Source organism: Aptenodytes patagonicus, chromosome 9 (assembly GCF_965638725.1).
Source record: "Aptenodytes patagonicus chromosome 9, bAptPat1.pri.cur, whole genome shotgun sequence".
NCBI lineage: Eukaryota > Metazoa > Chordata > Aves > Sphenisciformes > Spheniscidae > Aptenodytes > Aptenodytes patagonicus.
Genome location: NC_134957.1, coordinates 17,466,773 through 17,602,051, shown reverse-complemented (window position 1 = coordinate 17,602,051; position 135,279 = coordinate 17,466,773). Strand labels below are relative to the sequence as shown.

The 135,279-nt window shown below is 48.7% G+C and overlaps 12 protein-coding genes and 1 non-coding gene across 26 annotated transcripts in view; 8 read left to right on the top strand and 5 right to left on the bottom strand.

The window, feature by feature from the left end:
• The window catches only part of TMEM255A (transmembrane protein 255A), a 29,513-nt gene extending 8,354 nt beyond the window's left edge, over positions 1 to 21,159 (top strand). For 2 of the 4 annotated variants that reach the window (XM_076347297.1, XM_076347300.1), the window contains exons 3-9: positions 1,514 to 1,576; positions 7,181 to 7,270; positions 9,171 to 9,233; positions 10,276 to 10,364; positions 13,088 to 13,250; positions 14,582 to 14,725; positions 18,401 to 21,159. In XM_076347297.1, coding sequence (XP_076203412.1) covers positions 1,514 to 1,576; positions 7,181 to 7,270; positions 9,171 to 9,233; positions 10,276 to 10,364; positions 13,088 to 13,250; positions 14,582 to 14,725; positions 18,401 to 18,559 — 771 coding nt within the window. In that variant the 3' untranslated portion in view covers positions 18,560 to 21,159. The remainder of the gene's footprint in view (positions 1 to 1,513; positions 1,577 to 7,180; positions 7,271 to 9,170; positions 9,234 to 10,275; positions 10,365 to 13,087; positions 13,251 to 14,581; positions 14,726 to 18,400) is intronic. The other 2 variants (XM_076347298.1, XM_076347299.1) reach the window with 2 other exon arrangements.
• A 1,042-nt stretch (positions 21,160 to 22,201) lies between these two features.
• ZBTB33 (zinc finger and BTB domain containing 33) lies at positions 22,202 to 33,206 on the bottom strand. 3 transcript variants are annotated; one of them, XM_076347294.1, is made up of 2 exons: positions 33,147 to 33,206; positions 22,202 to 27,219 (listed from the first exon to the last, which is right to left on the bottom strand). In XM_076347294.1, the coding sequence occupies exons 1-2, from the start codon at positions 33,172 to 33,174 to the stop codon at positions 25,178 to 25,180; spliced, it is 2,070 nt and encodes a 689-aa protein (XP_076203409.1). In that variant the 5' UTR covers positions 33,175 to 33,206; the 3' UTR covers positions 22,202 to 25,177. The 3 variants fall into 3 exon arrangements, with proteins under 3 accessions (XP_076203409.1, XP_076203411.1, XP_076203410.1); XM_076347296.1 differs by lacking the exon at positions 33,147 to 33,206 and adding an exon at positions 28,441 to 28,493; XM_076347295.1 differs by lacking the exon at positions 33,147 to 33,206 and adding an exon at positions 28,135 to 28,273.
• Positions 33,207 to 33,405: 199 nt separating this feature from the next.
• NKAP (NFKB activating protein) lies at positions 33,406 to 38,020 on the top strand. The gene is made up of 9 exons (XM_076347293.1): positions 33,406 to 33,647; positions 34,164 to 34,244; positions 34,650 to 34,723; positions 34,946 to 35,065; positions 35,535 to 35,580; positions 35,997 to 36,112; positions 36,262 to 36,337; positions 36,827 to 36,976; positions 37,628 to 38,020. Exons 1-9 carry the CDS (start codon positions 33,406 to 33,408, stop codon positions 37,800 to 37,802), a joined length of 1,080 nt encoding a protein of 359 aa, XP_076203408.1. The 3' UTR covers positions 37,803 to 38,020.
• A 6,399-nt stretch (positions 38,021 to 44,419) lies between these two features.
• Positions 44,420 to 45,315, bottom strand: NDUFA1 (NADH:ubiquinone oxidoreductase subunit A1). Its single transcript, XM_076347664.1, has 3 exons — positions 45,155 to 45,315; positions 44,836 to 44,925; positions 44,420 to 44,522 (listed from the first exon to the last, which is right to left on the bottom strand). The coding sequence occupies exons 1-3, from the start codon at positions 45,254 to 45,256 to the stop codon at positions 44,502 to 44,504; spliced, it is 213 nt and encodes a 70-aa protein (XP_076203779.1). The 5' UTR covers positions 45,257 to 45,315; the 3' UTR covers positions 44,420 to 44,501.
• Positions 45,316 to 45,689: 374 nt separating this feature from the next.
• On the top strand, positions 45,690 to 53,729 carry UPF3B (UPF3B regulator of nonsense mediated mRNA decay). Of its 2 annotated transcripts, XM_076347291.1 has the most exons (10): positions 45,690 to 45,884; positions 46,062 to 46,168; positions 46,283 to 46,389; positions 47,908 to 48,006; positions 48,378 to 48,488; positions 49,204 to 49,247; positions 49,933 to 50,121; positions 50,617 to 50,768; positions 51,460 to 51,772; positions 52,642 to 53,729. In XM_076347291.1, the coding sequence occupies exons 1-10, from the start codon at positions 45,705 to 45,707 to the stop codon at positions 52,786 to 52,788; spliced, it is 1,449 nt and encodes a 482-aa protein (XP_076203406.1). In that variant the 5' UTR covers positions 45,690 to 45,704; the 3' UTR covers positions 52,789 to 53,729. The 2 variants fall into 2 exon arrangements, with proteins under 2 accessions (XP_076203406.1, XP_076203407.1); XM_076347292.1 differs by lacking the exon at positions 51,460 to 51,772.
• A 110-nt stretch (positions 53,730 to 53,839) lies between these two features.
• Positions 53,840 to 56,449, top strand: RPL39 (ribosomal protein L39). Its single transcript, XM_076347288.1, has 3 exons — positions 53,840 to 53,903; positions 54,276 to 54,379; positions 56,098 to 56,449. The coding sequence occupies exons 1-3, from the start codon at positions 53,901 to 53,903 to the stop codon at positions 56,144 to 56,146; spliced, it is 156 nt and encodes a 51-aa protein (XP_076203403.1). The 5' UTR covers positions 53,840 to 53,900; the 3' UTR covers positions 56,147 to 56,449.
• Positions 55,499 to 55,630, top strand: LOC143164776 (small nucleolar RNA SNORA69). The gene has a single exon (XR_012996139.1). It is a non-coding gene; the product is annotated as a small nucleolar RNA SNORA69 (small nucleolar RNA).
• A 5,064-nt stretch (positions 56,450 to 61,513) lies between the features above and the next one.
• Positions 61,514 to 63,336, bottom strand: SOWAHD (sosondowah ankyrin repeat domain family member D). The gene has a single exon (XM_076347663.1). The coding sequence runs from the start codon at positions 63,334 to 63,336 to the stop codon at positions 62,320 to 62,322; it is 1,017 nt and encodes a 338-aa protein (XP_076203778.1). The 3' UTR covers positions 61,514 to 62,319.
• Positions 63,337 to 66,191: 2,855 nt separating this feature from the next.
• SEPTIN6 (septin 6) lies at positions 66,192 to 98,782 on the top strand. 8 transcript variants are annotated; one of them, XM_076347286.1, is made up of 11 exons: positions 66,845 to 66,928; positions 73,029 to 73,143; positions 80,806 to 81,001; positions 82,162 to 82,348; positions 82,586 to 82,747; positions 88,584 to 88,680; positions 88,947 to 89,115; positions 89,614 to 89,746; positions 90,419 to 90,609; positions 92,582 to 92,625; positions 95,170 to 95,271. In XM_076347286.1, the coding sequence occupies exons 1-10, from the start codon at positions 66,860 to 66,862 to the stop codon at positions 92,583 to 92,585; spliced, it is 1,323 nt and encodes a 440-aa protein (XP_076203401.1). In that variant the 5' UTR covers positions 66,845 to 66,859; the 3' UTR covers positions 92,586 to 92,625; positions 95,170 to 95,271. The 8 variants fall into 8 exon arrangements, with proteins under 8 accessions (XP_076203402.1, XP_076203396.1, XP_076203401.1 ...); XM_076347287.1 differs by lacking the exons at positions 66,845 to 66,928; positions 92,582 to 92,625; positions 95,170 to 95,271 and adding exons at positions 66,192 to 66,251; positions 96,329 to 96,725; XM_076347281.1 differs by lacking the exons at positions 66,845 to 66,928; positions 92,582 to 92,625; positions 95,170 to 95,271 and adding exons at positions 66,192 to 66,251; positions 95,875 to 96,289.
• Positions 98,783 to 99,726: 944 nt separating this feature from the next.
• On the top strand, positions 99,727 to 109,036 carry NKRF (NFKB repressing factor). The gene is made up of 3 exons (XM_076347279.1): positions 99,727 to 100,034; positions 103,794 to 103,915; positions 106,081 to 109,036. Exons 1-3 carry the CDS (start codon positions 99,841 to 99,843, stop codon positions 108,066 to 108,068), a joined length of 2,304 nt encoding a protein of 767 aa, XP_076203394.1. The 5' UTR covers positions 99,727 to 99,840; the 3' UTR covers positions 108,069 to 109,036.
• Positions 109,037 to 111,553: 2,517 nt separating this feature from the next.
• On the bottom strand, positions 111,554 to 120,751 carry UBE2A (ubiquitin conjugating enzyme E2 A). The gene is made up of 6 exons (XM_076347278.1): positions 120,499 to 120,751; positions 120,128 to 120,208; positions 119,966 to 119,991; positions 114,542 to 114,631; positions 113,439 to 113,527; positions 111,554 to 113,012 (listed from the first exon to the last, which is right to left on the bottom strand). The coding sequence occupies exons 1-6, from the start codon at positions 120,540 to 120,542 to the stop codon at positions 112,884 to 112,886; spliced, it is 459 nt and encodes a 152-aa protein (XP_076203393.1). The 5' UTR covers positions 120,543 to 120,751; the 3' UTR covers positions 111,554 to 112,883.
• Positions 120,752 to 122,274: 1,523 nt separating this feature from the next.
• STEEP1 (STING1 ER exit protein 1) lies at positions 122,275 to 126,026 on the top strand. Its single transcript, XM_076347277.1, has 7 exons — positions 122,275 to 122,605; positions 122,743 to 122,860; positions 123,038 to 123,079; positions 123,188 to 123,326; positions 123,849 to 123,938; positions 124,087 to 124,179; positions 124,914 to 126,026. Exons 1-7 carry the CDS (start codon positions 122,482 to 122,484, stop codon positions 124,974 to 124,976), a joined length of 669 nt encoding a protein of 222 aa, XP_076203392.1. The 5' UTR covers positions 122,275 to 122,481; the 3' UTR covers positions 124,977 to 126,026.
• Positions 126,027 to 132,909: 6,883 nt separating this feature from the next.
• SLC25A5 (solute carrier family 25 member 5) lies at positions 132,910 to 134,899 on the bottom strand. Its single transcript, XM_076347276.1, has 4 exons — positions 134,774 to 134,899; positions 134,178 to 134,664; positions 133,913 to 134,053; positions 132,910 to 133,306 (listed from the first exon to the last, which is right to left on the bottom strand). Exons 1-4 carry the CDS (start codon positions 134,882 to 134,884, stop codon positions 133,149 to 133,151), a joined length of 897 nt encoding a protein of 298 aa, XP_076203391.1. The 5' UTR covers positions 134,885 to 134,899; the 3' UTR covers positions 132,910 to 133,148.
• Positions 134,900 to 135,279: the final 380 nt, after the last annotated feature.

Below are 135,279 nucleotides of genomic sequence, written 5' to 3'. Positions count from 1 at the left end.
TGGTTGCTTGCCCAAGCTGAGCGAAATAATAAGCCCAGAAGCACTGGCAGATCAGTTTGGGGCAGTTCAGCAGTGCCCCTGGCTCTCTGCCCTGCCTGCCTGCTGCCTCAGTGTTAAGCAGCACCTGGCTTCGCTGCTGTGCTCCCCACCGTGGTAGTTTGTCCCTGATGTGGGGACAACGGTCTCCAAGAGCTCGGAGTGCAAGGCAGGCAGCCAGGAAGCAGCAGCCTCATCGGCTGCTCTGCTTTAATCCCTGGCTCCGTTTGAGCCAGCAGCCCTTGCTGCCCGCAGCTCTGCACCAAATGTTACTGGGCTTAAGCAGAGCGGGGGAAGATGTAAGCCCAACTTTTCATCACGTTTGTGTCTGCTAATCTCTGCATGTGCCTCTGCTTGTTAGTATCAGATTTATTAAACCCGTGTTTTCTATTCCTGGATCCTAAAATACCGATTCCAGGTTAGTTGACTCATTCTTGAATCACTGCAGCTTGTCTCGTGCCTTATTCTGCTCCCTGAGGAGTTGGCCAGTTATTTGGCATTCTCACCCAGATCTTCACTGCCTCCCTAGTCTATTGACTGGATTTGTACCTGCTTAATATGACCAGTCCAACTGTAGGACTTTTCCGGCATTTCTCATTTTGCTGACGCATAGAAGTGGAGTTGGCTACGCTCTACACCGATCAAAGACCTTTTTCGGTGTGACACAGAAGTACTTCTGCATCTCCCCTTGTAGTCCGCGCTTCCTGGTTGAAGTCCCTGTTTCTGGCCTGGCTGAGGTGTGCTCTGTCCTAGAAGCTTCTATTTAGTGTAGCTAAATAGCTTAAGGCTATGGAGAAAGGAGGTGGGAAATGGCACTCCTGGCTGAGTTCACTGAGCTGAAATAAGAACAGTGTTGTCCGTTATGGCAGGTGGAAAAGATGCTTTTGCTGGAGTAGCTTATTCTGTTGGCTGGGCTGGCATGAGCTCTTCTGGTAGAAGACCCTAGTTGATGCATCCTCACCCCTGGAAATGAGGGAGGAGTAGAAGAAGGCAGAGAATTGTTAAATCTTCCCGAGTATAGTTCTGCCTTATTTCATACTTTGCATCAAGAAGCTCTCTGAGTTGAAAACTTAGGTGATTGCTCACACCCTTGGTGAGGTTACAAAAGCCTGGTCCTGCAGACGGTAGTGACGTGGTCCTGCTAGGTTTGCGTCTGGAGGCTCCTGAGTGTTCGTAGGGTTGTTCCGAGACAGCAGTGCATATCCGCATCCACCAGCCATTTCTCAGCATCACTGGGGAGGGGATGGAATTCAGAACTCATCCTTTTGGTTTCTACACCTGCTTTTAGTGTCATATAAGGGGTATACTTGATAGTTCCGGCTAGTGAGAGACTTCACTGATTCCTTGCTGAAGGAAGAGTGCTCACACATCCGCAGTATGTTCTTTTGCTGCTTCTGGATTTAATTGTGTTCTGTCTGTATGTAAAATATGTTGCATATTGTCCTGATCTAAATGCTAACAATATGTTGTTTTTCAGCTTGGTTTTGGGTCGTTTCTTGGAATAATTGGATCAAACTTGATAGAAAACAAAAGGCAAATGGTAAGTTCATTACAAAACCTTTTTTTAAAAAATGGCAGTAACCCAAATTTTGTATGTAAAGGGTATTATTGGTTTTCCTAGCTCTTCCAGGGTAGTGTTGCATACCTCTTGAGAACTAGAGATGGTTTCTGGCAGCCCAGGAGAACAAGGCTGTTAACCTTGATATTTTTAAATTAAAAAAAAAAAATGCTTAAGGAAGTACAAAGTGACTATGCACAGTCTCATTGAACTCCGTGGGATTTTTTTTAAAGGGCTTGAAATTGAGCGTTTGGAGTTTTCAGGATAGTCACTGCTTCACAGACTCATTCCCAGCGCTTTGTCTGTTGAGCTGTCACAGTATGTGATACATAATATGGTAAATAACATAAACATAATACATTTATTTTAAATCTTTTAAAATAAATTCGTAGAGGCTTGGGGCTCTGCAAAAATCGCTTTTGGCCACTTTCTATTCTAAGCAAAGGATAGAGAAGAAGATCAAGCAGGTGGTATAACAGCCAGCCCAGAGACTGGAGGTGAAAGCCCTTAGAGGGCCCAGCAGAAAGTCCTTCCTGAGGACAGGAGTGCTCCGAGCTCTCTGCTCTAGATATGTCTAGAGAATAAGTTACTCGAGGTGTCAACATGACGAAAAGCATGAAGACTGGTGTAATTGAAAAGCAACCAACTTCTCCAGTGTTGCTGATTAACATGCATGTTGCTGGTCCTTGTTTCCAAACACCTCTTCAAGTAGGAAGGAAAACCAAGAAACTTTGCATGCTGTAAAGCAGCAGTTGGGGACCTGAGAAGCACAGAAGACGCTGGCTAGACCAGACGCGTGGACCACAGCGCTCTCTGGTTCCCTCCTCACGCTGCAAGGAGGCTTTTGTGTGCTGGGGCTGGGCAGCCACTGTCTAGGCAGGTCTCTGGTGTCCCATCCCGTGGGAGCAACGTTCAGAAGAGAGCAGGTGGGCAGTGAACATGCAGATAGCACAAACTAGATGAGACCAGTGCTGCTGATATGATACGATCACAACTGAGCTTGTGCAGCGGGGACAGAGCTGGCCCAGATTACCCCCTTTGGCAAGCACGGGAGACTTGGGTGGACTTGGCTGGGTCTCTGATGGCCCCTAAACATGTCTTGCAGACGCTGTTTCACAAACCCCTCATCTTCCTGCCTGTGCTTGAAGGTAGGGGCGGTAGTGCTTGGAGGTGTCAGTAACAGGGCTTAGGGTAGGGGAAAGTCTTTTGGGAGAATTTAGCAAAAGGTATGGGTAGAGAGAGATCAAAAGAAGTTGGTATCTGATGTGGTCCTGGCAGGCTGTCAAGCTCTATCTTTCCTAGCCTGTTTTCTCTGCTTGCCACATGTGGCTGGCTAGAGGTAGCATTCAGGGAGGTACAGTCCAGCTCCTGGAGCGTCCTGTGGGCATGCCTGCCTCCTGCCTCTGCTTGGCTGTCCCAGGAGAGCAGCTGCAGTCCTCCTCCCTGATGGTTGCCCCATGCTCTGGCAGCAAGATCCCTCCAGCCTTCCTTATATGAGGTTGCACAGGGCCAAGGGGGGATCGTGCTGTCCCTGCAGCCTGTCCTGCTGACCCAGCGTTGCTGCCTGCTTTTGCAGGGATGGAGCTGCCTCTGCTCTCAGGGATCAGATTAGCAGGGTGTGCTGCTGACCAAGGCTAAGGCACGTTTGCCAAGCTGCAGAGAGAGTTGGGAGAAATTCCTGCTTGTCCTAATCCAGAGGCTGGGCTGGGCTGCCTTGCCCTTTGCTTTGCAAATAGCGTGCTCCCTGCAGAGCCAGGAGGGAGAGGGTGAGGCAGACCCTGTAGGAGAGGAAAACTGCCTTTCCCACAATCAGGGAGGGTGCAGGGGAGGTGGGTTTCCCAGTGGATATTTTTTGTTGTTTTCACCCTGGCTCTGCAAGAGCAACATGTCCTGTTCTTTCTGTCCTAGCAGGGTTTCCAAGCCTCTTGCTCATCGTGTATTAGCAGCGTATCAGGGTCTGGTTGAGCAATGACCGTGTTATGCTAGTCCTGCATTCTTCACAGGAGTGCCCATGAGTGATAGCGTGGCCCTGACTTGACTTGTTTGTTTATTCTGAAGAGCCCTGGGTAGCCCATGTTTATGGTTTTCATCTCTCTATCGTTTTGTGTCCTAAAAAGCACACATGACCCAGCTTTGCAGGGATTGCATCGCTGCTGCCTCAGTTGGCAGCTAGCGTGTCTCTGCTCTGACTGCAGAGAAGTCATGCAGTAGCTGTCACTTACTGTCCCCATGCTTTAGTCACATCTCCTCCTTGCCCAGGAGCACGTTACAGTGGCAGCTTTGTCCATTATGTGTTTCCATAATACCGCTGGCAGTGCAGGATATTTTTTTTTTTTTTTTAATCTTCTGTGAACTTCCTCAGTGTCCTAGTTTGCTAAAAGGCAGTCTTGGTGTTGCTTGTTACGCAGTTGCTCCTCAGTGATGGCAGGAAGAGCTAAAAGCGACTTCTGCTGCCGTGTTCTTGTGCATGTTTCTGGCCATAAGCTGGCTGGGGAGCTTGAGGAGTCGAGCCAGTGTGGCTGACGGGGAGAGCTAACCTGAAGCAGCACTCCTCCCTTCTCTGCAGCCTCCCGACAGGAATAGACCTCTCTCGTTTTTCCCACCCGAGTGTCTTGGTTTTCAATCCGTGCATCTGCACTTCCCACTTGTCGAAGTAAGGGAGGGCTTTTGTCCCCCCAGGGAGAGCCAGCTGCCCGGCGGCGCTGCCCGCCTGCCTGCCAGCGCTGCAGGCAGCTCTGACTTACACCCCAGCTGCCCGCTCAGCAGTTTTCAAGTGAGGAGTCAGCGTTTTACGTGGCTTTGTGACAGTCATCTGTGCCATGGAAAAGTAATAACCAACAGCTTCACAGCCCATGTGTCGCTGGACAGTGGCCTAAAGGGAACCTCAGTCCAGAGCACTCCTGCTTCATGGTTCCTGCACTATCTGAACCCAGTCTGTCTTGTCTTGTCCGATTGCTACTCGGTGTGGCTGACTTCGGCAGGAGTTAGATGAGCGAAGACCAATCACTAATATCACACGGCTCTTGAGAGGGACTTCTGCTTGCTACACTAACAATATTGTCAACCCCAAATCAAAAATCTTGTTGGCAACTCATGAGATTAGTTGAAAACCGTGGGATTGTAAAAATGAATTTGTATGTTTTTATTTGCTGTTTGATTTTCTTTATCATAAATTCTCAGTGTTTGGTTTTCAGGCTTTTCTTTCTCCAGCTGAGAGAGAGGAAACTGTGTGTAAATAAAGTGAGCAAACCCATTTCTAACACCATATCCTTATATCCTAGTAGGGCTGTTATGAAAGTATCATCGTTAACCTTGTATTATTTTAAATAACCATGTTAGCAGCTCCTTATCTGCAAGCAGGGGCGACCGACAAATACCCTAATTGTATATATTCAGTGTTTGGCTCGCTTCCCATCTCCAAGGATCATGCTATTTAGGGAGAATATCCTCTTTCATGTATGTATGAAACAAAGGACAGTACAGAGAAAAACTAAACTTGCTACAAAATAACCTAAGCCATAAAACCCATTTGTTCCACCGAGACTAAGCAGCTGTGCTTTCTCCCCTTGTGTGGTTTCACTGGTTGTGGTAGTGAAACAGTGTGACTGCTGTAATGGACAGTGCAAGTTGTGATCCAGATGTGGAGATGGTGTGGGTCTGAGTGGGGAGGAAATGCTGGTGTTTACAGCTGACAGAAAGAGGGTCCCAGTGTAGGGCCTGATCCTGGAAAACTTGTCACCTGCTGCCATCTGCAAGTACTTTGTGGCACAGCATCTAATATTCCAGTAACAGCTTGTTACTAGTGACTGTGACTTGTTTGTATGGTCATTGGGTTAATTTCACAGTCTGCTCTATCTACTGCTGCAGTTTTTATTTGCAGTGGGACAGTGTACGTCTTGAATACTTGCCTCATCTAGAAAACCATTTTATTTTCTCTCATTTTGAAGCTAACCAAAGTAAGCAATTGTACAGGGACCATTTCCACTGTCCCAAGTGAGCCCTCCTGCACCTCCACTCATTGCTCAAGCTGACCTGGTCTGCACGTGGATGTTGCTGGAAGGAGGTCTGTTTTCACTGAGGGAGGTTTAGGTAAAAACAGTGTGATTAACCTAAAAGTCCTGAGATACTTTAAAAATACATATAGAATCCTTCTGTCTTGTGTTTGTCAAGGGATTTGGCTTGTCTTTCTGAGAACTGGATCCTCGTGCAGTGGCAGGAACCAAGGTGTTAAAGCTCCAGGTGCTAAGTTTGCTTGAAAACAAACATCCCCATGCCAGGAGACCCGAGATATCTGTCAGTACTGGCCAAGCTAACTGCTATTTTTGTATTTGTGCTATTAGTGATTTTTACTATTACTCAAAGCTCCCGATGACCAGAGTTGCCTCTGTACTTGTGGAGAAGCAGTTTTTAACAGCTGCCAGTGACCAACACTTGGAAGGTGTGATTGCTGGAGTGGAAAACCACCAGGGAAAAACCCACTAAAGCTTTCAGTTCTTTAAATGGAAATACTGCTGTTCCCCAAGCTACGTCTTTGTGAACCTGTCTGTTTGAATGCTGTGCTTGCCCTCCCTCCACGGCCCTGTCGATATCCCCGATGTGCTTTGGCAAGGGGGATTGGGATCGGTATTGGGAGCTCTGTGTGTGATGAGCTGGTCTGGAGCCTGCTGGCAGTGGCTGAGCTGCTGCTTGGGAGCGAGGAAGGGTTGTGTCGGCACTCGTGCATGGTTCTCCCAGCTGAGCACTGGCACTTTGGCAGAGGTGGTGTTTAAAGTGGCGTAGTGAGAGTAGAGACTTTGTTTCTCGTACCTGGGTTGGGGTTTGAGTATTGCTGGTTTACCTTCTGTATGCTTTCACCCTAATTTTAAGAATGGGCAGGATGGGGCCAGTGGAAGAGGACCAGACCTGTCTGACTTCCCTCCTTGAGCTGAAGGTGGAGATCTCTCTCCTTGCAGCTCCCCCAAGCCAGGGGGAGGCCTAGTGGGCTGTGCTTGCCGCAACCCGGCACCAAGGAGCCCAGCCAGGCTGCTGTGAGGGTGTACAACACCGATGGCATGGGCTGGTCACCTGTCTTCTGGTCTCATGGCTTTGTGCTTATGCCTGCGTTGTTTCCTGAAGGCGCAGTCCCACCAGAGAGGTTCGCATAAAGCAGTCTCCTTTGTCCTTACAGCCTGGGAATTGTTCACAGGAGCAGCTTCCCACAGCGCTCCAGGATGGGGAGAGAAGAAATCCCCTCCTTTCTCTCCAGGGACGAGTTAAGGACAGCAGCAGCCAGAAGAGGAGGTGTATCCTCAGCCTAAATGTAGTGCTTTGGAGCCATGGGAAAACTTGCATTACAATATCAAGTCCCCAGAGAACCAGTCTGGCACAATGCTATTACTCCTGCCGCCTTGCAGGAGCAGATTGCTCTCCTTTGAGATGTGTGTCCCGTTGCCTTCAATGAGACCAGTCTGTGCAGCCTGGGCAAACATTTGGGTCATTGATTGCTTGAGGGCTTATTGACTGTGGTTTATGTATCCTTGTGGAGAGGGCACAAAACGGTTGGTTGTGGAGAGGCAGATGATACTTGGCTTTGTTTTCCTTTCTCAGCTGGTTGCATCGATCGTCTTCATCAGCTTTGGCGTCATTGCTGCGTTCTGCTGTGCCATAGTAGACGGTGTCTTTGCTGCCAGACACATAGTAAGTGATTCCAGGAAAACACAGGTCCTGCAATGTTTTTACTCTAGGAAAACAAGTGATGGTGTCCGTAATCCCGCATCAGGCCACATCAAACCCTGTTAAATATATGTCATGTGCTGAATGCTGTTTTAAATCATAAACTTTAGAAAAATTTATCAGTTTTGCAAAAATATTTTGAAATAAGCAGCAAGCATTAAGATCTTAAAACTTTGCTTTTTTTTTTTTGTGTATGCTTTATGTGTTTACTGCGTCTCAAAACTATAAGGTGTAATGTGAATTACAGCTATTGCTGAGGGACAATATATGAGCAGTAACATCTATCATATTTTAAATATTAGCAGAGGTAGTTCTTAATGCTGATTGAACCGCTGGATGTTGTAGTAGAACGAAGCAATTTGATACAAAGCTCATTAAAGCATTACAGTATAAACAGGAAGCACTTGCAGTAGGTCCTCAGTTTCCATTTGATGATTTAAAAAAATATGAGCTGCTGCTGTCATGACCAATCTCTAGTACAGTGGGACATGCAAAAGCTTCAGTTATTAGTATAGAAATGAAAAAACACAATTCCATTTCAACTTTTTAATTGAAATTTATAACTGCAAACAGATATTTGTCCTGCAACTCCGCAGTCTGATGGGGTTTTTTGAAATTTTTTGCGAAATGGGGTTGAAAAGACAGATTTGGGGTTGTTTTTGTGATCAGAATGGAAAGGAATTTCAGAAGGTCAGAATTACCCATGAAATGGAAACTCCCTGTGTCAGCTGGCTCATTATTCTCCTTGTAAAGCTGGCTCCCCTTTCCTGCCACTGAGCGTTCCAATGGTAGAAAGACGGCTGGACAGCAGGATTTGCTGACAGAGCAAAGGGCAGCTCCGCTCAGCTGCGTGATAGGTCTCTGTCCGTCTGTCTGGATGCAACCAGCAAGTCTTGGCCATCTCTGACCCCCCTTGCGAGGGCATGTGAAGCGTTAGCTTTGATAAAAAGGTGAAGCTCCTTCGACTCCTGATCCTGGCTGTGTGGGTCTGAGCCCCACAGACTTGCTCTGTGATTTTTAGGCGCTGACCTCACAGGCTGGGTGATGGCATCAGCTGGCACCTCCTCCCGGCCGGCCATGGGGATGTCTGCGTGTCTGAGGCAGCCAGAGCTGAGCAGTTGGGATGACGATGGCTCTGGTTTCTGCCTCTTGATGAACAGATGTGCTTTTGGCCTCGCTTCACCCCCTAACCATCCAAGAATGTCGTCTTGCTGGAGACGTGCTCCTGCCACGCTAGCACACAGCGTTCCCCCTGTCTCCTGCCGCTGCTCTGCCACCCCAAGCTTTGGATCAGAGAGCAAGTCCAGCTGCTCCTGGGAAGGGCTCGCTGATGCGGGTACACATCCAGCATTGCTTTCCCTGAGGTTGCTTTCCCTGGGGACCAGGCTGCCCCAAAGTGAGACGTTAATGCAGGTTGTTTGCAGGCTGAGCCATTAGTAATCCTCCAGAGCTTTCCCACAAGTCACTCAAGAGCCCAGAAAGATAAATTTTCCAGCAATTTAATATGAAATTGTAATGATTCAGCATGGAGAACCCTCGGAAACACGTCAGGCAGCCCTGGGATGTGTCTGGGGGGATGAGGAATGAATCATTCAGTTCGGGGTGGCCGCCCTCACCCGAACGAGCCTGTCTTCAGAGCCTGCTCCTCCTGTGCTAGCTGCAACAAATACATGCCTCCAAGGATGGGGGTTAAACATCACCTGGTGCTCAGGGGGGCTCAGGTGGGGGGCTGCCGTGAGCGGGGATGTTGCAGAACAGCCTGATGTGAGAGCAGGGTCTCTCTAAAGCCTGGCCCCTTTCCCCAGACCAGCTAGCTGATTTTGATTTCAGTGCAGTGCTAAGCCTGGTGCTTTTTCGTTGGCAGGATCTGAGGCCGCTGTACGCGGGGCGATGTCAGTACTACTCCAAGAGTACGACCCCACCAGAGGTGAGAGCAGGTTCAGCTGTGCTGTCTCTGTGAAGGGGCCGGCTGCATGGTGTAGGTGGAGAACCTGCTGCCGGGCTGCTGCTCCGGTGTCCCAGAGGTCTGCGAAGCAAGGAGGGGGTGGGAGGCTGGGCCTGGGGCGGGAGGACTCAGGGCGTGAATTCCTCCATGCTTGGTACTGCCACGTTAGTGAAGGAGCAAGTGGAGAGGAGGGGATGGGGGAGAGGAAAATACACCAGTTTCTTTAGATCTTCAGCTGTGCATTCATTATGGGAGCAGGGTGGTGGGTTAAGAGTTCAGACAGCAGTAATTTCTGTGGATACGAGCAGCTGTGGATACCAGCCTCTGCTGTCTATTGTCTTCTCCAAAGAGAAGCCTGTAGGGGGTGGGTGTTCCTGCCACATACTGATAGTGTGTGTGGACATCTTTGGCTGCCTTTGCTGTGCACTGAGAGTCTCTCTGAGACTTCCTCACAAGTTACCAAGTAGTTTTGAATAACCACTATATTCCAAATTAAAATGCCTGCTTGAGGTGCAAAGTAAGTACTACCCAGTGGCATTGGTGGGGTCCTTTCTCTTTTTAGCCCAAAGACGGTCCATGTGAGCTTGGGTGTTACTACCCACAGGCAGACAATTAACCGCTTTAGTCAGTTATTCGCCAGTATGGGAATCTTGCTTTCAGTTTGTATCATCCTATTGACAACTCTTCGCTCTAAGTTGCTGCGTGGTGAGGAGTGCTAGTTCAGCAAGGTCTTGGCTGCTTGTAAGAGTTGCACAACCCCCTCCCAGTGCAGGCATGTGCTTATCTATGACTTACCCATGGTGGAAGGAAATGCTGGTCTGTTCTAGTCCAGTGTGTCTTTACTCTGGTATAACTGTGTACTTTGTAGGAGCTGTGCTGCAAGATAAGGAAAGGAAAATCTGCCTGGGGCTAATCTGGAGATCAGTGCAAAATCTGCATGTAGAGCAGGCCACGTAGCAGCAGAAAACGTGTTTGGTGATTATGTCCTTACGTGCTTTATGTATTTTTTTCTGGATTCACACAGGCAATCTGTCACCCACAGCGCCGTGCACCCTGCACACCGAAAATAAAAACCAATACCTGCTTCTGCTGTGACCTGTACAACTGTGGAAAGTGAGTAAGCTAAAAATACCATTCCTGGCCATGGGAAGGGCGAGCAGTGGTCATGCTGGTTTGCAGGTGTCTGAAGGGCCAGGATAGGGCAGGAGCAAAGTATCAGTTAATGACAGCTGTTGTGGGAAGGGATCTTAAGCTGTGGTTGCTAGCCACGGGTACTCCCAGGCAAAAGATAACTGAGTAAAGGGGTGTATGAAATACACTAAAGCCATCCCAGCTACGGGTGAGCATGCTCCAGGCCAGCCCGGCTGGAAACATGAAGAGGGCGGGAGTTTCCATTACTTCCATGCTTGGTGCCTTCCTCAGTTTTTCCCCTATTGAGTGTCCCTTGTCCCAACACCTTCCTTCTCTGCTGGCACTGCTTGTTCACTGGGTTTTATTTTGTTTTAGAAGGTTGAAAATGTAAAAACTAGGACACTGTTCTCCCTCACCTTCTCACTGTTTCATTCCCCACCCTGCTAACAGGGAGGAGAGTTCACAGGCTGGTGCCACCTGCGTGTTCATAAATCAGTGTCCTCTCTGCCCAGTGAATATCTTTAATGGTCACAAGAGGTTGGAAGGTGTACCAGCACTGTGCAAAGATGAGTCAGAAGGGTGGTTACCGATCGAGCACCACTGCATAGCAATCACACCATCATTAGATCTGGCTACTGTACCTAAGCCAACTTAATTTACAGCATGTGCTGCTTATATCATTTGGAGCGTCTAATGTGTGTCAGCAAGCAATTAATAAATCGATTTTTTTTAGCACTGGCTCTTGCCTAGGGCTGTTTCAGGCTTAGCATTTCTCACAGTACTTAGTTGGGCTGACCCCCACTTATATCATTGACTGTGGTGGAGGAAGATCAAAAGCTGCTGTTGGGAGAGGGTGGTTCCACATGCTGGGAAGGGTAATCCCTGGTCTGTGTAGGACTTTGTTTCTCTGGAAGCCACTGCAGAGGGGTGAAGCTCACACTTTCCTTTGACAGTTTACAGAACACAATCCCTTTTTGCTATCTGAAGAGAGTGATACACAGAGAAGTGATTGGAATAGAAAAACTTGTCACTTTTCTGTATTTTTTTTTCTCCCCCCCCCCCCCCCCCGTCAGGCTGGTTCAGGGTCCTGCCTCTGACCCATTTTCCCTTCTCTGATACAAGATATCAGTTGTTACCATCTCAGTCTTGCTTAGTGCCACCCAAGTGTTCTGCACTGAGGAGGTGCTGGTTCTTTTGGGATCTCAGTAAGAAAGGCACGGGCACTCAAGGCTGGTTAGCTCACGTATTATGTAAAGGATGGAAATTATAGGAAAAGTGACAGCAATCTTGCATCCCCCCTGACCGTGGGAATGCCAGCTGGATGAGCCCCTTCCCATTGATATGTACATGCTGTACTTATCTGTATAATGCTGAATGTTCTCGGTGGTGCACCAAGGCTTGCTGAGAGCTTTACTGCTCTCACACATCTCCATAGGAATGAGCTCTTGCAAACAGTACCTACAGGTTGTATTGTTAAAAGCAGTCACGGTATGTGCTCAGGTTATACAGAGGTCATGCAAGCTAACGTACAGGTTTTTACAACCTGTGGTTACGCTCTGCCTTGATTCTGCTTGAAATCCCTGTCTCCTCATTGCAATGTCTTCTGCAGTGGCCCGCTACAAGAAGATATGGAAAAAAGGAAAAGAAGAAACGTAAATTGAGTAATGAGGGAAGGAGGATGGCTCTTGTGAAAGGAGGCAGGTTCCTGCAGGACTTGCAGAGTCTACTGGGGAGCTGAGCCTGGATCTCCGGCTTCTTGGCCTTAAATATGAGCCTGTTGTTCCCCATTTCCTCAAAGCCCGTGTGCAGTTTGATCCTAACCCCATATGTGAGCTGGGAAATCAGTCATTCATAAGCCCTTAGTATTGTTTGTCCCTGATAAATATGTTTTCTTAAGGGGAATTTGCTGTAGCCCACTACATCTGGTAAGCTATGCCGAAGGCCAGCCTGTTCCCCCAAGCGGCAGTCAGAGAGAGGTCATTACTGACCTGCGAGAGGTCAGTCCTGCCTGCGAGACTCCAGCCCACATGTTGCAGGAGCCACACTTCCCTTTCCAAAATAATGACCTATGTGGATTCGACTGAGTTTTCTCTGTCTCTTTTCTGCATGTGGAAAAGCTTAAAAATGTGAGCAGAAAGACCTCTCTCTGCCAGGTCCCAGGGGTCCTGCCAGCCCATGCCATTGTAGAGCTGCAAAGGGCAGGCAGCTGGAGCAGAGCAGCTGAGTTGGACCTGCTTTGTGGCCAAGCCCTGCGGTGCCAGGAGGTCAGCTGTGCTGTCCTGTGCCCGTCCCACCCAGCTACTCTTGTGGCTGAGAGGAGCAGCTGCCGCTCCTCGGGGCACAGACCGATTTACCTGGGTAATTCCAAGACTAGTTTGTCCTTGGGAAGCCTCCAGGATGTCTGTGGAGATTTCAGATGATAGAAATAAGAGGCAGATTCAGACTCAAGGTCATTTGGGTATTTGCAGGCCTTGCAGGACTTCCTTGTTTCACAACAGATCAAACCGTCTTCTGCCGTTGTCATGCAGGGAGATCTCAGATGCCACAAGCATGGGATCTAGCAGGCTTTATCCCCACTCCCTCGGTAGTTAGGTCCAGGCTATCATTAAATTGCAGAATGCATTTTGCTGTCCAGCAGAAGTGCTTAGGTTTTATGATGTGTGGTGCATTTTTTTATCATTATTATTGGTTTTTTCCTAATCTAGCAGAGTAGAGATTTCTGGAGGCTACTATGAATACATTGATGTCAGCAGCTGCCAGGACATCATCCACCTTTACCACTTGCTTTGGTCGGCAACGATTCTGAACATAGTGGGGCTATTCCTAGGGATCATTACAGCAGCAATACTTGGAGGCTTTAAAGACATGGTAAGATGGCACCAATTTCTCTGTGCATTAAACAAAACAAATCAGGCAAATTGCCTTTTAAAAATAACATGAAAACAGCTATTGGTATTTCAGTGCAAATGATCTATGCATCACCGCAATCAGGCTGGAAAGAAGGGTGTGAAATAACTGTAAGGAGAAAGTGGAAATGATTCACCTTTCTGATCTGGTGTCACCACCTGAACACAATTAGAAAAGATGAACAGAATTGTGAGATTGTATTTTCAAAAGGAACCTTCTCAGAGGTGTTGGCAATACCAGGATGAATAAAAATCAGCTCACTCTTAAGAATTGATCTTCCTTTTCATAGCATTGACCTTCTACAAGGAAATGTGTGGTGGTTGCTCATGAATTGTTGATTTTATAGCAGTAGTAGGGTTCTGAGCTTTACAGACTGTTTAAGCAGCCCTGTTAGGCTGAAACTCTCCCATCTAGTTTCTTCATGATGCAGAATCTGAGAGGGGTGAACTGGGGACCAAAACCCGGTGAAAGATTGCAAGCTTCAGATAATGAAAAAAATGCTGTTCTGACAACGTGAGCTTTGAAATACCCTCACTTAACCAGGCTGCCTGTTACCTTCCATACAGTTTTGTTCTGCAGAAGACAAATCAATGGGGAGAATGAACATTCAACAGATAAGTTTGGGTTTTTCTTTCAGTCTCTTGCAACTCATTCAGAATAATATAAAATGAGACACCCAGAAAAGAGCATTTGTTGTCCTGGCAGTACATTTTTTTTACAAACTAATCTTGGGCCCTGCACTAAGGGTGCCTTATTTCAGAACTCTGAACTTTTCTACACTCTTTTCAGGCTCACCAAGATCTTCCCAAACAAAACAGGAGACACATTCCCAGCTGGGCATCATGGCCTTTTGAGATTTGATCCACACCAGACAGCCTGTAAACCTCTGCAAAAAAAAGATGTATAGAAGTGTCTGTGAACAGCAGTACAAAAGGAGTTGAAATATGCTGATCTCAAAATGCACTGAATAACAAAGTAATCAAAATTAATGGATTCGTTCTCCTACTCGTGAAGATGCAATCTGAACGGTTGTTTCGTTTGAGTACTGGCTGCACTGGGCTATTGCCAGCTTGTTCTGTGAAATCTGAGAGGAAACAATAGGTGGCTGAGGAATGAAATGACCTCGGGACTCACCTGCTGCCTAAGAGGGAACCGGATTGCCGGTTGCTAATCCGGCAGAGTTGAGCTCTAAAGACACACAGTGCTCCTTTAAATCGTTTCTGCTTTCATTCAGTTGTCAGCTTTCTGTGACTTGGTTAGCAGCCTGAGATTCTCTCTTTTTGTTTTAACAGACTCCTTCCCTCCCTACTCTGAACTGTACGGTTGAAAACACACACCCTTCGGTGTCCTACTACTCAAGGCCGCAAGTGACATCTTACAACACCTACTACCACAGCACTCCTCACCTGCCTCCCTACTCCGCATACGACTTTCAGGTAGGGAACGTTACAGGATGTTTTCGTGTTTAGCGGCAAGGTTAAATCCAGCCGGTCCGCAGGACTCCGGAGGCCTGTCTTCCTGTCATTCACACAGTTTAATTTTCCTGTTCCTGCAGAGAATACCAAATCTTTCCTACTAGGCATTGGTCCTTGGTGGTGCTCTCTCTTACTAAGGCAGTGTTTTCCTGAAAGCTGTCCTTGAAGAGAAGGCAACAGAACCTGCTGCCTGCCTCCCCCGTCGTTCACTGGTAGAGGCCACATTAAAAATAAGCATTGCCTCTGGCACCTGCAGTGCTCTGAGGATAGAGGCAAAGCGAGGTGTTCAGGTGCTAGTTTTTATTAGGCCAACTGCTATGTCAGAGAGAAACAGATGAGCTTTTGGAAACAAGCTATTTGAGCTCCTGAAGACATATACTGACTGAAAAGCTATTCTGTTGTGGTTTTTTTCCACGCGCTTCAGCTGGTCTAAGAACGGTCCCTGCAAACATCACCTCTGCTGTAATGCATCCCTTCCTCTTCTGAGTTATGGAGCTGTGCTGTTGGAAACGGTGATTTCATGTGAACCTTGCTGTCAACATCAGCTTTCACTTGTTGAAGCAGATGAGGACATTTCCTCCTCAGCTCTTCTGTCAGGTGGATGTTACCACAGTGGTGATGTTAACTTAACACATCATACGTTTTCTTTGCAACCATCAGGGCTGGAGACTTTTTTTATTAACAAGAGCTTAAGGTCTTGGACATCAGCTAAGAGGTGTGCTCTGTGATAGCCACCATCTCCCTCATCAGAGCCATGCGTTAGAGGTAACATGAATCTAAACCTTTCTGGTTTTCCTGCTAGTGCCACTAGACAACACTGTTGTCAGGGCTTCCTAGAAACATTTGAACACTTATATCAGAATTTCTAGGACTTATTTATACAAATTTGTGACTCATTTTTGAGATTAATGCAATGTGGGACAGTCACTAGTGTTGTATCACTTTTTACAGTTGCAAAAATGTCAACCTCAGCGCATACCAAACCAAGCTCTGCTGCGAAGTCCTCATCTCAGCTGGTACTAAGCGCTGTTTAGCTCGGGGTTTGTCTGTACTGTAGCCACAGTACCAGCAGAGAGCTCAGCATGGGTGGATTTGCCCTGCTTTTCAACTAGAAGTACTGCTGGGGCTCTGCTGATGCTTACAGCTCAGCCGGATGGATGAAAGTCTCTCTGTATCTCACTGCTGTGAGCACAGGTGTTGGCTTAGGAGCTGGCACAAAAGCTGGGCATAAATTGAGGTAATCTAAATTTAAAATAGCCAAGTCCCTCCTTCAAATGCAATTCCAAGTCTGAGCCTTGCTTACCTTCCAGGGAACTTGAGGGCCTGCGTGGAAAGCATTAGCTGAGGCCTCTGGCTGTGGAGACTCTCTCTTGCCTTGAGCCCTACTGTGACCCAAGCAGTGTCTGTACCACCCTGACACCTTCTCCCCTGCCATCCTACAGCACATGGAGCAAGCCCAGCCTTGCCTCTCAAATCCCTTTCGAAGGCAGCACTCCCTCTGGTGCAAGAACGGGCCAAGTCAGTGCTTCCCACTCATCCCACACATCTTTCACAGGAAAAAAAACCAACACTCCAGAATTTCTAAGAAAGCCTGTGCCCCTGCAAGAGCCTGGCTTGCACGCAGAACTCTAAAACGGCAGACCCAGCTCTCTGGTTTTTGGAGGAGCACAAGCCGATGGGTGTTGCAGCAGCCACTGCTAATGACGCTCCACCCAGCTGGTTGTGGTGAGGAAGGCAGCAGACCTTTGCAGTGGGCCATGATGGGAACTGGCAGGAGGAAAGGGCACTGGTGGATGTAGTGCCTGTATCTTACTCCTCACTCTGTGTGCTTGGCTGGGGGCAATAGGGTGAGAACGTCTAGTCCTGCGGCGTTTTGACTTCTGCAGACCCTGAGCCATGTTTGGCTCTGACGAGAGAACGCAGGCGAGCGATGGCCTTCTCTGCTTTTCACCCCCTGTCGAAAGAGGAATTAGTGCCATCTTCCCAGCCGCCGGCTTCATTAACAAAGCCAGGCTGCTGCCTGCAGTCGGTGCAAGCCAGGCCTGCTTGCAGCCACGACGGCTCTCCTCCAGGACTCGTGGCTGTGGCTGAGGCAGCTGGGCGCAGGCGCTTTGTAATGGTGAAAACCCAGGGCTGCGTTTGCTAATGAGTACCGGCGCCGTGTCCCCGTGGCGGTGCCCTTCCAAATGTCTTTGCAGTCCGGGGGCTCCCACGCATTGGGCTTTAGGTGAACTGGGGCATGATGGAAGAGCTGCTGTGTTGTTTGAAACGGGAACGGTTTGTATTGCTTTCTGTGAGGGCCTCGAGCAGGCTGGGCTTTCGTGGTCTTACATATCCGCTTAATAAACCGTCACAGGTTGGTGTTAGGGAAGTGACACAAAAAAGATGCTGTTTGAAAACAACCTGCTATTACTGCAGAGTCTGTCATCCCTCCACCCACAAAGGTAAAATCACATGGTCGCCTCGGACCTTGTACATGGTCACCACTGCGTATAGCTCGGCCTCACTGCCCCTGGCGTGGATCCCTCGGCATGCACTCCCACGCCCCTTGCAGCACAGTGCAAATCCTCCTCATGCTTCTCTCTCTGCCGGGGCCTTAAGCCGGGCACATTTGGGATTTGCAGTCCATGCCCGCAGCCAAAGGGTGGTGAAGGGGTGCGTGGTGCCTGAGCGCCAAAGCAGAAAGGCGCGCTGCTCCAGCGTGCCGGCGGTGCAGCCAAGCACCGTCCAACACTGCTCGCTCTGCAGATGGCTTGTTCAGGTGGGCCAGATGGCCAACGGCAGCACAGGGCGCAGCATGACTGTCGGGGATAAAACCACGGTGTATTAGTGGCCAACAGCAGCACAGGGCGCAGCATGACTGTCAGGGATAAAACCACAGTGTATTAGTGGCCAACGGCATCACAGGGCGCAGCATGACTGTCGGGGATAAAACCATGGTATATTAGTGGCCAGAGGAGTGAATGCAAGTGACTGTATTTCATTGCTTATTTGTCTGGCCTGTTTCTGGACAGAACACAGCCTGTGCGCAGGTCTCTGACAGCGCCAGCACTGTATGACTTCAGGCTTTAGACCTAAGGTATTTTTGATAACAAAGGTATTTTGGAGAGCAGAAATGAATCTTCAGGCACGCACAGATTTTGTTTCTCCACCTTTTCAAGCTTTTTACTTACTGAAGGAATAAATTATTCTGTTATCATTAATTTCTGGGGTTTTTTTATTTGTGATGAAGAGAAAAAGTAATGTAAAAAGAAATTATCTGCAGCCTGTTCATTGTTGCTACTGGCTGATGTGTGAAACCCAAGATTTGAGAGAGACTCGTCAGTTTTCAGTTGTCCAGCCTCTGTGAAATGCAGCAGGTACGGAGAAGTGATGAGAGAGAACTTTTTTTTTAAAAAAAAATGCTGTCTTCAGTTTTATGTTTAAGGAGTCTCATTATGCAAAACTGTTACTTACAGACTGTGCTTACCTTGAATGCAACAAGTTATTTGAATACTTATTTCTATGTACATATGTTTTGCAGAAGTGAGCCTTGAAATGTTAATTTTGTACTGCTTGGTAATGAAGTATTGCTTTGCCAGGGTCCTTTACATTAAGAAGTGTTTACATTACAGCCTTCTTGCTGTCTCCCTGCAGCATTCCAGCATGTTTCCAGCCTCCACTCCTTCTGGCCTCTCTGATGACCCCCAGTCAGTGTCGCCATCTCCCAGCTATATGTGGTCCTCTAATGCGCCGCCTCGTTACTCGCCACCGTATTTTCCACCTTTTGAAAAGCCACCACCTTATACACCATAAAGAATGTGGGAAAGAAGAAAAAAAAATATTTGCCATTGAAATAATTGTGAACATTTTGTATTTATATTTTACTGTGGGAGGGAGCAGGAGGGTAGATACAGAAGATAATTGCAAATACAAATATTAGATTGGATTGTTCTTTCTTGCGAGACTTATTTCAGAGGTTTAACAATAGAGAATGAGGAAGGGGACATACTGCTGATGTTTTGCAGTGTCGGTGAGTAGTGGGTGGCCTAAATTCCAGCCTCCTTGTTTTACCGCGAGGTTCACATAGTCCTTGGTTTTTAATAAAGCAATACAAACAGATGATAGATTCGGGTCTGCCTTACTCCATCTTGTGCCAAGCTGAAGTAAGGGTAGCCAAGATCAATAGTTGCCAGCGAGTATCAATCTGTTTAAGGTGAGGATGCATGCAGACAGCTCGACTTGATGCTTGTTTTGTTTGGCCTTGGGGCTCCAGTTGCTGGGATTTTTTGGGGCCACAGAACCTAGCTCACATCACTTGCTGGTTACAGCCCATGCACTGGAAAAATCTTGGGGGGAACCGCTAGAGTTAGTGACAGTGTCTCTAACACTAATGAAAAGAGGTAACGTCATAGGGTATTTTCATGTATGTCTAGCAAAACAATTGGAATATTGCTTTTTTGAGGGGAAAAGCTTTAATGGGCAAGCTGTTTTTATTTCAGGAAGCTTAAGATAGAAGGTGAAATGCAGCTGTCTCTGAATTCTGTCTAAGTAATGCTGAAGTCAAACAGTTTGGGTGGTTGCACTGCCTAAATCTTCGTTGCATTCCTATAAAGAGCATCAGGAACTGTCCACAAGTCACTGAAACAGTGCAGTGAAAACATTATTGGGTTTTTTTTCCCCTTCTGTTTGGTTGGGAATTTTTTTTTTAAGCTTGTACTTTTAACTTTTTTAATGGACTGAATCAGCACCCTGAATAAGCACTGTTTTAGTAGCTGTGTTACGGGCTGCACATAAGGAATATCCACTACTAGTTCTCCAAGATGTAAGTCTCACATGGATAAAATTCAACACCCTGTAATATAGGATGAAACTGATAGGAATTTGCAATTATTGTTGTGACTTTCATTTAATCTTCAGCTGATGACTGTGCTGATTGATCTAGATTCCAACAGATTTTGCATGCATCCTGCATAACAAAAGGTGGTCAGCTTTATTATGTGACACAGTGTCCTGTAAAGTGTGGTTCTACTCCAGGAAGTGATTTCAGATGACAGCGTTCAGATCTGAGCTGCTCGACCTGAGCGTTCTCAACCGCTTACTTCAGGGATAAAGATAAGGTATTGACATTTTACTCCTTATCTCCTAAAGATTTAATTTCCTTGGCATCAGATTGTTGACACTAATCTTCAGTGGTCTACCTTTACTTTCAACTGATGCAGACAAAAAGGTACCCAAAAGCTAAATCCAGTTTTCAGAATTTAAAAATGGAATACATGCGGGGGGGTGGGGTGGGAAATCCAGTTGGATTTTAAACTGTGGCATCTCTCCACCTTTAATCTAAAAAAAAAAAAAAGAAATACTATCAAAATGGAAAACAACACTGAAGTCTCTGATCTCACTTTTCAAAGTACACCCACACTTTATAATGCTAGTTTTGATCCTATGCATTTGCAAAGCCTTTAGGCTAGGCTATGTGTTAACCTTATCATTTCCACTGTCAAATACTAGTCAGTATATTAATAAGCTAAAGGATGACACTTTATCCAGAAGCAAACGTAACTTTTCTCCAGGAACAAAGAAATGGCTGGAAAAGGGAATACAACTCATGGGATTTAAAGCAGTAGTGTATGCAGAACATATCCTGGTGACATTTTGTTTTACGATAGATTGTTGAAGTGCAGCTCCTATAAATTTGCATACTGGAAATAAATTTATATACTAGGGCTTCATCCATTTTATATTACATTTTCCTGAAGTAAATCTTGATAGAGATCATGGACAATTTCAAAATAGGCAGTACTTCTCCTGATAAAACTCCCCACAAAACTAGAATCAGAAGGGCACATTAATTTAATATCAGAAAACATTTTATCGCTCCATCTTTGAAATAAAAGCAAACAGTCGTGTCCCACTTCTGACAAACATACTCTACCATTTGTGCCTGTCAACTAAATAGGGCTAGAAGGACTAGGGGACACTACAGGACAGGACTAAGAAATTCATGAGGGGAACGTAACTTAGTGGCAGGGAAACAATTAGGAAATAATTGTGTCATTGGTTTTGAGTTGACAAATACTAAACTTGGAAATTTTGAAATTGGAAATAGTAATTTGGAAATTATCCAAATTCTCTTTTTTTTTTTAAGGAATATTTAAGCAAAAATTACATTGCTGCTTTAAATTCACTATAAAAGGACAAGTCCATTTTCACATTCAAAAAATTACTGGTGGGATTTTCTGTTGAATTACCCGTTTCCTTCTGCTTGAGTAAAACTAAGCGTTTAATGTAAATGCAACATTCTGCACTGTATTCATCATTTCTTACAAGAATGTCAAGATTGTGACTCATATGTACCCTTTTATTACTTTACCAAAGTTAAATAAAACTGTGTGACTTTTGTAAACATTTATAAATTGCATTTTACATTTTAGCAACTTCCCTGTTTTACAAGCATCTTTAATGTTAGTTGAGGAATTCCAGTATCATGGCATCGTGCATTTAAAAAAAAACCAAACCAGAACCAAAGAAAACACCCAAAAGATTGTATTTGCTACATTGGAAACTGGTGTTTCTACCAGGGTTAGCCAGAGACACCTTTTTTTCTTTTTTTAAAAGTTCTGTTTTTAAAAGCCCCAGATACCCCCACACTTCATAATTCTGCAGTTCTACCCACGTAACAGGGTGCCCTGACTTCAATCACTGTAAAGTCATTACTGCTGATTTTTTGCTTAACACAGAGGCAAATAATCCAGCCAGTGCAGTGTCAGTGTCTCCTTTACTTACTTTCATGATTACTGTATTACTTTGGGCCTAATTCTATCCTGATGATATCAGCTGCTCATTGATGTTAGCAGAAGAAGGTGGAAGCCCTATGCCAAGGAGATAAAGGCATCTAAAACTTCATTTGATAATGTTACTTATTAAATTGCATTCCTTACCTGTACTAAGTCTACATGAAGTAACTAATTTTCTCCACGTTAGCCATGGTTCACCAACAATCCAACTCTTCCAAATCATAACTGGTCCGCAACCTGGTAAGAAGAGGAGCCCTAACCACGAGTTAGCTGAGGTGCATTGCACTGGTCACTATGTATGTTCTTCCTCATTTCTAGCTCATCTGCAGTGACCATAGTAGTTGGACAGACTGTTCCACAGCAGCTCCGCCTATTCTGGGTAAGCGTATACCACAACATTCAGCTCACAATACACAGTAGAGTTTTTCGGCTAATTCGCTTTCTTGGAAAGTGCTCAACCAAAAAAAAAAACCAAAAACCAACAAAAAAACCTCCAAACAAACACCACCAAAAAACCTAAGCCCCAAATAAAAACGCCTCCCCCCCGCAGGGGGTTCCCTGCTATTCCCAAAGACCTGGAAAAGGAAGCTACAAACCGTTGGTAATCTAACATGTTAGACTGTAGAAGCTGCGTTGTCATTAAGAAGAAACATGCTACATCTTCTTTAGAATTAAACTTTTTTTATTTTTTTGCCATAGAAAGCTCTAAGAACTAATATCAAGTATTGATTAATGAAAAGTAGAACACAACTTTAAAAAGTATGTTAAGGAAAGACTGTACAGCTATATACATTACAGATCTGGCAAAGTGATAAATGTTTCACATGGAACAGTTCCTAGGCAATAGCTGCAGAACCCAGCGTTCAATGTATATAAAAAGATGCAGAAGCTGACGACTATAAGCTGCATGCCTTAACAGTACAAAATAAATAAGCAATTGTAATTTCAATATTTGTTTAATTCACATACTGGAATGCTATGGTATGAATCCCCAAAGAAACCATACAGTGAGGATGCAGCCACCGTTACCATATTTTGCAGCAGATCCGTTAATGTTTTTATATGCATATAAATGACTGTGAGGTTTGCTACCATACTCTGTTGAAATTTTTATATAAATGCTTTTTCAGATTCAATCTTTTTCGTCCATTACCCCAAAGCCAATCTTTTTAATATTTACATAAGGTTTTTCATTAAGTTAAACTGGAAGCTAAGTGTTTACAAAAACAAACAAAAACCCAAATATAAGTGCAATAGCCAGAAATCTAAATATAAAACCTCATGGCCCCATAAAAAGTTTTAAAAGAATGGATTTAAACATGTTTCCAAACCAATAAATACTGGAAGTGAAATTAAAAAATGCTTTACATGACCTCTGGACTTTGGATATCAAAAATCACTTCCAAGGAAAACTGAAGACCCTGAGACACATGCAAGCAAGAGTCTTCTAGCAAAAATAGTTACAAAGCCCTAATTTTCCAGTTTTCCTCCAAAAAGAGACCTTTAGTAGGCACAGTTTAATTTAAGGTTTTAAATATATCAGCAGCAAATATTGATAGCCATTACGTTTAATCATTACTGAATGTACACTTTGCAATGTATGCTTAATTCCAGATGTATCATGTCAATAACAAAAATAACATTGTATTCTTCTTGTCAAAAAGTTCGGGAAGTCTCAATATAGCAGGCAGCCAGCTACGCCAGAGCCACCCGTGCTAATACAGGCAATCAATACTTATGTCTCGTGAGAATGATGTTTGACTGCTGAAACGCCATCTCGGATTCTAACATCCAACCGGTAACACTGGAAAGCATACCCCATTATATTCAAAGGGGTCGGCAATCTGATCTGAAAATAACCATGTGTATCGTGTTCTTGGCCTACAAAACAGAAGTGCTGAGCATTACATGCGTAAGGTAAACAAATCCTCCTCTTTCTCCCATCGTTACTCATACAGATTTCTGGTACCCTTTTTTTATAGCTCAAGTTGTATTTGAACAATTTAGCATTGAAATGTCATTCTGTCTAGAGTACTGTATGTCTAAAACCCTTACCTTGAAGGTCTTAGGATCAAGATGTTTACTTAAAACATGAAAGAGAAAAGAAAAACCTTGAACCGTAATTCAAGCAGTGAAAGGTTACGGTAACTAAGTAGTACTATGCACGACGATCTTTCTCAGTCATCTCTAGAACTTGAGCAGTTTTCATATTACCATTTACAAAAATTCAACAAGTGACTACATCTGAAATGCTAAACTATGACTCCAGTAAACAGCTCTTTGTTTTTCTCAGATCTACTGTTTCCTGTTCAAGCTGGACATCTAATTTATCTTCTAAGTGCCGAAACATGTACCAATTGTAAGGAGAAAAAAAGGACAATATAATAAACGCAAAACTGAAAACAGATGACAACTAGACAACTGCAGAGAAACGATACTTTGGATTATGGTGGATAGAGGGTATTTTTTGAGTGTTGGTTTAGTCCTCGTGCTTCCACACCCTATAAAGGGGAGAGGGGAAATCCAAATCCCTGTTTCACTTAAAGATCTAGCCAAATAGGCATACAAGATCCTCAGCAGTCTCAGTGCTAAACCGATACAGCACTTAGATTATTTCATAGTTTTGAGAAGTAAATTTCAAAGCCTTCAGCTAAAAAAAAAAAAGTATTACTTTTATCATAAGTACTACTTTTTTTAAGATACGAGACTGAAACCCTTCTTCTTGAAGAGCAAAAAAAGGAACAGCACTTTATTCCAAACTAACTACTGGCATCTTTTCCAGTAGTAAGAAAGCCTAACATTCCTCAAGCTTTGAAAAGGCAAAATTATCTCCTTCCTCAGTATTCTAAGCTTCTTCACTATTGAGCTTTGTGGTTTTGGGGTTTTTTCCCCCCCCGTTGCAAAAAGAGTAAAATATACTGGTCCAGACACTGAATACTCTGCTCACCGTACTGCCAAGTATAAATAAAGTTTGTTCAGGTTAGCCCTAACTGAGTCTCTCTTGTTGGCAAGACTATTTGCATGAAGACAGATGATTCACAGTGCTTATAAAAGCAGAACTAAGATGCTAGTTCAAAAATACACTACTTCGAAGTACTGGATCAGTTATTTTGCACCCTTGCAGTAATGCATTGTTCGCAAATAAATATGAGTTGTGGGATTTTTTTTTTAAAATAGTTCCATATTCAAGAGACTATGATGAAAAAATCTGTTTTCTTGATTAACGTCTAAACACAATTCAGCATTAAAGTGCTAACATGAAATAAAGGGTTTACAGAGTAAGCATGAGTACAGGAAATACCTCAATTACTTTAGAGGAAAGATTTCTAGCTCTTTAGAAGAAATTGTACCTTTTCAAGCTACAAATCCCCACATTTCGATCAAAATTAACATACCAGAAAACACTGCCAGCTCCTTGGAAATAACTTATTCTCTATTCAAGTAAACTTTCAGATTAATTGCTTCCACAAATCACTTGCAGCTACTAATGATCCATCCAAGTGCTACCATTTGATGACTTGGTAGAACAAGTTAACTTGTTTTCACTTTAACATTTGATTTACAGTGATTTTAACAGCTCATTTAAAACAGCTGCAGTATTTCTGCACTGAATCCTTTTTCCAGCATTTAATGCGTTTCAGTAAGATTCCGGTATTACAAACTCAAATTCAGTACTTCCCTCTGATGGATTTTGTTTAAAAATTGCTTCATTTCCCTGTGGAATGAAAATGTCATCCCAGGTAATTTGTTTGGCTGGAGGGTTAGATGTTGTTCCTTCAGTGCCCTCCTTCCCTGTGCCAACACGATAAACAATTCCACCCTCGTTTATTACTGGTATACTGCTTGAGTGATCAGTAATGTACGCATACTGTCTGATCTGCAAAGACCTACAAGGATGCAATCGATAAAGCTTGGTATCTCCAGAAGGGTCTTGGCTATGAACTGATCTTATGTGGGAGGCTGTAATTTGGTAGTTGATGAAAGATTTGCCACACGTCAAGCACTGGTACCTTCGCTCACCGGTGTGGTGAATTTCATGCTTTGTACGGTATTCTGCAAGAGGAAAAACTTTGTCGCAATATCGACACGGATACTTCTTCTCCCAGGAATGAACATTAAAATGTCTCCGTAAACTCGTCAGACACGCATATGATCTCTTACACACAATACAAATGTAGTAGACTCTTCCATCCACTATGAGCTCGTAATGGTCATCATGCTTTACTTTCATGCGTTTTCTGTTTGGAGAATCACCAGCAGATGTTTTAGGAGTTTCATCAAGCTTGGCTTCGCCTTCCTCAGAATCACCCTTTACAGGAATGACTACGTCGTACGTATCCTCACCGATATTTGCATAAACCTTACAGCCTGTGGATAGCCCCTCTATTTCAGTTGCTGTATCTAATGTTATGATTTTCTGCCCTTCTGCCACATGCTTTGATGCTATACCTGAACTGAATTCCTTGTTGTTTCCAGTAAGGACATCTGAGATTTTTATTTTAAATTCTCCAGGTTTAGAAAATGGCTCTTGTGAAAATGTAACAACCTGTTTTTTCTGTACACCTGATCCTTCAGTGGTTGCTGCCTTGGGTATAGAGGGCTGCTGAACCAAAGAGCTGCTGCTGACTGAACCAGGACTAGAGGAGCTAATGATATCGACATCATCTTCAACAACCTCTTCATCATCAACAGCAGTTGTTTCCACTTCAGTTAAGGAGCCATTATTAGATGGCTGCTGGTTCTCCTCAAGTAAATTAATTGTAGGAGTCACATGTGTTTGATGCGAGGAGCTGGCACCGAGCGACGAGTTAAGTAGAGGCTTATTTAGCACAATGATATTAGGAGTCAAATGCTGCGGTGTTGCAGAGACAAGTGATTTGGCACTTGATTGTGTTTGGTTTGGGCTTAGCTGACTAGCAGATGAAGTGAGTTTTTGAGCTGCTGTGGTGCTCGTCAAATGGGGAGAGCCACCACGGCCACATGATTTTTGGTCAGAAACTCCAGCTGGACTTGGGCAAGGCTGGTTCTGGGTTGCAGCATTTATATCTTTAGTACATTCTTTTGGAGGAACAATCTCGGAGCAAAAAATTACATCATCATCCTCATCATCTGAATCACTCACTGTAATTTTTGTAGGCTCGTATTCTATGCCATGTAAGGAGAATGACTGTGTTATAACCGGCATCCCATCCGTTACCTCTTGACTCTCTGGCCTTATTACAGGTACTTGTGTTTCAGCATCCTTTTGACCTGGACTAGAAGTTGAAGTTTTTGAAGCACCGTCTTTGACCTCGCTTGGCATGTTTTTTCCTTCAGATGGAGGTACGCCCAGATCAGCTATGAATTTAACACCCAGCTGCTGCCCTGATTTAATCAGTTCGTCAAGTAAATCGGATCGAATGCTGATTATTTTGGAACTATAAATATAGTTAAGAATTTCTGCAAAAATTTCTGCTCTTACAAAGCTCAGTTCAACCACTTGCCCAGCGACTGAGAAAAGCTGGTGAAAATATGTGCTTGAGGCCGAGAGGATGTTTCTGTGAGCTCGAAATTTCCGGTCCTCCACGATGACGGTAACATCACAAAAAAGTCCGTGGCCACGTTGTTCATTCAAAGACTGAAGGAGCACATTAGAATACTGTGTGTCTGTTGCAGAAATCAATTTTTTCCCCTCCATTCCTACAAAGAGAAAGTAAAAGGCATCAAATTAGTAAAAGTACAGATTTATGGTTTTAACTGCATGACAAAGTTCTCACATTTACTGTTTATTCCTTCTTTTGAAAAATCAAATCTGAGAATACTATTCATAAGTTTATATGCTATAGCACTCCGCAAACTTGTTTCTTATTGTTATTTGTCCGTTCACCTTCTACACAAGGCATGCGCAATTCTGAATATATCCTCTCTTCTTACCAGGTGAGGAACAGAGAAACAACTGCTTATCTGATCCAACAGCAAATAAGGTAAATTTGAAAACCAAGAAGAGGCAAGATTCAGGTCCCTCAAAAGGCTTCAAACATTATTAGAGATTTCTTTTTAATTGTGAAAATATTCTGTAAATTGTTATGAGGAAGCCCGATAACATCCAGGTTATTTATGGGCCAGACAACAAAACCTGTGCAGCTGTGTATCACCAGTCAACTGAGATTAATGAAAATGCTACTGATACTTCACTGCCTTGCCCAGAAAAAGAAACTTTTTTTTTTTTTTTAATTCCTCCTCATATATTTGCAAGGTTGCTTGGTGTTTGAAACCGAGATACTGAGGCAGCACGGTAACAAAAAAGATCTGCAAAGTCAAACTAATCCATCTATCGGCACTTCCGATTCGATGCCCCCCAACAAGATGCAAAAAAACAACATCAAAATACACGAACAGCGAGTGAGAAGCTGTAAGCCCTTAATTTTACTCGTAAAACTTTACTTCCGTGCGCCTGGAAGGGCAGGATGAGATGAAGAGGCCGAGACCCCCAGCCGCCGAGCGCCAGCCTCCCCGCTCCGCCGCGCCGATGACGGCCGCGGAACGTCTTAGCACAACCCGCCCTCCTCCCAGGCCGACCGCTCGGCTCCCCCCGCGGCCCCCGGCGAAGTTTACCATGAAAACGAGCGTTTCGAGCGAGAGACGACGCCGCGGGGAGGGCACCGTCGCGGGAGGTGCTTCGCGGGCGGCCCCGCCTCAGCGAGACAGAGCGGCGGCGGCGCTGACAGGCGGCGGGCCCGGGGAGCGGCCCGGCGGCGGCAGCCGGAGCTGACGGGCGGCCCCTCCGCCGCCTCCGCGCGGCCAGGCCGTGCCCGCCGCCGCTTCCTGCTCGAGGCGAGGCGAGCGGAGCCGGCCCCCACCGGCGGCGGGAGGGGGAAGGCAGCCCGCGGCGCGACGGAGGAAGGCGAGGGCCCGCGTTACCTGCGCTCCGGCCGCCAGCACCCACCACCCTTCCCCGCACGACAGGCACCGGCCGCCGCCGCCGCCGCTCGGGCTCGGGCACCGCCCCCGCTGGGCGGGCACCGCCCCCGCTGCGCGGCCGCCAGGGGGCGCTGCACCGCGCTGCCCTCCCCTGCGGGCCGCCGCGCTCCGCCCGAGCGCGCTCGTCACCCTTCGGCTTCCCGAGCCGAACGGCCTCGGGACCCTTCGGGCGCGCTCGGGGCCGGGGGGCGGGGCGGGGCGGTTCTCCAGGCGCCTCAAGCGGGGGGCCTCGGGCTGGGCCGCCCAGGGCGTGCTGTGCCCGTGCCTGCCGTGGGCTCCCCCGGCCCGGCCTCCTACCGACCTCCCCCCCGCTCCCGTGGCGCCGGGAGCGCCTCGGCCGCGGTAGCGGCGTAGCGGGCTGAGGTGCTTGGCGGCTCCCAGGAGCCCCAGGCGGCGTCCGGGTCACCGCTCCCCCGCCCCTTCGTGTCGGCGCCTTCAGCTGCACCGAAGGCCGGTTACAGGCCCCAGGGCCTCATGTGTTGGCCACTGCCGGGAGGGAGCTCGGCACCTTGCCAGTCGCCGGCCCTGCTCCGCCGGAGGCCTTGGGCAACCGAGGGCCGAGCACACGGGCTTCGCTTCGGCCTTGACAATTCCTGCCGGGCTCCCAACTACCCTGTTCTTGCCCCAGGCGCAGCCCACAGTAAGCCCCCCAACACCTGCCTTACGTCTGACCGTGTTGGATAAGGCTGCGGAGAGGTGATGGCAGCAGGTTATTTCCCGCGGCGGCTCATTTCCTTCCCGGGGGTAGAGACCAGGCTGGCGCTGCTGTGCCAACCGCTGAGGCAGCTGGCACCTCCGCGCAACAGCGAGGAAACCTCCCGTAACCTAAGCCTAAACACCCGTGCTCGCACTGCAGGATCATTTTTGTATTCTTTGCACCACAGTGGCACGTGTTAGACTCCGCTAGGAGCTGTACAGACGTAAGTCCTTTGACAAAATGCAGCTCTTGGCACATTCGACATGTGGTCATCAAAGTGACATACCCACAATGCGGTCTCTTGGAAACTGTCACTGTTCATGAATGCTCAAAGAGCACCAAGATCATAAAAGATGTTTTTCATCTTCAGTTACTGATCTGTTCCTTTTTTTTTTCCTATGGATTTTGTAGACTTGAACCACGGGGTTTCTTGATTTTTCTTAAGATTCAAAAACTTTGCCAGGAACAAATGTCCTTCTATCAAGTTTGACCAAAAACATTAACAGGCTACAGTCACTGGCACAAACGACTGCAATCCCTCACTGCATCTATCAGCAACTAAATGGTCCTGCCTAGTTTTATGAGCCCTTCTAGCAAGAAAATCACCTGCCATGTTCTCTGTATTTGTACAGCTAGTAGCCGAAGTGCCTTTTTGAAGTGAGCCTTCAGATCTGAAATGTTACAAAGCCGGTTTCTGTTTATTTATAGGTTTTTCCAGAGAGTTGAGTGAAGAAGAATAAATAATAGAAAAGAATAATCAGGGGAAAAGGTAGGCTTTTCTTCCTCAGATAACCCTTCAATTATGTTTTCTCCTTTGATACAGGTTATTAGTAATTTTTACATAGGAGGTTATCTTAAATGAAAATAACATTATAATCATTTTAATTTTTAACGTATAATCCAGTGTTCTTTTTTCTCCTCCAAAAATGTCTGATGATCCAAATTAAACCATTTCTTAGCCTTTCATCTTTCAGCTTTAAGGAGTTTTCTTCTCATTGCCTATCTCATTTCTAAATAACTAACGGGAAAATTTACAGCTAAAGATGAGCACTGATTTGGAAGGAGCCCTGCTCCTGAAGCATCATCAGTTCTCAAAAATCAGGCTTGAACTGCTTACCCTTGGGCACAGAAATGCTGGCTAATTTAAAAGATGCTGGTCTAGCTGTGAGAGTTGCACCATCTCCTTGACTTTTACCTTTTTGCAGAAGCTTCTCTCTATGGCAACTTCTTATATCGGATATAAAAATCTGAACCCCACTGTCACCTTGCCATGGTCAGGGCAGAGCTAATGCTCTGACCAGCTTACAAAATTTTACTGAAGCTGCCACTCAGTCCTCCTGCACCTGAATGCAGAATTTCAATGTGAATTTTTTTTTGTCTAGCATGCACCTCTTCGTTTGGGGGGGGGGGGGGTCCTCCTCTTTTATTTTTAGATAAGCCTAGAAAGTGTTTGGTGATTTGACTCACATAAAACTTATATAGTGACAAATTAAAAGAACCATTTTATCTAAGATATTGACGAGAAACATCTAGAACATAGAACTAAACGTGGTGTTCTTGGAACTGAAAAAATAGGTAAGAGACAATAGCAACTTTTATTTTGATGCATAGGAGTGATCAAAAAAAACTGGGATGGAGGCTCTGAAAATACGAAGTACAAATTTAAAGAAGTTATGTGTAGGCTTTTGTGAGAAGACAAAAAAAAAAACCCGCAATTCAGTAACAAGTTTTCAGTTAAGCAATTTGAAGAGCTCTCTTCTTTTTTAAAAATACAGTTTGCGGGAACAGAAAATTCTTTTAAAGACTTGACAAATCTGAGAGACAAAGAAGTGTTCTCTGTCATGAAAAAATGTATTTTACATTAAAATAAATAAAATTTGATAAACAGGACAGTGAATTTCCCCTTAGGCCCTTCAGTAAAATCAAAATTCAACAGTTATCCTAGCTAAGACTACTTTTAGGGACAGAAATACTATTCCACTGTGGAATTTCAAACAAACCACCACTGCTTCTGAAGGACTCTAAAATACTGATTTCCACCATTAGTGCCTCGAGGAATTTTCAGAGAGTATTTTTCCTGTCAATCCCATTATATAAAGCCTCATATAACTGAATTTAAAGTCCAGTGATACTTTTTATTGACATTAGTAGTTGTAGATGCTGTTACGTACTGTATATATGTGCATTGTATGACCTGTGTATAAAAATACTTCAAATGACTTTACAATATTAAGTAACAGAGGTGCAGAGTGCTCCTGAGAGGTAGATGTTTTAGTCACGATTTTGCCAAGACAGACCCTCGGGTGCAGACGTGAGTGGCCTTATCATGAGAGCTGCCTCAGTACAACCGAAGGCTGGTAGCCAGCTGCACCAAGCGCTGCAGTGCTCAGTGCCTCTGAAACCCCCTGCCTGTCCGCTCCTCAGCCAGCCCGCGTCAGCACACAGTAAACCCAGGCTCCGGTGCACAGCACGCTGCCGCCGGCCACGTTTCAGGGTCTTCCACCCCTTTCTGGGGCTAGCCCTGAGCCCCGGCTGTGGGGGATCCCGGGGGAGAAGCTAGGGGGGGCCACATGCCCTCACGAAGGCCTCAGGGGTACATTTACGTGCCATGTGGATGGGTCCCTACGTTACGTGTCTGGCCCAGCAACTTCCATCCCTCTCATGGGTTGGTGACATGACCTCATGTAACCAGCGCTGGGCGTACACAGTGGCCTGGACTTCTTCCTGGGGACATCTGACTTCACATACCACAGGGGTAAACGAACTCGGGCAGCCTGTGAGGAGAGCGGGGACACGGACTGCTAAGTCTCAGGACCACCCGCGGTTTCAGGTTCTTCCTGAGGCTGGAAGCTCAGAGAGACAAAGTCACTGAGCCGTAATTCATGCAGTACGGATTCAGCTGGCAAAAATACAGCCACTGCAGACTTCCAGCTGTCTCATTCAAATGACCCTACCGCCGATCAAAACAACAGCCTTTGAAAAGACAGCCTTATCTAGTTTAATTAGGCAAGCAGTAGTCCCCGATATTCAAAATACTCACAAAGCCCCACAGCAGGGAGATACCGGGCTGTCCTCAGACAGACGCAGGGTACGGTAACACCACACACACACGCAAACTGCTGGTAACACCTTTTCCGTCCCCGTTCTGCATGTGGTTACACGCACCCAAGATAATACACAATTTAAACAGGCTTCCTCCTTCTTACAGATTTTTTTATGCTGCTTATGATAGGTTTGGGAACTGAAATAGCATTTCATTTGTGAAAAAGAGACCGACATACTCAGACATCTTTTCTAGGCAGCATAAACCAGCACGGGCTTTCTGAAATGCCCCGTTTACGCCGGGCTCGCAGGAGCCCAGCAACGTTATGCCGCGCTTCCCAGGGCAGAGCAGAAACTTGGGGGTTTTTTTAAGAAAGCACCGCTGCAAGTGCTCAAAGCTGGCACCCTGAAGGGGAAGGACGCTCACAGAAGGAGGACAGTGAGCGTCTTATCTTCACACATAACTCGTGTAAGTTTCTCCCCAAATCGCTGCTGTTTCGGGTGCTCCTTACGTGCTGCCACCGAGACCGGCGGCCAGAACCGTGACAGGCCGGTCTGGGAGGTGCCGTATTTTTTAATTTTCAAAAACCGGCCGTGAAGGTGCCGGGCGGCGCTGGGCCCCGGTGCCCGGGGAAGGAGAGCCCCGGCGCCCGCAGCCCCGCGGGGTCCGGGGGAGGGCGAGTAACGGGGTCTCCCCGCCTGCTCCCCGGCGGAGGGGGCGGGCCGTGAGCTGTCCGCCGGGCAGTGCTGCTCCGGGGCCGCCCTGGACAGCTCCCGGCCGCGGCCCCGCGCCCGGCTGCCCGCCGGAGCCCGCGGGGCGGGGCGGGGACGGGCCCACGCCGCCGCCGCCCGCCGCTGCTCCCCGCCCCCGGGGCGCGGCCCCCCGCCGCCGCCCGCGCCGCCTTACCTGGCGCCGCCGCTGCCCGCGCGTCCATGCCGCCGGGGGGCCGCCGCGGGGCTGGCTCGCCGCCGGCAGCACAAAGGGAGCCGCCGCCGGGAACGCCGCCGCCGCGGAGCCGTGTTGCCGCACGGGCGGGTGGGGCGGTGCGCCCCGCGGGCGGGGCTGCCCCGCTTCCGCCCCGCCGCCCGCCCCCGCCCGGGCGGGAGGGCGCCGGAAGCCGCGCGCCGCCCGGAAGTGGCTCATCCGCGGCGGCCGCCCCGCCGCCATGGCGCCGGCGTCGCGTTCCCGCAGCCCGCCGGCCGCCAGCCCCGAGCGCCGCGGCCGCAGGTCGCGCTCCCGCGAGCGCAACGGCCTGAAGCGTCCGAGCCACCGGCGGAGCCGCAGCTGGTCCCGCTCCCGCGAGCGCACCCCCGGCGGGCCGCGCTCCGCCGCGCACCACGGCCACCACCACGGCAAGGCCTGGCCCGAGTACTACGAGAAGGAGAAGGAGGAGATCCTGCGGCAGAGGCGAGCGCCGGCCCCGGGCTGCGCCTGCCCGGGGCTTTCCGTAGGGCCTGTCGCGCCGGTTCCGTCCCTCCGCTCGGAGGAACCGGCGCTCCCGGGGAGGGGAGGGCAGGGTGCCGGGCCCGCCGTTCCCGGGGAGGAGGCGGCTGGGCCCGTTTCTGTACGGCCCTTTCACGGCCTGGCGTCGCAGTGCCGCGGCGCCGCCCGGCGCTTTAAGCCCCTTCGGCCTTTCCTTGCGGCGGGCATCGCGTGAGGCGTTCCCCGCCGTTGTGCCGGGTGGCGGGGGCGCCCGGCCGGGCCGGGCCGGGCCGGGGCTGGGCTGGAAGGGTGCTAACACCCATTACCCGACGCTCCTCGGCAGTGTCCGGAGGTTTGCTTCTGGCTCCCAGGCCGCTGGCTGTTTCTTCTCCTTACTGTAGCTGCTTTAGGCGATTAGAAATGGTACCAAATAGCAGACTTCAAACGCTGACGTGCAGGGTATAGCACCCTAGGCTTCAGCGAGGGTGTTTTCCGTTACAGGAGACTCAATGAGAGAGAGAGGATCGGAGAACTGGGGGCACCTGAAGTCTGGGGACTGTCACCAAAGGTTCCTGACCCCGAGTAAGGCATATTCTTTCTTCTTTCCCTCCGTTTTTTATGATAGTGCTTATATGTCAGTTGAATTTACAAACACGTCTTATCCCTACGCTAGTCCCTTTGCCACAATTCACGTTGTGTCGGTTCATTTCTGAATCAACACGATGAGACTACTACTTTACTTCTTCCCCCCCCAAATAATTCCAACATGCCAATTACGCAAGATGTGATTTATTGTAGATCAGGTGACCTTTGTGGTGGTGTTGTGGTTCTGAAAGCAGTTCCCATGCTGCAAATCAGCTGTTTAATAGTTTACTCTGTTGCAAGTATTGACTCAAAATCTGCAGGCGTGTCTTTGGTCGTCTGTGTACCTTTGATCTTGAATACTACAAAACAGACTTTAAATAGCAAACTTTTATTTTTATTCAGTTCCGATGAGCATACGCCGGTAGAAGATGAAGAGGCAAAATCTAAGAGTAGTTCTTCAGACTCCAGCTCAGAAGGTATTTTGTTTTGCTTACACAGCTCGTTTCGAAAATGGGAAGCTACCAAAGCCTAGCATCTGCTGTTGTTGCTTGCAAGAGGTTCGCTGACTTTGGTAGGTGGAAGCGAGTGTGGTGGGCTCCAGTTCAAAGGAGAGCGTTGCCTTGGGAAGATCGGGAAATACATATGGAGCTAGATGATCTTTGCCTGTTCTCTAATGTTGTCTTTTAAAAACATTCTAGAGGAAAAAAAGAAAAAGAAGAAGAAAAGAAAGAAGAAAAAGCGGAAGGCGTCCAAAAGAAAACGCAGAAAACATTCTGAGGACAGCGACAGTGAGTCGGAGTCTGAGCAGAACTCCAGTGGTAAGAAAAGAGGGTTTCGGCTAATGCGCATGGTGCGAGAGCTCTCCTCCTGCTCCTCTGAATGCAAAAGCGACGCTTTTGGCTTCTGTCGCACACTTGCGGTGTTCTGAAATCACAGCGCTGCAGCATCAGTCCGGTGTTCTTTTCTTTCACTGTCTTGCTGGGTTTGCAGTGCCTTTTCCTTGAGTGCTTGCGGTCTGGCCTCAGGAAATAGGATTTCTGAATTCAGCATCCATTGGGCGTCTCATGCCAGAGATATGTTCAGTATGTTCTCGTACGGAACAATACTGCAGGTGGCTTTCTCCTAACCCTTTCTCAGTATTACTTGGTACCTAAACATCAAATCATCTCTGAGAAGCTGTGTACTAAGCCATTCTGGTGGAGGCAGTTAGTTATTCACAGTGCAGTAGACTACTTAGTTATAGCTAATCATCTCTTTTTGATAATATATATACTTTATTTTTTTCAGATGAAGATAAAAAGAAGAGCAAGAAGAAGAAAAAGAAGAACAGAAAGTAAGTTTCCAGGTTGTTGTATGTAATTCCACCCGCTTTTGACTAGAGGGCAGCACCGCTTTCTTAGCAGGTAGCGAGGAAGGCTGAGCACTCCCTTAATTAGGGCTACAAATGCTATCGAAGAATCGTAATTTGATGGATTTTCTTTAGATCTACAGAACCATGCGGCATAGAGGACTCGCTGCAAACGTAGGGAGCTGCTTTCTAACGCTATATGAAAGGCATAACGGTGGATGTATCGTCTTTGTTTTGCTGTAAGGCGTTTTCTATGAAACAGCAACAATCTATAGGCAGACAGCCGGTCTTCCCGTAGGTGGAAGTTGCCTTGAGAAACTAATGACTTGAGTATGATTCCAGACACTTTCTTTTATCTTAAATTTTGGTAAATAGCCTGTCTGTCTTTGGCTTTATCACAGGAAGAAGTACAAGAAAAAGAAAAATAAGAAGAGCAGGAAGGAATCCAGTGATTCAAGCAGTGAGGATTCTGATGACGAAACGTTTCAAGGGGAAGATCTCTGGATTGAGAGATCAAGTAGGTTCACCTGACCTTAAACTTGGATTGAAAATTCTTGGTGTCCTTTTCGTGAATTCTTTGTTAGGTGTTGCTGACCTGTGTAACTGTTCCGATAACAAAGAACAACGGGCACAATATTAATCTTCCTCATTATTTGATTGTTGCAGAAAATACAGAAGCTGATAGCTTGATTGGACCAGAAGCTCCCAAAACTCACGCATCTCAGGATGATAGGCCTTTGAAGTGAGTAGCCAGCTCTGATGGTGCCTTGATCAAATCGAGTAAATCAAGCCTGAAGGTTACTGTTCAAAAGGACTGTTATAGCAATATGGTGTGCATCAGAGAAATGCTGTGCCAGAAACTCACAGACAGAAGCGGTAGTGGTGCTAGCCTTTACCCTGGCCTGAATTCAGGTGGAAAAGTCTGCTTTATGCTTTTTAGCCTTGATTCCTAGAAAATAAATTGTAAGATGCCTTTATTCTAATGCTCTGCAGTATTGTGACTTTATAATGTCTTCACTACTGTTTAATCAGAATGGATTCAACTGGTAATTTAAGATGTTGTTGCTAGGGTTAGCCACAAGGAAGAAACAGGGCAATATGTGGGAAAGAATAAGAAAGTGCTTAAAAATGCAGCTGTAGCAAGTAGTGAACAGGGAAGCTGGATGTTTAGCTCAGGCGCTCTCTGTTCGAGACTGACTGAAATCACCGCTTTTTTTTTTTTCTTTTTAAGCTACGGACATGCCCTCTTGCCCGGTGAAGGTGCAGCAATGGCAGAGTACGTAAAAGCAGGAAAACGTATACCCCGGAGAGGTGAAATCGGCTTGACCAGTGAAGAGATCGCATCGTTTGAGAGCTCTGGTTATGTCATGAGTGGCAGCAGGTATGGTTTTGATGATGGTAATGGTTCAGTGAAATTTTCAAGAGCTGCTTCCTCTGTTGGCCGGTCGGAAGGCTGCTTCCAAGCTCTAGTTGAAAGCATGGAAGAGAAGGTGCTCTGAGTGCTTGCAATAATCTACACTAAACTCCCTGCTGCTATAGATAGATGGTGAGTTTTTTAAGGATGCTTTCTCCTCAAGAGCAAAAATTCTTTCCAGGTAATATACTTCTAATTATCTGGTATTTCAAATGAGGAAATGCTTGTGTCAGGTCGCTCAAAGCTGGTGTGTTTGGACAGCAGTGGTGATGTGCTGGCTCTTCAGTAGGAGACAAATCAAAGTGTGAGAGGATGGCTGCACTTTTTTCTCTATGAGTCCAACAGGAATTTCTCTTAAATTTTGGTGAGCCAGCAGCTGACACCCTGGGGGTAGGTGGGGCTTCCGGCTGACTGCCTGAGAACAGACACCCCCAGAAGTCAGTTTCTGTCTCTGCCACGCTCCGTCCTGGGAAGGTTTGTGTGCAGTTTGGATTCTCTAGTGTAGGTATCTTTATTTGTAAGCCCCTCAAAACGTTCAGGTCAGTTGATGGATGGAAGCCGTGATGGGGCATTACATCCCTCTGCCCATGCTGATGTGCACAATGTTCTCCTCCGCAGACATCGCCGAATGGAAGCTGTGCGTCTGCGTAAAGAGAACCAGATTTACAGCGCAGACGAAAAGAGAGCTCTGGCATCCTTCAACCAGGAGGAGAGGAGGAAACGAGAGAATAAGATCCTTGCAAGCTTTCGAGAGATGGTCTACAGAAAGACTAAGGGCAAAGAGGAAAAATAATTCTTTGTTTGAACTGGACACCATAGATTCTACCAAGCGGGAGCTAACCTGTTCCAGTTGTGATTTGAAAAAAGCTGCAAGTGCTGCAGTGTCTCTCACCCATCAGGGCCAAGCCTCAGGAGTGGATTACTTGTATCAAGGAAACAGAGTTACTTTTGTCAGATTTTCTTGGGTGATTTGTTCACCGTCTACAAGGAATCCCTGTAAAGTGAAAGGCTACAAGGCAGGGAAGGCAGAAACAGGCAGGGAAGATTAGAGGTGGCGATGTTCTGTGCTCGCTTTGAATTGGACAAGCGGGAGGATTCGATGGGAGGACTTTGTTACCTGATGCCGATAAGTGCGATTTTTCCATTTATTTTGACTAAAGAGTGGACTGACCGTCAGAAGCAAGCTACTGGTACCAGTAGCAAAAATGAAGGAACTCCCAAGTTCCTGTTTAAGATCTCAGACTGTCCGCTTAGGTATTTTTTTCATAAGCCTTTTAGATTTTTTTTTTTTTCCTCAAAACAGTTGAGTTTGGTTTGTGGTTCAGACTAGACTTGTAAATAGAAATGAGTTTGTAATTTAATACAGATGGGCTTCAGTTACTTTAAAGCAAGCAGATCGCAATTGGGGTATAAAGTAACGGTAATAGTAATAGGAGGGTCTGATCTTCAATCCACCAAAGCCCGTGGTGAAGAACTAAGTTGCTTCTTTTTCTCCTATGTTATACATAGGTATCAGAGCAGTGGGGTGCAGTGATTGGAACCCCTGGGTGTACACAGGTGGTAACAAGGACGTATCTTTCAATTTATTTGAGATTTTTTTTTTTCTATGGAAGTGTTCTAGATTAAAACCTTATTTTAACTCCCGTGGTATTTTAATTTGGTCTCTTTCAGCAGCTTTACATGGCTCTCTTTAAACTCTGTACTCAGAGGCCTACTCTGGGTGGTGCTTCTGTGATGGTTATCTCCGATTCAACTGCGTATTTCCAAGCATACCCCCCTTAGCCGCCTCTTTTTCAAATGCTTGTAAAAACGAAGCGTTTTCTAGAGGGCTTTTTGTTCTCCTAAATCTCTGTGTTGTAGTTTTGGCAGCAGAGGTGTCTTGTATGTTTGTATAAAGAAAATAAAAGTCCTATAACGTTTGCCCTGGAGTTCTGCAGACCTGGTGTTCGCAAACAGCAAGTCCAGCCCAGCTGCCTCTTCCCCTTTACATTCTGGAACCTGGTTCTGTCCTGCCGTGCCCACCCATGGGACCTGCAAGGGACCGTCATGTAAAGCCAGCTGCCAGGTCAGGCCGTAGTTGATTTTGCACGGATTTAATGCTTTTTATGTATCCACAAAGTAGAAATGCTGATAAGGAAGAGCCATTCTTTCTTCATTGTGTTTAATTGATTCTCCACAAAATACCAACAGAGCGTTGGTGATGGTGAGTTGGAGCTGTTCATTAGAAAGTAGGTCTTTCCATGAGGATTATTTTCAACAATGTTCTTAAGCCACTTGTCTCTAAATTGACACTGTTCTGGCCTGGAGGATGGAATAAAAAGAGGGTAAATGGTAAGAATAATACTGAATCCAAGTTTGGCCAGCTGAGAGCTGGCCTGTATTGACAGGGCAAGCCTATCTGCTGAAAAAAAGACCACCACCTAGACCTGTGTAAACCCAGGGCAAATTCATTACGGAGAAGGCAGATGCTCATGGGTTGGCTGTCCATGCTTGTGGTGGAGTGAAGCTAATGATAAGCAGGGTCATTTGGTTTTGCGTAGCAAGATTTTGACCGCTTACTCCACCTCTCTGCTATTATTGCGAACTTATTTACATCAAGCTCCGTTTGTTTTTGGCGTGGAGAAGCTTGCTAGAACCTCCCGAGTTGTGTCGTGATGGAAGGGTAATAACATTTACCTGTGAATCAGCCTGCTGGACTCCAGAGTGAAGAATACCTCCTCAGGCAAGGTCTGCAAGAGAGGAGAGGCAGGGCAGAGTTCACACACAGGACCTCAATAAGCAGAGGTTTTAATTAGGTGAGGGCTACTACCTACTTCTTCAAAAATAACCCGTGTATTTGTACAACATTTCTGATATGGATTAGAATAGTTTTGGTTTAAAGCCTCTGTGAGTATTCTTTTGTGAAGGCAAAGACTTCGGATGTTACAATTTTAAGCTTGTGCTAGGATATAAGGTTTCTGACCAGTGGCTGTGAGCTGTTGTGCTGGTTTCGGCTGGGGGAGAGTTAATGTTCTTCACAGCAGCTAGCATGGGGCTGTGGTTTGGATTTGTGCTGGAAACAGTGCTGATAACACAGGGAAGTTTTCGTTGTTGCTGAGCAGTGCTGACACAGAGTCAAGGCCTTTTCTGCCCCTCACCCCACCCCACCAGCGAGTAGGTTGGGGGGGCACAAGAAGTTGGGAGGGGACACAGCCGGGACAGCTGACCCCAACTGACCCAAGGGATATTCCACACCATATGACGTCATGCTCAGCAATAAAACTAGAGGGGAGGTTGTGGGGAGAGGGCACTGCTCAGGGACTGGCTGGGCATCGGTGGGTTGGTGGTGAGCAATTGTTTTCATTTGCATCACTTGTCTGTCTTAGTTTTTATTTTTCTCTCTCCTGGTTATTTTTTTCCCTTACAATTTGTTGTTGTTATTATTTCTTTTTTTTAATTATTAAACTGTTTTTATCTCAACCCACGAGTCATCCCACTTTTACACTTCCAATTCTCTCCCCCATCCCACCGGGGTGGGGGGGGGAAGTGAGTGAGCAGCTGTGCGGTGCTTAGTTGCCAGCTGGGGTTAAACCATGATACCTGTGGACTGCTAGTTGGGTATCCGTAGCCAGTAAGTAGAAAAGCTAAGGTTCAGTATGACTAAGCGTAGATTCTGGAGGTAAAAAGTCTACTTAGTGCAATTTATTTCTTTTTTTTTTCTCTTGAGCTGCAACATATTGTACAGGTGACAAACTTCAGGCCAGTCTGGAAAGGGGTTCTGAGACAGCATGAAGAGCAGCGGGCCAGTCTCCTCCTACTGAGCCCTCATTCCGTAACTCACCTCTGCTCAGCCCTACTTACAGCTGCCCAGAGCGATTGCTGTTGCTTGGAAGGGGAAGACGGTATGAGCAGGAAAGCAGATGTGGGATCCTGCCAAATTCTCTGTTTGTCAAGTTTCTGCCAGTCTCGACAATTTGTGAACTAAACCAGCCTCCAGCTCCGTGCTCTGCCAAACGCAGACTGAGTCCAGCCCATTGCAGAGAGGAGCTGGAGGCTCTGAACAGCAGCACTTGCGACACAGAGCCCTTCAGAGGGAAAGGACCACGGACGCTACGTGAGAGAGGCCAGAGATGTTTTAGCAGAACGCAGCGTGCTGAATTCCCAGCAGCCGTTCTCCCAGGATGACAAGGGGCTGTTACAAGGATTCAGCTGCTAGAGGAATAAATGAGCAAAGTGCAGGTCCTAGTCCTTGTGGTCTGGTAGAGATGCTTGCTGCTTGAAGGTGAAAGGAGGTAGTGAGAGCAATGGGAAGCTGGTTTGGGTTTGTACGAGATGGGAGAATGAATATCAACAGGTAATACTACAGAGCAAGAGCGAGCTGTGAAGCTTTCCTTTGCTCATTGGCACACTTCATTCTGTGTTTCTTACGGGAGTTTTCCTCGTTTGGTTTCATCTCCTCAGTAACAAAATTGGGAAGAACAACTGCAGCATTAGGTGTCTGCTTTGAAAGGCAGATGGGAGAAAAGAACCCTGAGGACCCAGGCGTAGGATTTGTGCCAAGACATGGGGAAGCATCTGAGGGGGAGCTGGTCAACAGGTTGGAAAGTGGCTTAGCAGCTGATGGGAAGGTCTTGTGCTGGAACCGCTGGGGAGGTGAGACTTGGGACACAGACCCCTGAAGAGCTCTGTGTGTGTGACAGATGAGGCCCACTCGTTTGTTGCATCTCATGCAACAAAGGAAGCTTCTTCCAGCTGCTGCTCGGGACATGCTGTAAGGTAAGCACAGCCTGAGGTGTGGTGTCAAACAGAAAAGGCCTCTTCTGAGCCCAAAAATTCTCCATGGAGAGACGCTCACCCAGGCACGACGAGTCTCACAAGAGCTGTTCGAGGCCCCTTGGTGTCTGGAAGGATTACAGCAAACCCTGCCTAAAGCAGCGCTGGTTTGCTTTTTAGCTGTCTGTGTAGTCTGGGAGAGGTGATCAAGGCTAGTGTGAGCCCTGGAAGCCTGTCTTCTCCTCTGCTTCCTGTCCTGAGCTCCACATTTTTGCCCTCTTATTTCTCATCCTCCTGATCTTCTCTTCCTGCTAGTTCTTCTGTCTCTCCAGCCAGTGCTGTAGCTGACTAGCTGCTGGTAAGTGCTTTGGGCTGGTATTTCATTGATTCCCAAGCTCTTTTCAGCCCTTCAGAAAACTGGGACCTTGACAAGCTCCTCAGGAGCCAAACCCAAGGCTGACCACATCTAGAAAGCACAAGCAGCTGGACAGCTTAATTTAACCACATCGTCTCAGAGCCTGGACACAGAGTGCCACAGAGAAGTGTCAGACGTATCTGTCCCCGCTCAGTGACACAGGCTATGAGTTGTGGTTCAGGACTACTGATTGACTATCAGAAACACTTCGTCCCAACCCAACTAATCAGCAGAGGAATTCAGATGCAAATTTCTGTGTCTGAACTTGCTGTTATTCATGCTGATGTAAATCCAGAAGAATTCTGTTTACGTCAGTGTGTTTTCTTTTTCTGCAATATTATTACTTTTTCAATACGGCTACAAGCAAATAGAGGGAATTATATTACAGAGACACTCGTGCAGAGCAGAGAAACGGACTTGGTTGCAGTCAGCAGAAAACAACTTCTAGTGTTGCCGGGCATCCTCAGCTCTCGCTGCCTGCGGAACAGTAAAAGGGTACTTTGCTGCTGGCCTGGCTGCTCTTTCAGTAGACTCTGTCCAGCTGAGTAAGCCTAACTTTCCAGTCACGGGGCTGGAAATTTCTCAGAAATTTCTCTGATTTCTGTGACTCTGCACCTTGTTCACTCTACGTGGTTATTTGTGGTTGTTCCACACCCTGTGCCTCACAGTGAATCAGTGTTAATGGCAGTGACACAAGATCTGCATTTCACTCTCTCATCTGCCATACTTTAACAAGCAGACAAGTAGGAGTCATTGTTTATAGCGGATTTAGAATGTAGCAGAAGCAGGTTTTGGCTTGGCTGTATTGTAAGTTAAAACTGCTGAATATTACTGTGCTGGGAGGGAAGAATCGCAAGCTGCAGGAGATGACTGGCTATTCATGCAGACTGCTGCACAGTCAGCAGGGTTGCTACAGGGAACTACAGAAGTGGTAGTCAGCAGAAGTGGGCGCAAAAATAGGATCAGTCCTGCTGTCTTTCTGCATTTCGCTAGCGCTTATTATTACAGATGCATCTGTAATGGTAGTTTTGTGGTAGTCCTCTTGGCATTCCTTTTCTTCCTCTCACAGACTCCTGCGTAGTGTATATCAGAGTGCATAAAGTGAGGAAACCAATTCTGTCCAAAGCTTATATGCACCTGTATTGGGTTTGCATGGCGAGGTTTTGGTAGTGGGGGGGCTGCAGGGGTGGCTTCTGTGAGAAGATGCCAGAAGCTTCCACTATGTCTGATAGAGCTGATGCCAGCCGGCTCCAAGATGGACCCACTGCTGGCCAAGGCCGAGCCCACCAGCGACGGTGGTAGCGCCTCTGGGATAATGTATTTACAAAGGGGAAAAAACTGCTGCACAACAGCAGCTGGGAGAGAGGAGTGAGAATATGTGAGAGACACAACTCTGCAGACACTGAGGTCGGTGAAGAAGGAGGGGGAGGAGGTGCTCCAGGCGCCGGAGCAGAGATTCCCCTGCAGCCCGTGGTGAAGAGCATGGTGAGGCAGGCTGTCCCCCTGCAGCCCATGGAGGTCCACGGTGGAGCAGATATCCACCTGCAGCCCGTGGAGGACCCCACGCTGGAGCAGGTGGATGCACCCGAAGGAGGCTGTGACCCCGTGGGAAGCCCGTGCTGGAGCAGGCTCCTGGCAGGACCTGTGACCCTGTGGAGAGAGGAGGCCACGCTGGAGCAGGTTTGCTGGCAGGACTTGTGACCCCGTGGGGGACCCACGCTGGAGCAGTCTGTTCCTGAGGGACTGCACCCCGTGGGAGGGACCCATGCTGGAGCAGTTCATGAAGGACTGCAGCCCGTGGGAAGGACTCACGTTGGAGAAGTTTGTGGAGGACTGTGTCCCGTGGGAGGGACCCCACGCTGGAGCAGGGGAAGAGTGTGAGGAGTCCTCCCCCTGAGGAGGAAGGAGCAGCAGAGACGTGTGATGAACTGACTGCAACCCCCATTCCCCGTCCCCCTGTGCCGCTGGGGGGAGGAGGTAGAGAAAATTGGGAGTGAAGTTGAGCCTGGGAAGAAGGGAGGGGTGGGGGGAAGGTGTTTTAAGATTTAGTTTTATTTCTCATCACCCTACTCTGATTTGGTTGGTAATAAATTAAAATTAATTTCCCCAAGTCGAGTCTGTTTTGCCCGTGATGGTAACTGCTGAGTGGTCCCTGTCCTTATCTTGACCCATGAGCTTTTTGTTACATTTTCTCTCCCCTGCCCAGCTGAGAAGGGGAGACATACACAGCAGCAACACCCATACACGGGCTGAATACATGTGTATCTTTATTAAAGAGTTAAATCATTTCATATAGGTATGTGGATTCTTCAAAGTGCCGCCACCTTAGTCGATGTTCTCCAGACCCTGAAAAAGAAAAAGTAACAGCTGTATCTGCACCACCGTCGTCGCTAACTTGCAAGAGGGCATAGCTGAAAGTGCCGGTTTTCAAACTATGCTGAAGTACCCAAGTCCTAATCAAAAGAAAAATTTAAAACGCCCGTCCCCCCCCGGGCAGGCCAGCCGCAGGTACAGAGCGAGCTTCCCCCAGCCCCAAGAGCGACCAGTGCCCACCGCAGAGGCCGTGGGAGCCCCCAGCCCAGAGGTCGGGGATGGGGGGAGCAGCGCGCGGCTCCCGCTTCCCTCCCAGCGGCACCTGCCCGATGCCCCGGGCACCTGCCTTGGAGACGTAGTACTTGTTGACGCCCGAGAGCCGCCTGTCTCTTTCCATCAGGGTCCACTGGTAGGGATAGCGGGCGATCCTCTTCTCCTGCGGGCACGCACAGCGCTGCCTGTTACGGCCCCCGGGGCCGGGGCTCCCCGGGGGAAGGGGGATCTCAGGGGGAAGGGGCCCCGGGGAAAGGGAATGGGGGGCCCCGGGGGGGGGGGCGGGGGGGGGAAGGGATCCCGCGGGGAAGCGGAGCCCCGGGACCCCGGGCCGCGGGCAGGGCCGCCGGGGTGGGGGCGTAGGCGGCCCGCTCGCCCCGCCCCGCGCTGACCTTGCCGCCGTTGCACCAGCGGTGCATGTAGACGGTGGAGAGGCCGGGGATGCTGAGGCAGATGCCCATGATGGCCATGCCGGGCAGGATCTCGTACCACATCCCGCCGGTGCCGCGCTGCCCGCACCGCCGCCCCGGGCTCCCCGCGGGCACTCCCGCCCTGCCCCGCGCGCCTTCCCGGCCTGCCCCGCGCCCCGCCGTCACCGCCGAGGCAGGCCCGGAAAGGGGGCGGTAGCGAGAGCGCCGCTGGGGGGCTGCGCCTCGGCAGCGCCGGGGCAGGAAATGAGGCCGTGGCCGCGCCCCGGCCCCGGCCCCGGGGGCTGGCCCCGCCGGCTGCGGGCGGCGCCGGGATCCGCGGGCCCCGCCGGGGGCATGCCGGGAGCCGCAGTCCGGCCTGGCCCGGTGCATGCCGGGAGCCGCAGTCCGGCAGGGCCGGGGCGGGGAGGCCTCGGCCGAGGGCGCGGCTCGTGGCCCTTTAAGGCGCAGTCGCGCGAGAGGCGCGGCGGCCAATGGGTGCGCGGGGGCGCGCGGCGCTGTCCCGCGGCCCGGGATGAAGGAGGACAAGGAAAACGCCAGGCCCAGGGAGCGGCGCGGGCCCGCCGCCGGGCCGGGGGCCCTGCTGGGGACGGGGACGGGGTCGGGGACCGCCACCGGCGCGGACGGCAGGGCCGGCGGCGCCGAGCTCGACCGCCTCGAGCGGCCCAAGGACAAGAAGGAGACGCTCAGCAAGGTGGGGCCCGCGCGCCGCTGGGGGTGGGTCCCCCCCTGCCCGCGGTACCGGGCCTCGCGCGGCGGCCGTCGGGGGGCGGGCTGGGGCCGCCCGGGGGGGACGGGGGGGGGGGCGGCGGCAACGACGGCTTGCTCCCCGGCGCCGCGGGCCGCCCTAACCGCTGTCGCCGCGCCGCAGGTGGTGATCCGCCGGCTGCCGCCCAGCCTGACGAAGGAGCAGCTGGAGGAGCACCTCCAGCCCCTGCCCGAGCACGACTACTTCGAGTTCTTCGCCAACGACTCCAGGTACGGCCGCCGGCCCCGCCCGGGCGGCTCCCGAGAGCCGCCGCTGCCGCCAGCCGGGCCCCAGAGGCGCCGCCGGCCGCTCAGCCTTGCTCTCTCGGTCTTGCCTTTCTGCAGCTTGTACCCTCACATGTTCTCGAGAGCCTATATCAACTTCAAAAACCAGGAAGACATAGTCCTCTTCAGGGATCGCTTTGACGGCTATGTTTTTGTCGATCACAAAGGCAAGTGAACGGCGCTCGGCCGCGTGTTTACATCTTTCCTGCTGTGCACGCAGTGTGCTGGTTGGATTTCAGAGGGACGGGTGTGAGCGGCCTAACACGCCGCTTCCGATCTGTTTGGGTTTAGTGCCTTAAATGCACGTCGTGCGGTATTTCAAAGAACAAAGAAAATGTCTTGTGCTTTGTGGAAACTAGTCTAAATTGATTTTGTATATTACGTGTAAAACCCAGTTGAGTGCACATCAGGGCAGTAGTGGTATCAACGTAAAACCCGTTGCTGTGTTACTGAGGTTAACTTTGCATTGTCACACCTGAGTATAAAGTCTGAAAAGTGAAAGTGAGTAGGTGGTGTCGCTGTCCAAACTGAATGAAGCTGAGGCTGATGACGCCACCCTCTGCTACTCCCCTCACCTGTTCTGCACACTTCTAACGGTGTGACTTATTTTTTGGTCAGTTTTCAATTCGGATCACTACTTGTTCCACTTTACAACTGAGTAGGTCGTCTTGATTCAGTAAAAGGAACGGCTTGTTCCTGCAGTCTAAGTTGTGAGAGTGACTGCTCTCTGGAGACGTTAATCTGTAGGAAACATATTTTGTTTAATTCATTGGTTAAGCATCCAAGTATTTAGCTGCCGCTTATCTTTTTTCTAAATACACATTAGGTATTCAGTACATCTCATGTTTTTAAAATTTGCATTTTAAAATCTTTACGTTGGGTAGCACTAAAAGTCATTAGCCTGTCACTGATGGACCTTAAACTTACATATTTAGCAAAAGCTTTAGCAAGAGCCTTCCTCTTGGCTTCAGTAGGCTAAGGATTTCACCGTGAACTTTGTTTCAAGTACACGTGTTTTACATTTCATCCAGCCAGGTGCTTTACGTGACACAAAGCTCTGTCCACAAGATTCTTCCTTATTTAGGAGGGTTGCGTGACAGGGTTCTAATAACACCTAATTCTTTTAAATAAGCTGGTTTGCAGTGTAACAGCACGCTGTATTTGCCATACCCAACAGCAGTATTGGATTTATGCAGCCGTAAATGTAGCATTCTTGTCAGAAGATAAAACTTGAAAGCCTGCCTGTAACGTGTTGCATTCTATTGTACTTTGCCAAAAATTGAGATTTGCCTCAGTTGCATTAACTTAAAATATTCTCTTCTACTTGCACAATGAACGCATGGTCTGTAGGATGAGGATATTGTGTGGTGTGGTGTAGCTGAGGTGGCTGAACTGACAGTTAGGGGCAGTCTTAAATCTCATATTTCCTCCTTCTTGTGAGTCTGTGAATTTACTGTTTTGTTAACATAGTGAGAGTGTTTAGTTCATGAATTCTGCTGTCTCTAAAATGGATTATTGTTAAATGGCTTTCAAAATACAAGATTTTTTTATGCTGTCCAAGTAGTCTCTTCTAGTACTGCATATTTCTTGTGAGGCTTATCTTCCTGCTTTAGACATGGACAATATACGCTATTTTATATCTGTTTCATCTTTTTTTAATGTCTTTTTCCCTCTCCTTTTAACAGGTCAGGAATATGCTGCCATAGTTGAGTTTGCACCTTTCCAGAAAGCTGCAAAAAAGAAGAGTAAGAAAAAGGATGCCAAGACTGGAACTATCGAAGATGGTATAATAGCTAACTAGTTTGTTTTGCATGTGTAGACTTGAAAGTCCTAGCAGTAATTTGAATATAATGTTTTTACTGTGACACCATAGTTTATCGACAGAACGTTTGCTTAATTATGCGTGAAGGTTATTAGCACTGCTCTGTCAGCTGCAAATCTATTAAATATGATTGTCCTAGACAAACATAATGCAGCAGCTCATTTGGGAGCTGCCAACTTATAAAAAGGTGACATATAAACAACACAACTTATGCAAATCTAACCCAGACTTCCAGCAGTGCACAATGCAAATTCTTTTCATGCTACGGTATATCTCTCTTCCTTTTTTTTTTTCTTTTTCTTGTTTTTTTTTTTCCCTTCCCCTCCCCTGTAGATCCAGAGTACAAGAAGTTTTTGGAAAGTTACAGCGCAGATGATGAAAAATTAACCTCCACTCCTGAAACTTTGTTGGAGGAAATAGAGGCAAGAAACAAAGAGCTAATAGGTATGGAAATCTATGTACTACAGTTACATTTTCATAGAGCACAAAGAAATGTATGTGGTGTAATTTGAAGCTGTGATGTCTCAACCTTGAGGAGACTGAATTCTTTTGTGTGCTTGCTTGGTATTTGTTAAACCTTTAGGCTAATATTATTCAGTGTATTTTATTTTGCTCCCGTGCTCTAAATTCTTCTCTAGGTTTAAGTTTTATATGATAACCTTCCTTCCTGTTTTAAGCCGCTAGTCAGATGTTTGTTAGCCAGACTAGGCTGTGGAGTGGCTGCATTTCAGTGCGATGCAGTGATGTTTAATGCAAAATGCTGTGAGCAGTGATGTTCCATGCAGGCATAAGTTAAGAGATACTGTGGTTGGGTAAAAGACCACAAAAATGACCAGAAGAGTCTCTTTTTAATCATGTTACAGGTGTCTCTTTCAAAGTAAGAGAATCTGGGAAAAGCCTAATGCAGACTGAATATCCTTTTACAGATAGGTGTACTGGATATCATATTAGTGTCCTAAAGAAGTTTATAGAATCCTAATAGTTGCCACTGTTCAGGGATAGGACTGGAATACTTGTTTCACTGCTGTATTGCTGTATGCGAGAGGAGATATGGGTTATCCAGCCTAAGGCTTCTTCACTTCATATAGGGTTTTGTTGTAGGTATTGCAGTATTGGATAAGGCAAATTGTTTACATTTGTTTTTATATATATTCTCTAGCTAAAAAGACTACTCCTTTATTGAACTTCTTGAAAAATAAACAGGTAAGACTTATCTCCAGAATCTTCTTGTTGCTTGCAAGTACAACTTGTTCATTTAAAGCATGGGTGTGTACATTGCAATGTGTACGTTGATATGTTTCTGCCCTTTCTTTTGAAGAAGCAGCTTTTGACCCAGCTTCCCTGTTAACATCTGGTTCACGTATTTTAAACTACTAGAACGCTGGCCTTCGTGGGGATGGTGGTGCTTTATGTTCATTCCAGTCACAGCTAAACATCTCTGTGGCACTGCCAAACCAGATTCCATTTTAATGCTTTCATTTTTAATGCAGTTATGGCCGAGGTCCTTGCAGACCATCTTTCTCCTAGCACATAATCTCATTTTAACTTCTACCAATGGAGAAAATCACAGATGGGGCAGATGTAATTAAAATTAGAATGATAAAGTCTGAGGCTAGTGTTGTGTTTGGTTTTGGGGTTTTTTTTTAAGACAGTACCAATCAAGGCTTACGAGTGAGGAAAAAAAATGAAACGCTGCTGTAATATGTTCAGGTTCACAACAGAACAATAGAGATGACAGGACTTTTTTTTTTTTCTAATGGGGTGGTTTTGAGGTGAGTTATTTGGTGATGAAATACTTTATCACTTTGTGGCAGGGTATCTTGTTGGGCTTAAAGGGATGTTTTCTAGTGTGGAAATACACTATTTCTCTTTGCTTTTACATGCACAGAGACTGAGAGAAGAAAAAAGAGAGGAGAGGAGGAGGAGAGAATTGGAAAGAAAAAGACAAAGAGAAGAAGAAAGAAGAAAATGGAAAGAGGAGGAGAGAAGGAAGAGAAAAGAAGCAGAAAAACTGAAGAAAGTAGACAGATGCCCAGAAAAAGAAAGAGACAGATCAAAAGAAGAACCAAAGATTAAGGTCTAGAACAGTTCTTTATTATAAACTGTTACACTCCCTTTCCCCTACTATTTGTATATCAGTCTCTCAAAATGTGTTTTGAGTATTGTGTGAAGAATCACATGAGTTTGATGTTAGTAAATTACCACTTTTTTGTAATATTCAATATTAGGCATTGTAAAGGTTTACATGCTGTAATGCTTCATAGTAATATTTAAAGCTTTTGTCATGTGACTGTTGTACATGCCGTGGTAAACGGAATCGTGAATTCACTATGGAATGGAGACTGTTTTTAAGCTTTCTAAAATGGCCTGGTTTAGGAGAAAAATCCTAGTCTGCTGTGTGGATTATGCTTACTCATACACTCCAGCTTTTAGAAATACTACGATTTGCAGTAACATTACTTTAATGTTTATTTCTTACTGGACTATGGTTCCTTTGATGCAATTTCGGTGTTGTGCCAGACAATATGTATCAGAGTGAGCTTTTTAGTTGAGACTTCTGTTTTCTTTGTAGCTACTTAAGAAGCCTGAAAAAGATGAAAAAGACTTGGAGAAAAAAGAAAAATCCAAGAAACTGGAAAAAGAGGCTCTGAGGGAGGAAAAAAATGCGAGTAGTGCATCTGCCAAACGATCTGATGGGGAGACAAAAGAAGAGAAGGCAAAAAAGTATTCTAGTACTTGCTATAAATATATATATGTATATATACCTTGTTTCCTGATCATACTGAGGCTTAGGCTGCTCTGCCATGACCACGTTTTGAAATTCCTTTCAGATTATTTTTCTGATATACGGCATGGGATGTGTTCTCTGTGCGGTGCACATCCCCGTGATTACAGAAAGCTGTGTGAATTACCTGACAATTCTTCACTAGTGGACAAATTTTAATATTTTTGCAACTTACTGCAGGAACTCCGCGAAAGAAGCCCAGGTGTAGGTGACCTACAACAGGCTGTGAGCACTGTCCTTGCAATGAGAGAGTTATAACCATGGCAAGAGGAGAGGTGTACTCCAGTTACTAGTCCCTTTAAGTCTTGTAAAAGGTCAAAGTGGAAGGTGTCATTCTCAACAGCTCCGTGATCTGTGCAAGGTTCAGTTCTGCCACGTGAGAAAGAGATGAGACAGAGAAGTTTAGGTGAGGAGACAGCCAGCTGTGTGGGTAGAAGGCTAGGAAATGCTAGCAGTCAGTGTCATTTCTGGTTATCGTGCATGACTCAGGTTATTACAGCTTCCCAAAAGCTCCCTAGAACCTACCAGTCTGTCTTGTTCGTACTGCAAATTTCCACCAGTATTACATTGATCCCCCGCTCTGTTTTGATGAATCTTTTGAGCTTAATTTTCAGTTTTGTTTTCATACAGATCAGAAGATGAGTGTGTAAAGGACTACAGGGACCGAGATAGAGATTTTGAAAGAGACAGAGAATATGAGAGAGCACAGAGGGAGAAACTGAGACGCCAAGAAGAAGAGCGTCGGAGGCAGAAAGAGCGCTTTGAGAAAGAGAAGGTTTTTAGAAGAAAAGAGGAAGAGGTGAAAAAGGAGAGAGACTTACTCAGAGAAAAGGGAAAGAAAAGTGATCTTACAGACTTTACCAGCAGCACGGACAAATCTGAGAAAGTAACCAAAGACGATAAAAAAGAGGATACAATTAAGAGGGACCGTATCAGAAACAAGGTGCTGGATTTCTTTAAATTCATGTGTTGATTCATAGGACCAGTTTGTGGGGTTTAGGATAAAAGCACTTTGAGGAAAAGAACCACGTGGTTTCTCTGTTGAAACTTCTCCCTGTTCTGGTAACAAACTCTGCCATTGCTAGAAAGCTTGCCTGTTTGTCCACTAAACTTTGCTAAACTGTCTGTGGTATTTCTTGTCACTATATAGGAATTAAGCCAAGATACCATGGGCTAAATTGTAAAGACACCGATCCCTTTTCATTTGCTGACCTATGCCATAGGCTGTATCTTCAAGCTGTCGGTTGACCATCGGTAATCTAACTATCTCTGCTGATGCTATACGTGCCTGAAAATACATCTCGAAGTGGGAGAGTGATTGAACAGGTTCCTCCAAAACAGGAACAAGACTGCTACATGCAGAATATGACAGAAGATCTCCTGTAGACTCAAGAAATAATGTCTTGAGTTTAGTTTTATATAGTCTGCAAATCTGGTTTTGCAGCATCAGTGTGCAAGTTTTCTGTGTCACTTAAGGCATTATTGGGTACAAATGAAACTCAAGGTTTTGAGGAAGCTTTGAAGTCGGCCTCTATTCTGAGAGAGGGTGAGCTGAACTTGTCTCGGGAGGAAACTCTTTACAAATAACTTTGACTGTGCAGTGTTCTTTGTGGCTTGAACAGGGATGTTGCCTTACAACAGAGACAACCTTGGTTTGAGACAGTTGAAGTTACATTGCCACCGTGGTGGAATAGTTTAACTTAGAACACCTTGAAAAGTTTGAATTTGAGCCATTTCTAGTGTCACTGATGCCATAATAACCATGATAGCATGGGGCTACGAAAGAGTCTAAATAGTTTTGATTTATTTCAGGATCGTCCAGCAATGCAGCTGTACCAGCCAGGAGCCCGAAGCCGAAGCAGATTGTGTCAGTATGAAGACAGTGCTGCAAAGCCCACAGATCAGGGAGCGGATAAGAAACAAGAGAGTGAGACCAGTAATACGAAGGAAGAGGAGTGACTAGCATGCAAGCCTTATGTGTTCTGACTGTCTGTGCAGCCAAAGAGCATGTACTACGCAATCCAGAAGTGCCTTCGAAGCGAAGAAGGAACAAAGGAAGAAAAGGGGGCATTGTGCTGTTGGATGTTTCTGGTTAAAGAACCTCAGTTGTAGATTCAGAATTTGAAATGTGTTCTCATTGTATTTTCAGTTATTCGAATTTATTTTCCCAGCATCTAACTACAACAGAGAAGAGAATCTTTGCAAAGTAGAAAGACTTTATGGCCTTAAGTATGATAATAAATGAGTCATGCAGTCAGGAGGAGATGACGCCTGGATCTAAAGCCAGAGCTTTACTGTAAAGCGGTCGGAGCCAGTGTTCGATGCACTTAAGCAGAGCAAGCTTGAAGTTGCCCGGAGTTAACACAGGTGTTGCTGTGTTGCGTGGTGCTCCTGCCCGAGGCGGTGATAGCTAAATTCTGTCAGTCTAGCACTGAGACAGGTACGCAGGCTGGGGCTGTTGAGGTGCCAGTGAACAGGAGCCCTCTGGCATGGAAAGGGGAGAACATCTGGCATTGCAGTAATAATGCTAGGGAGGGAGAGACCTTCCTCTTCAGTGGTTCTCTGGATAAAGTAACTGAGTTGGAGTGTATGAATAAGCTGGCTTAATATTGAAATACTTCTTGACAAATTCTCATGTAAAGTCTACCTACATTGAAATGCTTATTTTTAATCAAATGTAGCTGGTTTGAGCATCCTGTTCTTTTCCAGCATTCTCCCTTCTTTAGAGCCTGAAACGTTTCCTAACTCCTGCCCTCTCTCTACCGCTTCATTTTCCCTCATAACTTGAAGTATTGTTTTACAGCCCAGAAAGAGACTTCACCAGTAGCAGCTCCTCCTAAGCTAGCGAATTTTAGCCATAGCTATTTTGTACTAAAACCAATAAACTCGCAGAAACTCGTGCTGCCGCCGTCCCTCACTGAGCTCCGTCTGCGCCGGGGCGGGCCCGCCAGGCCGCCAGGGGGCGCTGCGCTCGCGGAGTCCGCGTCCCCACCGCCTCTCTCGCCGCTCTCCCCCGCCCCTTCCGCCTCTTCCGCCGCCGCCATCGCCGCGACGCCAGGCAGCTCCGCGCCATGGTGAGACCATCGGCCGCCATCCGCCGCCGCGCCGCGACACCCCGGGCCCTCTCGCCGCCGTGGGCTGGCTCGGGATTCCCGGCAGGCAGGCCGCGCGGGGTGGCGGGGCGCAGCGGCCGCGGCGGAGCGGGAGGGCCCCGGGTGCAACTTCCCCGCCTCGCCGAGGCCTTGCGGCCCACCGTCCGCCTCGCCGGGCGGGGCGGCGGGGGCGGTGCCGGTGCCTTGCTCTGCGGGGCCTCCCGCCGGCGCTGGCGCGACCGAGCTCCCGCGATGGGGCCGGCCCGGGCCCGGCGGAGCTGCCCTCCGCCGGCTGCGGGCCGGGGGCTGTGCGGGGGCTGCCGTCTGGGACTAACCGGCTGCTCTCTCTTCCAGTCGTCTCACAAGACGTTCAAGATCAAACGCTTCCTTGCTAAGAAGCAGAAGCAGAACCGGCCTATCCCGCAATGGATCCGCATGAAAACGGGCAATAAGATCAGGTAATAAGATCGGCCGTTGCTTTCTGAGGAGCCTACAGCCGCGCGGGCTCCGGATCGGGCTGCCTGCGCGGTGTGGGCTGAAGTCGGAAGCTGGTTGTGTAAAAGCGTCTATGCCAGCAGCAGTGCGGTTTTGTGGCCGTGAATACCGTACAAGTATGCTCGCGCAGATACACAACTCTACCAGGTGCTGTCGGCCCGTTGTGTTTTCTTGAGGCAGCGTGGGGCTTCCATGCCATTTCCTCCTGCAGCAGTTCAGTTCGTTCCTGTGCTCTGCAAGTATCCACAGGTGTTCAGTGATGGCACGTTGAAACTGAAAGTGTGAACTGTACGTGTGGCTAACTTATTCCAGAATTGGTACCCTGGTGACCTCTCTGCTTCTCACAGTCTCCTTCCCAACACCTTTCCCCTCGCTCATGGCTGTCCCTCTGAGTTCCGGCGTTTTCAAGGAACAGTACCTTACCGAGCGTGGGTGTTCTCAGAGACAGAAGATTGTGCGTAAGGGAGCAAAGGACTTGTTGGGTGTATGGGAGATGAAATCCATAGTATAAGATCCTTGGCACGTGACTGCAGAATTAATTTGCAACAGTTCCTTTTTGTTTGCCTACAGTGTTTGTTTTCAAGCACTGTATTTAGGAAAATGCAGTAAGGGAGTGCTGTAGAATACTAGGTCAATGTGAGGCGTGCAGAAGGTGGTGCATATCTGAGCCCTCCGGTTTAAAAGCTTCAACCAGTATAGTTCGGTCCCTCACGCGGTGCAGCTAGCTTTTTATCTCATATACTCTCTTGTCTGGACTTTTTAAGGGAACAGGATTCTTTCTCCCAGATCGTTTCTTGTCCTAAGTAGTGAGGAGAGTGACAGTAGCAGTGGCTGGCTCAGGCAGCGAAACGGCACAGAGTTGCCGGGTTCTGTTCCTGTTACTTCTCCTAACTTGTTTCTAGGAAAAATCGGTGTTGTGTGCCCCAGTCTGTATTCTTGTCTTCCAGATACCGACTTGCAACGGGGCTCTGTTTTAGCTAAATTGCAGTACTTTGGAATACTTTACCATGGGGCAAAATCATGAATTTTTGTCTTGTGGCACTTCTGTACCTCAGTCATCAGTTTTATCCGAACTGTGTGCTAAAGCAGGCTGCAATTACAGTGCTTCATTCTGTGGGAGTACTGCCATTTTCCTGCTGAGAGTAACTCTGTTAACACTGTCTTCGGTTTCACCTATACGCTGGTGAAACCATTCCTTCTTAACAGGTACAAGTACCTACTCATAAATGAATATACTTTCCTGGAAGAGGGCCTTTTCCATACGCTGCACTGCTTTCATATTTTGAACAAAAATGGTATTTTTTGTGTTAGACTATGAACTACATTCAAGAGGTAGTTTTCATTATCACTGGACAACCAATACAAGGTCTTGTCTCCAAAAGAGGAGGTAGGATACTCACACGCCAGTGCTGATGCATCTCTCTGCAGGCTTCTTTATCTCTTTGAGGTTTAGATTCTGTTGCAGTAATGTGCTAGTTGCTTGGTGAACGAGGAAGGTAAACAGAGATGGAAATTTTAAAAAATAAATACGCAGCTGATTATAGTTGGCAGCTTGCCACTATAGCACGTAAGAAAGATTTCATTCCTTTACTGTTGAGCTAATTCGAGGTGGTTTCAGTCCGCCTGGACCCTCCAATGTGTGTGTGCGCTTTGCTAATTCACACTGCTTTTGTCTTGCCAGGTACAACTCCAAAAGGAGACACTGGAGGAGGACCAAACTGGGCTTGTAAGAGAGACTGTCTCCTGGGAACTCTAATAACACTCGTCTTTCTGCATCAGATTGATACACCTTGTGCGCTGTTCGGCGACCCCCAAGTGATTCCTTCTGTAGCGTTGGACTGCAGTCCCCAATGTTTGGCGTTTGGTTTTTTTTTTTTTTTAATAAGCTAGTCTGGGCTATTGATGTTAACGGGGAAAATCTTTAAATAATTTGCATCTGAAACATGAAGACTGTGTTCTATTAGTGTTCTTTCTTTCAGGCATCATCACGAGTATTGACAGTGTACAGGCTTACTAATAAATATGGACCTGAATGACTTGGTTGAAATTATTTCATATATATATGGTGGAATAGTAACAGAGAATAAAAACTAACATTATTGTGAATATAATCTCACTTAGTGTGAGAAACCTTGTCAGCTCTTTTCAGATAGAGTAGGCTGTGTCTCCCTTTTCACATACTGTAAACCTTTGAGAGCAAAGCGTACCAATTTTTTAAAGAAAAGGGGTAAAAATCAACTGATTTTAGAGGAGTTAATTTGAATAAAATCTTCTAATAGACAAACTGAAATAGTTTTAAAAAAAATCTTTTAGAGGCAGGTTTGAAAAAGGCAGACTTAACTTTATGATCCATAGACCACAGCGGCTACAGTAACTGTTTGGAGTGTCAGCCTCCTACTGCTTAACCCCAGGGAAGACTGGATTACATTTCCGGTAGATTTATGAAATGTTACTAAGAAAAGTAAGCAGCATTGTCAGAATTTGCTAAAGACGTGTCTGTTTAGCCACTGGATGCATTTTACGGGGCTGGAAAGCGAAGCACACTGAAAATGCTCCTCTGGGGTAAGGTGGCTTCCCGTTTGAGGTGTGCTGGGGTAGGCGAGGGAGGTCCAAACTAACAAAACCTTTTGGTAAACCAAGTCAATCTCCAGTTACCGCCCTCTCTCACACTATGCTTACCCATTGGATGTGTGTATGTTCGCTATGGCTGGCTCCTGTCACAGCTGCAGATTCTCGACTCCACCATTATCTCCCGCATGACCCTTTTGAACATCTGGGGTAGACCACGTAGTAAGGTGTAGCTAGGCCTGTTGGTCAGGCAGGTAACCTTTCTTTTTATCAATGGCAGAGCGTGGCTGAACTGCAAGTGTCGAACAGTGCGAATGATGGCGCTGCGCTACTGGGGAAATGCTGAAATGTTACATGCCCAGAAGTACTGTAAAAATACTTGCCCAGGGAGCGAGAATGTGGAGCTGAGAATAATCAGTGATACTTGAATACCAAGACTACCTGTCCTGCGCCTGAGCAGTGTACTGCCAAGGCTGCCCCTGAACACCAGCCTGTGTTAGCTCTAGGTGGCTCCTCGGGAGCCTCACGCTTGCGGTCAGCCAAGAATGGCAGCTTCTTACCCCGTGTGGGTCTGGCCCCTGCGCCCGCAGCACTGGGAGCTGCTCAGGTAGGACGTGGGGCAGGGCAGCCCTTGGAGCCTGGGGTTAAGATCCTGGCTGGGGAGTGGGTGCAGTGGAATAATTGGATGAAAGAAAGTTTCACTTGGGAGGTAGGAAAGGAGGAGGAAAGGGAAGACTGCAGCAAGGGCAGTGGATGGATTTGTCTCCTGCAAAATGCGATACTCCTACAGACTGTAGTACATAATGTCTGCATGTTCCCTAGAATATGTAATAACCTGAGTTTTGTGTGGAGCTCTGTGTTGGCTTGATCGAGTTGGTCTTGATGCCAGCCACAGGTGCGGGTTAATTTAAAACATTCTCAGCAGAAGGGTAGTAACTCAAGATGTTGCTCAAAGGAAGAGTTAGCTATTTAAAAAAGGGGAGAGAGGAAAGAAGGGATTGAACCGCTCAGAGTAGTCGGCACTCCAGCTCCCCGATGCCGACATTCTCCGCTGGGGTCTGTGAAACATCACCTATTTACCGCAGGGAACTGGAGGAGGGGGCTGTGGCTCAGCACTAAGCCCGGCGTGGCTGCTGCTCCTTCTGCAGTGCAGACCTGGGATTGGTGCTCTGGTCAGCGGGAAATAACTGAAGGTGCGAGCCTGTTCTCGGATGTGGCTGCGGCAAAGCCCATCCTGACGCTGAGGGCTGCGAAGTGCTCTGGTGCTGTTTTCTGGGTTCAGCCTGCCGTGGTGGCTCAGTTCCTGGGTGGCAGCTTCCTGAGGAAGCTTCACGCTGCCACACCTTCTGTGTTGCTGCTTTTCACGTTGAAGGTAAATAGATACATCTCCTTCGCATTACAATTCGTAGCAAATAATGCTGGGCAGCAGCATATGCCAAGCACACATAAATGCATAACAAATACACACCTCGCTCAGAGCTCATGACAGACTCTCCCTCCTAAGGTGTGCTGGAGGTTTCTGTGAGCACAGGAGAGCAAGGCTGGGATTTTTACCAGCTTCAGGACACTTCAGAGGTATCTTCCAGCTGCTTTTCCTGTCTGGTAAGAGCCTGGTTTCTACTTCGTTATCAGGGGGAAGCAGTAAGTCACTGCAACAGGAAAGCAGCAAACAGCATTGCCAGAGAAGTTTCAACAGAGGCCCACATGCTGCAAACACTTTTACCCCAATGTTTCTTAAATCTCTTCTGTGCTCTTCTCTTTGAAGCAAGCGTTTAAGAAATAACAGCACTGCTGAGGATCGAAGATCAGCCTTGGAGCCCTGCGAACCACCCCCTGCCTCTCCCCATCGCCACTGCTGGCAGGCAAAGCTACTCGCAGAGTTCCTCTTTAATTGTGTCTATGAGGACCTGGCTGAGGAGGAAAAAAGTAATTTTATGGACTTGAGAATGGAAAGAGACCGTTTTCTCCATGGCATTTGTGGGAAAGCTTTCCTGAGCAATAGATCGAACTATTTATTACTATTTATTAGGTAGTCTCCCTATTACTATCATTACTGTGCTATTTTTATTAGATGGAACCAGCTTCTACCAAGAAGCTGCTTTGGAAAATAACCCCTCAGATTATTTTTCCCCATTTGACTGAATCTGCTTTTCAAATTGGACATTAAGGGATAGCACGAAGTAAATTTAGTACAAATTAAAATTGGGTTAAAATCAATCTTCTGCAGAACCTTAACACAAATACCTCTGGGTTTCAATGATTTCTGTTGTTCCTGTGGCAGCTCTCTTTGCCCTATCCTTGCCTGTGAGAGTTGGGGGGGGATCAGGGATCTCTGCAGAACTGGGCTAACACACGATAACTGAGACATCAACAGAAGCTTTAAAGAAAAAATCTAAATAATTTGGATATTCTAGTCCATTAATTTTGGTGGATATGCTTTTGTTTTCTGAGTGAGGAGCAAAGTTAGAGCTGATTGTATACTTGAGGAATATTTTTTAAATGTGTCTATTTCCAAACCCACTGCCCCTCTGTAGGTATGAAAATAAACCACGCGAGACAGAGGGGTGGCTCACTGGAAGTGGTGTGGTGTCTGGGGCAAACACAACGTACAGCAGCAGAAAGGGTACTGCGATTTGAAGAAGTTCCTTTTTTTTGCTGTGTGGAGAGGAACCCTTGCAGGGCAGGCAAGGCAGGGGGTGGCGTTGATGAGTATGTTTTAACACCATCCAGAGCAGCAGGGCTCTGGTCTTGCTCCTTCTGAAGTGCCTGCCTAATTTGCCTCAGAGCAGAATACAGCTTCAAACCCACAACCAAAAGATGGGGGAAAAAGTTGTCTTTAGGAGGTTTTGGTTAGCTGTCAAGGGGAGGCAAGTGCTAAAAATCATTTAGTCATATTTAAGCGTAGCATTTGCCAGTTAAATTTTACTTTCGAATGGCTTTCAAATGGAGCATTAAAGTCCAGGTTTCCTGGTGGGGCATGACTAAGCTGCAGGTACAAATGCCAAGGAAACAGCTCCTTCAAGGAAATTCTCACTAATTCCACTGTTTACTCTGTGCCTTACTCAGAGGAGGATGTAAGAGCGGTCCGCGCCCTCTCCCCGACAGCACGCTGCTGCAAAAGGGTGATGGAGGACGAACAGATCAAAAAATACTTCGTCAGACATGCACCCACCTGTCTTATCAACAGCACTTTGGTTACCAGAACTAAAGATCGCGGGTGTTTTGACATTAGTGTTTTTCATGGAGTTTGTGCTGGTGTGACCAGACCCTTTAGAAGCCAGCCTGCTGTCCCGTGGCATGGATGTGGCTGGAGAAGTTCTGGAAGGAGCTATATTGCCATATTCTTTAATCTATTAGAGTTAAAGCATTACAAAACCAGCGTAGATCAGGCATTAAATCCATTCCCAGTGTGTTTTGTGTATCTCCGCTGCTGACCTCAGTGATTAAAAAGATGTCCGGACACATCTATATGTCTACCTGGACTGGACACTATCCCGTCACTGGATCACTATCCGCTCACCTGGAGGCTGTTCTTCCATGTATCGTCCACTGCAGGCTGGGTTATTCCAGTGTCTGAGCAGCATTTCAGAGCACAATCTGAATGTAAACAGGGTTTGCTCAGGGTCTGTGAAACCCTCAGGCTCAAGTTCCCCCGAGGGAGTTACCCGTGTATCTTTCTGCCTCAAGGTGCAAATTCACCCATGCAGCTAAGCCAGAGATCATCTCGAGTCCCTCGGTCACCTCTGCAGACCCCCGGAAAGGCAGCTGGAAAGAAACCGCGACTCGCCTCTGAAGTGAGGTGATTCCGCAAGGGTTGCTGCTTTGCAATGGGGAACAGAAACTCCCCAGTTGCTGTCTGAGAGTCACTTCCCAAATGGGACTGCTATTCAAGGGGTTAGAAATGGTCTCACACTGATGAAAAAGAGGAAGGGGCAGTTGTTTTTCTGAAGATATTTTGAAGCAGCCCTGGCCTTCGAGAATGTGAAAAGCAAGTTGAAATCAGCTGGGCAGAGCTCCATTTGGTGAACAAAACACAAACAGGCAAGCAGAGGCTTTGCTCTTTTAATGCAGTTACCGGTACATACACGCGGGGTTATGCTGCTGTAGGGATGTTTCTCAAGAGTTTCATTTTTGAGCATGACCTCAGAAGCAACAAAGATAATCTCACAGCCTTCATACCTTTTCCATGGTTTTGAGCAATGAATCATCTTTCCAGAGCTGCTCCTGGACCCCAGTCCCCGTGGGAGCTACCACATGCCACCCCACTGGGTGTCACTCCTGCCTCCTCCACTTGGGCCCCCATTCCCAGTGGGGCTGAGTGTCTCAGGCTCCCCTGGACGGGGGTCCCCAAGGAAGGGCTGCCAGGGGGACTTGTCTTGCACTTTGAAAGATTTCTCTGGGCCTGGCCTCCTTTGGCAAACTGGGCACTCCAGCTCTTACTTTATTGAGAAACAGCTTTATCTGTCATAAACAAACAGCAACCCAGAGGACGCGCATGTGGCAGAGATCCGGGGATCTCACAGGGAGCTGGAAAGCGTTTGCAGCTCGGTGGCACGGTCTGCTTGTCTGTACCCGCTCTCCCTGCCGGCAAAGAAGTGTACATAAAAAAGTGTTTGGGGGGGGTTGTTTCTGAAGCCATAGTTGCTTCTCAGCCAGTGCCAGGCCTCTGGCATCTCAGAGTATGGTAGTGAAATATTTAATTATATTCTGCCAGTGTCTCCGTCCAGGCACCCAAGGTGTCATGACCAGTCCAACTTCACAACATTGCTGGGAGCCAGGGCAGTGCCAACGGCCTCATTTTACAGGTGGGAGAACCAAGTCACCGAGTTGCTGCATGACCGACCTACAGTCACATGCAAAATTCTGCTGGCAGCCTGGGACAGGCAGCCCAAACGTCCACCCCCGTCCCCCAGGATGGGACACCACCTCCTGTGGTGGGTCAGCATCCCCCCACAGGCATGTGGAGTGTCAGAGAAGCAGCTCCCCACACCAGGGCCAGCATGTGAGCCCCCACTGTGGGGCTCTGCTGGGCTGCGGCAAGGAGTCCCCATCAGCAGGGGCAGGGGGCAAAACCTCCTCAGGGGATAGGCGTTTTTTTGGAATGGCTGTCCCCAGGCAGTGCTCCCGATGGCCGTGGTTGCCCCACACACACTCACACTGGCACAGCCCCAAAAGACCAGGCGAGACCCGGGGTGGCTGCAGTGCCCCCGGGCAGGGGGTTAATCCCTGCGTGGCTGGGATTTCGAGTGCCGGCCCTCACCAAGTTCCCAGCTCCCTGCAGGCTCTTCCAGCTGCTACTCAGCACGGGTTTGCAGGTGAATGGGCCAGGGGAGCTTCAGCGCTCTTGGAAGAAAGCAAATGCCTGTCTGACAAAGTGCCGGAGGGTCGACATGCTCCAGGAGTGCTGGGCTTTCCCCTCAGCCCTGGAGTCCACACAGTCCCGCCCTGCCCTGGCCTCACTGGATGACTTACAGTTGTTGTTGGTGTTGTGAGAGCACAGTTGGACCAAGTCCTCCTCCAAGGCCCCTGCCAGCTCCTTCAGCTCCCTGGAGGTGTCTGCCCTCAGGTACTGCCAAGCCTTGCGCCCGTTGTGGTCCCTGCGACTGGTGTCCGCCCCGTAAGCTCCCACCAGCACTTTGATGAGCAGCTCGTGTCCCTGCAGGGCAGCCAGGTGCAAGGGGGTGAGCCCGCCACTGGCCGTGGGGATGTTCACATTGACGGGATAGCCCTTCTTCTGGGCGTGGGAGATGACCTGGATGAAGCTCTCATGGTGGCCGTGCTTGGCAAGCCAGTGGAGAGCAGTGAAGCCCGTCACAAAGTCTTTCCTGGTCAGCAGGCTGGGATCCAGGTCCAGCAGCCTGACAATGTTGTCCGCATCGCCCTGGGCCACCGTCAGCAGCCATTCGTGTTCCAGGGGATCCAGGGCAAGGGACAGCACCTCGGGGCTCTGCTCAGGCTTCTGCTCTTGGGGCGGCCCTGCAAGGAGACTGCTGCTGTTGGAGGTCTTCTGAGCGGTGGCAAACCGCATGGTGCTGCCAGGGCTATTGCTCTGCAGGAGGATTTCCTTCAGCTCCTTCCTCCGGGTACTGCCAGGGCCGATGGAGAGCCTGCTTGCAGTCCTACCCCAGCTCCCTGGGCCCTGGCTGCCCCGGCTGACGCTCCTGCTGGTGTCCATCTTCTGCAGCGGATGGAAACGCTCCCTGCTCCCCGTGGTGGCTGGCCAGAGGTGGGAGCTGCGGGCGAGGCTCCCCGCTTGGGGCTGGGTGGCTTCCAGGAAGGTGAATGTCCGGGCGATGCCAGCTACCCTCTGCTCCACCGAGCCCGGCTCCCGCTCCCGCTCCCGCCGGGCCATGGCGGTGCCTCCTGCGGGGCTGGCCAGCAGCCCGCTCCCCAGCAGCGCACAGCTCGCAGCTCGCGCTCCCCAGCTCTCACCCCACACTTCCTGCCCCGGCGTTAGGCAAAGGAGGAACCGACTCTGCACGGCGGGAGGGCACGCCGGGCATGGCGGCGGATCCGCGGCGCTGTCGTGCTGCCGGCGCAGTGCGGGCGACCTTTGGTCACGCTGTGTCGGCGGCTGCCACCAGTGCCGGGTACGGACGCAGCCACGGGCCGTCTGCCCCCCCCCCCCCCCGAGCCCTGCTCGCCTGTGGCATGACAGAGGAAGAGCGGGCAGGCGTGTGGGGGCCTTGGGGAGCGTGTGGCACTGCTGGGGCGGGCGGAGGCAGGGGGGTCCTGGGCAGCCCGATGCTGATGTTATAGAAGAAATTTGATTAACTGTATTCTTCTCTCTGAATAGTCTCGTTTAGCATTAGTGGCCTAGCATTAGCAGCTGAAGTAGCTGAAGCCTTAGGCCGCAAGAGCTGACCAAGTATAAACTTTTGATAAAAGTAATGCTGCTAACAAAGAACTCACTGAATTCAGCAGATACGAGCAGAATGAAGAAGATAAGGACCAAGGAGACAATTCCAAGAGAATGAAGTAACTTCAGAAGGCGGCCAGCCCAGCGCCAGTGAAAACCCATAAGAAATCAAGAGACCACCGACGAGAATTAAGTGGTTGGACTTGGGGTTCGGGTGATGGGTGGTACGGGTATAATTGAGAGGTGTGAATTGGGGTAGGGGTCCCTCTCCGGAGGCACCCAGCTCGAGCTGTAACCAAAGAACTAATAAAAGACTAGTCTGAAACCTTCACTCGGACTTGGCATTCTCAGCGGGATCCTAGGGTCGGACCCTGTTACAGCGGCCGGCGTGCGTAAATCCATAACACTGGTCCCGGGGAAACTTCCTCTGGCCCCAGCAGCACCTCAAAGCCCCAGGTGCCTTGCTGAGGCACCTGCCTTACAGCCCCCCCCCCAGTTGCCCACCACCATTGCAGTGCTTCTCCTTGGTGCTGTGCTCAGGAAGGCTGAGGTTACTGGCCCAAGGGGCTGCTTTCCCGGTGGCCAGTGGGTCCCCGTGCTGTAAGGGAGACCCAGCCTGGGGCGGTGTTTTGGGTCCCTTGCCACCCAATGTTTCAGCCAGGTGGCATTTTGGCCTTCCTCTCTTGCTGTGTTTCACTTCCCAGCAAGGCCCCATGCCCGGCGTTGTTGGCAGCTGCAGCCACCAGCAGTTTGTACCCTAATTTTGTTAGGAATCAGGACAAATTCCTCTGCCCCAAAATCCCCCAGTCCTGTTTCTCCTAAAGCCTTTCTTATCCGTGACTCCTCAGACACCCATAGCATGGCTGAACTGTCACCAGGTGGTTTTGCAGCTGGTCAGGCAGCTAAGAGCCACGCCAGCCTCTTCAACCCTTTTTCTTTGCATTCCCTAAGCTCTAGCCCTGCTCCAACCTGCCCCGGGCTGGTCGTCAGCCCTCGAGGGAGCTTTGCCTTTCTCCAACCACTTGGACCAGTTTTTCTGGGATGCGTGGGGAGCCGGTGTCATCCCATAAAGCGCAAACGACTGGTGGTGAAAACATAATTGTCCCTTTGCTCCTTTTCTGGTGCTGCCTGGTTTTGACACTGGCTGTTGGTGGCTTCTGCGGGCTCAGGGAGGCAGAGAGCTTGACCCACACAGCTGTGGGATCCTGGGGAATGGTTTAAAACACTTGTTGGGTGGCAGCTGGGGAAAACAAGGAGGGAAACAAGGTGCTGCTTTGGGGGAATGAGGGCGCCGATGGTGCAAAGCAAAGCACCCATTTAGGGCCACCCTGGTCACGCCTGCATTAGGGACTGGTCGCACTGGTGAGCTCTGATGGGGCTAAAACTGGGGTGCCAACCTTGGGGGCTCTACTCAGGAGTACCGGGGTGGGGAAAGTTATTTGCTTTGGGTAAGGACTGAGTTTCCTTTCTCTCAGCCTTTGTTTAATGCTTGTGCTGGCATCAAATGAAGGGAAACCCAAGTGGCGCCAGCTACACCCTCAAAGCAGCAGATGGGCTTATCCAGCCCCTGCCCACCGGGCCGGGGAGCTGAAGCTGCTTCTAAGGGCCAAGAGGGGCCGGGGAAGGGGCTGTACTGCCACTGGAATAGAAATCGGCGCAGCCGCCATCCATCAGGTTCCTAGGCGAATGCAAACCGTCCTGACGGACCTCAGGAGAAGTGCACAAAGCACGCAGGCATTTTATTTTAAATAGCAAGTGATTTACTGAGGCTGGGAGACCTCAGGCCCTTAGACCCAAACCATAAACCCCCGCCCAGCCTCAGTGCTGTACGGCTCTGCCCTAGCCCTGGCCAGGTGTGCGGCCCGCGTTACCAGAGGGCCCACAGGGCAGTTGGGCAGGGTCCCCCCCGGGCCTGCCCTAAGGCGTCAGTGCGGGGGAACCCACCACCGCGCTGGGAGCGGCCATAGGCCGGGGGAGGCCTGGCAGGGGGTCTGGGGGCTGCGGAGCCGCTGCCCCGGTGATCGTGCGCCCAGGCGCCGCCCGCCGCCGTCCCCGGCTGCCCCCGGGCCCCTCAGCCCGCCGTGCCCCGCGCCCCGCCGCACTGTGGCCGCGGCCCCGCCCGCAGCTCGGGCTGCACCATCGCGGGCGGCCGCGGGGGGTGACTGGCAGCCCCGCGCCTCCCGGAGGGGGGCGGCGGCGGCGGGACCGGCGGGACCGAGCTGGGCGAGGGGGCGGCGGGGCGGGACGGGGCGGGGCGGCGGAGGGGTTCGGGGCGGGGCCGGGGCCAGGGGCGCGGCGGATCCCCCCCCGCGCGGCGTCGCGGTGGGCGCGCCCGGAGCCTCCCGCCCGGCCGGGGCGGGCCCTGTGGCGGGCTCGCAGCGATGGCGGCGGCCGAGGTGGCGCGGCAGGTGGGAGCGGGCGCCGGGCGTCGCCGCCGGCGGCCCCGTGCGGGCCGGGCATGGCCGGGGCAGCAGGCGGGAGCGCCTGACGTAGCCGGGGTGGCGGGCCGGGGCGGGTAGGGCCGGGCTGGGCCGGGTCAGGGTGCGCCGGGCGGGGCACGGGCTGCGGGGGCACCGGCCTGGGGCCTCCCGCGGGCTCCGGGGCTCGGCCCGGGGCGGCGGCGGCCTCCCGGGGGATCGGGGTTTGGGGGCCGCTCAGAGGGGAGCCGGGGCTACCTGGGGGAGGGGAGGTTTGGGGTCCCCCCCCGTTGGCTGCGGGGGTGGCAGCCCGGCCCGGCGACCTTGGTCTGCCCGCACCGGGGTGGGCCCGGGGGTCCTGCCCTGCCGGTTCCTCCGTCCCTGGGCCGCGCCGTGGCCGCAGAGGGACCCGCAGCGCAGCCCGGGGCTGGCCGGACTGCCGTGCTGGGGACGCCTCATCGTGCACCCTTACCCTGGGCCGGGGGCCCCTTGCCAGGCCAGGGTGCAGCAGTGGGCAAAGCGTGCCTTGGCATCCCCGTCTCTCCAGGGATGCTGTTCTCCTCCTAAAGAAATCGTCATCCCGTGCTTGTTAGTGTGTGATGCGGGGAAGGTCGTCAGTCCGGCACCGTGTGTCGCGGAGGAGCCGTGGAAGCTCACGCCGAACATTGGTACCGCATCCCTGCTGCGCTTTGTCCCCGAGGGTCCCCCTGCGGCGGCGTCCCCAGCTGCCCGCAGGCACACCTGCCGCCGCCGATGCTCGCCTGCCTTCCTAGCACGGCGCAAAGTGCTCTGTGTGCCTGCGGAGAATTATCCAGAAGAGGAGCAGAGGGAGTTGAGCCACCTCTGCGTTTGTTGGAGAAATGCTAAGGAGGCATCTGTAACACGTTTGCATGCGGAAGCGTTTTGTCTGTGATTTGATGGGTTTCCAACTTTTGTGTCCATGCGTTAGTACAGAAATAATACTTGAGATGAATGCTTGCCGTTTCATCTTCAAAGCAGTAGGTTTTAGCATGGACCCGATCTTGTTGAACGGGTAGATGTAGCCATTTCTTGCCAGTTCGTGATGTTATTTCCTCCTGGACATACCCATTGCCTTGTATGTGACTGCCAAGGTATGTAAAGTGACTCATTTGCTCCCCTGTCTTTTGAATAAATTGAGCATTAGGCTTTCCTAAGATAATGTACAGGAGTTACAGACATCTGCTAGTGGCCTGGAATGAGTTATGATACAGCACAGCCTCTCTTTGGAGGCAAAAGTGAAAGCTAGCTGTGAGATGGACATGAAATTAGTGTGCTGCAAATTGAAAATGTCTTTGTCCAGACAGATGACTTGTCAGCCCAGGTCTTGGGCATCCGGTCGTGGCCGTGGTTTGTGGAGCAGTCAGCCGTAATATCCTGGTGATGCAGAGGGCTGCTCCGTGTGTGCCCATGGGGTTAAACACGTGCGAGAGCTGGGGCTGGGTATGTGGGGGAGTTGGGGTCACCACACTGTCTCTGTCCCATCGAACCCTTGATCTAAACCTGCATTTATTGCGGAGATGGTTGGTGAAACCCCCTCCTCCCCGGGCAGGCAGGGCAGCCCTGTCACTGCCGAGCCAAGGCCCCTCTCCTGTCCTCTGCCGGCGTGGAGGGTGCAGGTTTTAAACGCTGAGACCCACAGGGGATGTGTCCACCCTGCTCCCCATGGGTGGAGGACGGGTGCAGAGGACCGGCTTGCTGGGCACTGTCTAACTCTCAATCTCCGTAGTACAGGTCAGAAAAATCATTAAGACTGCTGATACAGATACGTATTTTTTTTAATTGCTGGAGGAGACTTCTCCTGGGAACGTATCCAAACAGCATGGTGTTTCTGCAGTCCTTTGGCAGGGGCATAAAGACATGTAATCTTAAGAGCTGTCAGAATTTGAGATTTCGGAAGCACTTGACCGTTTGTGACTGTTGAATGGCTGAATGATGCAATGCGCCTGAAGAGAGTGGTGGATGGTCAGGAGCTTTGGTGAGATGATTCTTGTTTTCCGTGGTGGCTGATTCAGAACTATTTCCCGCTTTTCTGTTTTTCTTTTATATGTGTCCTGACGATTTGTTATCAGCCGAGCAAGGAAAAGAACTACAAAGTCTTTATCTACATTTCACATTCCATTTATCTCGTGGAGGATATTCATACTGTCTGCTGGATAATTTTCTCATTGCTTAAGAGAATTACACATTTGTACAAGTGAGAAGTAATTGGTACAAGTGTTGCTCTAATTTGCTGTTTAATCAGAGCCAAATGCAGTCTGGGGAAGTGGATGCCATAACGCCGAGGTCATGAGAAAGGATCTGATGGTGTTCTGGCTTAAAGATGATGTGAAAAACTGTGGTGTGGAAACCTGAATTCAGGTTCTGCCTTGCTTTGCAATTTGACATTCGACTTTTTGTGCAAGAGTTGTCTCAGGTATAGGGGTTAATCCTCCGGGTCTCAGCTTTACGGCGTGGCAGAGGGGCAGGGGAGTGGCTGCTGTGAGCATCAGCAGTGGTGGTGGAGCTCTGTGAGCGTTGCTTGATTTGTTTTCGTTGAGGGATGGTGCTGTTGTGTTTGTTCTGTCCGTTTGGAAATCCTCCGAAAGGCGTCTCCAAGGCCTTGGCATTTGAAGTGATTCTCATCTGGGGAGAGGTGGGGAATTGTGTCGGAAGTACTAAATGTCAGCTGTCAGCATCCTAAACAGAAACGCTCTTTTCAGTTAGATGCAGAAGTATTGTACTGCAGTCTTTGGGAGAGTTTTCTTGTTGTGCAGGCCTCGTTTGGACACTGGGTCCCTTGGATTCAGAGCTGCAGCATTCTTTATTAGCTGTGCTCTGCCTGAATATCACCAAGTGGAGGCTTTTCTTTTGCCATGGTGTCCTTTTTCATTGTTTCTGTAGTCCAGGCCACCAGAAATTGTCCTGAATATGGAGTGTTGACATTTGCAACGAGCAGCACCATTGTGTGTCTCGGGGAGGATGCTCTGCTTTATCTTCACAAAGCGGTAACGGCCTGTTGGGGCCCCGAGGACATCAGGAGCTGACGGCACTGTACCTACCTGTCATGTAAAGCAGATCAAGGCAGAGACGGACAGCAAGGCTTTCCTCTAATTGTTTTTTCGTCCTGAGGACCCTGGAGTGATTCAAACACCTGGATTCTAAATCTTGCCCATTTTATGTAAACTAATATTTAATGTGCAGTGCTTTCAGGCTTGGGGTCATTTATTATAACATCTTTGTATTTTCCATATATTTCTGATAGTTCTTTGTAAGAATTAGAGTAGGCAGTGGTGGTTCCTGTGACATGGAGAAGTCGTAACAAAAGGTGTGTAAATCCTCCAAAGACAGGGAAAAAATAAAATAACCTCTCCAAGTGGCTACTCCTTACTTTCACTCTGCAATAGCGCTGCTTGGTAATGCAGCAAGAGAGCGTGTTGCTCTTTTTGTTCTTTTAATCTTGTTTGTGGCAAACACGCTTTGCTTCCTCCCGAGCAACAACAGCCCATTCTATCCTAGGGGGTCACTCTGTGTATAGGGGGGGGGGGGGGGAAGGCATCTGGTATCTTGGTGTGGTGCCAGTGTTCACACTGGCTTCCCAGAGATCCTGTCCTTGTCTTTGTTCCAAGAAGATGCTAACTTTAAAATAGAGAGTACGGAAGGACTCTCAGCCATCCAGCGCTCACTGACGCTCGTGGAAAAAGCCTTCACACAGACAATAGTTAAACCTTGCTTACCTTGTTGGTACCTCTTTATATGTTTTAAACTTGACCTGAAAGATTGCTTTTGAAGATAAATAATGGAAGATAGCCTTGAACACTTTTTCAGCAAAAAGCTTATAAGCTTAATATATTCTCCTTCAGTTTTGAACAGGTAATCCAAATCGACATTTAATGTACAGGCAGGATGACTAATTGCTGTGTTCATATGTTGTTTATGATGATGCTGTTTATATATAGCAGCATTCTGGATACAGAGACACCACTTGGTGTGTGAAGACTGGTGACTTGCACTGTTTCTTGGTGGATCAGATAGAAAATGTTTCTTTTCTCTCCGTGGGTTTGGTAATTGCTGACAACTTTCTGATGTGTGTCGAAACCAGTCTGACCTTAAAACATTATTCCTTTTTTTTTTTTCCCAACGCATCTGATCTCTCAATGCCTTGGCCAAGCAGGCTTTGGATTTTTAGCCAGAGCAGCACAATATATCTCGTGGCTGTGTGCTTAACAAGAAGGCTCATCTGCTGTGACTGGAAATCAGATTTTGCAGTACTTGTTTCCTGGCCTGTAGCAGATGTGAAGTGTGGTTTAACTGCATTATAAAACCACAGGTGACTAGAAAAAGACACTACAGGAAATGATTTGCAGGCTGAATTCTGTGTGACGGTAAATGCCTCCTCTCAGCCGAGAGTGGCTTAACTTCTACCGTTTATTTTGTTCCATCTGGATCACACTTATATTTAGGGATGAGGAGAAGATTTGTTCTTAATGAGAGCCTACACTCCCGCCCACGTTTCCTGGGGAGAGTAGTGTTCAAACAGTCTTCCAACAGTGCAGTTTTAAGTCTGAGTATTAAAAATACACTTGATATTTCTCCTTCCCCAGGAGGAGTCTGCCTGTGGTTCTCTCTCATGCCTTTGCGGACTCTGTCCACCCATCTGTTCTTCACCAGGGCCATGGTGCTCTCTTGCTGCAGATCAAACACTGCCATGAGATACCCCAGTGCTGGGTTTTTGTTTTGGTGAAAGCAGTTCAGGAGAGTTTAGGCATGTCATCGCAAAATCTGCGTGCGTGACGGTCTCCCTTTCTTCTGCTTTAGCTGTTTGTTTGTGAATTATTTGGCCTCAGAGCTGCATCCTCAGAAGGCAAAAACAGAATCTGCTGGGGAACTCGAGCGCCTTCCTGATGAACATGTCGTTTGGAGGCAAGGTGCTCAGAAATTAATGAAGCACCATATTTGGTGAACATCTTGACAGGAAGAGTCAGACTAATACACAAAATATGGCTAAGGGGAAACATATTTACACATCACAAGGTGGTAAATATGGTTAATGGCTGAAGTGTATTTGGAGCCTCATATTTGGAAAAAAACCCCTACACCAGCAAAACAATAACAAGGCAAGTGATCGTACTCTGACAGGCTACTGTAGTAAATGTCGTCCTTGGGGATGTTTTCCTGGTCTAAAATACCAGTGCCATTAACAGAAGAGGGAGAACCAGCATGCCTGTCCCTATAAACAGGCTTTCAAGATATGTGAAAACATGATTCTGAAAGAGTAAGTTAAAAATGACACCCTATAAACTATTGCCTTTTGGCTGTAGTATTTCTTGCAAACTGATGATGTCCCTGAAAGGCCAGAGGGGAATTTTCTGTATTTGATGCTAAAACACATGGTTAAAAAAAGCCTTTGCTCCAGAGAGGGAAATACCTTTCTGGGGGGCTGCAGGAGGGGAACTTTCCAGTACACGCAAATACGCGGGTTTAGCACCAACTCTCCATTTTGCATTATGCCATTTCTGAGGTTGAGCCTCTGCATGTAGTTTATTACTGTCTGCTGTGCAGGTTTGGAACCCAGAGTGCCTTGGCGTACGTAGGTCTTTGTGCAGTGGCCAGGTGAAAATTTCTGACACCACCCCCCACCACCCCCACCCCCCCCACCCCCCCCCCCCGAAGCAAGCGGCCGTGCTGGGTGTGGAGCACAGTGGGAGCTGGAGCTTGACCCTTCTACTTCCCAGGGCAGAAAGGGAATGCCTGGCTGGGGAGACTGGGTTAGTGGTGTCGGGCACAGGAGAGAGCAGGGTGTGGGAGCAGCTTCTCATGGTCATTTGGGTGGCTGGGCAGGAGCGGCCCATGCCTCGCAGCAGGCAGGTTTGGGTACCTCCACTCCCAGACCCCCGTGCAGGCTCCCTTCTGATGGGGCTGTGTGGTTACGAGCAGCTCAGTTCTGGATGCTTTTTCTCAGCTTTTTTTTTTCCTGTTCAGTTCCTAGCTTTGAAAGATATGCTCCGAAGGTTGGATAGCAACACTCAGAGCTGGAGAAGACCTGCTGCAAGGAGCATCTTCCTTGCAGCTTCCTTCAATGATCCCTGATTTTCTGGTGCTAATGGCCGTTTTATAGATTTGGACAGACTCCTGTTTGCGATCTGAGATTTTCATCTTCGCAACAATATGGAAGATATTGCTGTGTTTGATAGCTCAAAGACTGTATTCTCTGCTGTTTCTGTGCTACAGCGCTTGAGCTTTGCAGAGACAGTGTGTTTGGGTTGTTCAATTACTAGATGTAGGTACAGTTTACCTAACTTTCTAGCTCATTTCTGTAATCGCAGCTGTGAATGTGAATTACATGTGAGTTACAATTCACATTAAGTGAATTGTCATAGGCTTATAGGAGGAGGCATCATTAATACATTCCTTTGCACAGGGGATTCTTTTTGTTTTCAGTATAAGGTGAGACTTGAGTGTCTACATAATTTCTCAAGGAACAAATGTTTTGCCACCTCTTTATTTCAGCAGCTGTGTTTGGGTATGTGTTTTGCAGAGTTTATTTTTTTGACAGGGCTATCTTCTAATGTGTGGCATTCTTTTTGTGCCGTCTGGATTTGTTTTGGAGAAGAGGGAAGCACGCTGACAAGATTTACAGTATACGATTTACCATATACGTGCAAATCTCTGCTTGGACTGTGCAGTTGATTCTACTTGGGAGGTCTTAAGGGTTTATACAGATAAGTATATTTTGCTTGAAAATGATACAACTATTTCATTGTATTTCAGGGTGAAGGCTGTCGCACTGTCCCGCTTTCTGGACACGTAGGATTTGACAGTTTGCCTGACCAGCTGGTTAATAAGTCAGTTAATCATGGGTTTTGTTTCAACATCCTGTGTGTGGGTGAGTATTTCCATTTTGGGAAGTTCTCTTGCTGAAAAGGACTTCTCTGCAGCTGGATGTAGTTTGTAGGTGACGAGTTAACAAGGTAGCTTTGATTTAAATTTCCCCCACTGTTCTGTCTATTTTCAGTAACAAGATTTACTGGTGCCCTGGGAAATCCCTGCTGAGGTTATGCAGTATGGCTTTCTACCAAGCAGTGAACCATAGAAATAAAATGTCTAAAATCGCAGGCTTTTATTAAGATCTTTATTTTCCTAGTATGTTTCAATTTCATGTTTTTAAAAGAAAATAGATACTCATGCCAGAGAACTTTATTCTGAGGTCTTGTTTGGTTAGGTATTGAATTATTATTGTAATTATTTTAACAAAATACCAGTCATGCTCCTCTTAAATCACTAAAAGCTATTTTTTTCTCCTCCCTTCTGTGCATACTTGAGTTAAAATAGTGTCTGGCCAAGCCTTAGCTGGTCAGACGATTATCCAAGCTGCCATGTGGTATGGATCTCAGCTGGGGCCTGGCGCTGTAGTAGGACTTGATGTCTGTCCCTGCAGCGTCTGCCCGTCTCGCAGGTCTTCCCCAGGGTTAGGATCCCAAATGGTCCCTCCTCAGAGGTACTCCCGAGTAATAGAATAAGTAATATCTTGTATGGCTTTGTTATGGTAGTTTGGTAAGGTGGATAAGGAAATTAATAATAGGCAATAATTGTCTGATAGGATGGTTAGTTTGGTTTACTGATGCCGGTGCCCTGCCTCTGGGAGCAGGAGGTTATTGTGTGGCCGTGGCTGCTCAGAGTAAGCCCTGTCAGCAGATGCTCCCAGCAGTGCCTGGCGTGACAGAGGGGAGAGCTGCGGCTGTGGATACCTCCTGGGGACTCATCTTAGCTGGTGGTCAGCTCTGCATCCGCACAAAGGTTGTCTGTCCCCTCCCGTGAGAGATCCAGTCATGGTATGGACCTGATGTTTGCCCAGGACAGGGTTAAGTCTGAGACGAGAGGGGTGGAGTGAGGAGAGGGGAGCAGAGCCCTGTTAAATGGAGCTGAGAAGAAAACTTTCCCTGACAGTGGCATTCCTGTGAAATGATAAACTTTGCTGACAAGTGGAGGTCACTGTCAGGCTGAGTTGCTAGGCGATTTCCACAGTACGTGAATGTGATATGACCTAGTGAAATTCTTGTCCCAAAGATTGAAGTCTTACAGTATTTCCTTTTGCATTTATCGAGCTGCTGTGTTTTTTTCTACAAGTTACAGGTGCAGCAGTGGATGCCTCCTGTGGTTATATGTTCACTTTGATGGGTGGAGAGGAGTTGAATGCCTCTGCTTTCCTCTTTGCAGGACAGAAATGGAACGCATTAATCGCTTGTTGATCTGAATAACAAGGACTCGCCAAGATCAAGGCACATTAGTTATTAACGTCAGTCTTCTAGGAATAGTAATAACACAGACATGGTCGATCTTGAAATAAATAAACTTTATAGAAAAATTTAATAAGCTTCATTAGGAAAGGATCCGCAAATCTTGAGTTGAGGAGGTCAGGCTTTAAAAAGACTTTTAAGAGTTGTCTGGTGCCTCTGTTAACTTGTGATAACAAAGTTAAACTCTTAAACGTCCTGGAGAAAGAAAACAAAAAGTCCTAGAATCCATCTGTCATTTATTCTGTTGGGTCTCACTTGTACAGCAGGAGTTTGGGGTGAAAAATTGAAAGAACAGGGAGCAAATGAGGATTGGAGTCACCAAACAACAAATAGGTGAACTGATCCCATACGCCACTAAGCATGATAGAAAGGCACTTCATTGCCCCCCATTTTTCAGCTGTGTCTGGCATCTGTTGAAGGAAAAATCCAATGACAATTTTGCTCTGCGCCATACTGGATCTGAGCCACCGATTCCTCCAGCTCCTGGTGGAGGAGCCAAAGAAAGCTTCAGAAATGACTCTTAGCAGCACGTCCAGAGTGGAGCAATTTTTAGCTCTTCTCATGCTGAAAGCTGTCTCCCCTTTGAGACTAGAGCCAAAGATAGAGTAAATGAGCAAAGCTCTCATAAGAAGTTAGGGGTTGCGGATGGTTTCTCTGATATTTTATTCCTCAGCACAACCATTTTCTTCCTAAAGCTTCCGTGATAAAATGTTAGTTGCCTCTTAGTTCAGTGCAAAGGCTGGAGAAGTATTTAATGGCTGAGACCTTCTGTGCTGACTGTATTTCTCAGTGAGATGGGGGAAAGAAAGAGGAATAGGCTGACATTTTTTAATGTAAACTTTCTCAGTTTTGGCCAGGGTAGATTATAGTTGCATTAGACTAGTATTCCATTATAAACAGGAGTTTCCCCCTTCCTCTCTCCCGGGATTTGCAGGGGATTTGTTTTAAGCAGCCTATTCAGTGCAATGAGAAACGGCTATTTTGTGGCAGAAATACCTTCTCTTTTCCCAGGGGCTGTACCACAACTGCTTGAGGTCTCTCACTAGAAATGAGTGAGTCCCTTGGCATGCGGGAGCTCTCACTGGCTGGGGAAGGGAGGAATGTGCACAGGTTTCCTTGTGCAGAGCTGCTGTCTGCTCTCCAGCAGGCAGCTTTCTGTGGGGTGATGAGCTGTACAGCCTGGAAGTTGCCCAACGGTTGGTTTTGTGGTCACTGGTGCAACCAGCTGAGGAGAGAACAGGGTTTCTCCAACCGAAAAGCCATTGGTCTCCTCAGCTCTCTCCTGCCCCCTCGCCGCTGGTCCCCCAGGGCGGATGGCAGCGGCTGGGAGCTGGGTAGTCCTCTGAGGCGCTTCAGCATCTGTTGTGAGCCCATGTTGCTCCTCTTGCACCCACAGCCCAGCTTTTGCCTTGTGATGGGTGAATTGTGCGGCGTCTCTGTACGCCTGTCAGATGAAAAGAACTATTTTTTCCTCTCTCCGTGAGAGATGGCCTTATCAGGCTGAGCTGCCTCAGGGCTTGTCTCAACAAACCTGCTACATTGGATTAGCTCCCATTTCTTCACATAAAAGGGCTGTGCATGCGTATACATTTTCTTTAAGATTGAATTATTTGATATCTGGAGCCACGGTTGTTAATCTTGTGAAGGACAGGATTACGGTTGGACTCGATGATCTTAGAGGTCTTTTCCAACCTCAATGATTCTATGATTCTATGACAGGTGTTGCTCTCTCGTGAAAGGGCACTCTCGTGAAAGCTGCTCCATGCCTTTGAACAGGGAAATACTCCAACGGCTCCTCTGTCCTCCCACAGAGTTGATTGAGGATGATATGACTGGGGCCTCTTAAATCCTGAGTGATGTGGAGAAGGGGGCCAGCAAGCAGTTGTTTGTTGTTTCCCTTAACATGTCCTAGGGAAAAGCAAATTAAATAGCCAGGCACAAAAAAGGAGATACAGCTTTTGTGGTGTATAATTCAGCTTACTGCTGTGGGGTGCTTAGGATGCCAAAATTTCTGTGGAAGGAAGAAGCCATGAGGGTGCGTTGAGCACAAAGATACCCGTTTTGGTTTGGGAAGCTGGGAGCTTCCCAAAGGAAGGAGCATTTGCTGTGGGTGCAGCTTCTTCTGTTCCTCCACCTTAGCTGCTGGCCAATGTCAGAGACAGGTATGGTAGCACCTCACCTCCACCTCTCACCTCACCTCATCTCCATCTCACCCAGAATAGCTGGTGTTGGGTAGCCCTCGTGTTGCTTGCCTGCACAGCGTGACATGTTGCTTTGCAGTACTGATGGCAGGATCACTCACTCCTTGCAGCACTGGTGCTTGCTGTCTTTTGGCACGGGCTCTGCCTGGTCACCAGCTGGAGAGCCCCAGAGACTGTGAGCGACGTCCTGCCCAGGCGACGCAGGGAGCGCAGTCTGGTCCCAGAGCAGAGGATCTCTGTGGAGCAGCTGAAGGGAGGAGGGTGGTGCTTGTCCCAGCTGTGTTTTTGCAAGTGGTGCCACTGCTCCATCAATGAGGGATTTGATGAACTGTTTCCAATGAGCACATCGTGCATGTGCAGTCAGAGCAGGGAGTGTGTCTCAGGAGACCGAGAGGAGGTGTGGGGAGCCCGGCACAGTGTCTCTAGCCTGGCAGGCTGTCGGGAGTTAAGAGTGGATGGTGCCTTCTGGGCACTGGTGTAGTGTTGCTGCATGTCCAGGTGTGGTGTCTCTTGCCAATTTTTTTTTCACATCTCTGAAAATCGTCAGACTTAACAGCAAAAATCTGTCCTATGATGAAAGGCACAATGCTACAGCTTTTCAGCAGCTGTCAGAGCTTCCTGGTGCAGAACTCTAACAGTAAAGGTCACCCTCCCTGCCCTGTACTCCCCACAGCGCTTTGTCAGCCCTGCTTCGGGAGAGCAGACCACTGCTGGGTTGCATAATCCTTAAGTACAGTTTTGGAAATCAAATCACATGTGTGCCTATAAGCCTGACATCAGGAAATAATCTCCCTGCCAAGGACGCCTCTCACTCGGTTTGCACACACCGCTGCTTTTTCCACGGTAATTCTGCCTCCCTTAATCCCCATTCATCATTTCTGCTTTTTGGAGAAGATTCCAGCGCAGTTGGCTGGAACGAGCACAGACTACTTGTCCTTTTCATCAGACCATCTGTTCCATCTGGACTTCTGTCCTTAGAAGAAGCAGTTGGCACCACTTACATCTTCCAACCAGCAGAAAGTTGCCTCTGTGTCAGGCAGAAACTCCCAAGAGATTCAGAAATTCTCCCTTCTGTCATTTTGCCCTTCAAAGTAGCACTGCTCTCTAGCTCTGGTCATATTTAACACAGCGAAGCACTTCATTAACATCTTCAATCTTTTACCATCTCATGTCAACTCTGTCAGTGTTAACATCGTGTTTCTTTTAGCTGAGACAGTCATTCCTCTCTCCTCCATCCTCCTCTTCCCTGGCAGGCTTTAATGCTGTGCCATGTCAGTGGGGTTACACAGCGCGGGGATGGGTGTATCTGCTGGCTGAATGTCATTTCTGGTGTGCACACTTCATGTTTGAGACGCCGTGTTAGTGGCTGGGTGTTTTGTGTTTTAAACACAAAGTTGCAGGTGTTTGGATGGGCAACACCCACCTGTGGAAAAATGCCTTACCAGTTTGGATCTTCCCCTTCCAAAAGGAAAACCTCAGTGTGTGAATTCAAAGTTGCCTTTGCTGGCCCTGTGTAGCTGGCATGAGATGGAGTATAAAAGCACATTCTATCTTAAAAATTTGCCTGCATCTCTGTGGCAACTCCTGGCCCCTCTGACAGTTAAAGTCACTCCTGCTGGAAACAACACATTAGATTGATTTAAAGTAGGCAATGATTAGCAGGTTCAGGATGTGTTTAAACAATAGTCTTGGCCTCACGTGAACACCTTTCGCCCTAAAGAAGGAGGGAGGCAGAAACGAGAGGTGCCTTACAGGGTGTTTTGTCTGCCCGGAAGCCTGCATGATTTACATGCGACCTCGTGTATCCGCTGCAGAGAGCAGCTCCCTGCCCTGGTCGCTGCTGCTGCTCCCGTCACCCTGTCCTGCAGTCCTGGAGGCGCGGGGCGTGGGTTGCTGGATCCGACCCTGCTCTGGGGCCCGCCAGGCTGTGGGACGGAGAGTGCGGGATGGTGGCACAGGAGGGGGTTTGCAGGCTGGTGTGTGGGCGATGCTGCCGCACCCCAGGGCTAATGAGCTCCCCTGTCCTGAGATGCCCCATCAGGGATCCTGGCATTCACAGGCAAGCAGGCAACTCCCTGCTCTGTCCCACCCGTCCCTTGGCAGGGGCTCTGGAAATGCTGCAGCCTTCTCAGGCTGTTTAGATTTTTTTCTTTTTTTATGCTGCTGTTTTCCTGGAATCCCTGAGAAAGGCCTGGTGTGTCGTGCAGGCTGTCTGCTGTTAACTCTCAAAATCCCTGTCCAAACTGTGGTGATGCTCTGGTCTGCTGTGCTTTGTGTACCTGCTCCCCATTTGGGGCAAATGGTACCCCAAAAGCCCAGACCATGAGATTCCAAGTTAATGAAGGGCTTGCTGTGATCAGCCATGAGTCTTCTGGATGGTCCAGCTCGTTCCTCCAGTGACAGAGGTAACCTTGTGCTTTGCTGAGTCCCCCTCCCTTCCTCCTGCCAGTGCACGCTGGTGTCGTAGATTTGGCTGATGCATTAACATAGCACAAGGGATTGCAGCAACACCAGCTCCTAGTGCTGACTCCCTCTTCTCTTTGGATTGCAAACAAGATTGGTGTGAAGAACAACGGGATTTGTGGCTGTTCTGACCGTAGCTGGCATCAATCGGTGATGGAGCACAAGCTCTTAGCTGGCTCCCAGGCAGCTCTGCAGCTCAAGGTGTACATTGACTTTTGAATGTTAATGAATCTTGCTGCCTCTGGAAAGATACTTGATATGTGATCCTGGCAATCAGAGACCGCTCAGTTCCTAGAGCAGTGGATGTTTGCCCTGCCCTGCCTGTCATGTACTTCAGCCTTGAGTGAGAGAAGTCCCTTCTGGGGCCAAAAGAGGGGAATTTGCCTGCTTGCAGGGATGAGGCTCGGAGTTTTGGATGGGGGAGGATGGGGAGGAGTTTCCCCTTGTTGAATTGGGCATTTCATGCAAGTTTGGATCTGTTGCAGAGCTCTAAGCCTACAAAAATAAGAAGCTCTTTTCTTCTGAGTGAAGTAGGAAAATGAAGTTGTCTTGGTTGGGAGCTGAGGGCTCGGGGAGGCGGGGGAAGGCTGTTTCAGCCAGGCACAGTCTCCCTTTGGTCCCACAGCAGGCTGGAGGAGCAGCCTTCGCAGTGGGTGGGGTTCGTCCGGCTCCTGAAGTTTCAGCAAAACCAGCTGGGCAGCTCAGAAATTGCTGTTTCCCCAAAACACAACAGCCCTCACAGGGCAGCAAACCAGACTACTTACGGGTTTAGCACAAAGTCAGATCCTTTTGAGCTTGGAAAGCTGGCTGAGCACGGTAAGGGAGGCTGCCCTGTGGAATGAGTGACAGAGGGATTTGTTTTGTTCTTCCTGGGATGTATCTAAAACAACTTTAAGACTGGTCTCTGGGATTTGTCTCTTCCTTCCAGACAAGGAAATAGTTCCCTGTTGATAGATGGAATCCAAACAACAGTTCAATGCTGCAGAACTTTTGGAAGCAGATTTTGGAGTATTGTATAGCTTGTGTAGCCCCTAAAGTATGGAAACCAGATACTACAGAAAATGTCCCTTCCCAGTCTAGAAGGCTGATCCCCCAACCTAATCTGTTGTGGGTACAAGAAACCAACTGCACAACTTGCTGTAGGACTGGAACCAACTCTCAGTGTTTCTGCATAGAAGGAGGCTATTTCAGTGGCTGCTTATTAAAGGCATATTGATCTGGAGCATCTTTTTTTGGAAATGGCAATGAGCCCCATTCCCCTTCCCACTTTTTAATGAAAACAGCATTTTCTGAAGTGTAGTTGTGGGTTTATGCAGGATCTGAACGATGCTTTCCCCTTTGCCTTTTCACCTCTTTCTTTTTATCTCTATTTTCTAACGATATTAATGGCCATTAGACTGTGAAATGTAATTTGCCCGGAATACAGACCTCCCATTGTACATGGCTTTCAGCTTGCCAGACGATCCCTTTGGAACATGAGATCTGCTTTCATCTGCTACAATTTCACCCCTGTTAACGTTTGGAAGCTGAAAGGCCAAGCCATATTAATATTCAACAGAACGTTTCAACTCTCTTTTTCTCCAATAGGGGAAACTGGCCTTGGTAAGTCCACCCTCATGGACACACTTTTCAACACCAAGTTTGAAGGTGATCCAGCATCTCACTCACAGCCTGGGGTCCAGCTGAAATCCAGTACCTATGACCTGCAGGAAAGCAACGTCAACCTCAAACTGACTATTGTGAGCACAGTGGGCTTTGGGGATCAGATCAACAAAGAGGACAGGTGAGTGAAGGGGGAGAGAGGCTGTATCGTGACCTGGTTTTCTCATGCAGGGTCTCTCCCTGTGCCCTAGTTGGGCCAGACTGCACTGTAAAGTTTTCCTCCTTCCTTCTTATGGTTTGTCCTTGTCATCTCTTTGGGATGGGACAGGTAGAAGAGAGGACAGAGACTGTGGTGTGTCAGCACTGCTTCAGCTATCAAAGCAGTTTTTGTCATGCTGTCAGAGCAATATCTGCCCTGCTGGCAGCCTTCTGCCCGAATTCATCTGGTGGGGAGAGCGGAGAGCTCCAGGGCATCTGTGCTTGTTTCCTTGTGCTGTGCTGACCGCAAGCTGCCGACCAAACCACTAGCGTGGTCTAGCGACTGCTTGGCTTAACAGCCACTTCTGGCAGGGCTCTTCCATGTTGCCAAAGGAAGCATGGTAAATGTGCAGTGAGATACCCCGGGGAAGCATCTCTGGCAGCTCATGTCCCAGCGTGGCTAGAGCGTGGCGGTTAAGGGGTGTGTGATTGTCTGTCATACTGTCTCCAAGGTGCATCTTCACAGAAGCATTGCAGATGGGATTTGCTTTGTTGTGGGTCTGTTAGATTTTCTTTTTAGTTTTGTTTAAGATGCACTGATGTCCTTTATGTTGTGAGTCTGACAGGCTCTGTATTTCAGATGGCCTTGCAAGGGAGTTGCAGGGATTTCCTGCCCCGGAGCACTGGGCAAAGGCAGTACTGAATGGAGATGTGTCTTCCACCTGCAGGACTCGGGGCTCTGAGAGCAGCAAGCTGTTCGCTCCCTGAGTGCAAGCAAGGGTTACGCACTGCTGCGAATGAGTCTACATTATCCTTCCTTTTAAAAGTCTCTCACCCTCACATTTCAAAGTATGAGAGTCCACTTTCCCTGGAGAGTATGGTGTGTCTCCTGTCCTCTGCTGAATCTCCAGTACTGTATTTTGTCAAACAGGCTGCTAGAGTCTGATGTAGGACCACATCTCCTTGTCAGTAGTGCAACTTTTAAATTTCTTATGGGTGGGGAGGAAGGGAGATTGGGAGAATTGGTCTTGGGAAGTGAAATCTAACAAGCAGCTTGTTTCTTAAAAGCAAGTAAAGGAGCACTGTCTGTTTACCTCTCTGACTGCAAGATGTATAACACTTTTTTTTTTTCTTTCACCAAAGCTATAAGCCCATCGTTGAGTTCATTGATGCTCAGTTTGAAGCCTACTTGCAAGAAGAACTGAAGATAAAAAGGGTCTTGCACACCTACCATGACACCCGTATCCATGCTTGCTTGTACTTCATTGCTCCAACAGGCCACTCGCTGAAATCCCTGGACTTGGTAACAATGAAGAAGCTTGACAGCAAGGTAGGCGTGTTTAACTCTTACTGGGCAGGTTCACCATGCGTGTGGTGGAAAGGCTGCTGCTTTTCCAGGGCACATCTCCCCGCCTTGAATAGCCCTTATGCTAGTGGAGATGACTGGGTTGCAGATAAATCCTGTAGATTTACTGAGCGCTTTTAAGTTTTTGTAAGTTGTATTGCAGACTTGGAAAAACTCCCTGGAGCAAAGCTGAGGACTTCTTACCACTATGTTCCTTTCTAGGTGAACATCATTCCCATCATTGCCAAATCTGATGCCATTTCCAAGAGTGAGCTGACCAAATTTAAAATTAAAATCACAAGTGAACTGGTCAGTAATGGGGTTCAGATCTACCAGTTCCCAACAGACGATGAATCAGTGGCGGAGATAAATGGGACCATGAATGTAAGTGATTCAGCGCTTCCTCCTCTTCCAGAACAGCACTGTCACTGTAGGGATTGGTGGCCCGTATTGGGGTGCTTCTTAAATCCACTTTCCCTTTTATTTTGTGTCTTAAAACCAGAGGATTTCACAGGGATCCCATCCTTGTAGTGTCATCCTAGGCTAGCAGAGCCTTGTGGTAGGCTACTGCCTCTCTGGTGGGCTTTTCTAGTCAGAAAACAGACGGTCTTTTAACCCCTTCCTCGTCCTAATGCATATCTGTTGAGGGACACGTAGGAAATGGGATAGATGGTGAGGCCTAGCTGCGCAGAGCAAGGACAGTCCTGGCTTATGAATTAGTCAGATGGGTATTATCCATCTAGTGTGGGGAGCAGGCTGTCTACAGACATGCACATCTCTGCTCCTCGCCCTGCCTTTTTCGCACTAGTTTTGCTCTCCTGGGCTGGTGTTTCCTGCGAAGCCCTGCCTCCACGGGTGTCTCCTCTTGCCTGTGGCTGTCCTTGCAGCAGAGCCCCTTCAGCTGGCCAGCTCTGGGACTCCTGTCTGCACTGAGTTGCTGTTTTATTATTGATCAAGTTACTTACCTGGGTCCTTGGTCTGGTTTGGCCTTTTGGCTCTGGTGCTGTTGGTCAGAATGGATGGACAGGGGGATACAACGAGGCTGGTTAGAGCAGTGGCTTCCCTTGAGCTACATTCCAGTGCTGATGTGAGTAATACAACACAAGGGTGGGATCAGAGGCCCATCCAGCCCAGTGGCCCTTCTCTTCCCTAAACATCTGCTTTTGGTCACTTTTGGAGTATATAAGAAGAGAGGGAATGTGTACAATGCTTCACTTCCCCCACATACTTCCCTAACCTCTAACCACATTCAGCTCAAGGGTTTCTCTAGATTTCTGTCCCACGCATCACCTGATGCCCCCCCACCAGTGCACTTCCAGGATCCTGTGGCAAGGAGTCACACAGCTTAACCAGCAACATGTGAAAAACAGTACACAAATCGGGCCAAGCATCTCTCGAGGTGCCTGCAGGTGCTCGTTCTGGCTCTGGTGTTCCTGGCATTGTGGCTGCCTGTCTGTGGCTCCCTGAAGATGGAGCAAGCTGTCCCTTGGCCCCTCTGGTAGTGCATCCTGACCATGCTCCCCTTTTTCCAGAAGGCTTTTTACAGGAAAGCAAGTAGGGGAAGTTGCTTAACTGCTGTTGATGAAGTACAGGTCTAGCTGACATGCTTTTGTGTCGTCTCTTGATCTAATATTGATAGTTGTAGAGTTTTGTGGAGAGGCCTGAAAGAAACATGAAGTTTGTCGTACCATAAGAGCTGTCAGTTGTGGTTTCCTGGTCAGAGTAGTTTTGTGATGGCATCTTTCTCAGTGCTTAGCGCTCTCACTGTGCAGGACTACCGTTACTCCTGGAAACGAAGATGCAACGTCACTCCATCCTCAAGGAACCAGAGGTGTGGTGACAAAGGGAGAAGTTCTCTCCCCTTGGCCCTTCTGAGGGTGGAGGTAACCTCTGATCGTCTTTCCTTTCAGCCATTTACATGTATCCTGGGAGGGAACTGCTGTCTTGGGTCACAGATGTTCTAGGTTGTGTCAGCTGCTGCACAGAGAGATCAGCTCTTTAAATCCTCCATTAAACTGATATAAATCATAACTACCAGGTTTATGGGGACTAAGCAGGCCAGACTCTGAATCTGATCAAGGCAATTTTGCAGACCTGGAAAACTTGTATTTTGTTAGCAACATAAGACAAATCTGCTTATGCTTCAGGTCAGGAGATGAGCTTGTGGAGGGATCGAGACCAGTAAAAGAGCCAGGATGGGTTGATTTAGGTTTGTGACTTATATTGCCAATTTTAGTCATGTTTAAAATTGAGGAACAGGAACCTTTGATTTAAATCAGTTGCCTTAACCTTTGTGTTTGTACTTCTCTACAGAAAGCTTCATTGTCTTTGCCTGTTACAGATCAACATCTTTGAAAGGTTATAAATGCAGTCTTCATGCTTAAGTAGTGCTTCTTGCTGACCAGCAACTTCTCTGGAGCAGTTACGTTTGGGTTTTTTTTTCTTTTTTAATTACAGAGAAAATTGAGACTGGTCTTTTGATTACTTAATGTTTTGCTTATAACCTGCATTAGTTGTCTTTTGCATGAAAAGTAAAATTAAGCTTTAAAATATGCAAACTCGCTATTTCATCTGCATTTTACTTTATTATATCCACTTGTGCCGGATGCATTAGGAATTTTTTTCCAGAGTATTTTGCATTCCAAATTGGCTTACTAAACACAGAAAATATTGCCTGATTTGGCAGGAGTTGATTAACTGAAGGATTTAAAATCTGTGCCATCATGATCAGAAACAAAAGTATTTAACCATGAACAAAGGCGTCAAGTGAAGTATTTAGAAAATAATCAGATTAAACATATCTTCAGAACAAGATGCCTGATTTTCCTTGAAACTGATTTGGTCTTTTTGAGAATCCCACCAAGCATATATTTACAAGTTCAGAGAAAACACTGTCCAAAATTCTTTAGGTCTCTTCCCATCTGGATTTTATTCAAATAAGAAAAACAAGCGCTCCTATTCTTTCAACTCCCTATTGGCTTTTCCATTTTGAATGGATTAGTCTACTGAAAAAAATATTCTTCCTGCACCTGCTAGTTAAATGAAACCACATGCAGCTACATGAGCTGTCCCACATGGTGGGAGCTGGGACTTCCTTGCTGATGGAAGAAGGAAATCACCAGCACTTTCTCCCTGGTAAAGACAGCAGCTGAACGGTTGGTACCAGTGGAGGAAGCGACTCTGCTGTTGAGGGTAACCGGGCCCATGGATGGCCGAGGTTCAGGCTGTGCCTGTGTGGCCATAGCGTGGTGTTTCTGCCACTGTCTCAGGTTGCTCCTCTTGCTCCCATCTCTTGCTTTGTCCCTTGGAAATCCCCTTACTTCACTCTCCCAGAGATCTGGATATGAAGCAAACAAAAAGCATTTACACCTGTGGGAGAAGCCGACCATGGGATGTTCCTCATGGACAGTCTGAAGAAGCCAGCAGGGAGGTCTGGAAGCTCTCGCCCAGAAGCGGCAGGATGGGAAGAGGAGAGAAGTGGGCAGCTCTGGTAGGCTGTGGAGGAGAGGGTCACCAGTGGGGAGCACATTGCCTCTAGCAAACATTCTTCTGATCCTGTGTCCTGGATGGGGAGTGACTGGCCTGAAACCTCAGGCGCCACAGAACTGCGATGGCTTTTCCTCTGGAAATAGCACTGTGTAGGCCTGCAGAGGAGGCTGTAGCCTTTGTGGGGTTTAGTACCTGGCCGTTTCAGAGTTTCCAGCAGTTGGACACAGGTACAGACCAGTTCCAGCATGTCCCGTGGTGAGGAGCCCGACCTGCCGTTGGTGAAGAGCCCACCAGTGCCTGGCAGTAGCCAGCATGTCCCCACGGTGTGATGTCTCCGGTTCCTCCCAGAGCAGCCGAAGGTGGCATGGGGCCCTTGCTCAGCCCTGGGGTCTCTGCTTGCCCTCTCCCCCGTCAGGCTGCCTGACAGTGGCTGCACAACAGGACGCCACATGACATGCAAGGCCTGTTTGCAGCCAGTGGAGAGGCAGAGACCTGCTCAACTGGGACCGCTGATGATTCTTCTTGACCCCATGTGCAGAAGCGTTTGTGGATAGTGCTGCTGCTTGTGTGTGGTCTGTCCTGAAGGCAGGAAAAACTACAGCTTGTAGAAACGAGGCAGCAAATTGTTCCTTTGAAAGCTGGCTAGGGGAGTTTCCCTCATGTTGTGGTATGGAGGCTGTTCAGTTGAGACAGCTTTGTTTCCTTCCCCTCCAGTGTTTTGTATCCCCCGCCCTTTGCGATTAGACAGCCTCCTGCTGAAAATCAGATGCCTTCAACCTGGGAGACCACTTTCTTTTCTCTGCTGCTTGGCCTCTCCCACAGGGAACTTACCCTGCGCAGAGCAGGCGCAGCTCCGTGCTGGCCTGTGTCCCTCCAGGTGCTAGCGCATCAATGTGATTGCAATGGTAACTTGGCACGGAGAGTGACCTAGGAGGCCCCGGTGCGCAGAGCCTCTGCGTGGCCCAGGGTGGCCCCATCAGACTGACCACAGCCCCACTTAATCTGCGTGTGTCCCATGTGAGAGCTGGGAGGCCAAGGGATAAAAGCTGAAGAGCCCACCTTTGTGAGTGCTTGCAGGTGGTTTTACTGTATTTGCAGTTGGACTGTATGAGCCACGCTCTGAAAGCAGAAAACATCATCTCTGAAATCTTTCGCTTGTACAAGCTGTCATGAACTTGTCCAAGTTTTCAGATAACCTGTGGAATTAAAACTTCACTACCTGCTCTTGACAACAACCCAGGGTCACTGATCTCCCACATAATTGGCTTCCTGGGGCCCTTTTAATTGCCCAGAACTCAGCGCACTTTAAAAGCTCTAGCTAACAAATGTCACTGCGCAAAACTCAGCAGAAGGGGTGGGTGCAGGGAGCTGGCAACTTTATTTTTAAGTGCTGAAACCTTGCACTTGACTTCTTTGCAGCTTGGCAGAATGCATTATCATTCGCAGGAGCAAGCGGAGGTGGGGAGAGATCTCACTTATTGCACAACAGATAAATGCAGCAAAGTACGATAGCAGTGTCTGGGGGATTTGCTTGGCTGCCTGAGTTTGGGGAATGAGAGGAGTATAAGGTGAGGTCTTCTGAACCTCGAGAGATGTCGGGAGTGTTTCTGTTCCAACTCTGCTGAGCTTGCACTGGGCGATTCTCTTACTTTTTGCCTTCTGCAGAGAGACTATCTATCTTCTTTACTAAGAAGTGACTTTTTTATTTCTGAGTTTTTGAAAAGGAAATCCCTCTTGTTCTTAGCCTTCACGTACTTGTAACAACTGTACTCTGTGGAGTGTGTGTCTTGGCTTGAAGAGTGTAACAAGGCACAGTTGAGCTAGTGGTACAGCTCTGCTCTGCTGTCCCCAGGATCCTTCCTCATGGGTGTGATCCCCGGATTTGGCCTCCTTTGTCCTCTAGCTATGCAGCCATCTAGCAGTGGCTGCACGTAGCATCAACATTATGAGGACTTTATAAAGCCATCAGCACTCCTTTGGGTTTCTCAGAACCAGTTTTGATAAAGGATTTGGGAGGGGGGTGCTGAGGGTGGGCCCCAACAGAGCTGCAGGAAGTGTGAGGCACTATGGAGTGTTAGCATGGGGCAGGCTCAGCACAGCCCCAGGGAATGCAGAGTCCTTCCCAGCTCAGCCTGGGGCAGACCTCAGGGCACACATGGATGCGGAGGCTGACCCGGAGCAGGGACATGTTCAGCCCTTCCTCACCAGGGCTGAAGCAAGCAGGGAGGAAAACTGTTACTCTGGGGGTGAAGGAGGGACTTTGATCTCATGATCTGATAGAGCGAGTTGTCTTGTGCTCCAGTGTGAGCTGAGGGAGTGGTGGGGGGATAAAATCAAGAAGGCTCCAAGACCTCTTTTATTGCTTCTGTGCTTGTGCAGATGTTCTCCTCAGCCGCGGCAAGCCCCTGGGACAGCACCGCAGTCAGAGCCGCGCAGCACGTTGTTCAAGCTGTCATTCTGATGCTAGTCTTGCACTGGCTCATCTCACCTGAGACCCTGTGGCTGGGAGGATCAGTCAGGTAGAGGATATGGAGTGGTAGCACTAACAAGGTTTCCAAAAAGGACCCTCCCTTCTCCCCCCTTGTCTTGGGCTAGTGGCCAGTGACTAGACTCCCTGAGATTAGCGTGTGCATAATGACTGTCTTGCTCAGTGGCTGTGCTAATCTCTGTGTGCTGGCAAGTCAGCCAGAGTTGAGAGGGACTAATGTGGGTATCATTAAATGTGTTCCAGGCCCATTTGCCGTTTGCAGTGATCGGGAGCACGGAGGAGCTGAAAATAGGAAACAAAATGATGAAAGCTCGTCAGTACCCCTGGGGCACAGTGCAGGGTGAGTTGAGCCCTGGGATTTTCATGGCATGAATGGTGACACTTCTGCCAGGAGGCGGTGGGCTCTCATAAGAGGAGCAAGGGCCTGCTGGACTTTAATATCTTCCCAGGGATTATCCTTTGGTAAATCTGTGTATCAGGCCTACAGTGACAGTTTTCTCTGCTCAGAAAGGCTGTTAAACCTGTTGGAGGAGTAGACAGGTGTGAAATGTGGGAAGAGACCTTTGTTTCTGTCCCCATCTTACTCCTTATCATGTCTTCTTACAGTGGAGAATGAAGCTCACTGCGATTTTGTGAAGCTGCGGGAGATGCTGATCCGTGTGAACATGGAAGACCTTCGTGAACAGACCCACACACGCCACTATGAGCTGTACCGGCGATGTAAACTGGAAGAGATGGGTTTCAAGGACACCGATCCAGACAGCAAACCCTTCAGGTGGGATCCCTGGAGGAGACAGGAGAGCTCGAGAGAGGCATTGTTGGATGCGCTGCATGTGTGTGTGTGTGTCCTTGAGAGAGCATGTAAAGAACCAATGCAGCAAGAAAACTGCCAGGTCAGATAAATCCAGACTTCAGCAAAGGTGCTGGCTGAGTGAGAGAAGGTGAAAACACAGAGAGAGTGTGCAGGATTGACTGAAACTGCAAGTATAGGAGTAGAAGTGTCTGTGCTGCAGAGATACAGCAGTGTCCCTCTGAACTAGTGTTTGTGGCCAGCTGGTCTCTTTGAATTGCCCAACATTCAACATACAGAAAAGTGCAATAGCTTACAGACCCCAGAAACGGTTGGATAAAGAAGACCTCAGACACACGTGGGTGGGTGAGTGGCAAATGTGCTGTGGGCAAGCGATATTCATGGTGAGGGCCTGATTTCAGAGGCTCAGGGGAAGCAAGAGTTTGTCCCGAGTTATATCATTGGACTTTCCTTTCTTTTTAGCTTACAAGAAACTTATGAAGCCAAAAGAAATGAGTTTCTGGGGGAACTGCAGAAAAAGGAAGAGGCAATGAGGCAAATGTTTGTCCAGAGGGTGAAGGAAAAAGAAGCAGAGCTGAAGGAGGCTGAAAAAGAGGTGAAGACTGCAGTACTTGTCTCTTCATGGTTGTGAGTGATAGATCCACTCCCAAGTAGGTAGCTGCTGCCAAAGCACTTTCTGCAGAGTGTGGTTTAAGACTTTCTTATGAAGAAGTCTAAAGTTTAACCTGGGGTCACGGGGACATTAAGGTGTTCATCCTGTAGGACAAAACTAGATCACAGTGCTTGTAGTGTACAACTTAACTGCACCATGAAAGTGCCATAGTCTTGATTCTGATGAAGAGTTGCAGTGTGGCAAAATTCAAAGAGAGAAACAGCCCGATACAAGCTTGTTATATAAAAAATATACCCATACAACTTGCTTAGCGTTGTGAAAAATCCATTAATTTACTGACCTTTAAAGCGGAATAAGGCAGAGACCCCTGGAAATGGATTAAATTTTTTTTACAGTTATACTCTCCCAGTCCTCTATTGTTAGTCTGTGCAATGGTGCATCACTAGAATGCTGCCTGGATTGTAAGCTGTTGTGGAAGGAGACTGTTCCCTGCCTTTTGTCTACACAGTGTCAGCTCAGGGAGCTAGAAGTGATGTAGAGACTAATGGAGACTTGCAGGCTCAGATCTCATGGGATCCTTCCATCTTCCTCTTTTCCTGTGAACAGAATATCTGGTAGTGCTGGGTCCTGCTCACCTCTCTCCTTTCCCTCTAGCTGCACGAAAAGTTTGATCGCCTGAAGAAGTTACATCAGGATGAAAAAAAGAAGCTAGAGGATAAGAAGAAGTCTCTGGATGATGAAGTAAATGCATTTAAACAAAGGAAGACAGCAGCTGAATTGCTCCAATCTCAGGCTCAGCAGGCTGGAGGATCGCAAACTCTTAAAAGGGATAAGGAAAGAAAAAAGTAAGTTGCTAACCCAGTGGTATTTGCTTTTTGGTAATGGTTCTCCTTCACTATTTTTCTGGATGTTCATACCTCTCTCCCAACCTAGCCAGTCCTCTTCAGGAGAAGGTTTGCAGCCAGATTTAATCCCTAGTAAGGCTGAGCAGTAGCTGGAAGCATTTTACCTTTAGCTGTCATCTTGAAGAGCAGAGAGTGGTGCTAACCTCCCTCATTGCTGGCTGACAGCATGGGAGAGGATGAACTTGTTCTTAGTCCCTGAGATTCCCTGCTCCTCCCTTGGTCTGTCAGTGCCTGTAATGAAGTGGAACAAGATTGGCTGCCAAGGCTAGGGTGTAGGTAGCAGGACATCCCTGCTACCCCCAGAGATGAGTGTGTCCTGTCTCAGGCTCTTAATTGTTTAGGTTGGGAAAAAGCTTACACTGTGAAAATTATTCAGGGATGCTAATAGTCTTGAATTCTGTAATCTGCAAAATGTAAGGCTGCAAAATGAGGGGACAGGTCATAGCTCCTTGTTAGCGCTAGTACTCTCTCCAGCCTTAAATCAGCTTTTTGCCCTCCACAGAAACAGTGAGAGATACTGCATGGCTTTAGCAGGGGTTCCCCATGCCAGGGACTGGTGTAACAGGATCCAGCCCCTCGTCAGGGTCCTGTGATCTGGGCTGTCTGCAGTGCACGTGCCAGGCTCCTAATACTCTGCAGTTGCTCAAGAGCAATGGGGCTGTACAGCTGAAACAGGCCTCCCAGTTCACCTAGCAATGAGCAGTTCCTTTTCTTCTCGCTGTGGTACGTTTCCCAAAATGGAGTGCTGTGCCACCTTAGCACGTGCACAAAGAGCAGTATGCAGATAAACAAGGGTCTGGTTTCTATACCACTGCCATAATCCCCTCTCTGCACATCTCTGGGGCAAATCCAGAGTAAATCTTGCCTGCGCTACGCAGTCTTAAGTACATGGAGAAGTGCTGTTAATATGAACAATATGGCACGTGCCCAAAGAGCTGACAGGACTCTTTGTCAGGGAAAATAGCCCATGACCGTTAAGCTTGGAATCAAATGAGACAGGAGAGGAAAAACCCAATAACCAGAATGAGATCCTGGTTTAGTCGTCTTAGTTTTGAGCTGGAGCTGCTTCAATGTCAACATTCTTTTGCGATGAGCAATTAGTGCTCCTGCCCTTTTCTCGCTTGTCCGTTCCTTTTTCCACTGCGTAGTTTGATTTGCTCTTTTGAATTACCTTCAGGGGGTTTTAATATCTTTTCATACTGAGGAGCCTGAGACTGACTGGGGACAGACTTCTCTCCCCAGCCTGGACTTTGTGAGGAATACACAACTGAGTTCTTTCATACTTAGAGCCCTCAGACATCTGCACACTGAGGACTGCAGACTTCAGCCCTGAGATCAGTCAGGGTCAGGAATGCAGAAAAGGGAGACGACATGCCTTATAGTATGAGCAATTAGTCGCTGTGGTCCAAGTCACACTCTTGTTCCTAGAAGCAGTTCTGATCTCAGAAGAGCTCCTTGACACCAGGCACATTCATATGGAAGAGCATTGGTACCATCCTTGTCAGTTAAGGACACAGAAAGGCACAGAAAACTCCATGAAAGAGATAGGTCAGTGCTTGAGTAGGGCTTGGGAAGATATTAGGAGGCCTCTCTCTCCTCCAGGAAAATAGCTGTGTTAGAAATGGTGCTGCTTTCTTTACTCTATAACTTCTCCAATTGTCCTTAATGATTCATTTCAGTATTTAGATCATAAATATCTCTAATAATCCATGAATTTCACAAGCTGTAGCTTAATTGTATTTGTTTACTACTGGCTGGCAGTACACTAGCCTTTTTCTTTCACAGGTGACTCTTCTAAACCCAAGCTCTGTAATTTGCACTAATCATGACTTGGTTTCTTTTTTTTTTCTTTTTTTTTTTGTTACATCATTATCATCATTATATTAGCTCTTACATGTATGCTGTTTTACAGTTAGCTGCTGTTTGGCTGCATGGTGCATGAGGCACATTGTCCTGGTAAGCGTCATTAACTAATATAGACCTCACAGTGGGATCAGTTACATTTCCTAAAAAAGCAGACCCTGTGCAAGTCCAGAAGCCTATAAGTATTATCTCTCTCTTCCTCTGCTTTCACCCTTACTATACATGCTCTATCAGTCTCTTCTACATACACAGTTGTCGAAAAAGGATGCAATGAAGTTTGTCTTTAAAGATTCTGCAAAGTAAAATGCAGAGAGGCTCAGTATTAGGACACTAGGACATGAAACGTAGAAAAATAAGGATTAGGTCCTCTTCCTTTTAAACCTTCCCAGCACTTTGTTGGCTCCGTTTTCTTTACTCCATCTCCCTTAGAAATAAATTACATTCTTTAACCACATAGGCCATGTTGATACTATGGCAACAATTGCTATGGAGATGTGGTGCTGATGATAAACCCAGCTAGCCCTGAAAATGTCTTTTCCCCTTCTCCTCCTTCCCTCCCACCCCTCCAAGTTGTAGTGTTAACTTGTGGTTACAGTGCAGGTGAAGGTAGATGCAAGACTAGTTTCTATCCCCCCCTTCACATACTAACAGATGGTAAAATCTGCCGAACCTGGAGCTTTCCTTTGTCCCAAAGCACCAGAGAATCACCAAACTCTGTGTGTGTATGAGTGTGTGTGTATGTATGTATGAGAGGGCGTTAAAGCAGCTACTGCCAAGTAACCAAACCAGTATTCACCTGCTGACCGATTATAGTTGATTGTCCAAAACCACAAGAGATGATGGGCTGAGCATTTAGCAGATAATGAAGGCTCTGAAGATAGACTGAGAGACTTTATGACATTTTTAACAGTCAAATGGGTCACCCATGGATTGGATGTTCAGTTGTAGCGGACAGACACAGACCCACGCTCCTGGGAGCCATGCCAAGCGTGCCCACGGTTAGGGTAAGGCTAGTGGTAGAAGAGGGCTGTATTCAAGATGTGTCCAGAAAGCCTGCCAGCCCTGAATAAGGCCAGCATCTGAGTTCCTGAGGAGTTTTGCCAAGACGTGGAGAGCTCCCACTGGAGCAGAGCCCTGTCAGTGGTGTCATGCTGTGAGTCTGCTCTGCTCCAGTTGCTGTGCCTCTGTCCAGAGTGTCTCTGCCTTCATGTGAGCAGGGATGTAAGTTGGCCACATAGTCATAGGCAGGCTTGTGGAACAGATAAGGTTGCCTGAAAGGGTTAACAAACCTGGCCATAAGCAAGTGTCTGCAGTGCAAAGTGCCAGCATCTGTTGTAAAATGAAGGCTCATTTAAACAAAGATGCGTAAGAAATGCACCTGCCTGGCAGGAGAGCAGCATCCTCATTAGGGTTATTAGTTAAACTGCTAATGACAGTGGTCTACTTACAGCTAGGTTGACTGTGTTTAATTGAGCCTTTTTAATTTGCTGTTGATTCTCTGGTGAGAGGAAAACCAAAGCTCCCACAGGAATGTCTTGCTTCTTGACAGAGCAGCAATACTTATTATCCAAGGCAAGGGTGACAGCACCCCAGGCTGAGGTGTGCAGGTTTCTCGGAGAAGGGACCTGTTGGAACAGCAGCACTTAACTATAAAATACCCTAAAAACTCAGCCTCGAGTCCACCCTTCCCTGTAGACAAAGCTAGGATTTACATTCTCGCCAGGATACAGTCCAAACTAACTTACGGTCTGCCCTTAAATAGGGAAAAGCTGATTCCAGGATTCCTTCCCTCTTAGCTCCACCAAGGGAAATGGAAAACAAGTAAACGTTACGCTGTCAGTGAGAGGCATTTGAATTTAATTTCAATGGGATGTTCCACTTAACAGAAGAGCTTCAGAAGGGTCTTGCACTGACTCGAACTGGAGCTTGCAGTTGTCTTGAGCAGTCCGGTTGAATGAATGTCTCTGCTGCCAACGGTAACTGTAAAACAATGAAAAGAACAATTCTCTGCTTATCAGGCTCTGAATGTGGAAAAATAAGCTCAAAGAATAACAGTGCTCATTCTGGTGCTGAGTACAAAGGCACGGCTAAAGTGCAGTTAGAGTGAACATTACTGATTTTTGTTGGTTTTGGATTGCTTTTGGCAGTCCTCGTAACTGTACACTGTTGTGTGCCGGGCTTTGAATCAAATGAAGTTCTTTGTTCCTGCTATACAAATGCAGACAGTGCCTTTTTCAATGGGCATTTGTCCTTGCTAAATTAAATATGTATATATGGTACTTTTCCAGAATTCAGAAAAATACTCTCCATATTGATCCATAAAGTATTGCAGGGCTCCACTGTTTTGCAAGGATACAAACAAGTCACAGTTGATGAGTCCTGTAGCTTGCAAAACTGTGGAAGGATTGTTTTAGACAATAAATTTGGTTCATCCCACTGCTGAGTGTGTGTGCGTGTATGCATGTGTGTGTCTGCATAAAGCATGTTTTGTAATCAAATTAAACCTTATTAACACTTAGCAACATTTCTTTTTGTGTGTGTGTGTGTGTGTGTGTGTTAGGAAACATTTATGTTCTTATTTTGTTTTTTGTCATTAATCCATAAAACCATTAATCTGCCTTTTTCTTTCATTTTCAGTTCGGGTTTCCTGTAGAACCTTTCCCTTCACACCAGAAGCGAATGCCCCCACACTCGGTTAACATGCAGCTATGCCATTGTGCCTGTTTGCTCACCTTTACTCATTGCTCCCTTCCTGCGCTCACCATTTTGTTTTAAGCAAGAGTCCGCACTCTTGGCTGTTCTGGGTTATGGTCGTTCTTGTGAAGAACTCAGCAATAGCCTTCGTGGAACTGGCAAGAGATGCTCATTGCTGATACCTCTTCGCCTTTGGGCAGTAGCGGGCTGCCGAGCGCTCGTAGGGCTAGTGTCCCCTCTGCTCCATTGCTCGGCTTTTTGTCTTTCCCTCCATTTTGTGCGAGGGCTGCATGGTAAGAGAGCGCGGCTGCTTGGTGGTGTGCATTTAGCCCCTGTCGTGGGACCGCTGTGAATGCAACCTGATGCTGCCATGGGGTGGGACGTGCCGTCTCGAGAGACTGGCTGCCCTCTCCCCTTTTCAGTTTGCTGTATCTAACCCCTCATTACCCCTCTGTGCTGCCGTGTGTGACTCAAATAATTTTAAAGGACTTTTTGCAAAACTTGACATCCTCACAGGCGTGGGCCTGAGTCCAAACCTCTAGTCCCCCGGCTTGGGGGATTCTCAAACTTGGATCCACGGTTTGCAACTAAGTGTTCTCTGAATGCTGCAGGGGTCACGAAGGATCTCTTGCCTTGTCTCCCTCTCAGTGTGCTGGCCTGGATGCACATCCTGGATCCAATCTCAGGGAAGGCTGGTCACCTTGCTGTACATATCAGTGTTTGTGAAGAAAGACGATGGTGTTTCTTTGACTTTCTTCTCAGTGATTCCAACAATTTCTGGTTTCAGTGCAAAAAGTATTACCTTTATTTTTTTTTTATTCGGCATCTGTTTAGAAGTGTACAGATGCTGGCAGGTTGCTTCTCGTATTTTCTCTTCAGCAAAAGCCTTGCTTTACTGCAAGATTTGCACTAAAAAGGAGGGTGTTTTGCTCACTGGGGCCAGGAGTTCACTCTGGCCAAGCGCAACTGTGGTTTGCCTGCAGGTGTCTCCTCTGTGTATTTCTGGATGAGTTTTGTTTTTAAATAAAGACTTCATCAGACAGTGAATTCTGGTTAACATTTACTTCTTTTGTTTTTTGTTTTCTTTGCCCTTCTTTTACAGTAACCCATGGCTCTGTACTGAGTAATTACCCCTGAATACAGTGGGCCGGAATGGACCTTCATTTACTTGTTAAATCGGAGGGTCTAATAAAACGTGACAGCATTTCAGCTGTGACCTTTCCATGGTGTTACCCTTGCTCTCTCCTATATCCTCATTGTGATTCTGTCTTTACTATGTACTGGTGGTTATTGCTTTTATTAAACAATGTAAAATTAGTCCTAACAAGGTTTTGGATGCTGCAACTTTAAATCCTACTTTTTTTTTCCCCTGCAATTAATGGATTCCCCTTTCCCCTGGCCCCTCTCCACCCAGATAAATAAGGGATGTGGAAGTAAGTTCTGTGAGTTATTTTTGCTGGCGAAATAACAACGCAGTTTAAATGTATTTATTGGTGACGTTAAAATGACAACATCACCTTAGTTTAATTATCATATAGTTGAGAAATAAAAAACTCTTTTCTCTTTATACTTGGTGTCATTTTCATGACATCATCTATCTTTTTTTATTTGCTTTTATTTTTTCTTTTGCTAATTCATGCTACCTGAAGACTAGCATGTAATCCTCGTTTCCATTTCAGACTTGCTTGTTGTGACCCTGATCCTTCAGTCGCACTGTGTGCAGGCTCAGTTCTCTGTATGTGGGTGAATCCACAGGTCCTGACCCTGCTGAAAGATCAGGATGCGTGCTGCCAAATAGTTTCAACAAAAACCCTTCAAATCCTGGGTTTTTGGAAGATAAGCACACCTCAGACCTAGCCGTGATAGGTAATGCTGGTTTTAGCGCAAGCCGCTGCTGAGAATTTTACTAGAAAGGTAGTCTGGATGATGCTCAAGCCTCACGAGCAGTTTCTGCGTACGATGTGTTAGCCTGGCTAGCTGCTCGCGGCAGCAGCAAAGCTTATGCAGTAACCCAGATCAAACGACGGTCTGGCCTCCGTTTCCAGCAATCAAGGCAGTTAAAACTCTTGATTGCAATGTATTTTCTCAGGTATTCTGTTTCACCATAAATACAATTTTATTTCCCATAAAAGTCTTTGACTGTTTTGTGTTGTGGGTTTTTTTAAGCAAGTTAAAATAATTTGAGTATTTACTTCTTCCTCTACTGTTGAATGTCGGCCTGCTCCCAAAACCAGTCAGTATCAGTTTGTCAATGATTTCTAGATTACCTGCTAAAAGAACCATTTAATGTGGCTTTTTTTTACCGTACTGCAGGTCACTGGCTGTTCTTCCTGACCATTTGCCTTATTAGAATGTTATTTGAAGTTACGTAAAGTCTCTTTAAAGACTTTAAAGAAAAAAGGTTTTTATTTGTGTGATTTCCTTGAAGTACTCGAGGGTACCACAAGGAGGTTCCATCTCTTCTCTGTCAGCTGTTTTCATGTTGCATCTCTTTTTCCTGCTTTTTGAATGTCTTTCTCTTTTTTGCTAATCTTCTGGTTTTTTTTCTCTTTTTCCCCTTTTCTCTCTCTGTAGCTTTTTTTAATCTGTCTTCGCCAGCTGCACTGGGTCTGAGGGAGAAGACTGCCACTTCTAGAAGAGTTTAAGGGTCTTGTGTCTGGGGAGGGGGGGAACAAATCTTCAGTGTTAGTGTCTTGGAAAGAAGCTCTTTTACTGACTTGCATGGTATCTAAAATTGAAGTGTCTTGTAATTTGTGTGACAAGACAGCGTAATACGGGGGAACTGGTTGTTTACCTGGAATTTCGAAGAGCAACAGAAATGTGATGTTTGGACTAACGATGTAGCGAATACATTTTCAAACATTGTAATGGGCATATTTTTTTTTCTAATTTTGTCTTTAATAATATAAATGTCATGGGCTTCCACGAGGTGTCGAAGCCTAAGGAATATTTTCAATATGCTGTTGTTTGATTGGTTTTGGAAACTGTGCATTCAGAGTCAAAGGAAATACAAACATGGTGCAATTTGCTCTGTTGGCAGCCACGAAACATTTAACAAAGAAATAAAGTAAGAAGAACTGTGTGTTTTCATTGGTGTCCTCCTGTGTCTCACCACCTTATTAAACAAGCTCCATCGGCTGGTGGACGTGGGTCGAGTGGTGCTTTTCTTTTTTCCTAACTAAACCTCCTCTTGTTCTTTGAAGTCAGAAAAAAGTTAGCAGCATCAGGAGGGAGAGGCGATGCTGACAGCTGGTATGATAATAACAGCGATCCATCCCAATCCCCCGTGAGTAGGGTGCAGTGTCCTTAGAGTGTGCTGGAGCCAGCCCTCGCGCTTCTCGCTCCTCCGTCCTGCCCCGCTCTGCTGACTGCATGCTTTTCTGAGCTGCGATCTTCTCTTCCCCCTTCTCCTGGTTTTGTTTCCTTTTTACAAATGGAAGTGCGCGAGAACGGCACCGAGTTATATATTTACACGACAAACACTGAAGAACCAGCACTGTTTAGCCTGATACCTTTCTAACTTTAATGCAAATTTGAAATAAAAAATACGAAAGCCTGCCTGCGTGCTGTCGTGTTTGCTGCTCGCGCGTCCGGGGCTGAAGGAGCTCGCAGGACAAGGCGAGCTCTGCCCCGATCAGCCGGGTGCTGGGCCTGGCGGGTCGGAGCCGCTTTAGGTGGTCGCCGACGAGAAGAAAACCCAGCGCGTTCAGGGCGGGTGCGCGGTTTCGGCGGCGGTTTCCCTTGCCCCTCGGGCAGAGGCGTCCCCGCGGGCCTGTCTCCCCCTCCCGGCGCTGCTCGGCCGGCCGGCCGGCAGAGCCGCCCGCCCCGGTGACCGCGGCTCGGCACCGAGCGTTACGCTGCCCGTTTTCAGCAGGCGTCCGGGGGAGGCTCGGCCTGGGGCGAGCCCCGCGGAGAGACCCCCGGGCCCTCGGTGAGGAGGGGGGAAAGGCCTCGGGCTCCTCCAACCCGGTGCCCGGCGGGGAGGAGCTGCTGGGGCGGCACCAAGAGCCGGTCCTGCGGGCGCGGGGGGCGCTGGCTCAGGGCAGGCCGGGGGTCGGCCGTCCCGGCGGGGTGCCTGTGGGACGGTCTCCCCCCCCCCCCCCCGCCCTGGGGCTTCCCGGAGGCCTCGGCTGCAGCCCCGTCCCCCACCGCCGCTTGGCGGGCTGCGCCCCGCCCGGGCCCGCCCCCGCCCCGCCTGCGGCCGCCGCCGCCGCCGCCAGGGGGCGCGGGGGAGCCGAGGCGGCCGGCCGGCAGCGGCGGCGGTTTCTCGCGGCGTCTCGCGCGATCGTGACGGGCGGCCACGTGACGCGGCGCCGGCCGGGCCGCTCCGCGCGAGCGAGGGGGGAGATCGGCGCGGGGGGGGGGAGGGGAAGGGCGAGCTCCCGCCACACCGGCGGGGGCGGGGGCGGGGGCGCGGGCGCGGGCGCGGCGGGGCCGGGCCGGGCCGGCGCTCCCCGGCGGCCCGCAGCGAGCCGCGGCCTGGTCCGCACGTGGGGCCTGGTCCCCTCCGGCACGCCCGGGCCGCTTCCGCCGCCGTGAGCGCCCGTGCCCGGCGCCCACCGGCGGGGACGGCCCCTCGGCGACGCAGGAACGTCCGCCGAGCCGCTGCCCGCCATGCCGCCGCCAGAGCCGGAGGGGGTGCCCGAGTCGGTGCTGGAGCAGTGGCGGCAGTACAACGAGACCGAGCGGCAATGGGGGCTGCGCCGCCGCTTCATCCTCCGCCACCTCCACGGCTACCCCGGCGCCGCCATCGACCAGCTCCTCTCGCTCTCCGTCCTCTGGACCAACCACGTCTTCATGGGCTGCAGGTGAGGCCCGGCGGGACACCCCCGGCACCGGGCTGCCGCCTCGGGACGCGGGGGGGGTCTTGCAACGATCGGGCCCGGGGGAGGCCCTGAGGCGGGCCCGGGTGTGTGGGGAGGCCCTGAGGAGGGCCCGGGCCCTGAGGCGGCCGCCCGGGGGGGCCGTGGCGGGCCCCGGGCCGCTCGACCCCGCTGCCTGCCGGGGCCTGGCGCTCGCTGTCAGGCGTGGGTGCCCCGGCGCGTCGGCCGGCTTCAGGAGGGTCCCCCCGAGGCCTTGGGGCAGCTGAGGCACCGCGGAGGCGGCCCGGTCTGCTGGCAGGAGTCGGGGTAGAAGTTTGAAGCCGCCGCCTGGAGCGGGCCCGGGCTGCCCCCGCCGCCGGGCGGGGAGAAGGAGCTCGGGCTCCCTTCTCTCGCCGCCCCGCTCTCTGGGGCTCCCGTCGTGGCCCGGTGCTGCTCGGCTGAATCTCGGCCCCGGCTGCCTTCTAAAAAGTAACCCCAGAAGAGCTGGGGTGGAAGGGGCCGATGCCGGAGAACTTCGGTTCCTGGACAGTTTTCTTTGCTCGAATATGTGTGTATTTGTATGTGGAGGGGAGCAAGCTGCTGAAAAAGTCTGTGTGTGTTTTGAAAGTAGTTCTTGATGTCCCATGCCCGAGGACTCGTTAAGCATGTGGTATTGTGCTTTGTAACTTAGGTGAGAAGAAAGTATCCCTCTAAGCGTCAAGCAGCCTAGACAGTCGCCTTAAAGCTCAGTTTTTCTGAGAGAAATAGGCCCGGTGAATGGAAGAGGTTTCCCTTCATCAGGATTACTGTTAACGTGCAGAAACCACCGTACCGTAACTAGCAAGGTTGTGGAGATCTGCAGAAACGTCACCCACGTCCCGACTGCCACTTCTGATGTTGTGATTATTTTTAACAGGACATGAGGCTCTAAAGGCAGAAGCAACTGCTTAACGACTAACTTCAGCAAATTGTGCAGTGACAGAGGAGCTTGTAAACACTGAAGGGCACACAGTTTGACTTCTATTTATGTTACTGTCCCAAAGCCTTGTTGGGGAATATTTTGTGTCATTTGTACAGAGCCAAGTCAACATCTTCAAATGTAGATCTGCATGTTTTCTTACTTCTTTCTGGTCCAAGTACTAAAGTATTCTGCTCTGCAAGCACCAAAATTGAGCACAGTTTTAAATCGGCTTCAAATTCTAAAGCTCGAGTAGTACGTTAAAATTGAACGTATCTTTTACAGACATAGTCTCTTTGGTCCGTTAGCTCATCTTACGTGTTTGTGTGCTGTCTTAATGGAGGGCCTTCTTTGCGACAGTGCTTTTGGGAGTCAATGCAATATGGCTATAGGGTGCTGGTAACAGAAGTGAAGAACTATGTGGCAAGATCTAAAATCCTAAAAATTGATGCAATTTAAGCCTGTAAGTGCACATACTTTCCCTGATGAACATCTCTACCTGCAGCTCTCAGGGGAGACATGAGCAATAGTTTCAGACATGATGTGGTGCAGGGCCATTGTCAGTGAGGATGTTTCCCCAAAGCTTGTGTTGGGCATGAACGTGAACGCACCGCAGGGGCACGGTGAACACGCTGCGCTGTTGAAGAGCAATTGGCAGCTTTACTTAGAGTTTTCTGGGGAAGGGGGGGACCCACAGCTTTCTCTGGAACTGCCTTTTGCTGCTTGGGAAGAGCCGTTGTTGCTGTGTCAAGTGAATAACTTCAAAGTTTGGGGGATTTTTGTTGTTTTCTCTTAAGTTTGTTGGTTGTTTTTTTGGTTTAGTGGTTTTTTGGGTTTTGTTGTTGGTTTTGTTTGTTTGGTTTTTTTTAATATTGATCACTTGTTAGCTGAAGGCAACCCGTTAGTCAGGGTAAATACACATCAGAGTCTTCCTTGATGACACCTGAGGGAGTGTTCTGGTGGGGGATGATCTGGAGAATGTCCAGAAGACTTAGAAAACATGGTCTGTGAGGCAGGAGTTAAGTAACAGGATTCATTTAGTTTAGGGGTGGATGAGGGAAGATGCATGTGTTCTCAGATACGTTAAAGGTGGCTGCAAAATGGTGGTGGTGCTGAGGAAGCATTATGCTCCTGAGCTACTGGGGTCAGGATAAGAGGTAATGTATTTAAGTCATGCCAGGGAGACTTTAGTTAGGCATTGGAGGTGTGGCATTCCTCTGCCTCCACCTGCAGTCTCCACAACTTGAGATTTCTAAGGCCAGGTTAGACAAACACGTGTTGTGACTGGTTGATCTTCCCCCCGGGCAGAAATCTGAGCCCCAGACATCTCCATCCTTTGTGAAGAAAAGTGACACACTTGTGTCACATCTAACGCTGTTCTCGTGCCCTGCTGGAAAAGGGCATCGTCCTTCATGTTCCCATCACAGGCAGTGTACTCTTCTCCCTGTAAGCCAGAGAGAGGAATAGGGATTCCCACCCCTCTCCCTTCTGGCTGCGGGAGGATGAGGATATCATTGCCGTCCGCCTTCCTTTGATCCGTCTTGGCATTTTCTTCCCATGCCCGGTTCCACTGCCTCTCTGCTGGGGGCTGAGCTGTGCTGGGTACCTGCAGGTGAAGCAAGGACTGCAGTAGTGTGTGTTCAGAATTCTCACCCAATAATTTAAATTGATCTAATTTCTGCCTGGCCCTCTAAATCAGGAACAGGAAGGGCATTTCTTGAGTGCAGAGTGAGTAGACTTCCAGAGCCCTTGGAACAGTAGTATTTAAAAGCTGGTGCAAGTTATTGCAGCACTAGCTGTTGGGACAGTTGTAGACTCCTGTCCATGGGCAGTGACCTGATGCTTTTTGACTTTTGAAGGTGTGCACACTGTGGAACAGGTGCAAGATTGCTTTTTCTCCTTTCTGAACCACAGCGCGAAGCTGTCGGAGGCTGTTTTCAGGCCATGTTTGTAGGTTCTCCTTGGTTAGAAAGGTTTGGGGTTTTTTTCTTGCTCAGCTTCAGCCATACAAATGGCTTGAAAACATGTGACAGATCCCTGGAGCAATGGAACACTGAGATGGTCGGGAAGGTAGGGCCAAGAGGGATGGGGTTGTACAGTGTGTGTCCTGCCTGTGTGGAACTGCGAGCGTGCTGCAGCAGGGTCAGGGTTTGCACAGAGCTAGTTTACAGCCACCTCACCTCTGTCATGGCTCAGGGATTTAAAATGTTTCAGTTACAGCTACCACGCTAGAAATTAGTATGGCTTTTTAAAGAGTGTTCAATAAAGGTTGAGCAATGCCTTTGTCATCTGACATCCATGATTTCAGTATCGGTGACGTACGGTCTGTGGCTGCTGACCCAGACAAGACTTCAGTGCCAGTCAGTCGCTCCTGTGCTTAGTTCACTGCAGCTGCAATGCCCACAGAGACTCCTCCTTTTCCACACCCATGTCCCTAAGTGTTCCTAGTAGCTCTGCCAAATGTTATATTTTGACAGATAATGTATTTAAGTTTAAAACACCATCAGTTTGGTGGCTGCACGGTTTGTTATTCACAAATGGGTTCACTTAGAGCCAGGTAGCTTGTTAGCTGGTGTGCTGTCTGCCAGCTGCTGTCTGCCAGCACTGAACTAGCTACAGCGCGAGGCCGGTGGTCAGGTCCCCCGTTAGTACTCCAGCAAAATCAGGGGGAGCATCTCCCTTGCACCAGGTACTATGTCTCAGGCAGCTTTAGTTCTTGTTTTGCATAATAAAGGCTTGTGCGTGCATGTGTGTGTGTTGCCCCTGTGGGACCAGTTCTAAAGTGGTTTGCTGTTGAATCCACACAGATATGGCTTGCAAGTCATGGAGAAGGTTCTGAAGATGGCTGAAGGCATCGATATCGGGGAAATGAGGACGTACGAGTTGGTCCCTAGCAGGAAGCTAAAAAGATACCGCTCTCCATCTGACAGTGAGTATATCTGCCTGTGTGTCAAAGGAGACACCCTTCCCTGTCGGTGTTTGGTGGGCATTAGTGGGAGCGTGGGGAGAGCAATGCGCCACGGGGCCGCCTCCAAGAGAGCCAGCATGGCAAACTGAAGAGAAATGACCACGATGTACTCTGCTAGACTGCAGCCGTTTCCCCTCCTCTGCCACGTTGTGGGATGTACATAATTCATGCAGAGTTCTCTTTTTGCTTAAGAAAATATAATTTTTCATTGAAATTACCAGCTAATTGATTTTCCCTAGTGATAGTGTTAGGGAGTTGAATCGATGTAATTAAATATCTGTCTGCCCTTCTTCACTGTGGTGAGGGGTGATGTTCCGACCTGAGACGGGATTGTACCTGTGCATGGAGATGTGGAGTTCAGCTTATTGATTTTGAGTTACGACCTGCCTGGAGCACTGGGTGGTGATGGTGGGGAGTGTTTAATTTATTTTTTTTTCTCCCTACGGGACCTGGAAGAGTCCTGCATATGTCAGCCCAGCCCCATGGTCTCAGGGATCCATGTTCCAGCTGTAGCTTTTCCAGTGGGAGGAAATGCAGCAGGCAGAGAGGGCTGGCGGTTCAATGGCTTCATCCGCTGGCTCCTCTCCAGCACCTTGAGAGCTCCCTGCCCTCTCTCCAGGGGGAGGGGCGGGGGGATTGTTCGTGGGTGCAGGTGCAGGGTGCGGGTGCGAGCAGGCAGGCCCTTGCTTTGTGAGGCAGGGTCAGTCAGTAGTTTGGCTGTTTAAAGCGCAAATGGTCAGACAGCACAGGACTCCTCTAGGCTTGGATATAACCCCTAGCTCTGCCAAAGTTTCTTTCCTTACTTTGACACCCAGCAATCTTTCTGTGCTTCCATGGGCCAGCTGCAAAACTGAGAAAAATACTACTTTTCTCCCATGTTTTGTCTGTCTCTCAGGCAGCAGCTCTGAGGGGAAGGGTTCTCTATTGCATGTACACAGGCAGCGTAAAGAGCTATTCTGCTGGTGAGAGCCTTTAGATGCTGCTGCAGTGCAATCATCAAAATACCAAACTGAGCAAGAAATGTAAACCTTGCCATAATTCATCAAAACTGACGACTGAAGGATTTAACGCATGTGTAAGAGCTTTGTCACCTGATTTAAATATGAAGGCCTGTTTATGCTGTATGCGAAGCGGTTTTTTCATCTGCAATGAACTAGGCTATGATAAATACGCTATGGTAGTGTGACGTCTAGACAGATGTGTTGCCTGACCTATATTACGGTTGCACACATTGGCATTGGATTAGGCGGCTCCTTCCAAGGTGCTGAGGTGGCCTTTTGCGCCTCTGATGAAATTACACACATGTACCACTTCAGCGTGCAGGGGCTAAATCTTTCACAGGAGAAGTCTTGTATAACCATCTTTTAGATGTAACATGTTTGCTTATCAGCTATTTGATTCTCATTTCCTGCAGTAGCTGTGTGTATCAGGATATTCTGCCTCGTTCGCATTTCTTCTGGTTAAGAAATGAGGTCTACCAGTGATGTGAAATGGGCCCCCCCCTGCCACTGCAGCTGTCGCCTGAGGCTCGGGCAGATTTCTCCATGTTTGGTGTCCTTTAGCCAAGGGTAGTTATATTTACAGAACATAAGCTTCTATTAACACTGTCATTAACAGCCCTGCGTCTTTTGGAAAGGAGGGTTCGGTATCACTGTGTTCCTCCATCAAATGAGAAGAACCTGAAAATAAAGTAGTTTCTGAGATCATCGTGCAACCCTGCAGCAGAGTCAGAGCTGAGGCTCTAGTCCCGGCGTGGTGTTCTGTCTTATTGGCCATAGTTTTTACTTGTTTTAGTAGCTTTGAATGGATTAACTTCAGAAATGACTGGATGGGTACAGTGGGCAATGTTGCAGGGCAGAACGAGTGATTCAGACCTAAAATCCATGTAACTAAATATGGAGAGATTTTTGTATGGTAGTTGTGGAGCTGGAGATACCGCTGTAGTGACCTGCACAAGAACGAATGGTCTCATTTGATCAATTGGGAATGTCTTTGGAAGGAAACCTTTTGGTTTGTGGCAAAGAAGTGGGAAGCCTGCGGGCTCCTCCTGGAGATCGCTCTGTGAAAATATTGTCTCCCTGTCACAGCACGTATTGGTAACTTTGTCATTTTCTTCCACCCCGTAGGTCCAGAGCTGGAAGAGATTCCTGAGCCACCCAAAAAGATGGTCCCCAGGTTCCGGGTGCGACCACGTTTTGAACCCATACACTTTGTCACCAGTGCTGAGAAGGATGGCAAGAAGGAAGATTCTTTGGATAACCAAATGCAGGAGGTGAACCAGGAGGCAAATACAAACAGCATAGCGCAGCCAGCTGAAAACTGTACAAATTCTTTTGCGAGTGCACAGGAGGTGGATCCCCAGCTCTCCAACTCAGCTGGGTTTGGCTTTGCAGGCCAGGCAGCAGCCGCCAAGGCGGCTGTGAATAGTATGGACTCTACCACAAGCAGCGTGTTGCAGGTTTCTCTTTCTCCTTCAACTGTCCAGTCTGCATCAGAGATTTTCCCTCCGTCAGCTATAATGCTGAAGCAGAGTTTTATCGAGAAACTGTCAGCAGCTATCTGGAAAAATCTTGCTAACCCAGATGCAAACACTGGGACTGATAAAATAAACTATACGTATCTTTTGACACGTTCAATTCAGGCATGCAAGACAAATCCTGAATATATTTATGTTCCTCTGAAAGAAATCGCCCCTGCTGACCTCCCCAAGAGCAAGAAGCTCCTAACAGATGGCTTTGCTTGTGAAGTGCGATGTCAGAATGTCTACCTGACCACCGGTTACGCTGGCAGCAAAAACGGATCCAGGGATCGAGCCGCGGAGCTGGCAGTCAAGCTGCTGAAGAAGTCTGTGGAAGTTAGGGTTGTTCAGCGGAAGTTCAAGCACACCTATCACGAAGACTTGGTGGTGTGCGAGGCAGGCGTGAGTCGCCCAGACTTCCCTCCTGCTCTCAAACCTCATGAGGAGTTTGTAGTTGCCAACAGGGACTGTGTCCCGATGCAGCCTGGTACTGAATCTGTGAAAGGTTCCACTAATACCAACAAACACTGGACTAGTTTTGTCCTCACAGAGAATGCCAGCGACGCAATAGGAATACTTAACAATTCTGCCTCATATAACAAAATGTCTGTTGAATATAAATATGAATTAATGCCCAACCGCTCGTGGCGTTGTCAAGTGTATCTACAAGATCACTGCCTAGCTGAGGGATTTGGCACTAAAAAGACCAGCAAGCACGCAGCAGCTGAGGAGGCACTGAAAATTCTGCAGAAGATACAGTCAAATATAGCAGCCATCAAAGTGACCCAGGTTCAGAAAGTGGGCTGCTCGTCGCGGGGCTCCGGAAGGAAGAAGGACCTGAAGGACCTCGTGGTGTATGAGAACTCCAGTAATCCGGTGTGTACGCTGAATGACACCGCCCAGTTCAACAAGATGACGGTGGAGTATGTCTTTGAAAGGATGACTGGCATGCGATGGAAATGCAAGGTGCTGCTTGAAGACGAATTCATCGCAGAAGCAGTTGGAGTGAAGAAATCTGTCAAGCACGAGGCAGCAGAGGAAGCCGTGAAAATCCTCAAAAAGACTCAGCCAACTGTTGTTAATAACCTGAAGAAGGGCACCGTCGAAGACGTCATCTCCAGAAATGAGATTCGGGGTCGATCAGCAGAGGAGGCTTTCAAACAGAAGATCAAAGAGGACAACATTGGGAATCAAATTTTAAGAAAGATGGGCTGGACAGGCGGTGGCCTAGGGAAAGATGGTGAAGGAATTAGAGAGCCTATCTCGGTGAAGGAGCAGTTTAAAAGGGAAGGACTCGGGCTTGATGTGGAAAGGGTGAACAAAATCGCTAAAAGAGATATTGAAGAGATCATTCGAAACTATGCACGCTCAGAAAGTCACATTGACTTGACTTTCTCTCGAGAACTGACCATGGATGAGCGGAAGCAGATACATCAGATCGCCCAAAAATATGGTCTTAAAAGTAAATCTCACGGGCAGGGGCACAACAGATACTTGGTGGTAAGCAGGAAGCGGCGCAAGGAAGATCTCTTAGACCAGCTGAAGCAAGAAGGCCAGGTTGGGCATTACGAACTTATTATGCCTCAAACAAACTGAGGTTGGGTGTCCCGTTTTACCGGAGACCGAGCTTCCTAGGTATTCGATTAAAGAAAGAGATGCTGCATTTTTCTTGTTGTGGGTTATATTAACGTTAAGGTCTTCTACTTCGTTAATATAATTTCTAAAACGTTGTTAGGCGTTTAGAACTGACCGAGTTCTGTTCAAGTATATTAGCACAACCCAAAAGCAGTAGTGCTGTTGCTGTATGTGTCTTTGATATTACTTGTTCCTTCACATTTTAATAGTTTTGTAACAGCAAAAACACACATCCAACGAGAAGGAATTTGACATCATTTAAAATTATAGTTCCCTTATTCTCCTTGACCAAGGAAGGAAAAAAAAAGCCCTTTTTTTTTTTTTTTTTTTTTTTACAAAACAATAAAATAATAAAAAGCAAAGGAAATGCAGTCTGGGGGAATAAACCTGTATGTAAAGTTGGTATTAATGACAATAAAAATAAAGTTTTATTTCTGGAAAAAAACAGGATTTGTCACACTTTGTATTAAAAAAAAAAGTGTGAAAACTGCGTTTATTCTTGAGAAATATATATAGCGAGGTCTTGTCTCTGCTGTGTATGTAGAGAGATGTCCTTAACCAGTTTAACTGTACAGTTTTATTCATAGATTTCTACCTTGAGTCTCCCATACTGAGAATTACTGAATGCACCTTAATCGTCAGTGTATCGGGCTAAGAGAATTCCAGTGCATTTTTACCTCGGAGCACTGCTTGACGTGTGCAAATACCGTGGTGAAGTGTGAAATACAAGAACTGGAGGTAACCGCAGAGCCCACGCTCAAAGATGCTCGTGGGGACTGTTATATAACTTATTTTTTTACTTTGAATATAAGCTCTTTAATCCTGAGCAAAATCAAATCTGTGCCTAATTATTTCTCTGCTCCGTTACTGCACCTGCGCTTCTGTATGTCAAGGGCGATTCACAAGTAAACTTTCTGGTGTTGCTCCGACGTGCGGTGTGAGCGTGGCGTCTCTCCAGGACTGGCACGCGCTGCTGGGAGGCCAGAGCGCTCCTCTCCCTGCCTGGGAAGGAGGCTCTGACCTCCGCCTACGCCGGTCTGCCAGCAGTACCACAGGACACGGTGCTTTGGAACCTTGGAGGAACGCTGGCTCCGTGTTTGGAAAACATGGCGGTTAGGCACTGGCCTTGGAAGAGCCAGGAGTGAGATGTGCCTAGAGGTGCTGGGTTTTCGCTGTCAGCAGTAGGGCCCGCTGATGATTCTTTAGCGCGAAGCCAGTCCTAATGAAGTTGGGTTTTTTTTTTTTTTGTTAGTTCTCCTGGTGCCTTGTGTCTCAGCTATCGCTTTTGTTTTTCTGCTGCCTATAGTTGCCTCTCCATCTTTTCACATCATCCTCTAGCCTTTTTCCCCACCTCCTATTCCGTTTTCTTTTCAAATACTCTCAGGGCTGAGGAGAGGGTGACTGACCTCTACTGATGAAGCAGAATATCCTGGTGATGTGCAGTTAGAGGCATTTTTCATCCCCATCGTTCAGTGTGAAAAGGAAGAGGCTGCCCTGGCAGGTAAGGCTCGCTCAGGACGAAGAGAGCAAGCATTCCCTCCTCTCTCTGCCTGGATGGCTGCAGCACAGCTTCTGCTAGCTTGGGACTTCTGAAATAAAAACATGCTGCTGCTGTCTTTGCAGAAAAATAATCTGGCAGTTCATTCTGAAAGTATGTTGGTTTTGTTGTTTGGGTTTTTTTTTCTCTGTGCGTGCATTATTCCCTCTACTTCTGAATTCTGCTCTCAAGGACGCTGGGCTCTGGCAGATGGCGATGTAGGAGTGGAAGAAGCCTGGTACTTTCTAGGCAGCTACTCCTGCAAGCAGGAGTGCAGCCCCCCCCCCCCCCCCCCCCCCCAACTTGGCTGTGCAGCAGGTCTTCAGAGCTTGGTGATGCTGAAGAAAGGCAGCAAGAGCACGACTGCAGTATTCAGGATGAAAAATGCCTCTTTGGGGGGGCTGGCTAAACATAATGGTACCTCAACAGGGGCAGCGATCTAGTGTGACTGTGCAGGGTGTTGCTTTTCCTGTCCCAGGTAGCAGCCGTGACTCTCGGCCACCCATCCTTGCCGAGCGCGGTACCTCTGTGCAGGACCCCTCTGTTGCTTTCCTGTTCAGTTAGTGGCTGTAGCTTTGGGTGACGGTGTTACCTGTTTGAGCTAAAGAATTGCCAGCCTCTCCGGCACGGTTGCGTTTATAGAGCCGTAAGCTTTCTGGAGAGCCAGCACGGGGTTTAAAAGCAAGTTAGTGGATGCGAGCCTTGCCTGAGAGGGGTGTAAAGGTGAGGTTTGTGCTTTTTTGTTTGTTTGTTTTTTTGCAGCTGTGTGCTGCTCTTGTTTCTGGCTGCCTTAAGAGTCCACTCCATCCTTTTCTTTTTTTTTTTAGTGACTAGCAAGACAAATACAAAAATGGAGGGACTGATGCGAGGGCTTCTGTGACATTAGAACGATGTGGACCATTCGGAACAGGTTCTGCTTGCAATAGCTTGCAGAAATCGTTACAGCTGGTACAGGGCCATGGTTCAGATACTCGTGGTTGGCCTCGGTCATCCCTAGCAATGCAGGTGCTGGGCTTGGGTGGTTTGTTTTGGTGGGTTGGTTTGTTTGGGTTTTTTTTGCACTGGTCTATAACTTAGCAGGGGCAACTAAGGTGCTCGTTGCTTGACTGGCTCTGACTTGGGAAAGTCTTGCACAGGGAATGCTTAAGAAACAAACACGATTACTTGAGGCAGACTCACTCTGTCCTGCCTTCTCCACACACCCCCAAGAGACTGCCAGACCTGGCTGGTACGAGGGCCCGGTTAAGACACTCGGTCCTTTAGGAAAATGAGCAAGTATAACTTAGGTAGGCCTTCCGTGGTAAAAGGCTGTTCCATGTAAGACAACAGGCCTGTTCAGGGGTATGAGCTGTCGTCACAGCAGGTACAAATCCCAATCCAATTTATTTGGGAGAGCCTGGCAGCTTCTATCTTAATCATAGAGCTAAGCAGCAGTACCGGCTTTTGTTATGTGTCAGTCATTTTAAATCCTGTTCTCTCCCTCATAAGACAGGAGGAAAATAAATGAGATTCCTGTATCAATTTGCTACTGAGCCTGTTAAGTTGCTGTAACTAACTCATTATCACAGGCTCCTTTTTTGTCAACAGTTCACGCGTCAGCATGACACCGTGCTGAGCTTCCCCCAAGTGCTTTTTTTGCTAAGACTTGGGTCTGTTTCTCCCTTTCTCTGCTAGTTAGTTGCTCCTGGCCTGTCTTTCCTTCTTTGCCCCTCGCACCTCCTTCTCCTGGCTGGAAGGGCTGAGTTTATTGTCCCCGCACTAGAACCGGCCCAGCTTCCGCCGAAGCGCGACAACTACTGCCCAGACAGTTAGGAAGTATTTCACAATCCTGCTGCAAGAGTCTACCTGGAGCTTGATCGCACAACAGCCTCCTCCCGTCCCAGTTAAAATAACCAGAGTTATACGCCTCTTGCCTATTTATACAATAAGCACTAAGGTTACACTTTATTTACAACTTTTGAAAAATGTACAGTTTCTTACATGGGTTACTTGTGCAAAGTTAAACTTCTCAACTAACAGACCAATGTGCACACAAACGACACCGGAACAGTGGACAACACAATTGTAGGTTTCATCCCACACTGCTGCTTAAGGTACTGTATCCAAACGTAGAAACTTAGCCTTACAAAAAAAGAGTCTGGACTTACAAATGTTTTTTCAGAGTTGAAAAAATACTTTCATAAAACTGAAGGGAAACTAACTCAAGCATGCAGCAGTAGCTCACACAAACCACAGAGTAATCTACAAAGAGCAGAAACTGCAGCGACTCAAGCGCCTACCCCATACTTTACTCATACTTTCCACAAGGCAAAGGTGGATCCCAAAGAACTTCTCTTTCTCAGCTAAAGATAAGGGGCAGGAGAGAGCCACTGAAGGAGAGTAATTCCACCGCTGGAACACTTCAGGTTTTACCTCTTCCTGAACGTGGAAGGTCTTTCGCTCAGAGTACCACAGCTCTACCTGGTTTTGGCCAGTAATGCCTCAGTGACAGGACTATAGGAACTTATGGAAGCCATCTCTGTAGGCATGTCCTTTAAAATAAAATTAAAAAAAAAAAGGGGGGGGGGGGCTTGTTTCTCACCCTAAGCAAAGATCAAAGTACCACAACTGTAGTGATTTATGTATATCTGTACATAAATCTTGCCTGTGAAGTGCAGAAGTAACTAGCATTCCACAGTCTTACTAAATATTTGAATTGGAATCAATTTAAGAGTTGGGTTTTTTCCCCATGAGTAAGGAGTTGATAAACCAATACAAAAGGGAAACCGGAGGTTATTTCTTCGCTCAGTACTTACAAATGCAGTGGGGTCTAAACCAATAGTAGAGGAGAATGACCAGCCTGGACAGATCAGCACTTTAGTTAATATCAGTTAAAAAAATGTATATGTATATAAACATCCCTTTTATCAAGCTACACATAAGCATCACTGTGTATAACACAATTACAATTAAAAGCTTAGTGTACACTACAGAAATGCACAATACTGCCCTAAGACTGGAGAGGGACCACAGAAAATGAATTCAGCGTCAGTAACTCTTTTGCAAGTAACCCAAGTACAGAACATTTGACTTCAAAGTGGGTGCTTTCTGATGTCCAAGGAGAAGAAGCTTCAGCAAGGGAGGGTGGCAACAGCACAACAGCTATTCTGCTTTCAAAGTAAATGCTAGGAGGAAAAAGATGACTGAGACACTTTGTTTATTTTCCTCGTCAACAGAGTGTTCATTTGCATCATCCTGGGTCAACAGTCACGCCAGCTCTGTTCTACTATTGCAGAAACCCGTTTTTCATATTCCCGCTTATTCTCCTGGTATAGCTGAGCTGCCTGGCTGTTTGCTGGACTGTTAGGATTTGGCTCATCCAATAGAGACTGTGCAAAGAGAAAAAGATTCTTAGGCACTTGAAAGTATGCGTAGTTTTCCAACACATTCCTTAAACTATCCACACTGATAAGAGTGCAGAAGTTCATCTAGATACAGGTAAGGTACATCGCATTATTCCAGTTGTAAGTTATTGGAAGCTTTCGCTGTCAGTCTTACTCTTAGCAGTGCAGGTGGCTGTTTAATTGGCAGCCAAGCAGCAATACCCAAGGAGTGCAACCCCCAGATGGGTCCCTTCAGTGACCACCTGCCATCACTGTCTGGTCAATTTACATCTGGGAAGTAGTCACACTTTAGCAAATATCAAGGTATAGCTGCTACACTGGCTATCAGGAGGGAAAAAAAAGTGTTTCCTGAGCTGTTTTTGTCAAAGCATCCTAATTTCATTCTGCCTTTTCATGCAGAGTTCTTTTTACCTGTATGGATGTTAAGATGGAGGAGACATCGTAAGTAGGACTCCAACGATTCTGAAGAATATCCAGACATATACTACCATCTGCATAGACTAGAAAAGGTTCAAGAAGAATGGCTTAAAACAGAAGTTGTACAGCTACTCAGTTTTTTCCTAGTATTGCCTGATCCTGAAAACCTACGTACTGACAAACGCTACAGAAGGCAATAGCGTCCGACAGACTTAAATCCAGCAAACAAGCCTGCAGGTAGGAAGAGGTGAAGCTTGTCACCAACAGCTGCCTGAGGTATTTAAACTCAACCCCTGCTTATTCTTCTATGTCAAGCCTCTCTGTGACATTGCAACTACCGCTATGGAAAACCATGAATGGATTTTAAGGCAAAACAATTTAAGCTACCCACAAGTGAACCAAATGAAGGACACGAGCAAAAAGCTGTTTACGCAGGTTTCCCCAGAAACTATCTACACCAGTCAGTGTCTAGCCACCTTTCTCATGGCAGCTTTAGAAGAACCTTCCCTCAATGCACTTTACCCACACATGCTTACTTGCTGCGTTTGAAAGTTTCTAGTATTTCTTCACAAAGCTAGTATTTGTTTGGAGGCAAGGAATACAGCTCCAACCTTTAACTACCAAGGAAGGGGATTAATTAAACAGTCTTACTATCACTGGCTGTAGTCGGAAACTAGCACTACATTTCAAAGTATATCATTCTTACAGGCATTTTGGGGAAGAAAAGCGATAAAAGACAACTGCATTCAGCAGTGTCATTATGCTATGTATGCAATAACTATAGACAAAAGTCCAAGGCACTGCTATTTAAGTACAAAATATTCTTCTGTAAGGTTTAACAACAGGCAGTTGAGAGAAGAACGTCCCATCAATACTGTGCTGTTACACCTGAAAGGCTCCTTTTATTGCCCCTTTCATTTCAAGCCTGAGAACTGCTCACATATTCATCCTTACCAAAACTACACAGAACCACACTGGAATTTTGCTAGCTTATTAGATAGTGGAAACTTTTATAATAAATAAGACCTTTTTCTACAGCACTATAGCAAACACAAAAAAACCAACAACAACAAAAAAAGCATTGTCTACGTACTTACCATTTGGATGAAACATTTTAGAGACAAATCTAACAGTAGGTGGCTTATTCGGATATTCTTCTGTGAATTCTATTGTAAGTTTGAAAGTTCCTGGAGTTGAAAGAGAGATAAGTAACCTTTATTCAGAATGAATTTAAACAAGTAGCATCCCTCCACAAGTACAAACTGTACTATTGTGCTCATACATGCATGTTGGATATGGAATACAGATTGCTCAGTCCTACAATGATTCTTCTACTTTCTTTGGAGTTAATCATTAACTCTGAAGTCCTAGACAGTACTGGTACGAGAGTTTCTCCTGTGACTTACTTTTATAGCTAAAACCACCACCCCAGTCAAAAGGTTTGTGTAAGGAAATAAATCTGCCCTTCCACAAAGCCTAATCCCAGTGCGCTGTAAAAACAACACAAGTGGGTGTATAACCATCTGTGTAACAGGCCATGATTAGTAAGTCCTAGAGACTGGAATATGCTATCACGACAAGGACCTTCATATTTATTTCCTGTTTAAATTTCAAGAAAATACATTTTTATCAACAACTGTAAGGTAATCAGGTCTTATCGTAGAAAAGCAGTATTGAAAGCAGCATCCAAATAAAAATCTGCTCATTTACTTCACAATAACTAGTCTTCCTTTGAGAAAGACTGATTAAGCTGAAACAGAAAACTGTGTATTTAAGTCCCAATCCAATCGTTTCGACAGCCTGCACCAACATAAGTCATTTTAGCCCTTCTCCTCAGGCTATGACAATCTTGAGGGTAAGAAGTCTGTCAACTAAGCTGCATAAATATGGGTCCAAGGGACTAAGCACTGCTAGTGATTCAGATCAGTGACTAAGGAACTCTACACACTCCACTTCAAAACATGCAAGCTTCTCTTTACTATGCTATCGCCTCAGACCAACCAACCCGGGAGGCAGTTTATGAAGTTCCTGGGTATGCCCAGAGAGAGATATCTGAAGCACCTTCATATAAATATACAGCTCTCCTGTAAAAGGAATGTACTTTACAGTAATAGCTGTAACGAGCTGCCAGGGCAGACATATTACCTTTTTTGAAAAGGCATTCTTACGTATCAGTGACAGGTTTTTTTTCCTCCCAACACTCAGTGCCCAAATTAAAACTCAGGGGCTCAGATATAAAGTTCATCCTTGTTTCCTACTGTGAGGGAGTTTTCCACCACTAACATAATTAATGTATTCCTTCGTTTGGCTGGCAAACATGTGCCAACAGTTGATGGCCAGAGAACAGATTTTTCAACCCCTTCTCCTTTTTTTCAGATCAGCAAGGACCTGCAGTATTTCCCAGGGACTCCTTCCTTTATAAGGAGATAAACTGTAACATTGAGTTGCAAGAAATGAAGGTCATTGCTTTGACGTTCCAGTTTGCATATGAAGACAGAGTACAGATGCTTCAGAGCTTTCTGTACAGCAGTGGGAAGTCTCAACATCCTAAAAATAAATTTTTGCATGTTTGTTATTTATTAGCAGCCTAACAAAATAAGAGCAGAGCGCCAACAGCATGCTATCTTACTGTAAAACAAAAGGAACAAGAGCAGTATAGTCAAGATTGTTTAAATTAGCAGAAGTCTGCAGTGGGGCTTTCAAGCTTTACTCCAGCTAATCCAGAGGCACAGAGCCAGATCTGAGACCAGTCTGAAAGCCAGCAACAACTTCTACCAGCTGCAAACGTCAGCTCAGGACTACCTTTCCTTCCCTACACGGTGACAATCCCAAGCAATATTAGCCCTTCAGAAGCGAATGCTTAGAGATTTGAGTCTAAATCTTAGAGATTCCCAGCTCTCCCTGCCCCACTTCTGGTTCTCAGTAGCCTGCTTCTGAGGTAAGAAAGCAGGCACTTTCTTCTGTGGAAGAGTGACTAAGCAAGTAGTAGGCTGAAAACTGAGCACAAACCATCAAATAGTAGAGTTCAACAAGCATACTTGAGAAAATGAATGCTATTCTAGAACACTGACTGAAGTGGGAGCAGAGGGGACAGATAAGATGGCCAAAAAGCAGTAACAAGGGCAGTTTGGTCTTAGAATCCCTTTAAAACTACTGAAAGAAAGGGAAGCTATCTGTCCCACCTGGGACAGGATGGCACTACTTTTAACACAAATCTGAGTGAGTGGTTAGACAGCTTCCAGCTGGAGTATCTACCTACTCAAATTTCCAAGTCAAGACCCAGAGTGGCAATGGCTCTTTGAAAGAGCTCCGCAGTACACACCACCTCGTTGTTGAGCTTTATTAAAGGACAAATCCAGAGATTCGATGAACCAAAGTCCAAGGGTCACTCACACTGAAAGCCCACACAAGTGAAACAGGTATCACAACACACACTGCTGGGGATGAGGCCTTCAGTGTCCAGTCTCTTCTGTCACTAATTTTAAAGCTTTCAACTGGTATTCCTTGCAACTTGCCCTAGACAGCCAATTTTAAAACATAAATTATCATATTCACTGTCATTATTGATATTAGGATCATCACTGATCTTAGGAGAACATTCTCTTTTCTCTCTCTTGTACTTACTTACCTTGTTGGTCTGTTTCTCCTACCTCAGGATGTGAGACTCTCACACGGCTAACAGAGAGGCCTCTCCACAACCTGTACGCCGGCCCGAGTAACCCCCGCCAGAGCAGCACCCATGTCCCTGCCAGGCCCTTCTCGCTGCAAGGAGCAAAAGCAGCCCCCTCTATTCCACTGTCCGTAAAGCAGGGACGATCTCTTCCTCTCCCGCATGAGGATAGAGAATCCATATTCCGTAAGCAAGGAACAAACCATACAGAAGGCAAATGCCTTGCTTTCTCTGTTCAAGCCTCCTGCATGATGACAGCAAGGCAGGATACTACAATAGCTGTGTTACTTAACTCTCTCCAAGCCAGGAATCCTGCACTAACCACAATATCATCATCCAGTTTCAGAGAAACAGGTCTGAAGGACTGGGAGAGCCTGGGTTTCCATCACTGTGACAGCACTACCACTTTAGATGCCACACACATACAGATTCTTAGAAATATGGTGAAGGGCAGGATAAATATCCCCGGGGTCCTACTGCAGACGCCTGTAATCGAATCCTCTTAAACCAGAAGATGGAAGTTATGCTGCCGATCTAAATTAGTAGTTGCTCCTAGGCCGAGTCAGCCTGCGCACCGAGTTGTGAAAACACCCTCTGAAGTCTGGGGGTGGAGGAGAGGAAGGGTTGTTAGCTGCATTATGCTGCACAGCAAGTAAACAAACGCATTTGAACTTAAGGTTTTCAGTTCAGACAAAGCTAAGACACCACAGAAGCTGAGACTGGAGAAGGGCCTCACCAGAATGAGGATGAAAAACAGTAATTCTCACAGTGTTGAAGTTTTTACACCTCTAGTTCAACAAAAAAAATTTTCACAGGCTACTTTCACAAGAACTAAGGTATCTGAAGTCTTACAGTATCACCAGGAAGTGACAGAGCCTAAAAACGAAAATACAAAGCGACTTCTGAAAAACACTGCCCTGCAAAGGCTTCATGAGAAGGATTACAGAGCTCCAGCGTACCTTTGACTCACAAGGGCCTGCACAGTTACAAAACAAGCCCAAACTAACAGCTCAATAGTGTTAAACAAAAATTCCCTTAATTTTACCTACATTAAGCTAAACTGCATCTGAACTGTGCCACCGTTATCTGAACTGTGCTACTGTACTCAATGGAAAAGCACTGCTGAGGCACCAATACCCCCATATCTCTAGGCACCACTTAGTATTTTGTTATCTAGCACAATGTAAGATATGTTCCAGAGAAAAGGAGATAAGCATATCCTGCAACACAAGACATATCTGTCTTCCTGAGTGCATACTGTGAAAACACACACTTTGCTATGAAAAGAGCAATCCACCACACTCCGAGATTATATTATTAGATCAACCAAAGCAGTCAGACAGCAGTGGCAGACTCAAGCATCTGTTTGAACTTCCAACTGCTGTGAGTGCAACATGTCCTAAGTATTTGAGATAAAGACACAATGCTGCCACAGTGGAAAGCACAGATGAAATCAATATGTCAGGGTTCTCAAAAGCAGTCTCCAACCTTCTGCAACTAAATGGAAATATATGGAAAAAAGCCCTTATAGCATCTGTTAACCCCACACTGATCTGGAAGAGCCTGAACATGGAAACAACCTGCATGTTAGCACACTGCAAGGAGACGGCTTTCCGCTCCCAACAGTGAATCACTCTATTAGTGGCAGTCCACCAACAGCAACCCTCACAGAAGTTTAAGGGAGCCCTTCTTAAGATGAGGTAACAGAATACGTTTAGTCTACCTGTTCTATTATGTGATGTTATGGAATACTCAAGTTCTAAAAATTAGACTTCTGAAGCAGCTACTATAGCAAGTTTCTTAACTAATCAAATGCATTAAAAAAAAGTAACTGGAATCTTTGGAGTTTTCTTAGGCCTGAAATATTTAAAGTCTTCAGTATCTTCACAGAAAAAAAAAAAATCTGCAATTTACAGGCATGCCCACAGGTGCTACCTCCGAGGAAAAACAGAGACAAAGGAGTTAGCCAAGAACAACATAAGAGTTAAGGAATTTTTCCTATGCTTTCGTCATGAGTCATGGAGATCTAGGATTAATTATAGCCTACACTGAAAGTATCTTAAAAAAATGCATCAGATTTCAGTTAGACAGTATTTCATGTCTAACAAGTTTTCACAAAAATGAAGTATTCATACAGCATCAGTAAAGCTATAAAAGACAGTAAGACCAGACAGAAACTACTACGACACAGGTATGTTACAAGGACCTATTTAGTCAGCTTTTAAAGTTAGAATGTCCTTTTAATCTTTAACCCTGAATGATACCGATTGTAGCAGAGTGAATTAGATACCAAGGAAAAAGAAAAAAAAAAACAATCTGTTCTGAACTTCCTCAAACATTCAGCCCATTTCCTACTTCAGCTGACTCACGTTGGGACTTACTCGCAAAACACTTCCAGCATGAGAAAAAAACAGAACTCAAAACAAATGACAATGGTTCTATACCAGGTTTTTGACAGTTCTCCAAATATGTCCCTAAAAATATGATCCAGGGTTCAACAGAAAAGCTTAGAGATCCTTAAAATGGTACGTTAAATTAGGCTTAGGATAGTCAGATTTAGTGATTACAAGCAAGCCCCTACAAGCTAATTTGTATGTTTCTGTACATCAACATAGCAATCTAAATCTACAACGCTTTCTTGGAGTACGATTAAAAAAAACCCAGTATTTACATAAGTCCTGGAAGCAGCATACAGATGTGTGGCAGGGTGAATATGCAGCCATGTCCCTTCTCCATCCCCAGGCCCACACCTGTTGCAAAGTCCACGGCAGTGACACACCAATGCCGTGTCGAACTGCAGCAGTTTACCCCGAGAAAGCCAAACACCAGGCCCGCACGTAGCCGCACTTACCGTCCTCGAAAGGGGTCCCCTCGGGCCTAGAGGAGGGAAGAAGCAGAGCACAGCGTTACCCCGCGGGCAGCTCAGCTCTGACCCCCCCCCCCCCCCCCGAGGCAGAGCGGCAACGGCCCCCGCGGCCTGCCGCCCCCAGCCCCCCGCCACCGCCCGACTCACCCGAAGATGACGGCGTTCCACACCATGATGTTGTTCTCGGAGGGGGCCCCGCTCACCCCGGCCGGGGGATCCTCCTGCAGCCTGCGGGGCACAGGGAGGGCTGAGGCGCCGGCCCCGCCGCCTCCCCGGCGCCCCTCGCGCGGCCAGCGGCCGCCCCTGCGTACTTCGCGTAACCCAGGCAGGTAGCTACACGCCCCTGCGCAAACAGCGTAACCCGCAGGCAGACAGCGAGGACCGGCCCTACGCAATCAGCGGAGCGCGCCCTACCCCGCCGCCATGTTGTGCTGCCCCCCTCCTCCCCCGGTAGAGCCGGGCCCTCCGTCCTCCTCCCGCCCGCCCTCCTCTTTCCCCTCAGCCGGCGGCCTCGGTACCTCTTGAAGTCCCGCATGAGGCGCCTACGGGCCGGAGTGGACATGGCGGGCTCAGGGTTATAGATCACTCATACACTATCAGAGGGAGCACGGGGCGCCCAGAGACGGCGGCGGCAGCGAGCTCCAACTGAGGCAACGGCAGCGCTGACGGACAGGGGCGATCGCGGCCTCTACCACTGAGGCGGGCGCGGGGGGAGGCCCTGGGCTGCACCGACTCCTGCGCCTGCTGCCGGGCGATTCCGGGACGTACCAACGGCCGCGGGGAGAGGGGGCGGAGCCGGATGCCGCTGAGCACCCAGTCCAGCGTCTACCACCGCGGCGCGGGGGCGAGGGGCGGTGCCTAAGGCAGGGGGGCTGTACCAACGGCTGTAGAGGACGGGGGTGGAATGTGGCTTGCTGACGTCACGGAAGGAGGGCGGGCCGCCTTCTCTCCCAGCGGCCGTGGCGGCGGAGGGCGGGGCGGGAGCGGCTGGCCCTGCCCCCGGGCGGGGAAATGGCGGCGGGCGGGGACGGGCGGCTGCGGTCGGTACCGGCGGGAGTGTTCTTGCCCCTACACCTGTGCCGTGGTTTAACCCCAGCCGCAGCTTAGTCCCCCCCGGTAGGAAGCCCCTTCCGAGAGAATCGGAAGGGTAAATGTGAGAGAACTCGTGGGTTGAGATAAAGACAGTTTAACAGGGAAAGCAAAAGCCGCACACACAAGCAAAGCATGACCAGAAATTCATTCACTGCTTCCCATGGGCAGGCAGGTGTTCAGCCATCCCCAGGAAAGCAGGGCTCCATCACGTGTAACAGTTACTTGGGAAGACAAACGCCATCACTCCAAACATCCCCAGCTTTACGTGCTGAGCATGACGTCATATGATGTGGAATGTCCCTTTGGTCAGTTGGGGTCAGCTGTCCCAGCTGTGTCCCCTCCCAACTTCTTGTGCACCCCCAGCCTGCTCGCTGGTGGGGTGGGGTGAGAGGCAGAAAAGGCCTTGACTCTGTGTCAGCCCTGCTCAGCAACAACGAAAACATCCCTGTGTTATCAGCACTGTTTCCAGCACAAATCCAAAACACAGCCCCATGCCAGCTGCTGTGAAGAACATTAACTCTGTCCCAGCCAAAACCAGCACAACCTGCTATGCTGCGCTTTCTGCTTCTACAGGGAGCTTTTTCCAAGGGAAAATAATCTCTTTTCTACCTTAATAGCCTTTGGGAGTAGAGAATTTCTCTCTGCTGTTGTCTAGAGTAGACTAGATAGGCCCTGTTTTTCTAGCTTATCCTCACTTGTAACTTCATGTAATAGAGCCATGTGGGGAGGTGGCTTCAGAAAGAGACCCAGGAGGAAGATCCACTGCCTTTCACAGAAGTTGAAAGAAAATAATAAAAATACTGTTTTCCTGGCTGCACTGAAACTCTCTCGTTCTTGACCTTTCCTGCCCTTACCCAGCCTACGCAATAAGAAATGGATGAGCTCTTGGTGCTTGTCAGGAAGAGGCTTTGTTCAGCGCCTTGCCTTTGGGTATGCAAGAAATCCCCATTCGCAAGAAATCCCTGTTCGCCCGCCGATGCCAGAGGCGCGGACAGAGCTGGACGGAGCTGCCCGAAACTGCGTGTGAAGGGAAATGGTGAACCGTCTCCCCATTTCCCACGGGTCGGAGCACCTCTGTGCCCGCTTCAGCCTGGCTTGCTTGTGAAGAGAAATGACGTAAGGCCTGAAGTTCGCCGTTGCAATTTGCATTTAATGCGCGATCATACCGTGCTATCCTGGGCGGGGAAGCGGGGTGCCTTTAGCCCCTCCGGCGCACCCCAACACCCCCCACTTCCCCTTTCAGGAGAAACGACCGCGTCTGGGGAACGTGGGGGGAAAAGAAAAAAACCGCGACCAGAGCGGACACAGACGCCGCTTCTTGAGAAACCTCGCCGGAGCTCACGCTCCGCGGGCGGAGCCGCGCTGCTGCGGGGGCCGGGCCCGCGGAGAGGCCGGGCCCCGGCGCCGCCATGCCGAAGGTGGTGTCTCGCTCCGTCGTCTGCTCCGACACCCGCGACCGGGAGGAGTACGACGACGGGGAGAAGCCGCTTCACGTCTACTACTGCCTGTGCGGGCAGATGGTGCTGGTGCTGGGTGAGCCGCGGGCGGGGGGGGCAGGCCGCGGGCCCGGCGGCGCTGAGGGCCCGGGAGGCGGCGGGCCGCGGGGGGCGGCGGGCCGCGGGTGCCCGTCCCGGCCCCGCCGCCAGCCCGGCCCTGCCGCTCCCCCGCAGACTGCCAGCTGGAGAAGCTGCCGATGCGGCCGCGGGACCGCGCCCGGGTGATGGACGCCGCCAAGCACGCCCACAAGTTCTGCAACGCGGAGGAGGAGGAGAGCGTCTTCCTGCGCAGGTGGGACGCGGCCGGGCCCCGGCCTCTCCCCACCCCGTCCCTCTGAGAGCCCCTCCAGGGCCCGGGGAAGGGGCTGCCCTGGTCTGGCCTTGCCTCCTCACCCGGCTGGGGTCCATCAGCCAGGCACCGATGCCCACTGTCTGCGCGCTCCTCTCAAGGTCTTCCTCTCTCCCCCAGACCAGAAGGCATAGAGCGGCAGTTCAGGAAGAAGTGTGGCAAGTGAGTGACCGTGGCGCCTCTTTAGTGACTTTTAGGATCTGTTTGTGAGGTAACCGTAGGAATCCAGAACCTGGGTTTCCTCACAGTTACGTGTGTTTCTGTTTCAAGGTGTGGACTGCTGCTCTTTTATCAACACCAACAGAAAAATGCTCCCGTGACGTTCATTGTTGATGGTGCTGTGGTGAAATTTGGCCAGGGTTTTGGGAAAACAAACATATATACTCAGAAACAAGAACCTCCCAAAAAGGTAATCGGCTTTAGAGAAGTAAAAAGGCTATCTCTGCTTTTCAAAAAGGTGTGGTGAGTAAAATCACTTAATGGCGGGGGCAGAGGGGAGAAAAAAGAAAGAAAAGGACCTCTAAACAATAACTGAGTTTGGTGTCTTCTCCCTGTCTACCTTAAGTTTTCCTTTACAGAGGAAGGCTTGGAGTCCTAGCACTAAAGGAAGGCAAAATAAACTTGGAAATCTAGACTGTGCCTGATGTTTAGGCTCGGTTACCAGAAAGTTTCCATTTGTAAGTAGGTCAGATTGGTAGTCTGCACAGTGATTCTCAAAATCTGGCTCATCTATTGTATGTCAGTGAGTTTGCTTCTGATCATGACAGCTCTAAGCCCAGAAATCACTGGGGATAATTCTCCTTTGCCACCCATGGAGTTCAGGTAATCTTAATGACTTGCATGAAAAGCCTTAAAAGCTTTGGAGGGGGAAGTGATCCCTAGTGGCACAACTGTTGCCAAGGTTTAACAAAATACTCTGCTTCTCACCCAGGTGATGATGACCAAACGGACCAAAGACATGGGCAAGTTCAGTTCTGTCACCGTCTCCACAATTGATGAAGAGGAGGAGGAGATTGAAGCAGTGAGTTTTGTCTGCCCTTAGAGGCAGTCACATCTGAACTGGGCAGCTGCCTCAAGACACTGATCAGAGCCCGTGATCGTCTCACCATTTGGATGAGGTGGTGTTACTTGGGGTTTGCTGTTGCAAAATGATGTTGTATGTGTTTCAGAGGGAGATTGCAGACTCCTATGCACAGAATGCAAAAGTGATTGAGAAACAGCTGGAACGCAAAGGCATGAGCAAAAGAAGGCTACAGGAGTTGGTGAGTGTTTTCTTTGGTGTTGAACACGAATCCCTGAGATCTGTTGGCTTTGTACACAAAAGCTATCTTGGAGATCGGACTACAAGTATAGAGAGGTCCTGGTACAGACATTTCCTTTACAGGTTTTATAGAGATGTTGTTCTAAGTCCTCCTGAACTTAAAATTGTATGCAATTACCTATAGAGCTAACTGAGGAGCAGCCAGCAGAGCTTTTGCAGGGAGACATTCCATGACCTGTTGGGCAAGGGAAGGGGAAACCAGGCCATGGCTTTGCCAACCAGAGCACCCCTAGTGCTGTGCTCTCAAGCCTGCTTGGCAGAGCAGGTCTTTGCCATGAGGCATCAGGGCAAGCTAAGGCCCTTGTGGAGGACCTGCCAGCTCAGCTGCTACCGGAAGGGTCACTTGAAGAATTAATGGCAAGAACAGCACAGCTGATCTTACCTGCTGTGACAGGAGAGTAGTAGATGGGGGGGGAGGGGAAATGTGCAGCTTCCACCCGAGGATAGAAAGTATGAAATTGTCTCCTGTGCAGTTAGTCTTGGGCTTTTTATGATTTAAAAGGTGGTCCTTGTTTTGTACCTCAGGGGAGGAGGGAGTCAGCAAAGAACTTGAGCTACTCCTGCTCCTGGTTTGAAAAGCTTGCAGTGGTCAGACAAGATGACCAAACCTCATTGGAGCACTGAAAGGAAACCTATCCAGACATTATTTAATTCTGTCTTAATTTTCTTAATTAGGCTGAGTTGGAAGCCAAGAAAGCCAAGATGAAAGGAACCCTGATTGATAACCAGTTCAAATGAAACGCTGCACATCTGCTGGGTGTTTGGAGACAGGAGAAAGCTACCAGGAGCTATCACAGATCTGCCAACAAAGTAGAAGTAACAGACAACATTCAAGGGCAACGTGCTGCAGCCAGCTTGGAGGATGAGTACCTCTCTGTTGTGAGTGATACTCTGGTACCAACTTTAATAACTCCAGCGGCACTGCAGACCTTGCTGAAACTGCAGTTCTCGGCAGACCCAGTGTTAAGAGCAAGCTGTTCCAGCCAGCATATTTACTTTTGGGAAAATCTTTGCTGGGTGCCTTCCTGAGTTCAGTGCACCTTTAGATACCTGTCTTTTTATTTTGGTAGTTTTCAAATGTATAAGATTTCCATAAATGTATTAGAACAATAGGTCAACTGTACAACAAAGAAATCATTATAAAAGTAAGCTCCGTGCCTGTTGTTCATTTTGTTATTTTAAATGTGTGCAAAGCATGCAGCAGCCTGAGAGACATGCCATTCCAACGCAGTCTGGAACGACTCGGATGCAAGGCTTGGGGATCGTGCTGCTGCTCACCCTGGCCAGCAGACAGGCTGTCAAAGGTAGCCAGCACAGACTTGGCTGTAGCTCCAAGTCTCAGCTCCTACTGAACATCGGAAAGCCGCAGTTGTACAGAATTACACTGTCCCAACAGCTATGCCCAATACAAGAACATGAAATCCAACCCTGTTTTAAACTACTGAAAACAAAAACTGCCTGCATATTATACCACTAATGAGTACAAATACATAGTTGGAAGCTACTGGTACAATTGGTTATCATTTAAAGTAGAATACAACTGCACATCTGATGTAACCTGTTCTGCAAAACAGTATCGGTATTTGGAGTTGTAGAAGGAAAAATTGTTTTGAATGCACTGACCACTGAGGACTTGGATAAAGACGACATTAAGAACTGGTGTGTAAAGTACCTTGTTTGGGAAATAATATTTTGTGTCTCTTGCGTGATGTAATAATAGTGCTCTATAGCCTATGTCTTTGTTGCTCTTCTTGGGATTAAATACCGTGTTACAGATTTGAACTAAAATACTTTTCCTAGGGTGTTCTTACTCTACCAAGTATCCTAAAATAACGTGAGCAATGAACAAGATGCTTCATCTCCCACAATTATTATGGAAGGCTTCCTATAATCAATAAAGATTTTCCATCTGGCTTTGTAACCCTGACTGGGAAAACTCAGGTCTGCTTAGCCTAAGGATGTATCCTTCCTTTCTTTGGGAAAATAAGGTGTAAGGGACGGAGTGAGCTCTGCTCCAGAGCTGGCAGGCTGGGATGCGTTGGTCATGTGCCAATTTAATGCCAGGCCGGGTAAGCACATGTTCAGGTTAACTTGAGCAGCGCTGGTCTTGTTCACTGCTCATCATCTGCTAATCTGAAGCCTGTTTTCAGAAGCCTACGTCCAGAGGCTCTTCAGTTAAGCAATTATAAGGTGGTGTGTAATACTTGGGAAGGGCAGGAGGAATGAGTGGGTACAACCCTGTTACTCAAACCCGTTTTCCAAGTGCGGTAGCGCAGTCCAGCCAGGCGAGGGCCTCGGGGCTAGAACCGAATAACCGCAGGTTGGTCTCTATAAAAATTAGGAAGTGTTTTCCAAGCAGGAGTCAAAGACTTTGAAATTTGAAAATAGGTTTTGAACCATGTGAGGTCTGCTGGGATGCAGACTTCTTAGTCTCCAGTCATCAGAAAGGATGAAGGACAGTCCTGCTTCTAGTGACACCCAGAACAAAAGCTGACTCAGGGGAAGTGTGATTTACAGTTAGGGTTAAGGTTGGGAGTGACAAAACGCAGGGCTTCAGCTGACGTGGGGCTGTGAAGGGGCTGCCAGGTGGGGCTAGGACCATCTTTGCAGTTTGGTGAGGCACAAAGAAAATTTGGTGGGTGCACAGCTCGGCACAGGTTGTCCAAAGTAGCAGTTACCACCTGCCAGCAACTTCCTCAGCTGCGCACCTCGAGCCTTGAGGCAGCGTTCACAGCACAGCACAAGCACTCCTCCTTTCTGGCTTTTAGAAGACCAGTCCATGTTCAGGCAGTGTTTTTCATTCCTGTCATTAGAGATCTGCCTAGTTCGGCTCAGGACTTGCTCACGGACCCACTCAGAAAGGGGAGTATGTAGTTTGTCACGCTAGCAGTCCCTGAGATACTTTCAATACACTCTAGTTACGCAGTCAACGGCTGAGACAACTCCAACACAGAGAATCTGGTCCAATACATTATTAAGTATGTATTTCTTGCCCTGACTAGATCTAGTTCACAACAATTTAAATCAAGTGGGTTTTTCATTTTTAAATCTAAATGAATTAAAAGATGTTAGCTGACTATAGCAACAGGAAGCAGCGGCACCTAGTTCAAATGCTTGATTAAATGTCCTATTATAATAGATAAAACTAGCTGTTCTGCAAAGTTTCCTACACCTTGGTAGCAACTGGGTAATCTGCAGCAGTGTTCAGACCAAAGAAAAGTCAGATTTTGTGTTACCATAAAAGCCAACATTAGTTTTTATAAATCTGTAAATATAGGTACGTGACAGATTGGTTTGTTTAACTGAGCACTATATTGTACATAAGAACTTATCTGGATGCAGAGTACTGCAAAGCAAAGTAGCGTGTGAAATAAAAGTGGAGGAGGGGATCTATTCCAAAAATAATGCCACACATGGCCAGACTCACCTTAGTGTGTTTCATGGCTTAGTCCAGTCCAGTTTCCAAGCGTCTTCGCAAGAACCTAGTCTGAATTACCATGTCAGAATAGCTCCGTGTGTAGCAATGCTGCCTTGTTCCTCATAACCTGTAAAAAAAACCCACGCAGTTTGTAAACGCTGAAGGGAAGCAGTGATGGTGAATGTGACCTCGGTGTTAACTGCAGCTGTACCTGGGGTGCAAGGGGGGGTCCTTCCCACACACAGCTGGTGCCATCACAGAGGCTCCCAGGTGCTGGGTAACACTAAGGCTTGCTCAGAAGCTGGTATACAGCTTTATTGGCATTTATCTGCCTGGGCTCCAGGCAGGTTAATAGCTCAGAGGGAGACAGGCCCTGGGAGCCCGGTAAGGGCTGTCCCCCAGGGCAGGGTTGCATGGTGTTTTGGGGAGCCCTGTGGAGCTGCCTGGCCTTGCTGTCCTGGCCCCGTAACCCTGCACATGGCACGAGGAAGGTGTTCCCACTCAGCACAGCTGCACAGGGCAGAAAGCTGCCTTCAAGGGAGCAAGCACCGACGGTTCCCTTGCCTTGCACCCATGGCTGGTGCCTCATGCCCTGGGATGTGCTGCAGGGAGTCACACGGGGCACTGCACCCGCTGCCCCACAGCGAGGGTCTGCCTGCAGGACATGGCAGCAGTGAGCTCCAGCTGGGACGCTCTCAGCTCCCCAGTTCCACATGCATCCCCATGGGGCGATGGCACCATGGTGCCCGGCAGTGACCAGGTGGCTGGACCATGTACGGAGCTCAGCATCGAAACCTGAAGGCAAATATTTCTGGTCAGCTATTACAGCTGTCCTTGGGCTGTGCTCTGTGTTTCTGCTATTTCACCCCCTAGACTGGCATACGGATAGCTTGCTCTGACTCCCTAGACTATTGCAATGAATATTAATAAATGCACACTAACATTTTTTTGGTGTACGACAATGTGATCAGCTTGGGAACAGCACTGACTGATCAGCCTAAATCAAACTCGATTCAGCTTTTGCTAGTGTTATCCTAAAAAGCCCCACAGGTTCATGGGGCACTGCCATATCCAGGCATTTAAAAATATAAAATAAAAATTATGGGCTTGTTTACAAAGGCTGCAGGGCTGGGCTCCGAGGGATGGGGGAAGAAGCCTTGTAGTTCTCCACTGGGGAGATCTTATGAACCCAGCTCCAGGTGGCCACAGCACGCTGGTTTTTTGGGTGGATTTCAAGGCACAAGTGGCCAATCTCTCCTTGCTTGTCAGCCAGAAAAACGCCGCCTCATCCCTGCAGCCAGGGCTGTAACTCCTGTCAACCCCAACAGGATCAGACAGCAACAACCAGCAAACCCCTGGTGGGACACCACCTCCTAGAATCTCCCTGGTGCTGTGGGTCAGTCTTGGCAGCTCCTGAGGGCACAGTGTGCCCGAAACCATTCCCCCCACAGCAGCTCAGTATGGCGCCAGGGTGTGCAGAAATGGGGCTGTGTCCCCGCGGGCACGCTGGCTTTAGCTCCTGCCCCGCAGCCCAACTCATGTGCTTTGGGCAGCCGACAGGGACACCTCGCATGGCTGGGCAGCAGCAAGATCAGTCCTGCGGGTGGTTTTAACACGCCCACCCCTCTGGGAACAACCGACTTTTTACCCTGCACAACCCAAAGCATTGCATCTTCCCCTGCCCCTCATGTGCCAGCCGCTGCCAGAGCAGAGCGGGCAGCACATGGAGGATGCCTGGCCCATGGTGACAAGGACATGGAGGCAGGGGGACTCCTGGCTCCATCCAGAGCCCAGAGACACAGCCCAGGGCAGCGCAATGACTGCTGAAGGGGATGGTGGGAGGGATGAGCTGGCACTGTGCTGGCCTTTTGTGAGTCAGGTCCTTGAGGTGGGACGCTCTCCATCGCAAGGCCTGGCAAGATCCAGGCACCAGCCCCCGCAGTGAGAGGTGCGGCATGTGCGCTGGAGAAAGCTTTCAGACAAGCCCCTATTTCCTCAGGAGCAGGTTAACTCCATGCAACACAACCGGTTTCTGCTGCTCCTCCTCCAGCCGAGGTGTCTTGGCCCCAGGGCTTGGCCTTACGGGCCATGCGCAGACCTTACACCGAGCTGCACCAAGCACTGGGCACGGCTTGGAGGAGGTCAGGCTTCAGTGGCACTTTGAAGGCAGAGATGTGAAGGTGGAAACAGGAGGTAGAAACGTGGCCTCATGCAGACAGAGCGAGCCTGGGGCTGCCCGCCTGCCTGCCGAGGCATACCCCAAGCCTCTGCTCCCTGCCTGCGCCAGGTGGATGAAGATCCCTCCCGCCCATGTGTGCCTGCTTGTCCCTGTTCCCGTGCCATCCCTGGGACACCCCGGCCACGATGCTCCTCTGTAGTCTCCGCAGCTCAGCCTGGATGTGGGGTGAGATTGGGGCTGGGGGGCACTGTTGTCCTCCCTGGTCACTGCCTGGCCCTGCACCCATCTCCAGCAGCAGAGAAAGCAGGGAAGCTCAGCCATCACACCTCCCTCCCGCCACCCGGGGGGAGCCTCAGAGCCCTGCTCCCATCTCTGCTGCCATTAGCGCCTCACAAATCCCCCTAGGAGGAGGGCGGCTGCCCCTGCCTCACCTTGCCCGGCACCCAAACCTCCAGGTGAAGGGTGGTCCCCACAGCCTCCAGCCCAGCTGGCGAGGTCCCAGACCCACAGAGCTGGTGGGGGGCAAGGGCAGCCCCATCCTGCAGCCTCCCCGGCACCACGGCCAGTCCAGCCCGGGGGGGTTGGTGCGCACCGAGCCATTCCAAACATCCAGCACCACTCGCCACCTGCCCCAGCCAGTGACAAGTGTTTCATACGATCCCATACGCAGCCATGCTGTGTCAACAGCTCCTAAGCCTGGGATTTACAGCCACCAGGTGAGGGGCCAAAATGAAAGTGGCGTTATAGGCGCTTGCCCACCCCTCCCCGTCAGCAAAGGGGCTGATACACTGGGCTGGGCACGGCTCCCATGGAGGAAATCATGACGTACAAGATGTTCAGTACTCCTCACACAAGAGAATTGTGTTTAAAAGGAAAATCCACCCCTGCCCCTGCCATCCTTTGGGGCAGCACAGCCTGGTGGACAAAATGCTTGTGTTGGAAGGACTGCACTCAGCTCACTGCCTTGCCACTGGCTGGCCCCAGTCCCTTTCCCGTGCCTCAGTTTCCCTGCAAGAACTAAGCCCTTAATCCTTCTGTGACGTGCTCCTGTAGCAGGCAAAAGCAGCAGCTGAACCCCCCAACCTGCTTCCTCAGATAAAGCTGCTCCCAGGGGAGCTGCCAGGAGAGGGAGGTTAAATCCCCAGGGGGCCCCAGACCAGAGGGGGCTGCTGGCCTGTGCTCCCTGGCGGCGGAGCGCAGGGAAAACCCATTGTGGGCTCTGCCCTGCATCTCCCATGCACCAGAGCTAAAAAAAGCTGTGAAACACATGCTTGTTTCCCGAGTCCCAAAGACAGTAACTAGTGTGGGTAGCTACAACCCATTTCACTCGGTGCCAGCCCTGCACCCCAAGCCCAGTATGAAATGCTGTAGGCCTAAGGACTTACAGGCCCCCCAGCTCAGCTCCTTTGCAGCCTGGCACAACAGCCCAGCTCAGCGCCTCAGTCACCCACCACCACGTGGAGGAAGAAATGATGCACTTACCTCCCTGTGCTAACGGCCCGGCCACACGTGCCCTGCGGGGGAGGGAGGAAAGGATACCCCACGCTCAGCAACCAGCAGCATTTTAGAACAGCCCTTGAAATCCAGGAGAGCTTAGCAGCAGGAGGCAATAAAAGCCCAGAGCCCTTAATTAATTAGCTTGCATTTGTGCAGCAAGAGAAGGGTCCCCAGTAAGGCTGCCCATGGCACAGCCCCCTGCTACGCTGCTGCCTGCTCCCCCCAGCATGCTGCCCACCGCTTGGGGCATTGCTCCGCATCTCATAGGGAAACTTTCAGCCCATTTTGTTTCCACGGCAGGTAGCAGGTGACCTCACACTGCAGGAGCCCAGGGGCAGTCGAAAAGCACCAGCAAAGGCTCTTGGTCGAACAGTGTGGCATGAGACCATCTCCCATCATGAACACACATGCCCATTTGCAGGGACCCAAGCATGCCAACGCCGGCTGTGGCGGGACGGTGCTGTGCTCCCATGCCTGGCTGCCCCGCTTAGATTTCAGCAATAAAACCAACTACCACCCTTTGCAACACAAGGGCTTGTTTATCTGCCTCAGACAGTGGTTGAAACTGGTTTCAGTGATTGAGATCAATCACCACTTCGAGCAGGCCTGGGCAGCCAGAAAGGACCAAAGGCGTGGGGGCAGTGAGGAAAGACTCGCTGACCTGAAGGGCAGAGGACCAGGAAAGCATCCACTCACAACCCCAGCTCCCCAGGCAGAAACCAGGCAGCTTCACTGGGACGGCTCACAGACCCACAGAGATGTCTGGGTAAAGGCCAAGCCACGCGCATTGCCCAGTCTTGCAGTGTTTTCCCCAAATTGCCCCAGCAGCATGAAGGAATTTCCCCCTTCCCCCACAATTCGGGGCTGGGACAAGCTTAACTTCCAAGGGTAAGGGATGAGCCTGGGGATGCAGCTTCCTGCCTGGCAAGCACAGCCCTGGCACAGGAGCTGTCTCTGCTCAGCTACTACATCCCCACAGCACACCTCCTCATGCGAGGGCAAGGCTAGCCAGGGGCTCTACAGAAGAGCAGCAACTACCTGCACTTATGTTCTCTGGCTGGGTTTTAACATGCCCGAGTAGGTAGCTCAGTTTCTAAGCCAGAGTACGTGATGCCAGCTCTGCTCCTCCGGACAGCAGCAAATACCCCTTAGATACTTCTCCAGCCTCCCTGGCATTCAGCACCGTGGGGAGGGCTGTGCTTTGCAGAAGGTTTAGGCACTTGGCACTTTCAAAACAAAGTTTCATCAGCTCTGGGGAGCAGGCAGGCCAGAGCCAGGACTGGTGGCACACAGCCAGCGCATCATCTCTGGTTACTGCGGCCTCAGGGGAGATCAGCTGGGTGAGTCCTTCAGAGCTGCTAATCCCCATTCCAGCCCACACCACTGGGGAAGAAACACTACACAGCTTCCTTGGCAGCCTGCACCATGTTTACCTGCTGGAGGCCACAGGTAGTTAGCAGGTAGCAAGGCGTGCAGGATGGAGGTGATTCGTCTTCCTCCTTCTCTACAATCACCGCAGAGACCTCCACCCCACTCATGCTGCAGCTGCTGCAAGAACAAACGTGAGACGAGGAAAGTTGGTTTCAGATTTTTATTTCTTTGTACTCTTTTAAGCAGGAGTGACTGAAATAGAAACCATGGTGAGTCCCGTCAGGGGGAGTAACTTGATCAAGACAGGGCAGGCAGTCGGCCCTGCCCCGTGCCAACCTGTATAAACATCAGCCGTCACTGTTTAGTAACTAGACGGTTTTCAAACAAGTCCATGAGCGGTCATAGACTACATATAACAACATGCCAGTTCACAAAAGGAAACAACTTATGTGTACTTCTTGATTTCATCATACAGGACTAAGACAAAAGCACCACCCATTCCTCGGAGTACATTAGACCATGCACCTTTGAAAAACGCCTTGGAGCCCTCGTCCCGGGCAATCTTCCGCCAGCAGTCAATAGTGCCGGTGTACATTATGTCAGCTGCGGGAGACAGACAGCATTAGGAATCAGATACCCGTGACGCCCGACATCCAGGTCAGAAATGGCCTAACATATCTGCCAGCTTCATAAGCTCAAGTGCATCCCGTTTCTTGACTGACTTTCTCCAGTATTAGTGCATCAGAGGACAAGATCCCCCAGGAGACATGCTGCTGCTGCACTACCCCTAGGAGACACTGGAAGGGCCGGTTCGAGCAGAAGGCAGCTACTGTTTGCTTTGACAGCAACACTTCCAGACCCAAAAGCTATTGCACAGTCAGCCAGGCCATGCCTGCTACCAGGGATGTCTCTTCTTGGCCGAGAGACACTAGTTTGCAACATCCTTGGGCAAGTTCTGCTGTTCCTAACTACTGACAGATATCTGACTTGTACATGCCACCTTACAGGTGTGCTGCAGAGACTGACCCATCCGTGCACCCTGCCTGACATCCGCTTCTGCAGCCCCTCTCACACCCTGCTGTTTACAAGAGGTGAGGATATCTACATGGCTTGGTGAAAGCCAAGCTACTCGGCCTTCACCTCAGCTCCACCACCAACTGTTGATTCAAGGATGCCCAATACTTCCTACACAAGGTGGTAGGAACTTACTTCCTTTACGGCCAGACTGCATCATCATGCGACGACGAACTGTATCAAAAGGGTAGGAGGTCAAACCGGCGACAGCGGTGACGGTCTGAGCGATCATCCAGCTGACAACAATGTGGGTGTTCTTTGGGTCCGGAAGCATGCCTGCGGGAGAGAGGTTTTGATGAGAACAGCAGGTGAGCCACCAGCATCTGCCAAGATGCAGGCCTGCACTACAGGCCTGCCGCAGCCTGGCATCTCCCTTTTAGTGCCACTTTGGTCAACCTACCCTTCGCAGTGTCGTAGATGCCAAAGTAGGCGGCTCTGTAGATGATGATGCCCTGGACAGAGACATTGAAGCCCTGGTACAGGCCCCTGAGGCCATCCGATCGGAAGATTTTGACCAGGCAGTCACCGAGCCCACTGAACTCCCGGTCAGCCCCGGCTTTACCCACATCCGCTGCCAGGCGGGTTCGGGCAAAGTCAAGGGGGTAGACGAAGCACAGGGAGGTAGCGCCGGCGGCACCCCCGGATGCCAGGTTACCGGCGAAGTACCGCCAGAACTGGGTTCGCTTGTCCACGCCGCCCAGGAAGATCTGCTTGTACTTATCCTTGAAGGCGAAGTTGAGGGCCTGGGTGGGGAAGTACCGGATCACATTGGCCAGGTTGCCGCGCCAGAAGGAGAGGACGCCCTGCTCCCGGGGGATGCGCACCACGCAGTCGATGATGCCCTTGTACTGCTTGTCGGCAGCGATCTGCTTGCTGGCGTGCTGCACCTGCGGGGGCCGAGACGCCGCCGTCAGCGCCGTTCCCCCGCGACCCCCTGGCCCGCCGCCGCCGCCCCCCCTCTCCTTGCGGCGACCTTGGGGCGGCCCCGGCGCTCACCTGCAGCAGCAGCTTGACCCTCTCGATGGGGGCGACGGCGGTCTTGGAGATGGCGGCCGCCACCCCGCCGGCGAGGAAATCCTTGGCGAAGGACACGGCCGCATCGGTCATGGCGGGAGGCGGCGGCGGGCGAGGCGAGGCGAGGCGAGGCGAGGCCGGGCGAGGCGAGGCGTGAGGCGGCGCTGCGGGCGGCAGGGCGGGCGGCTGAAATGGCCGCCTTATATAGGGGCGGGGCGGACACGTGGGCGGGGACCCGCCGCGCCGCCGCGTTCCGCTCGCCCATTGGCTGCTGGAGGGGGGGCGTGGCCGCCGCAGGAGGACGGGGCCGCCGCAGGGGGTCGGGGCCGCCGCGGCACCCACCGGGGGGCACATGGCCGGCGTCCCCGGGCAGAGAGGGGGGACCAGCATCCCCGAGGGGGACCCGCGGGATCACACGCAGCCAAGCATCCCCCGTGGGGCACACACCGCCGCGTCCCCGGGATCCAGCCAGCTCCCCGCCGCGCGGG

Coding starts and splice junctions, on each gene's coding strand:
- ZBTB33 (XM_076347294.1), bottom strand. CDS start 33,174: ATGGACGCGCGGGCAGCGGCGGCGCCAG. Junction 27,220..33,146: donor GCGGGCAGCGGCGGCGCCAG/GTAAGGCGGCGC, acceptor TTCTCTTTGTAG/GAATGGAGGGGAAAAAATTG.
- NKAP (XM_076347293.1), top strand. CDS start 33,406: ATGGCGCCGGCGTCGCGTTCCCGCAGCCCGCCGGCCGCCAGCCCCGAG. Junction 33,648..34,163: donor GAGGAGATCCTGCGGCAGAG/GCGAGCGCCGGC, acceptor TTTCCGTTACAG/GAGACTCAATGAGAGAGAGA. Junction 35,581..35,996: donor AAGAAAAAGAAGAACAGAAA/GTAAGTTTCCAG, acceptor GCTTTATCACAG/GAAGAAGTACAAGAAAAAGA.
- NDUFA1 (XM_076347664.1), bottom strand. CDS start 45,256: ATGTGGTACGAGATCCTGCCCGGCATGGCCATCATGGGCATCTGCCTC. Junction 44,926..45,154: donor GCTGGTGCAACGGCGGCAAG/GTCAGCGCGGGG, acceptor GCGTGCCCGCAG/GAGAAGAGGATCGCCCGCTA. Junction 44,523..44,835: donor ACAAGTACTACGTCTCCAAG/GCAGGTGCCCGG, acceptor TTTCTTTTTCAG/GGTCTGGAGAACATCGACTA.
- UPF3B (XM_076347291.1), top strand. CDS start 45,705: ATGAAGGAGGACAAGGAAAACGCCAGGCCCAGGGAGCGGCGCGGGCCC. Junction 46,169..46,282: donor TTCTTCGCCAACGACTCCAG/GTACGGCCGCCG, acceptor GCCTTTCTGCAG/CTTGTACCCTCACATGTTCT. Junction 49,248..49,932: donor ACTTCTTGAAAAATAAACAG/GTAAGACTTATC, acceptor TTACATGCACAG/AGACTGAGAGAAGAAAAAAG.
- RPL39 (XM_076347288.1), top strand. Junction 54,380..56,097: donor AAAACGGGCAATAAGATCAG/GTAATAAGATCG, acceptor TTGTCTTGCCAG/GTACAACTCCAAAAGGAGAC.
- SOWAHD (XM_076347663.1), bottom strand. CDS start 63,336: ATGGCCCGGCGGGAGCGGGAGCGGGAGCCGGGCTCGGTGGAGCAGAGG.
- SEPTIN6 (XM_076347280.1), top strand. CDS start 66,860: ATGCGGGGAAGGTCGTCAGTCCGGCACCGTGTGTCGCGGAGGAGCCGT. Junction 81,002..82,161: donor CAGATCAACAAAGAGGACAG/GTGAGTGAAGGG, acceptor CTTTCACCAAAG/CTATAAGCCCATCGTTGAGT. Junction 82,748..88,583: donor AGATAAATGGGACCATGAAT/GTAAGTGATTCA, acceptor AATGTGTTCCAG/GCCCATTTGCCGTTTGCAGT.
- NKRF (XM_076347279.1), top strand. CDS start 99,841: ATGCCGCCGCCAGAGCCGGAGGGGGTGCCCGAGTCGGTGCTGGAGCAG. Junction 100,035..103,793: donor CACGTCTTCATGGGCTGCAG/GTGAGGCCCGGC, acceptor GAATCCACACAG/ATATGGCTTGCAAGTCATGG. Junction 103,916..106,080: donor ATACCGCTCTCCATCTGACA/GTGAGTATATCT, acceptor TCCACCCCGTAG/GTCCAGAGCTGGAAGAGATT.
- UBE2A (XM_076347278.1), bottom strand. CDS start 120,542: ATGTCCACTCCGGCCCGTAGGCGCCTCATGCGGGACTTCAAGAG. Junction 114,632..119,965: donor GGGGACCCCTTTCGAGGACG/GTAAGTGCGGCT, acceptor TTTCAACTCCAG/GAACTTTCAAACTTACAATA. Junction 113,528..114,541: donor TAAAATGTTTCATCCAAATG/GTAAGTACGTAG, acceptor AACCTTTTCTAG/TCTATGCAGATGGTAGTATA.
- STEEP1 (XM_076347277.1), top strand. CDS start 122,482: ATGCCGAAGGTGGTGTCTCGCTCCGTCGTCTGCTCCGACACCCGCGAC. Junction 123,080..123,187: donor TTCAGGAAGAAGTGTGGCAA/GTGAGTGACCGT, acceptor TTCTGTTTCAAG/GTGTGGACTGCTGCTCTTTT. Junction 124,180..124,913: donor AAAGAAGGCTACAGGAGTTG/GTGAGTGTTTTC, acceptor TTTCTTAATTAG/GCTGAGTTGGAAGCCAAGAA.
- SLC25A5 (XM_076347276.1), bottom strand. CDS start 134,884: ATGACCGATGCGGCCGTGTCCTTCGCCAAGGATTTCCTCGCCGGCGGG. Junction 134,665..134,773: donor GGGTCAAGCTGCTGCTGCAG/GTGAGCGCCGGG, acceptor CGGCCCCCGCAG/GTGCAGCACGCCAGCAAGCA. Junction 134,054..134,177: donor CATCTACGACACTGCGAAGG/GTAGGTTGACCA, acceptor TCTCTCCCGCAG/GCATGCTTCCGGACCCAAAG.